At 43.0% G+C, this 118,363-nt stretch overlaps 1 protein-coding gene across 2 annotated transcripts; it reads left to right on the top strand.

The window, feature by feature from the left end:
• Positions 1 to 840: 840 nt before the first annotated feature.
• On the top strand, positions 841 to 101,783 carry tbc1d22a (TBC1 domain family, member 22a). Of its 2 annotated transcripts, none has more exons than XM_084038727.1 (14): positions 841 to 1,039; positions 1,512 to 1,568; positions 3,882 to 4,065; positions 4,500 to 4,746; positions 6,879 to 7,061; positions 21,238 to 21,308; positions 30,283 to 30,411; positions 32,724 to 32,789; positions 36,877 to 36,991; positions 55,143 to 55,249; positions 65,658 to 65,733; positions 73,849 to 73,976; positions 85,335 to 85,430; positions 100,082 to 101,783. In XM_084038727.1, the coding sequence occupies exons 1-14, from the start codon at positions 978 to 980 to the stop codon at positions 100,208 to 100,210; spliced, it is 1,650 nt and encodes a 549-aa protein (XP_083894853.1). In that variant the 5' UTR covers positions 841 to 977; the 3' UTR covers positions 100,211 to 101,783. The 2 variants fall into 2 exon arrangements, with proteins under 2 accessions (XP_083894853.1, XP_083894854.1); XM_084038728.1 differs by lacking the exon at positions 32,724 to 32,789 and adding an exon at positions 32,183 to 32,245.
• The last annotated feature ends 16,580 nt before the right edge of the window (positions 101,784 to 118,363 follow it).

The raw sequence follows: 118,363 nt of genomic DNA, 5'->3' as shown, positions 1-118,363 counted from the left end.
GAGCCAGAAAGAGAGATGATAATAAGAAGGGAAGTTTAGTTGTTGTCCAACTAAATCTTGTACTTCTAATATTGAATTACATTTACATTACATTTACATTTAGGTCATTTAGCAGATAAAGCAGATAAGAATTAATAGTGCATTTTCATGTTCCGGGACAAATATGGCCCCCAGATAAATATACTTACCCTCTTATTGAAAGGTGAGGTCATGTTAAAAACATATACTTGTTTTTTCCTCTATCTAGTGTAGACATATGAATGCAAGGCTTATGTAAATCCCTATAAATATGACCTTTTAATAATAATACCACACTGACACACTGAGAGGCACGCTATTTGAACAGTGCATGGTGCTAAAATTACATCTAATAAGCTAAATAATATAATATGGACTATCTGCACAGAAGAGGTACTCTAATTTACAGTCAAAATCTCTGAAAGAAATAAGCTAAAGTACTTTATCAATACAAACAATATATTTTCAGAAATGTATATAATCATATCATCTTTTAAAACTTGTTTGTTTATATGAATAGTAAAGTAGACGTATTTAAACTATTATAAACAACAGTAAACCTTACTAAACTATACATATGTGCGCTTATACAATACACTGATGTGGAAGGGGTCGTGTTAAATGTCTCTTCCTGCTTCTGGTCCTGATGCTGATGGTCTTTGATTGACACGTAGCTTCAAGTTTCGGTTAAAAAGTATTGACAGTGGACGATGACGTCGACAGCTTCCCCCCCCATGCCACATAACGGCGGATCTCACTTGTGATTGGCTCCCAACAAGGAAGCGCCGGTCCATCCAATCACAGCGGCGCTTGCTTGCCGATCAGGCAGTAACAACATGGCAGCTTTCTGAGTTTTGGAGGAGGCTACTTGGTGTAAATAAACACAAATTTCACGTTTTGCAGACAACGACAGCGCGTGCGTGTTTGTGTTCGCGACTGTTCGGACCGCACAGGGGAAAATGTCGACTGACGGGAATAAAAAACAGTTCTGGAAAAGAAACACAGCGAAGGTTCCTGGCAGGTGAGTGACGTGTTCCCCCACACTGGTGGCTAGCTTAGCGTAGCTAGCCTTGCTCACTGACGCCGCACTGTTGAGCTTTAAACGAGACTTTCACTTTCGCTGACGAGCCTGTGCTGTTGCACGAAGTGTGTTTCCTTGTAACGTGCCGATGTATGCGATGAATGGAATCTCGCGCACACAGTTTACGCCTTTCTGCTGCTAGCTGGCTAAGAGCTACATTGCTAACATCGATGCTAACACTTGAGCTATTGACATACACCGCAGTCACAGAGTTATTAACTAATGTGTATGGGAACGATTTAATATTTGGGAGTAGCTATGGGTTTCCAACAAATTAATGTCGTTTCCATCACATTCACTCCAAGTATTATAGTATTTACTGACATTGTTTCCGGGAAGCCAACACGGCTAGCTTGACAGCCAGTTGTGAATTAGCTCATTCATTTACGTTCTCTCTTTTCCACTTCCTCAGCATTCAGCATGTGTATGGAGCGCAGCATCCACCTTTCGACCCGCTCCTCCATGCTAAGTAAGTTAAACGTACTTCGTCGTTGTTGTTAAATGCACTACTTTGGTCGGTTTTATGTTTTTTAATGCTAGTTTCGCCTTTGCTTACCGCCAGTATTTAAGTTTCTGAGCTGATGCTAACTACATGCTACCCTAGCTGAGGTTGCTAGTCTCCTCCTCCCTTTCCCCCCCAAATATCTTTTGAGAGCTGCACGAAACATGATGGATATATTTAACATAATCATGGGATATCAGTTTTGATATATCACATGTTTTAAGTTTGATATTGCCATGGTAAACAGCAGTGCCAACCTTTTTATAGCAGTGTTGTTGCGTGGTAAAAATCAAAATACATAGCATAAGCCAGGACTTCATCTACTCTAGTTTTTATAGCTGACTTCCTTTTCAATTCAGCAGTAGAGAGTGACTATTTGATAGAAGACAACCAAACACAGAACACTTGATGTGTAGCGACAAAGACACTCACAGACACAGAAAACTGCTGCTGTGGTTTGATATTGTAAAACATGTTTACTTGTAGCCACATCCTCATAAGTATTTTGGGAGTGTTTGTTTGGACATTTGACAGCTGACAGAGACAACAGCAGTGCCATTGTTTATTGGGCCATAATTGCAACATGCCTAAATGTGTGTGTGGTATAAATTAAGTCTTGCAGTATAATTCTCATACTCTTTTGTTTGCACTGTAAGGCATGTGTTGTTCTGCAGTATCTGTAGAAGTTCACTTTCCGACCAGTTGAGTTATTGGATGACTGGATGACAGCTTAAAGGACATAAGATATGCTTACACTCACTGTTATTTTAACTTATTTAAAATCTTGGAATCATATCCAGTACAAAAGGATAATGTTACATGATTTGAAAATCTAACAATTCATATGGAAGTTAAACATTAGTATTTCAGGACTACAGCAGTGTTTCCCACACATTGGTTTTATTTGGGCAGGCCGCCAGTTATATTAAAAGTAGAAAAAAAAGTCAGTGAAACTTCCGTCATAGCGAAACAACAGACCCATGCTCGCATAGCCTGACAGAGTGAATCTGCTTCCTCAAGTCCCTCAAAACGGACTCAAATGAAATCCCTGATTATGCTATTAAATTTATTTTTTTACTCACTGTGGACATTTTTGAGAGTCCCCCCACTGAGTCAAGTTTAGCACCTCTACAGCTTGTGCAGTTGTCGTTGATGTGTGACGTTTACACTGCAGAATAAACCAATGACTGGTAGTATAAACGCATGCATCGTGATTCACCTTAACGCCATACAAGACACTGTTATAGGTTTGAAAACTGTACAGGGGGCCTACACAGGTCTGAGGTGTGTGAACACCTGGGGATGAATGTTTGGTTGAATTCATTAATCAATAAGACTGGAGTTTACAGTGACAGGCTCAAAATTCACCTTCATCATTTAGAAATATTTCAAGTTTTCAGTTTTTGGACTGCACCTCTAGCAGTGTACTATCTGTACAATCTTATTTTATGCACACACACACGGATAGAAAAAAAGGCCTATTATTCCGTAAAAATCCTTTTATTTCTTCTGGCTGGTGTTTAATCACGTACATTTCCACAGAGGGTTGAATTCAATGTGCTTGTTTTTTTTTTGTCAGGTTATATGTTCAGACTCTCCTTTCATCTAAGTTATGATGGAAGTAAACCAATATGGACAAGTCTTCCTTTTATTATGGTAATCCCTGCCTTTGTAAGGAGTCAGAACTCCCTACCCTCCTCTCACCTTCCCTTTTCCACATCACATGATGGGGACAGGTCGAGTTTAATTGAATTCTCTTTTTCTGTAGCATTTCTTGTTCCGGCTGAATGAGATGGTGTCCTTGCAGAACAAAGACGGCAACGTTGCCTTTTGAACATGTACCAGATTCAGTCTTGTTAGGTGTTCAGAGACCTGCTTTTGATTCTTGTGCTGCAGATTAAGAGTCTGAATATAAAGGTGGTGACTCACTCCATCGCAAATCTTCTGTTATTACTAGTAATTCTTTCAAACCCCAACATCAGTGTATAAAATATGGATTTGTTAATTTATTTTAATTGTTCACACCTTTTTTGTTTGATTAATTGTTGAGCTCCTCTTTTTATATGGACACGTATTATTTTATTTGCCCACATGTCTTTTTCCTTCATTATCCTCACTGTGTTTATTTAATTAATCTCCTCTTTACTCCCTGTTTTCCACTTCTTTTCCATTTCCTACACCCTGACCCCCCACTTTTCCTAACTGTTTCACTCATTATCTATAACCGTATCCTCTTTTCCTTACCTTCTCTGTTTTCACGGTCCTGTCTCCGTCCTCCAGCCTGATTAAAGCAGGCAACAAGCCTCCTCCAGCAACGCCAGGCAAGCCCAAGAAGGCTACCACCTTCCAGGAGTTTGAGAGCATTACAAGTGATGCTTGGGACGTTGGAGATGATGATGACGAGTTGCTGGCCATGGCTGCACAGAACCTTAACATTGAGGTTGTCATGGAGACAGCCAATAAGGTGAACAATCAGTGATTTTCTATGCTTAAGTGTCCCTATCCTATCCATGATCACAACATAATTCATCGCGGAGTCCATTAGAAATATTTTACATTGTTTACAATCTTGCAGTTTCATGAGAGGGATATTTTACTGACTTTATATCATAGAACAAAGTGTTAAAATGTCTTAAGTTTGTGTTAAACACATATTTTATTCCAGGCGTTTAACCAAAAACCCATTGATTTCAAAATGGAAAGTGCAAAAAGGCTAACCTATTTCAGACTAATTCCTGCAGCACTCTATTTATGAAAATGCAGAATCTCAAGGTGCTGATTTAGTTTACAGATTAGAGGGAATTGCACACTTTTATATGGAGTTTGACAAGTTCTGCCTGTAATCGGCAACATCTGCAAACGCAAGTGACACAACTTGTTTTTCCGTCAACTGAAAAGGTGATCGAGAACCACAGCAAGCTGCAGGGGAGACAGAGGCAGGATGACACAACAGAGCTGGAGCAGAGAGGAGAGGACACACAGGAGGAGGTGGCAGAGGAGGACGAGGAGGAGGATGACGAAGAAGAGGAGGAGGGGGAAGGAGACGTGACCAGCCCAGAGGTCTCGTTTGCCTCCCAGACCAGCCCTTACACTGATGGACGCCTTGTAAAGTCCCAAAGCGAAGCTCCAATTGGGTCACCTAAAGGTTAGTGAACACCATTGCTCAGTGTCCAAAAAGTTTTCTGGCCCATGTCACCTGCATACTAAAAGCAAGCGACTGCTTTTCTTTTTTGTGCACCAGTGTTGAGGAATACTTAACTAAAAGAAAGACACTTCTCAACATTCACCCTCTGTAGCTGTCTATAACTTTTATCTACATCAAAGTTTAGTTATTATTCTCTTCTAAAACCAGGGTGTCAGGTGACGGATGTGTCCTCTACATTTTTGCATGATATATAAATCAGATGGCAGAGGAAAGAGACACCTTCCCTCCAACCCTTCCTCATTCAGTTGGGTCCGTTTCCCTTGTTGTGTAAATGCTATGTCATGGCTCAAGTTGGTCCTGTTAAAGACTGCCTCCAAATCTCACTCGAGTGTTTTCGTAAAAACAAGGCACAAGCCGTTTTCTCCTCTTGGTCGTGAACACACAGAAGGGAAAAGTTGTGAATAAATGGTTCTCCTGTGGCTTCATAGATCATAACATCAACAGCAACAGCGGGCTATTGTCCTGTTTAGCAGATCATCTGCCTGTGTGTCTGCCATTCAGTCTGTGTTTTGATACAGATCACATAAGAAGCCTGTTGCCTTCAGGCAATGCTCTTATCTCCTCGGAGAAGACGACGCACATACTCGCATGCACTCCATGTCATGTGGATACAGGGATATGCAAGACAGCACCATCTCTCAACCCCCAATGAGCATGTTGCAAAAGACTGCTTATATATAGAAACCCTAATACATGCCCACTCAATATACTTGGCAGGTGGGTAAACAACTTGACTGCACAGTTAAAAGGCTCACTGCTGGTCTGCAGTGTCTCATTTCTTTGCAGATTTATGTTCCTCCATTTCTCTGTCCTTTTTATCTTATTATCTCCTATTGTGAGTGTGAGTGTGAGTGTGAGTGTGAGTGTGTGTCTGTGTGTGTGTGTGTGTGTGTGTGTGTGTGTGTGTGAGAGAGAGATGACAGCAAGGAATAGCATGAACACACTTGCCCCAGCCTAATTGGATAATGGCACACAGCATAGCTTTCATTAGCGAGGGCCAGACTTCCTCCATATACTTCTGCATTACGTACTCGTACTTGGCACTGGCCGTTGGAGTGCCCTGCTGCATTAGAGAGCAAGGGACACACAAACACTCAGAAACTGCTGGTCATTGGACTTCTGGGGAAGTACTTTCTGCTTCTGTACTTTCATGTAGACATTTATTCTTCCTTCCTTGTAATAATTGGTGCAATATGCTGTGACAGATAAGTAAACATTACTAATTCCCTCTATCTTGGCTTTGCCATTCACGGCCCTTTTTATGCGTTAACTAACTTACTTATTGTTAAAATCACACAAAGGTTCGTCTACAAAGAAGCGTTCTGCAGGCTTTGATAATCTTTTTTTCATTTTTTGTCAGTGCACATAAAATAGTTGAGAACAAATTTGTAGCTTTTTATTTGTTAAAAAAAAACGAAAAAGGATATTAAAATTGCCAGCATTCCAGTTTTCTTAATTGCTGTGAAGTCTTTGTGTGACTCTTGGCTCAGTAGCTGTGTCGCGGTTTGCCGTAGCGCTGAGGAAATGTTGGCAGAGCTGTTCAGAGGGATCTTTATGAACTTTTGCTTCGCGTTTACTGTGACAGAAGGAGCATCCCTCTCCACATTGAAGTCACGACCTCACCAGCTTGTTCATAACGTGTCTGTGTGGTGCCACTGTCTCGTTCTAACTTATTTTAGCACATCTGGGGGAACAGGCGGCCCTCGGCATACTGAATTAATGTGTTTGTCTACCCGTTATAAAGCCTCCGCACACAGTCGGATCAAAAAGTTTGCAAGCGCAACTGTCCTGGAGGCTCATTGCAAAACAAGCAACAGTCACCGCATTTATCACCAGCTGGTTAGCAACCGAATCAAGTTGCTAAAGGACATTAGTGTCCTTGCTTAGGCTACTGTGGCATGATCTTCATCTGGTAACAAACTTCAAATGTCATTGTGAACATGCTAGTATGTAGCTCCCGACAACATAATACAAGATCCAGCGCTGCATCATCAGAAAGCCCTCCAATGGTCGAATGAGAATTTATGTAACCCTCTTTTTTTGCCTTGTCTGAACAATTTATCCTCCGCCAGATGCAGCAGGTGAGCATGCAGCCCTCCACAGACAACGCTCTCTGCCCCACCGGCCGCCCGTCATCCCGCTAGTGGCTCGCATGGCTGACCAGAACACATCTGGCACCCCGGTCATGACCGAGAGGGAGGCATCCCGTCTGGATAAGTTCAAACAGTTGTTGGCTGGCCCCAACACAGATCTGGGTAAGATACACTCATCCAAAGGTCTCCGTTTATCTGTCAGCGTGTGCTCTCTCGCATTTCTCAGCTTTTGTCTAGTTTTCCCTTTTTTTTCCTCTTTTTTTTTGTTTGTTCTCAAAGCCCTTTCCTTGCACTCACTCTTAGTTTGCTCACACTCACTCTACCAGCTGTGCTGCGCTTTTAACGATGCTGTGAGGGGGGGAAAGTCATCCAGCCATCTGGACATGCAGATTACACGGGGAGAAATACCACCAACAACAAAAGCAAATGACAGGCCTTTGTTCTAACCAAATGACAGGCTTTACTGTTTATCCAACCCCAGAGACTCTGGCCGTACCCACTGTCACCCCAGTGGCCTTGAAATCCTTGCAGACGTCCCTCTTCACTCTTTGAGTCCTGTGAAACTAACTAACTTTTGGCAACTGCTGCGCAACAACTTGTTGCATCAATTTCATAGTTACAGTCGATTAACTACATCAAAGTGTCTATCGGACACATTTTAGGACATTTTACAAGCGGGAATGCTATGCCATGAAGTGATTATGCTTGCTGTTAAAAGAACAGTAGCTGCCTTGAATCTCAAAGGTATTTACATCGTTTTTTTAAGGTTGAATGGAATGAAGGTGGCAAAGCAATGCTTTTTAAAGCCACAGTTGTAATGTAGGCAGTCAGTAAACATGTCATAATAAGAATAAATTATTATTTTATATGATGATACTAAAACTATTTACATAAGATAGAGAATATATAGTCAAACAACTAATAATGTCTTTGGTCAAGGGCTGCCCTGGTTTATTCAGTGTGTCTTACTGGCCCCTGAATTATGAGGACAGTTGATTTGTGCATGCTAAAAAAAAAAGAAATCCGCTCTTCAGAAGTGGGATCTCATGACCTCAGATAATTTTTTGGTAGAAGCACAGAGGCTGACTCATCAAAGTTCACTCAGTGTGGATTCAAATTCTCAGAAAAATCTCTGTTAAAAGCCAATTTCAGATCAGATCTGTTCAGTGTTAAGATAAAGGATGTTGTGCTTCAGTGGTTTTTCTGTGTTTACGCTGCTGCTGTGTCTCTCTTTAAATACCCTAAATATGCTAAATACAAGAAGAGTGTGTCAGAGGTATTTCAGTGCAGAAATGACACAGTTTAAATACCGTATCCTCCGTTCTCAAATAGTGGCTGTGGTCTTAATTTACCACAACTGAAGAGGCTACCAGGCATTAATTCGAGACAGGCTATTATTGGAAACACACCTTTTATTCAGATCCTCTTGTATAAGTATACTCGATCATATTTAAGTCAGAATCTTCTGTAAATACACCCAATTCTTCGCCATCAGTCTCACCTCCAGAACCATACAGTGTTTCAGAAGGCATAATCCCGTTACCGGCAGGCTTTATTTTCAGTTCTACTCTCAACACAGACTGACTGATACTTCCTGAAGTGGATACCAATATAGATATTTTAATATTACTATTTTAATGCTACAGCAGATGTTATGGTTTTACCTAAATGCATCCATTTTCGATGAGGATTCCTTAAATTTTACATTTGTTTGTTAAAGAATTAACTTGCCAGTGCTTTCTGATGGGGAAAGCAATGAAGACACTTGACCTAAATCATCTTTGGCATTTCTGTATTGACATTTCTTAAGACTAATCAGCTGACACATAAGCTGCCAATTACAGCTTTGATTCGCTGACCAAACCCGATCGGGGTCGATCCGGGCCAGGCTGGACCTCATTGACTGGATTTCATTAACTTTGGTCGGCCTTAGTCAGCACAGTGGAAACTTTGAAAACAAACTGGTGCACAAGTCGTGTGAAAGCTGTACATCAGCAGAGTGTCTCGTGGTGTCAGACCCCCGTTAGGGCCTGCCAGGCATCACAAGTTGGCTGTCTAAATTTAGTTTAGACCCTGTGCCATGATTAGATAGGCCAGAACGGGTGAGCCACGCTTCTGGCAGCATGAAAGATGAACTTCATTCACTGGACATAATTAAATGAAGGATTGGGGGGGGGAGAGATAGGGGAAGGGAGAGGGATGGGGCAGATACGATAAGATAAGATGAAACTTTAATGATCCCCGTGGGGAAAATTGGGTCACTGCAGCAGCAAAGAATGGGATATAGATGAGAATACAAAAAGAAAAAATTAATGGCCTCCATCTGAAGAAACCCGCTGTTACAAAATAATTCTGGGACAAAAAAATAAATTATAGCATTGTTTGCGCTTAGTTGAGTCACTTTTAGACCTCAATTTAGACAGCTGCTCCGTTTTCTGGTACGGAAAGTCTGATTTGAAATAGTGATGTAATTGCTTTCACATGGCACATTTTACCACGTAGACATTATCAGATTTTAAGTTGAGAGCGTGATGACAAGATGGATTAAACTCCTTGTCCTCTAAAGGGAGGTCATCGTCCCAGCACGCCGTCTCTGACACATGTACAGTCATACCAATCCCCGCGCGTACCAGTGGACACTGTCAGCGGGGATTACGGCCCCTCATGTAAAAGAGAAACTCGACCGAGTCGTCCTTGAGCTCAAAGGAAGAGGGGGCCGGAATGATCCATTGGTCTGGTCCTCACTTGAATGGTGTAATTAATTGCAGAGGCAGCCACAGTTTTGGGCCAAGTCCCCCGACAGGTCAGGACTGCCGGTCTCTGGAGTCCACATGTGTGTTTGTCCCTGTCTGAAACGTGTTGGTCAGTGTGTGACTGTGTGTGATTTTTCTGCAGTGATAGACGTGGGTCATAACTTCGTCGTCATAGCTACCACCACTTTGGGTTGCGGGCTTGTTAGTTTTTTTAAGTTTGGGAGTGTAGCATGAAGGTACACGTGTGAAAATGAGACTTTACCTGTAGATCTGTCCGTCAGGATAAAACCGGATTGAATTGAAGGTAATAGATTTAAAAAGTCAATAATATGCATGCTTGCTCATATGTTTCCACCTTTTTTTTTTTCACACCCGTGTTTCTCTCTCTCCATCGCCGCTGAGCCTGGCGACAGGTTGTAATAGCGGTCTGTTTAGCATGTAAGGTCGTGCAGAAGGTGATGACCTGTGCGTGTGGGAGAGTAGGGTGATTGATGTCGGGTTGATTTCAGCTAATTATTCCTGGTGTCCTGAGGCGAGTCTGTCTGTTGAGTGAACCTGATCACAGCACCCACTGAGGGCTCAGCGAGGAGGGAGTCATTTTAACGGAGGCGGGAAAAAAAAGAAGGAAAAGTGCCTTCATGAGCTTCACTTCTTTTTAATGCAACGTTTACGACATTGCATTATTTGCAGACTTGAGCAATAGAAACATAAACTGCCAGACAGAAGAAATATGTTTGAATATTTAGCTAATTACTCAAGCATAATTCAACCCAATAAAACCACTGAACACAATGAATGCAAAGAGCCCCACAATTAATCTGTGTTTCTCCAGTGACTATTGTCTTGAGGAATGAGCAAAAGGGAGTTTTGGATGATGCATTACAAATGGTATGCACTTCCTGTCTCCTAAGTCATGGTGTGTTTGCACCTGCTTGACTATGGAGTGAAATAATAGATCATTATCTGTGTTTTCTTTCACTTCTCCTATTGGAAAGAATAGACTCAGGAACTGCGTCGAGTCTCCTGAAGGGGCGGGGCAGTGGCGAAACACATGTGACACAGATACAGGAAACTGACTCTCCTTTCCTAATTTTGGACCTCTGCTTTCATACTTCAGAGAACTTTTTGTTCATGAAGTCTATAAGCTGTTGATTGGTGATCAGTAATTGCTCCTGACATTGCTTTCAACAACGAGAGAAAAACATTTTCACAAATACAATACGCTAATTTTACACGTTTTCCTATTGTCTTGTAAAAGTTGTTCAATTTCTATCTTTTCAGCTTCTTAACAAATCATTCTTTTTTCTGCTGGCTCTGTGTTTACACTGCAGGATGAGGCAGTGTTTGTGTATATGGTTGATTTTGTGTGGGTTATAGTGTATTTCTAGTGATTTTTAATTTATACTTTATGCAGACTTTCTACATATTCTTTTCTTCTTAATTGATTTCAAGACCAAGAACTAGCATCTGACATCAGGCAGTTATTGCTGGATGGTAGAAATACTGCTGTTGCTATGGCAATGGTCCTTTCGCTCTCCTCCTTCCTGACAATTTATCCTTACTGTCTTTTACTTTCCCAAATTTCATCAGTTGCTCTCCTTGTTTGTCTTGTTTTTGAAAACAATATATACTTATTTCAGTTTGCCCGTGTGGTTGTTATGAGTCTACCTCATACATGTAAACCCACGCAGGCACAACATGCGTCATGATGATTTAAGATGTTGATCTACGTGCCATCAACATGGAAACTGACATAAAATAACAACGCTAAATAAACTACCAACCAGCAATCAGAACAGAACGTACAGCAAATCACTGCCCACATGATTGCAAGCACACACTTCCTGCCATTGCCTCGCTGCCTGTCGGTGTGTCTCTCTACTCTCTGTTGGGGGAGCTGCAGCTCTTTGTTACACCTCCACCACAATAGAGTGTGTCTCCCCCAACTGCCATTACCCTCACTGCAGCAGCTGTAGTTAGTGGGCCTGGCACTTTCCTGCCACAGTTCGCTCGCTCCCACAATCCGCAATCCTGTTACACAGCAGCCACGCCGTGTGATGGGCTTACCATCAGCCGCTGTTTGCAAAGTTAATAGCCGCCATCAAAGTGGGAAGTGGCGATGTAATTCAATTTAACTCCGTCCTAATGCCTCATTTGAAAGGCCCCGTCCATGTGTGAACATTTCGAAGGTGTGTGTCACAGGTGGGGAAAAGTGTAGGAGAAGAGAGGCTGCAGCAGCAGACTGTTAATATTGGTAGATTACAGAGAAAAGCTTTCCATGTCAAATCTCAGAAGGTTATTCGAGATAACGATGGCTCCCATTTGACGAAAGCTAGAGAGAAAAAGGAGAATGCACTCTGCATTGTTTTCCATATAGGTGCCCTATTCTTAGAAAGTGGATGCTGTGAGAAATGTCTTGATGTCACAGCATTTTTACTTCCCTTTCTTCCTGCTTTTAAAAATCTACCCTACTGTGTGTTTCTTGCACTGTGCTAACAGTCAGTGGTATATGTATGCAACTGTGCATGAATGTTCATAGCTGTGTGGGCTGATTCCTAGCATGTCCCCGGGCAAAACACCTGACTTAATAAGGTTGGTCCAACCTCCAGCTGTCTCCTGTGTCAGTAGCCTCCCAGCTTGTCTGGCTTAGTTTATTCAGTTGTTACACGGTGGGCTTCCATGTGAATTTTTCATCCTTTCTTTTTTATAAGAGAAGCTTGACTGAACACACTTCAGTCCTTACAGGTCTCACCTGTTCACCGCAGGGAACTGGAAAGTGCTGCTTTATGTGCAGGGGAAGTCATACGGTGTCCACTGCCAGCGGTTTCACTTTAATCCTGCAACTCATTATCTATATTTGGAGATTTATGAGATATTATGTATGAAATTTCAGCCAAGTTCGGCCAACAGCCGAAAATGCAACAATATTTCATTTACAGAAGAAAATAAATCTGTTTTTTAATTGGTTTTGTTGTATTTATGATTAATTTATGAGGCTTTTTAAATGTAGTGATTAACATAAGCCTTATGTCAACTCAATTTCACAACTGGTTCCAGTACTGCACTGTGGTAACTCATTAGCCTCTGCACCTGCACTGGTTTCATTTACCATATGAACATTTTTTTTTAGAATAGCTGAAATGTGTGTTTTTGTGCCTTCTCATATAACCATCACCTGTAAATGCAACGTAACTGAAATTGAAAGTCTCTACATAAAAAATTCTTAAAAAAAACGTCACCAGGTCAGATATTTTGGAGCCTTCGTCATATAAACCAGTTAAATGCAAAGCAAAACCTCCAGGGAATTCACTATGCAAGTTAGTTGTGTAATAGCACACAAAGGTACACACGCACACATTGTCACACCTGTACACTCGTCGTTGCCCGGTGTCCTCTCCCAGCCATCTGGGCCATCCATCAGGCCTCCTGAGCAGGTATAATCCAGAGGGGAGTATCTTTTTACAAGAGTCCCATTAGTTTATGAGCCGTCTGCTCCGTGGCGCCATCACTTTGTCCTCTAGATGAGTTAGACCGTTCAGGACTCTCTCACAGCATTCAAGGTTTATAGGAGGGGAGCTTAACTTTTTAATAAACTGCATGATAAAGGTGTTTGTCCTTATTGTATTGTTTTTCTGACCTCAGCGGCAAAATAGCTTCAGACGACACCGGGACACCTGCAACCATGGCATTCACCTACTTTTTTTCCACCATTGCATTATTCTCCAAGGCATTCACGGGGATCACACAGGTGGCCCACATTGCAGCAGTGGAAAAGCTCTTGTGGGTGTTATGACTTTCCAGCGAAGCATACACTTCTTATTGCTGTATATAAAAGCAGGATATAAGCTGCCTGTGTTAAGGTTTAGGCTGCAGCACACGTGAAAACCTCCGTGTCTTGATTTTTGGATTTGCTGAGGTAGCTCCTGCTACAGAATCCAAACCTCCCCCCCCAGTTTTGGCAGGTGTGCCCGTGTGTTGCCGAGAACCGTGTGGTGTTTTGCCCCAGTGGTCGCGCTCCGTATGAATGATGCCTGAATAGTGCATGGCTCCGGCCCGCCAACCGTCTTCCCTCCTGCTCCCATCAGCTCCCCGCTCAGCCAGCACTGACTGACAGCGCTGCTCGCTGCCTTTTCTATTCTTCTTACCGACCTTTTATATAGAAGCGTGCACACTGGCAGGCGGACTGACTGACGGACAGACAAGTAGACGGGCGGACACGGACGAAGTGCAGGAGCGCACTATTGCGCGCACACACACTTACATTCACACTTATATACACACACTCTTACCCTCACTCCATTTAATGTTCTCTTAGACAACCACCTCATGTTGCTTGGGCTTGAGTTTCAGTCCACTTGGGAAGAAAACCTTTGCATGCATGATTCAAGTGGTAGCACTTGACTGTATATCCATATCCATAATAGAGCTGTCAATTATTCAATCGATGGGAAATGATCAGCAATTATTTTATTTCATAAATTATCTTAATTATGGCAAAAATACACTTTTTACAACTTCTTAAATGTCATTAATGATTGCATATTGAATATCTTTGAGTTCTGGACTGTTGGTCGAGTAAAACATGCAAGTTAAATGCATCACCTTGGGTTTTTATTGGAATGGCTTTTCTCTGTTTTCTGACATATTATAGATACGATGGTTAATCGGGTTAGGGTTTCAAAGCATCCATTGATCCCACATCCTCTCAGTGGGGTTGCACGTATAGTAGCAATAGGTTGCCATGGTTTCTCAACACCTGGCGCGGACCTTATTGACCCGGGCGACGTCCGAGCCGTAATGACTTTCGTATTCGATTCACTCGTGCCTGAGGTAGTCAGACAGCATCGAGGGTCTTGCCTAAGGGCCCTCTGGAGCCTTGTATAGCAGCTGTAAAGCAAAACAATGAAAACCATCTGTATCGACTGCTATTGATATTTCTACTAATCCGATCCATGCCTTAATGATACGATCTGAGCCCTGAGCTTCGTGATCCGTTGTACCCTTGACTAATGCGCTTTTTCAGAATTTGATCTGTTTTTAAATGTATACCATTCTGTTGAACTGGCTGCAAATTACTTTATTAGAGATGTCTGATTTAGATTGAGGTTTTCATACTTTTTTGTTATGTAGCCAAAATGGTAAAGAAAAGGTCTTGTGACCCACATGTAAGTGGTTCAAATCCCCATGTAGGCTCTGAGAATCTGCCCCCCCAGCAGGTAAAGTACAGTACAGTTGAGTTGGGCATTAACGAGGCACCCAACAGCAGCTCCGATGAAAGAAACATGAATGACTGCAGTAGGAAACTCCACATTGACTTAATCTGATGTGACCTTCCCTCGCTTCGGAACTACTATAAAGCAGCTGCTTTGTAATACTTTTACTTAATTGTGGCCGGTTAAATTAGTTGGAAAAAAAAACTACAAAGATGATATTTAGTTATATTTTGCCCTCTGAATGTTTCAACAGTCATTGAGCATTCATTACCTCTGAGGGTCCCACATCAGAGCAGCTGTTGTGGAGTGTTCAACAGAAGGTACATGGTGTCCTAATCACCCCCTGTGGTCCCCAGCTTAACTCCAGCCAAGACAAAGTGCACCCCTGTAAGTTCATGCATAATGGAATACAGTAGACGCACAGAAGAACGACTAGCAGCAGTTGCCCTTGAGTTGCACATTGCTGATGTTACAGGTGTTTTTTTTATAATGCCAGTAAGGAATATATAGCTTCCTGCAGGGTCAGGACCGTCTCTCCAGACCAATCCCCCTGAAGTCTGTGGTGCCTGCCTGCATGATAAACACCCACAATACTGATGACGCTAATTCCAAAGTATGTATATAATAATGTGATATTTTATTGGTCCCACAAGGGAAATTCTGTTTTCACCTGCCCCCGCTTGCACTTTTATATGTATGCTTTGAAATGATTGCCTGTGGGGTGTATTGACTGCAAATTGCTTTAATGAGTTGCCTCGACATTGTTTCTGTAGAGACCTGTTAAAGGAATGTCTTTACAGCTTCAATTAGTACGTTTTTTTAATGTTTTTTTTTTAAAGTTGTTCCAGATTGCTATGTTAGGGAGTGACAACTGTGTCAGCGAGAAATGGCTCGTTTGCATTATTAACTTTGCTCACCGAAACTGACGGGGACAGCCGGTCCCTCGTCGCCTCTGGGACAGTCGCAGAAACTTTTTCACCCACGTTGTGACAAGTGCCTGCTGAGCAAAAACAACAGATTAATTTTCAAAATGTCACGAAATGCCTTTAATTTATTCCAGCGGAGCGAAGGGCTTGGCTGTCTCATTCATAATGCACACGAGATGCCCTAGAGAGTCAGATAGGCTTTCCGCGAGATGAGCTGAGCTCACGCTAATGAAACGACATCTGCAATTTAGCCTGCATGTCAACTGTGCTCGCGTTGCCCTCGCTGTCACTGTGGGGACTGAAGAATAGGGGTGTAGACATATTTCCTGTTTGTGTTTGCATTGGAATAAAGCATCACCACAGAGTCAATTCCTATGATTGATTATGGATTACATATTTTCCTTTTATGAAGGTCTTCTCTCAACGCAGCATTGTTGCCAAGGACTAATTAAAATGTGCGAAAACTGCAAGAATAAACAATGCCCTTCATGCACTGCAGCAGTGCAGTGTCTCAGTACGAGCTGGGTCTATAGGGCATCTGGGCTCACATTGGGGTAACTGATTAGATTCTGCAGTGGTCCATCTCTCTGCTGGAGAGTATTTGGACGATTTTAAGGGGTAGAGGCTGTGTTTGCACTTCTGTGTATGATGTATAGGTCTAACGGGCACATCGGCTTGTTCCTCTGGCCACAGGGTGCCATGTAAATATTTGCTCCTTGACCTTTCTGCACACTTCTACCCACGCACGAACACGCCTCTTAGGTGCACACATTTCTATCCTGCAGTGTTTGACCAAAGGGGACCGGGCTTTCAGGAGATCGCTGCAGCATCAGGATGTAAAGACTATTAGCTAACTTGTGCCTCGCGTCCTTTCACCCCTCCTCTCTATAACCCCCCACAGAGAGATTAATGCCATGTGGGGGAAATATAACATAGTTTAATTAAGCCGGAGCCCACAAGATTCATGGACTCATTTCTTTGTCTGACAGTGCAAATGGAGGTTCAGAAGGTGCACGGCAAGAGGAGAGACACACTTGACTAGCTGTTAGGAGAGAAATGAATATAGAGGTGCACATAGTATAACGATTTCACCCTTAAAGTCTTGTACTTTTGTTGTAAGCGCCTTCTGCATAACCTCACTGCGGCTGTCCTGGTAGTCGAGGTAGATGTCATTCAGACATACAAACACACACACATGACTCACGGTGGCAGAGATTCAAAGCCGTTCAATCCATCTGGCAGTGTTGCAATGGGAAGCTGTGAAAGTTGATGAAAATTTGTCAAATGTATGCACATGTGCTTTGATATGACGTGCAGCAGTGGCAGTCGATTGCCGCATCTACTGAATTAGTCTTTCATGAACCTGCGAATAAAAAAAAGATGGACTCTAACGAACCACGCTGGGACTGGAAATGATTTCAGCATGGAGAAAGGACCACAGTGCCAATCAATCTAGCCCACGCTGCCATCAATATTGGACTCGACCAGGTCGGCAACATTAGGTGTTGTTTGACAAAGCTTTCTCCCCAATAAAAGAGAGTGCTCCAATTGATTTGAAATTCTATAATGGAATTTTATGAGAAGTTTAAAAATGGGCAAATCAATGACAAACGGAACCAATTTTAATATTCCATCATTCTTTGCCAACATTACCCACATTACAACTCCAAACATTGGCTAATGTAGCTCGAGCTGCTAGCCTCAAGCAGAGATAAGGAGCCGGCTACACAGGTCTGGTAAGTGCACCACTTTCAAAACCAATGCCAACAGATTTTTTTGTATTTTCAAACTAGTCTTCAGTCCCAGCTGATGTTTCTTAAAGTCAAGGATGCTTCCTTGGTAGGAAAGGTCCACTTCCAACAATCAGCAACTCTGGTTTGGTGGAAATAAAGCCTTAATTCTCCAAGTTAGACGTGGAAATATGCTGGCTCTAACCCACTGTTTCTCTCTGCAGTTGCCAGCCTCGGTGCTATTATTAGTTCACTGGAGCAGCCATTTAAATTAGGCCCTTGTAGATCTAATCTGAGTGAAGATGCAACAACTGGATTGGCAATTTGTCGCCTCAAATTTGTTCAGAAACCGATTTTGGCACACATGATGAAACAAATGAAAGTTTACAAGCATATTTCTCCAGTTTCCAAATCGAGGGTGACAGGAAATGCGTCGTGCGCATAGAACTGTGGGTAGGATACGCACACATGCATCCTTAAAAAGCTCCTGAACAAAGCACTCGGTTCTAAGTAGAACCCAAAGGAACCCCCTCATTGGAACAGTCCTTTGGTGGGTTTCGACGACGTAGCATCCTTTAAAATTCAGCCGTTGAAGGATCCTTCCTTGACTTTGAGACTCAAATGACATCACTTGATCTCTTTATTCTTTATTAGATTTCTGAATCCCCAAAGGCTTTATAGAACAGTTTCATAACACACAAATATTCCCAATGCATTTAAGCCTTCTTTGATGAGTAAAATTGATGGACTGACCCTTTAAGTGTCCCAAATTGCTAATCTCAGAAAACAAAAAATGTCTGTTTTCTGTCTGTGGATGAAATGATGTCAAATACACACACACTGCCTTCCACTTGTTGTGTTGTTGTGTCCTGAGGAGAGGGAATGGAAGGAGCAAAGAGGCGCGAAGAGAATCTGTGGAAAACCTGCAGCACCTCGGCAACTTTTATTGCCTTTGTCACGTCTAGAGAAGTTGTTTCACCTCTGCTTTTAAATACGACTCGCTGCTGCACAGGTAACCTTTTGGGTATTGGAAACCTTCGCATCCTGTGGTGCTCTGAGTCACTCCAAACCGACGGGGCCGTGCTTCTCACTAGATCACCGTATTGAATTTCTATATAATTAAAGTCACTGGGGACAAAGTAAGGGAGAAATCTTAAGTGGGAGATGCACAGGAACTATAGTGAATAAATAGAATCTCCCATCAGCTGAACAAGCTCTAATGTGTTTCACTCAATTTAGCCTGTGGACTTAGCCCGTTGCTGTTTAGCTGATTGTTATTTCCCATTCTGCTATCTGTCTCTGGCTTTCCGTTGCATTTGCCTTGAAGAACAGGCGAGGCAGAGTCATTTGGCAGCGTTAATCAATATCGTTCACTCCTTGCGAAGGGCTTATCAATTTCCAGCCTGTGCTTTGAATAAGATTCTAGGAAGAATTTGGCTTATTCATTAGGTACAGTTGTTTCTTCCCCCCCTCTTTTTACTTAGAAAGGTATATTAAAGCAGTGCCATTTCATTTGCACGGAAATCAATTTCCCCCTCGTCCTTTCACTCCCCGGAATGCAGGTAATACAAGTGGCACTGCAATTACAAGTGGAGAGATTTCCATTGCATTTTTATGTTTGCCTCAGGCTGGCTGCGGCAACTCATATTGCTGAATGCTGATGGGGGTTTTTTTTGTAGACTCGCAGGGGCCCGGGCAGAGGGAGACCTATCTGTGAATAATAGATGAGTAAATGTTAGCGAGAACTCATCCAGGAACACTTGCTTCTAAAGAAACACTGCGGAATAAACATCTCCATCTAAACATGTTACATCTTGAATATCCTTTGCTGCCTCGTCCTGACAGCCAAGGTCACACAGTGGTTTCACTTCAAGTTATTTAGATGGGAAATATCTATTGTGAAGAAGCTCAAAAGGAAGTCCCATGTGGGTTTGAATATCAGTCTACCTATGAACTGGATGGAAACAACATGGCATTAGTGAGCCGTGAGAAATAAACGTGTTACTGAAGTGTTACTGCTTTGCACAACGGCTTTAGCTTTTTATGAACAATAGCTCTTCTGGTGCAAGGAAATGACATCCTACACCTTTTTATTGTAGTCTAGCAATTATGTTCGATTCAGGAAAAAGTAGGTTGAAATAGAAGACGTGTTACTGAACACCACAAGACAACTTCCCGTCTCTGTTGATCCATACACCCACCTATCCTCTCATCTGTGAGTGTGTCTGTGTGTGTGTGTGTGTGTGTGTGTGTTAGAGAGAGATGGATATGGGTTGGATGTCTGTGTAGCAACTAACATTAAGCCATATTTTCTGGGTCTTCATGGACCCAAAGGGAACTATTCTCTGCCAATTTCAAAGTTCAATTTGCACTTCTCCAGATTTATTTTACATTATAGCCATGCCGGATCTCCCAGCCGGCCCGGGGAGAATCTAGTTAATAATCCACTTCTAACCCATGAGATGATTTCAAGTGAGAGTAAGAGAGAGGGAAGGTGGGAAGTTTGGACAGTAGGGACATGGTTGGCTGGCAGGTTTGTAGATTATTTGATTGAATGGTATTCAAGAGTCGCATACTAATCCAGTAATGGTATGATTTCTTTTAGGGGCTAAGTTTGTGTCGGGGTAAATGGTATTCTTTTATTGCTGTAATGCTGTAGTCATGTTGTCAGTATTTGGGTTTGCATGGAGTGAGGCTATTGGCCCCCACTTTACACACCTGGTACGATTTGGCGTTGTTTGGTATTGTTTCATTCTTTATCTGTGGTAAAAAAATCTTTAGAAGTGAAGTCAATAGAGCACGATTAATAGGATGGATAGATTTTTGAGGTTGAGGCCAGTATCAATATTTGAGATTCTCTCCACGGCTATATAATGCAGTGTCGTGCTGGCCGAGCCCAGGCAATGAGAGGACAATAAAACATCCAAAAGGAAAATAAGCATTTTTCTTTTACAAGGTAATTGTTAAAATATCCGTTGATATATCACCAACATTTTTGCAGAACAGGAGAACAATTTGAAGAAAAGTCTTGGCAGTGCTAAATGACAAACTAACTAAATTGCCTCAAATACATATTTTGCATTTCTGTACAAAATATGTACAATCTGTTGTCATGCAAATATTGGGGGATATTATTGGTGATATTGGCGGATATTGTTGGCTGATGTGTATGCTGCGGTCTGCAGATGAATTTAGAAAGTTTTAGTTTTTTCCTTATTATTACTGGAACACTTCAAAACACTTCAATATCGGAAAAGGAAGAATGTGGGGGGTTGGATTTAGACTGAGACGATCACTGCACATGGCTGCACCCAGCCAGACCTGCCGGACCAAACGCCATCCAAAGTGGAGTGGGCTGCCCCAGGAAGAGAGGGAGGAGAGCCGAGATGGAAGCTAATAAGACTTCAGGCTTACCCGGCGACGGGAGGTCGCCGACTGTTGTGCTCGCAGCTTTACAGAGACCTGGTTCCATCGTGGCATCTCGCAGGACTCCTGTGGGAAGCCTGACACTGTTTACATCGACGATGCTTCAACATAAAGTTGATGGACAAAGTTTTCCCATAGAATTGCTTTAGTTGTTGATGTTTGCAGTCCTTCTGATGCACAACAGGAATGCCCTGCTGCATCCTGGTGTTGCACAATAACGATAAATGAGCATTGAAGCCTCATAGGTGAATGTAAAATGTATTATAAATATTGTTGTTCTTTCTTTACAGAGGAGCTACGGAAACTCAGCTGGTCTGGAATCCCGCGACAGGTCCGACCAATAACGTGGAAGCTCCTATCGGTAAGTTTTATACACACACACACACACACACACACACACACACACACACACACACACACACGCTCTACGTATACGATGCACATTCAGATACCAGCAGGCACATCAAAACAAGCACTCATTATTTGTGTAAAACATAAAAAATACTTGCATACAAACACCCTTAAAGAGTGAAAACCCAGACACACACACACACACACACACACACACACACACACACACACACACACACACACACACACACACACACACACACACACACACACACACACACACACACACACTTACTGTCATGTTCTCTCCCAACCCCTCCCCTCTTTTTTTTTTTTTTTGATTTATGAAGACTGGTAACAGTCTTGCTTTTTTTCCAAACTTCAATAGGGAAAATTAATTGCGAGGCACAAATAATTTATTCATGAGACACGCGGTCTGTTTACTCATTAAGCCATTGTTGTGGTGTACAGCTTCTAGTCTGCAGAGAGAACTCGCTTTTTGAACGCCATGACTCTCCCATTAATTACTGCACAATAGCTAATGTGCCGCAGAAAAGATGTCATTAAAGGTGTGTGTGTGTGTGTGTGTTTGGTGGTGGGAGGTTACCAACTGGGTGCTTTAACCGTTAACGGCTGCTTCGTTTTGTTCCTCTGCCGAAGTGAAGGCTCATACCGGCGCATGAAGCTGCAACGCATCGGCTGCAGTGTAGGTAGCCAGGTAGAGCGGGGCGAAGGATGGGGAGGGATGTGTGTGTGTGTGTCTGGGTGATTAACTAATGTACCATAGATAACACCCCATTATGGTTTGTTCTAGTTTGTGTTTGTATATTATATAAATATATAAAGAGAAGACTGCAGTGAACATCGGGCTTGCAAGGCACAGCTGCTCTGCGGCCTGGATGAAGGATGGTTTGGCCGCCTGAAGGAGCATGAAGGGAATCAAAAGCAGAAAAAACACACAGTACAGAAAATATAGAAAATGATTAAATGATGGGGAAATGAAATTAATAATAGGGTTGTAAGTTAATGAGGAAAAGTTAATATTTTTGGAAATACAGTTAAGGAGCGAGTTTATATTTTTTTCTTTGCAGTCATGTCAAGTAGAATGTTACTCCGCAATTAAGGCAATTAAATAAAACTTTAATAACTCTAATAAAAACATAGTGGAGAGGAGTTGCTGATATTACCCTTATGTTACTCTTATGCATTTTTTCATTTTAGATTGAGAGGACAAAGTGGCGGTTGATGTTAAAGTTAGTTGGTGAGGTAGTCCAAGCAACCATGCAACCTTAGTTTCCAACCCAAGACCTTCCGTAAGCTTCAGCACCAGCTGGTGGGTTAGAGCTATATGGTGATAAAACAAACACAAACATTTATTTTTGTAAATGAAATAAAAATAGAACCTATTTCATCAGCACAGCGGGACAACACATGGCTGTGTTATCAGCACCACGGCTTCAGCTCTCGCCTTAGTGTTTAAAAATATTCACAACGCTGCGTCGAGGAAAAAGGAAGAGATTGATGAGAGTTCAGCTGGCTGTGTTTTAAAACGGCAGTTTCTTTGATAAGTCATGCACATCAAATCTTGAATAAAACATATTTAATTTGTGAGCCAGAGCCAGATCTGATTTAAAAGCCTTCTAAAGCCAGCCCTTTTTCTTAACTTTGACTTTTAACCCAACCGTTGTCCTTACACTGTTCAAGGCTGGGCCTCATTCTGTTATTGCTCAGTTTTTAATTCAACCTTTTTAGTTTGAAGCCCAATTTTGTCCTCTAAATTTCCCATTTAAGCTCAGAGGAAATACCTTGCTTAAATGCATGTTTTCTCGTTAAATATCTACCTTTTCTGGAATAAAAATGTCCTTACAATATGATGCCCACGAGCTGACCACTTTAGTGAGTTTGCTAATGTCCCAACATGATTCGATAATCTCCTCCCACTCCTTGCAGTGACCTTATGACCTCCCTGACCTGTGTTTTTACCTTTCTGGTGAACACTCCCTCCCTCTGCTGGCACGTGTGACGTGCTGGAATGATTTGCATTACAGTCTCATGACGGTTTCTGTAAACAGTCATGAAATTTTAATGTAGTTATTCATGTACATGTTCACGTGTTTGTGTTGCACAGCATGACTTTCAAACTAATGGCGTCTTTCATGCCTACACATGTTTTATTCTTCTATCGCCAGCTCACAGTATGAGTCCTTTTGTCCAAGCCCAGTATACAAGCTTCTTTATCCCTGTGTTGGAAGTGAAAATGGCCCTGGATTTCATTTGTTTATCCGTTTGTTTATGGAGGTACATTAGTGCATAGAAGGTTCAAGGTACATCCTCAAGGTAGCTTTGTCCTCGTAGGCTTGTTGAGCTTAAGCAGAAACTCTATGCACGATTTTACACCAACCAACGATGATAAACGACGGCACAAAAGAAAACAAGTTTAAAGAAGGATAAACAACATAACAGACATGATGCAAACTCAACAAATAGACGCCTGCTGCCGCTCAACTCAAGAGAACTCGGAAGAAATCAAACGTGAACAGCTTGAATTCTGTGGACGGGGTTTAGGCTTCTCCTGCTGTAGTCTCATCCGAATGCCATGAAGCCACGGATAATGTTTGTATTATTCTGTTTGATTTGCAACCCTATCTGGTTTGTTAAAAGCTGGTGCTTTGCTGTCCAACACGGTCGCCACATGCCTGTTTTTCTCTTTCATGGACGTGGACTGACTGGACATGATTGTAACAAGTTTCAATGCGGTATCACAGTATCTCCATTGAGAAAGTATATGTCCAGATGACTTTGATCAAATATAGGGGCATTTTGACTGCGTAAGCTTCACGATCCATATCTGAAGTTATCTCAACCCCACATTGCAAAAGCTTTTCAATACCTTTCTAGTGCCTCGTGCAGCGTGAATTATCCCAGGGTTAAATCCAAGGTTTGGATTATGGCGAAAAAGTGGGCACAGTGTCGAAAGCAATCATATCTTCTGAAGTGTCATAACACTTGACTGCCTTTCTCTGTCCTGTCTGTGGTATGATCCAGTGGAGAAATAGATAGGGAGGGATCAGGCCTTAAAAAAAAAATCTATTCTCAGTGTGACACATTCAGACTCACAGCCCACGCTTGTATTCCATAAACTTGGCAGAGGCACCTAATCAAACCTCACTCCAGTGGTGTCCCTTGAGCCCTTCTGCTCACCAGCATGCACCAACTTGTGATTTTTTTTTGTTTGTTTCTCCTCCCCACCAGCAGGCACGCTTCGAGCCATGCTCTTCTTTTACCCGACAAAGACGAGAAATGGGTTTAGAGCTTATTAATGCTTCCCCCAATGGCTCTATGTGCCACACAGAAACTGTATATAACTTTCTCAAACTGTTAGTACCCTGGGTGGAAATTAAAAAGCAGTCAAAAAGGCTGAGCTCCATCTACCTACCCCCATTTCCCACGAGCGAGAGGCTCCACAGGTTGCCCTCGGCTCCAAAAAAAACCCCACATCCAGTTGAACTTCCTATCATTTCAGAAATAATACCTTCTTATTTCATTTGTTTAAAGAGCACTTTGTCCGCGCCCGAAGTAGAATGGATAAATTAAATGGCCTTTTCTGCTTTTGTGAAAAGAATGTCAGCCTGTGGCAATATATACATTTGCTAATGGAGTGTGGCTGTTAAATGTGAAGTGGTGAGAGGGCAGAAAACTAACTGGCTGTGGAATTATCGATGGAAACTAAAGGGTTGTGTGAGATGTATCGGGGGAGAGGCGGCGGCAGGGACAGATCTGGATATTATGATGTTTAACGGTCACCTCACAACAGCACACATAATTATTTCGCCTGAGAGAAAGGAGCAATGATTAGTTTTTTTTTCTCTACACGAGGCAGACTCGTGATGAACTGCACAATCTTAAGAGGCCTCTCGCACCTCGGCGAGAACATTTCTCTGTTTGTGCACTTCAAATGAGAATTGCAGATCCACTGTCATCTCTCAATATTAACTACCAAGACCTGAGCAAAGTGCTTTTTGTAGACGGATCCAGGAAAAGATGTTGTCTTTGTGTCCCTCTGCAGGTTGCAGGTTAAAACCGTTAGCTCCGTCAGCATTGTTTCCATTGTTTGGAAGGCAGCTAACAGTGCTAACAGCTCAAACACTACAAAAAGCCACCATATCCTGGTGAATATGTCTGCCATATTTGTTGTGTTGCCTGAGCTGGTTTATGGTACCCTTGTGTACCACATCAATGGGCTTTTCGTTTTTCATATTACTCATGGGGGAAGACGAAATGTTTCCACGCTGGTCACTTCAGGGGCTCGGGAGGATTTTCCTCTTCTGGTCTTTCTCTTTGACTCCGACAGAGCCGTGGCCTCTCGGCAAGTGCAGCTGCAGGTTACCGCTAAGCTACATGGGGTCGTCATTGAAAAGTTTCTCCTCGGATATGAGGAGAAAGTAGACAGGTGACTAAGTTTATTCATCAATTCCCCCTCTAAATTTAGAAGCTTTTTGCCGGATGTAAGTGCAAACACCTAGAGACACGGCGACAGGAGCGTTTTTAGAAAAAAGTCTTAGCTAAGTTTAAGGTGTTTAACATTTGCCGTGACCGCAGTGGGACAGTTTATTTCCAGTCCAGAAGAATGTGTGCCTGCTAAGTAGAAATCAATTAAGATTGCCTTAAGTCTTAAAAAACAAATTTTCTTTAAATTCCCCAAATGGATTCCCCAAGCATATTCCCCCCCCCCCGTTTTATTTTAACATAGAGCTCAGTGAAGTGGAGGCTCCATTAGAGGGATGGAAGGACCGAGGAGTAGATTGATGCAAGCAAGAATGAAGAGATGAGGTTTATGTGGACGGATGAACGGAGGCAGGAGGAAGCACTGTGCTGCCGCATTTTGTACCACTGGCAGGTCATGCAGAGCCATCACACATTTATGCTTCACTCTGTTAAAAAAAATAAATGTAACTCCACTCAGCCTTTTTAACCAGTAGACCACAAATAAAATGTAAATTAGTCACTCAGGTTCAAGCAAGTACACTTGGTAAACTTTAATGCGCTTCACTGTGAAATATACTCAGTTATTTTAATTCTCTATTTAAAAAAAAAGAAAGGCACGACAGCATCCTAACTTCCTTTAAACATTATGGTTAAAAAATGACACGCTTATTTTAAAGCGCTGCTAATCTGAAGAAAACAGACTTAGATTAACACGTGGGCACGTTTTTAAATATTTCATTTTTCCCCCAGATCATCATTTATCATCCGGCGATAAAGAGTAGTAATAACATAAAACAACACTGCAAAGTGTGTGTGTGACACAGATTGTGTCCTCTTTATAGTCTTCAAATCCCTGGCGCGTGTGTCCTATCGAGCAGTAACGCAGCTGCAGTGTGATTGACCTCCACTAAACTGTCCATTAACCTTCAACACGCACATGCTCTCCTCTCCCTCATTTGGCAGAGTGCGCATCACGCCGGGGCCCACTGTTTTTCTATCCGGCCTGTTGTGATTCATGTTAGTGTGTGTGTGTGTGTGTGTGTGTGCACATGCATGCTCGTGTGTGTTTGCATATGGAGCCGTGGACTTTTTTTGTGCAGACAGAGACCTTAGCTGGTAGGCTGCCTGTCTGGTAGGCGGGACAGGAAGTGAGGTGTGTTTTTTTGGGGGGTGAGTGACTAGGGATACTGAGCTCAGGTACTCGTTAAAATAATCCGATACACACAACACCACTAGGGCGACGTGGCGTTGACTTCCCGTTAGTTGAGCCCAATTAGCCGCCCAGCTGCAACAATAACCCGATACACAAACATGTTAAATCCACCGTTCATCGCCAGCTGCAGTGTATGTGCTCAACAGTCTAGTGAGTCTCCACCACATGCATTCATTTAGCTGTGAAGTTGTCAGCTGTGTGTCCGCTGCTAGAATCCGTCAGCAAGGCATTCTGGGTACAGTTTATTAGTCGTGGATAAATGCCACACCTCCTTCAGGAGGAGATACAAGCTAAGTTCCCGTGTGTTGTTGTCAGGCAGCTCCAGTGAGCCCAAAGTTAGCAACAACTCTTAAGGTGGACTGACCCTTAAGGTGGAGCAGTGCCATACTTCTTTACTTGACAAACTGCTCCTCTGAGTCTTACTTAATTTTTTTTTCTGTTTTTAATTATTTTCTCCAACTGTTTCACTGGCTAAACAGTTAATTATTATCACACCTGCTGCAAACTCTGCTCTGTTCGTATCAGGAAAAGACAATTGAATATCACAACGGCATCATGTTGTATTTCTTGTCGGAAAGTGAGGCTTATGTGATGGTTTTAATGTTGGTATCATCATCAAGTACTGACATGTAAATACTTGTACACCGCCTGAAAACAAGCAATATCAGTGCTTGACTGAGAAAACAACAGATAAAGAGAATGAGACACATTTTGAAGGTTTTATTAAATGAGAGAAAAGATTAATGGGCTGACAGGGGATGTGGAATATTCAAATATCTTTAGACACATCCGAGTACGTGGGACTATTTTGTTTGGAGTATGCATATTTTTCAGAATTCAAGAGTGTGGTACATATTATCCAGGTGTTTGTTTATGCAACAAATAAACCCTGAGACTATGCAGGCTTCCCTCTGGGCTTTGTCTAAGTAAAACAAAATGACTTGTTGTTTTTTTTTTTTTTGCCACTCTTATTGATTTTCCTCTAGACAGTTGTCCAAAATTGATACTTTGTGTGTGTTCATGCTGGGTTTTTTTTTTCTTGATATGCTTGCTGGCGTGTTACCAAAAAGTGTCAGCCTGCTTTAATCCAAACACAACCAAAGGCAGAGTCGCAACAAAGACAGAGATGCACATAGATAACAAACACACATATCGTACCCACACAGTCATTATCAGCCTTTTTGAGGCCTGTTATGTTTCCCGGTCGAGCCTGATGTGCAGACTGTCTTTGTTGGTGCAGACGATGAGTTTAGCTTGATGGCCGCTCCACTAAAGCCAATCCAAAACACAGTTTCTCTCAGATGTGACTGAAAAGCTGCCAAATGCCTTCTTAGAAAGAAAAATATGCTTGGTTTAAATTGAAAGACATTACAGTTTAGCTTATGTTTCTTTGCATAGCAAAAATATGTGAGGGACGGACATAGTGATGAAGAGACTGGAGCGTCTGTCGGCTAAAACTTTTCCTCTGAACTCTTTGAAATGTGGACATGGAAGTTTAGTCTTGACCTTTTGCAGCTGTCAGCCACATTTAGCAAATGGCCTTGCTTTAAAAGTCATATTCCTTCCCAGTCCTTTTCAGCTAATGTAGCTGGCTCAGGCGTCCTCATGAGACTTCAGCATGGCAGGTCTCTGCAGGTCAGCATGCAGAAACGGAAAGAGGAAGATCTCAAATTGAATGATGCAGAGAGAAAATAAGCCAAAAAACAGTAATGCAGTTTCTCTACATTGTTGTTTAGAGTTGTAGCTGTAGTTTACCTGAAGTTTACATCTTTAAATGGTGTATTTGTTCAACCAACTGTCTGTAACCCAAATATATTTACTGTATTATTATTATTATAAAACACTAAGGAAAATCAGTATTCCTACTTGAAAAGCTGGAGCCAGAGAATCTTGGCATCTTAAAAAACAAAATGACCCAAAGTATCGACGAGCCGTTGCAGCTCTAATTTCAGGAACACACCCAACCGTTCACATTGTGTTAAATATTGATTCAGTGGCAGATACTACAAGTTACTGACATTACACACCGTTTAGTTTGAAAGGCCCCTGAAGACTTGTCTGCCGGTGTTATTTATCTTTAACTCCTAAAGTAATACAGTGCCAAACATATCCACTCGTGCAAATGACGATATAAAACAAGTAAAAATAGGTTTGACAGCTTCACATTCCAGCTTTTTACCACACGGAAATGTTTTTTTTTGGAGCCAACAGTCATGTTTGAGTTGTGTTTTGAAGAATTTAACTGTGTGAATATTTCAGAGCCTGTGGTCCCTGCTTTCGCTTTTAATAGACTTTTTAAGATTTGTTGTTCAGTTTGGAGTTGACTTTCTCCTCATTGCGTAAGCCTTACTGCACAGGGAGGATACACACTTTCACACACTGGCAAACTGTCTGATGAACACACACACACACACACATACACACACACACACAGAGAAAGGTATCTCCCTGAAGAGGCAGAAAGGATTTGGTCAAGCAGCAGAAGGTTTTTCTCTGCAAAGCGAAGTGTGTCATTTACACACTGAGTAATCCCAGGCGGCGGCGGTGGAGTTCGCTTCGAGATTGAACTTGGCCGACACACTTTGAGCAAGCTTTTAGAACGAGAGGCTCATTAAATAGTCCATGCAGACAGACAAATAATTACCGATACACAACATGTGATGCCGTTCGGTTTCAGACGCAGAGAAGACGGATTCACTGAATATCTATGCAGCTGAATTAATGAGTCCCATGTGGGACGGCATGCTTGTCTCAAATAGACAGGTATATTAGTTTGGAGACTGTTACCAGTTACTTACTTCCATTTTTATGGGCCTTTACTTGAATCATTACAATGTTTAAGGCTTGGTAAATTATTCAAATTAAAAAATGAATAATGATAAATAACTAATAGAAACAAAATACTAACTTTATTTGATATTGCACATTTAATAAGAGTTTGCGAAGTTCTTTGACGAGCGAAGCAAGGGCAAGATAAAAGGCAACATGCAAAAAGTGAGCCAAACGTAAACACAACTAAGTGGCTAACAGCTGGTGGTTAGCTTGGCTTCAGACTGGAAACAAGAGGACACACAACCAGTAAGGTAACGAAATCCATCTGTCCAATCAGCACCTCTAAAGCTCACTAATTAACACATCATTCCTCGGTTCTTTTACTCCGTCCAGAACTCTGAAGATGTAAAAAGAACTATTCTTCGTCTTTAATCATGATTTTTTTCCCCATAATCCTGAGCTCCTGTGATTTATCGTTAATTAATATCTCAACCTCTTTTTGCTCTTTTTTTAGGGTTACTTACCAGCTAACGCAGAAAGAAGAGAGAGCGTCCTACAGAGGAAGAGACAAGAATATTTTGGCTTCATTCAGCAATACTATGACTCCCGCAATGACGAACACCACCAGGACACGTACAGACAGGTATATCACGGCTTCTGTTTTTAATCACTTCTTCTTTTTTTTTAAACCTGTCTGAATCCCAGAGTTTGAAGGACTGAATGAAAACTACAAAAGCTTCCATTTTTCGATTACAAGAACAGCTTCCTGTCACTAATGTTTTCCCCTCGGCAGATGGCGGTATGTAAGAGAAGTGTGTGTTTTGACAGGATTACTGGAGCCGCTTCCCTGTCTCTGTCCCCCTCGTGTACTCGTAGGTCTGTTTGTCTGTTTGTCTGGGTTCCTGTCTGTGGTGACACGGAGGGAGTGCGGTCGAGCCCCGAGCCTCCGAGAGCTGCTTTAAATGAACGCTTTTCTTTGGCTTTGAAAATGATATCTACTTTTACTGTCTTGTTTATCCGTCTCTATCTTTCTCTCTCCCCCCCCCCACCACACACTCGACTACTTCCCAGTCATTTCAAGCCCATAAGAAACATCAAAGTGGGCTGTCGATAGCAAAAACACACTTCCCATATTCCGTCCAAATTCCCATTGATTTCCTCTGCTCTGTGCCAGAAAACTGGCATACTTTATTTTGATGACTGTTTGGATCGCGTCTTGATGCCTCTTTTTCTGCCAAATTCAGCTTGTTCCAACACTGCTTGTGTTGACAGACTGAGCCATGATTTAAAGTATTTTTTTTTTCTTCTGTGTGTGATTATGTGTTTTTGCACATATGTCTCTTTGGCACTCAAATCGCACATGGCAGTCGGTTTGTATGCGTTTCCCTTAGTGTATATATCCTGTTTAAGTGTGGATATGTTTGCATGCATTACATGTACCTGTACGTCTTATGTCCGTGTGTTTTCTCTTATTAGATGGTCCATCAGCCAGCGTACAGCTCTCCATCTGTCCCCCGTAGTTAGTGTCTCTTCTTGGGTCCGTCCATCTGTCTCTTTTATATTCCTGTTTATGTCGTTGGTAACTTGCCCAAACAGCTTGTGTGTGTATGTGTTTATGCATATGGATATAGCCATTGTAGAAGTCCCAGCTTGCACGGCAAGCTTTTTGAAGTGCTGCTGCTGTTTTGTTCAGTCTCAAGAGAAAGTGTCTAGCTTCTTTTTTTAGGCCATCAGAAGATACACTAGCAGTGTGTGTGTGTGTGTGTGTGTTTGAAACAACTGATTGAGTTCTACTGTACGGCGGCATCAAACAACGTTTGACCAGTAGGGTGCAAAATATTTCATAAATACTCATTAAAAACACTCATAGGAGCTTGTTTTAATATGGGCTTATCATGTTGTTGCTATACTTGCAAACCACCTAAATCCTTCTTCTGGCCACCTGTCCATTTTAAAGCTTATTTTCCAGACTAGATATTTTTAAGTCCTTCTGCTGCTCACTTATTCACTTTGACATTGTGTCCTTGCAGATTTTGTACTGTTAGCTTGTGTGATTTTGTGAGCTGGCAGTAGCTTTTATATGGGATAGTTTATACCTTATAGGCCACAACGGGGCAGGATGCCGCCTTTCAAGGCTTGTTGATTTCCAGAGTGATGAGCAGTACGAGCATTACAAAGTGTGTACATTCACCGACACCTACAGAAGAATAACACAGAAATCTGCCCCCTTACCACCCATTGTGACTAACTGCATGGGTGTGTACTTGAGTAAGAAGGGAAGAATCTTACAGCCGGCCAGAACGGGTTTAATTGCAGAATGTTGTGAGCAGCTACATGGCGGGGGACTTCTACAGTGGAACTCATTGTGTAACTGTGTGTATGTCTAACATCGTTTTCTCCAATGTCGCTGTCAGATCCAAATAGACATTCCTAGGATGAGTCCAGAGTCATTGGTGCTGCAGCCAAAGGTGACCGAGGTAAGGTGGACGGAGCAGACCGGACTGTGATTACAGCACAATGTCCCAGTCCTGTCCGTAACAAGCCGCACTCTCTCAAAAATAAAAAGCCGGCCCCGCCTCGTCTGCTCTGGACTATTTCAGCTGGCTTGGCTCCAGCCGCTGTCCTGCACTCGTCTGGCTCCCTTCTGATGAATCTGTCTACCTGTCGTGTTGTTCATCTGCCGGGGCCAGACACTCTGAAATGGTGTGAACGTGGTCCCTCGACAAGCCCAAAATCTACTCCCACGCACATAGTATCGCACACTTGCATTCAAGACCAGCGGCGCTATCCATTTCAGATCATCGAAGCCCCCCCCCTTGTCTGCCTTCAATCGAGGACACCAAATCCACTAACTGTTGCTGTGTCTGTGTCTCCGTCTGTGATGCCCGGATCTGTGCTAACTGCCCGTTGCTTCAGTGTTTGTCTTTTTTTTTTTCTCTCTTTCTCTCTCTGCAGATTCACATTGACATACCGAGAACTAATCCTCTTATTCCTCTCTTTCAACAAGCTTCTGTCCAAGAGGTGAGATCACCCCCCTCCCCCCCAAATCTCCTGCTGCACACACCATCACCTCACCTAGCAGGGTTTTCTCCCCCTGGTAACGTCATATTGTAGGGGAATAGTGACAAGTGACACTAAGAATTGAATATGAAATCCATCTATCAGTCCATTAGCTGTCACTGGGAGGGGGGGAGGGGGGGTGCAGGTCACCACGCTACTGAATAAGAAATCATAAAGACTCGAATGGATGAAAACTGCCTAGTAGTTTGAAACGGGAAAACCCTCGCTGCAGCACACTGCATGTTCTGGCATGTGCACACACACACACACACACACACACACACACACACACACACACACACACACACACACACACACACACACACACACACACACACACACACACACACACACACACACACTAAGATAACGTATATAGACGGATAACAAGCTGCAGTCATGCATGTGATCAGAACCACACAATCTCTCACCCTGCATAGTTAGCATTCTAGTACGTCTTACTTTGTTACTCCTACTGAACAAAGCATTTCTTGTTACAGAGTGTTTTTTTAGGGGATATAAGAACTAATTATCCCAAAACCCTGTTACGCATAGTGTTTAATAAAACAACCATCAGCGGTAGTTAGGGGCACATTAGGGAAAACACACACGGCGAGGCATACATCACTGAAATCCTTGCCTACTAAATCAGTGTTAGCTGCTTTAAATAACAGTAACTTATATATACTTGTAAATGTGGTGGAAGTCACTTTTTTTTGTTTGTTTCCTCAGCGGTGTGAGAAGTTGGCCGGCGCTGGCTTAAGGGACTATCAGTGCAGCTTAACACGAAATTAACTTGATTCCCTTCGTTTATAAGAGGTCACGTTTATCTTATTATTACGGTGCTTCTGGGAGGTCCCGTCATACACACACACACAACCACCACAGGCCCTGAAAAGCCAGATAGAAAAACCCTATAATGAGGTGCAGGCTAATGATGTGGCTAGGGCTCTGGACTGCTCTGTGCATTACACCTACACAGAGGTATCCTGGATACAGACCGGAAAAATTACACTGTGTCCCAGACAGCGGCTTCTTCTGTTGCCTCCGTCTTGTACAAGATAAAACTACGAGAGGGAAAGTAGGGAGGGGAATCAGATCACACAAGGGGGATGTATGGGATGTATTAATACTGTACATGTACTCTGTATTTACCTCCTTTCCCCCTCCCTGTCATTACCACCCCCCCCCTTCTTTGAGTGCAAAATAAAAGGCACCAAATATATTCAAGCAGCTTGCATCCTGTTTATTTTTGAATGCAAAAAGACTTAAAAAGGTGTTTTTTTTTTCATGTGGTTATGCTTGCTGCGGCGCCACCTGAAAATCACCTCTGCTTCAGTTCATTTACTTGTTTGTTGCCCCCCCCCCCCCCTCCTCTATCCATTCTCCCTTGGAGAGATTTTGTGGAGATGGAAGTCTGTTCCATATCAGTCAGAGAGGGATATTGAAGCATTTCTGCGGTGATGCCCTAAGTGGTGTCTTAAGTGTTTCTTCTTGTTTTGGAGAACAACGCAATCTTCAAGAGAAAAGTTGCTAATCAGCAATTACAAGTTCCCAAAGTGAAGAGAAAACATTACGTTTCGCCCCAAAAATTGTGATTAGAGGCTGTAAGAGCAGGATTTATCACCGTCTGAAATCCTTCTGTCACTGATGCTTTTTCAATGGAAGGTGTTGATGGATACATTGGATGTATGAGCGATTGAGCCTGTGATCTATTTAGACAGTAGGATCATCTTTTAAGCCTCTAACTCATCCTGAAGTTTTTTTTCCACTTTGTGTCAGATGTCAGTGAAGAGTTCTTTGACTTGGCGTCTTTTTTTTTTCGCCCGCTGCATCAATTTCCTCTCTGCCTCTTGAGATTACCCGTATCAGGGTCCTAGGGGTCTGGAACTAATTTGATGGAGCCATAGCGTTGTGACACAGGAGACACAGAGGAAGCTGATTTCCTGTCCTCTGAATGCATCAGGGTTATGAGGAGAATATGAAATTAATATGACTTTCACATAATTTTGTGGGAATGAAGTTTGCTGTTGAGGACCGCTCGAACTCTGTTTAAACCTGCAGAAAGTGTTGTGTGGTCGGCCTTTGAAGAAGCAGCTTCTCTGCGTATTCTCATCTTTGCCGATCGTATATATATATATATATATATCGGGTGCTGGTGGAGTTATATGTGTGTGTGTGCAGGGCGGGCTTCACTCGAAGCGGTTCGGCGTGTAGGTGCCAACGTGAAATATGCATGTCAGCTTTTGAGGTTGCACAAAAAGAGAGTCCCATTACCCACTCCGCCTGCGAGCAGCAGCACCTCGCCATGTTTGATAGATGGGGCTTTGATACGGAGAGAGGAGCTGTGAGGTGTGGAGGCAGGTAAAGGGATTCGAGGAGAAAGGCGTATAGACGGGGGGGGGGGGGGAATGCCGGGGAGAGTTGAATCTCACCAATCTCTCTTTTGCTATTTTAACATTGATTGAATTACTTTAAATAGAAAATGAGAAGCTTTGCACACGGCCTCCGTGAAACAATGAGCTATGAGGTTATTTAGAAAGTGACAGAAACATGACAGATCTCCCGACAAATAAGAGAGCACCCGATGGGCGTGGTACGGTGAGGTGTTTGCGTATTTTTTTTTTAGGGGGGGAATCCATTTGAGCTCCAAACGAGCTGAACATCAAGCCTCGTCTAATTCTCCGCGGCTGACAGCATTAAACAGCCACCTTTAACGAAGATGGAAGTGTTTGCCTTGCAAATTATTGAGACAGAGGAGACGGACTCCGAGGGGAAGAGACACACAAACTTAAAAGACCAACACCAAAGCAGGCAATAGAGTTCAAAGTGAGATTTTCTTTTTCCTTTAGTGCACGGGGGAAAAAAATGAAGTTGAGAAAGAAAAGAGCGAGGTGATGCTGTGTGTTGGAAGAAGAGGGAAAAGAAATGGCTCATCTCAAATTTGGGCCGGGCTTGAATGTTGTCGTGATGCCCATAATCCAGGTTCTTGCTTGAGTAGTTTTTAATTTGGACGGTCAAAACAACAGCAGAAGAGTTGTATGTGACACTCAACACAGCAGACAATAACTGCCAGGATAAATAAAGACGAAATCCCCAAAGTACCTTTAATGAGAGTAGAGGTGGAATTAAAAGAAAAACACAATTTAAAGCAAGGGTTTTTCATTCAAATCACTTCTAGCAATTATGTGATATTTATATTTCTAAGTAATGTTTTTGATGCATTTTCTCATTGAAGTCGATATTAATTACTCTCAGAGCCGTTGTTAAAACATTTGCCACCGAAGGCGTCCTGTTGAGTTTTCTTGTAAACAAACAAAAGTCGTGTGTTCTTTTCAATTTAAATGCTTTTCCTTCCTCGTAAAACATTTGCAAAAATATTTGGCATATTTAATTTACATTCCCTAGCTTGTCCATAGGCCTAGTTAATGTGGCAAAACATCGAGGAATATACATCATACACTCCATGTCTGTGATCAGCTAATATCTAGAAAAGTCACACTTTAAACCAAATCGATACCAGCTCAGAAATCCACATCCACTTTGTCTGTATTGTTCCTGCCAGACTCCCTCAGCAAGCAATGCTGTGTGGCCACTCAGCTGCTTTCCTCCTCACTGTCTCGGCATGCTTCACATCGTTGTGATTTCCACCACTGCTCTCACACACGCCGCTCACTTCCTGAAACGTACCCTCCCACGATCAAAGCTCGTCACGCTAACGAGCCGGCTGTTTGGCAGGCATGATTCTCACTCTATAGAATAATAGCTATTTAAGGCTACATGCCTCATTATTAACCCGCCTTTTGTGATGGAAATGATGAATCGATTAGTTCGTCTAGTGAATGACAAATTAACAGGGGGTTAATTGTTAAGTGCTTTTACATAACATTTCCTGACTTTAGCTGCTCTGACACTGGGATTTATAGCTTCTCTCTCATATCATTATTAATCCACTAGCTTTGTGCAGTTATGCAGTGTAAATGTGTTTTTTTTTATCCCCGAGCCACTGTTTTGACACCGTGTCTCTTTGTGTATGTTTGTGCAAAAGATTTTTGAGCGGATCCTTTTTATCTGGGCCATCCGGCACCCCGCCAGCGGCTACGTGCAAGGCATCAACGACCTGGTCACGCCGTTCTTCGTCGTCTACGTCTTCGAGTACATCGGTAAGTGCCACCTTGTCCCCTTTCATTTTAAAACCCCCTAATCTTTCACTGGATATGCCTCCTCCTCCCCCCCCCCCCACCTCCTCTTTTGTTCCATCTGCTTTTGATTTCGACACTCGGGTCTCAGCGTGTGTTTAAATGTGCTCATGAGTTCTATTAATCAAAGCATACAGAATGTCTGTGTGGATGACCTGTAGGCATGCGTGTAGTCGTCTGTTCTCTCCAGAGACCCCCTGCTGTGTGCGTTTATGTTGCGCCACAGTTATTAAAGTACCGCACGTAATTCTTTTCACAGTATTAACATACCGTGTCAGATACAAAACACACACAGGCTTGAAAGCCTCATTTTATTGATGATTTTAATACAAGGAGTTTAATTTGGTCATTTAACTGCAGTATGAACGGCTTAAAAATACCATCCCAACAATACATTTCTTCCTTTATTAGATAGACAGTAGAAAGAGGACATGATATTATGAATTTAATGAAGGCATATATATAACATTTTTTGAAAGCATAATACAAAATTGTTGGTGATGCATAAGCAATGCTTTGTCTTTTGCGTCAGGAAATCCTCTGTTATATTCAGGATGGATGCTACTAATATTTTAGCGCCATCATTTTTTGTTCTTGTTGCAAAAGCTAGTTTTTTTCCCTCGTAGAATTGAGGCCTGATGGCCTTTTCAGTCACCGACACCAGCATAGGGAAAACAGTCGGGGCTTTTTCAGAAGCACACCCCTCGTCTTTATGAGTTTTGGTGATAATAATACAGTAAGTGTTTGGAATCGACCCCACGCTGCCGTGACAAGTTTTTAAGTGGTTAAAGCAAGTGCTGCTCAATTGGATTTCTGCTTGATGCTTCCTCTGTGATACGAGCGTCTCCATACATCCCTCATATACGCTGCTTCTCTGTGCTTCGGCTCTCTTTGAAGCCATTCAAAATGCTGCTAAGTGGAAACCACAATGCTCTGAGGACTAGCTTGCACACACTCCAGACCAACCGTGGTCACACAGATACAATTAGGATCCACGAGTTAAGTAGTGGGAAGCACGTGAGAGGCCATACTCCTGACTCTGTCCCGCTTTTTTGGCACACAGCATTTTCCTCGGCGCTAATGAGTTTTTCCTTCCAAGTGTTTTTCTTCTGCTTTTATTGTAACTCCTGCTTCGGTTCACTTCTTTAAGGATAATGCAATACAATGCAACGGTACCACAAACTACACTAAATAAACATTACAAACTTTCATTATGGTAGGATTTGGGCTGCATTAGTTCTAGCTAGGTGAACCTAAAAAAAAACCGGCCCTTTCTTTTCACGTGTTCCACTCATTTATGTTGTTTCCTCTATCATTTTCTACTTCATCCCTTCCTTCTTTCCTGCATTTGTTCCTCCTCTCTCTTTGCCTTCCTCTGCGGGCGACTCAGACTCTTGTTAGATCTTCAAGGCGTCACCCCGCTCTTTGTTCCCCTGCATCTCCATGCGCTGATGAGTCTCGAACAACATACAGAGCCAACAAACCTTCAAACGCGCCCGGCTGGCATATTACATGATAGGTTGATGTGCCGTGTTGTTGTTGCTAGGTGTTCTTGTTTTCTGACGCAGAGAGAGAGAAAGGTTTGGCTCTCTTTCATGAGGTGAGCCTAATTCTGCTCTTTTTGTGGAGGGGTAGGAAGTGTAAGATATACTCTCTGGTGCCGTCGTGCTCTCTGGCTGTCTCTCTTCTCCTGCCATCTATTTTCCCTTCTATAGCATGGCCCTCCCATTTCCTCTCTCTTTCCCTCCCTCCTGTGTAAGCAAGCATGTGTTTGGTGAAAGCACAGCAAGTTACTTCTGCTGTCCGAATTCATCTCTTTAAGAATTATTACAAATAAACACGCGCATACGGCCACGGGCACTGTAGGCGTGCTGCTTGAATACTTACACTAATATGAAAAAGTACTAAAATAGTAACATTGGGAGGTGTTTGTCGGCCAGACAACCCAACTATCCATTTGTCTGACTTTTCTTGTTCTCAAACCCAAGTTGGTGAAAACACTGCCCTTTGCAGAAACATAGCCCCGGGCCCTAGACGTAGAGACTTACATTTGAAATTTCAAGGGGAAAATAATTAAATAATTCAGTGTATTTTTTTGTTCTAGTCTTTCTTTTTCGAATAGGGAGGATATTTGCAGTGAAGAATGCTCAAGTGTATCCTCATGCCATAAGATCGTTCAGACTATCGACCATTCTTTTTTTTATGGCCACTTGTGGCTGTGAAAATAAGTTGTTAACCAATGTTAACAAAAAGGTTGCCATGCCAACCTTTTAAAGTGATCACAGCGAACCCAGTTGCTCGAGTAAAAAGGGAGCATTCATGTGGAGTCATATTTCGAGCCACCTGGCAAGTTCAAGTCCATCATTCACCATCCTTTTAGCTCTGCTTTGGTCTCCACCAACCCTTGAGGGAAAGATCTGGCTCATTAGCTGCTGAATATAAGTTGGTGTTGATTTAAGTGGTGTGAGTGTTTTCTTTTAAAGAGCCTTTTCACTGCCTGCTGCACTTGAAAACAATGCTGATGAGACTGGCAGACCAGCGGTGTCAAACTCATGGACAAATAGGGATAACATTGATAAATCAGAAGTAATGAAGTGCACACTTTCCAAAGTCATCCAGTGGGCCAGACCCTTTGGTGAGCCCGCGGGCCGTATGTCGTATGACAGCCCCGAGTTATCATGTGTATATCCGGGCCTGGAAGGGCCTCTGCTTTTATGTCCTGCACAAGTCTACTCTGCAGATGGCTGTTTAATGGACTAAACATTGGCTTTTGTTGGAAGTAGTTCACATACTGGTACAGTGGCCTAATCAGTTGCCCTAAAAGCTGTAAAACTAAACGAGGAGTGCAGCTGGTGAGGAAGTGGCTTAGATCAGCTTGCCATGGACAAAGACGGATCCAGACTTATGTCCTGTGGAGATGAATTGACTGACAAAGCAGCCAAACCTAGAGCCAAAGTGTCTTTCTTAATGTACTTACTCATGCTAGTGCTCACCATGTATTCTTTAGCTAAATGTTCATCTGGTCATCATGTGGTGTTTGTGTCTGAACTGTGTAAAGCTGTGGGGATTTGAGTGACAGCCAGTATGTGAGGATATGAGCCAGTTCATTGATTGGGAACCTGATTAAGACTTTGACCTGCTTGTTTTCTCTCTATTCTCTTTTTCTTGTTGTGTGTTGTTTCTGGCTTGGACATCATTTCTTTGCAGATTCTCCTTGTTTCTCCTGAATCTCTCTGTCTAGTTGGCTTTTTGAGATTATTTCCTTCATCACATTGTTACGTCTCTATAGGCTGCCCTTCTTAAGCAGGTTAGAATAGGGAAAGGGTAAAAAAATCCTATGGTTGTGTTGGTTACTTGTCTTCCTTTTGTTACACTACTCTTCCTTTTTAGCGCCCTCGCTTTGTTTGTCTGTCTGGCACTGCAGTAGTTGTTTAGCTGCCATGCACTCCGTTTACCTTTTTGATGATGCAATGCGGGAGTGATGGCCCAACCTCTTAATCACTCCATCTTCACAGCAACCCCCCTCCCATTTCATTAACACCCGACTGTTAATCCAAATTGAAAAGTTCCAATTGGTAGATTATTGATGAACTCTTCCGATGCCGAGGAAAGGGAAAATACCATTAACGTTGTTGTGTATCCACCTGGACTGTTAAGCAATCTCGCAGGTTGTCAAAGGAGGAATTGATTTAGACAGTCTACCGTTCTTGTTCTCCACCTGTGAGGCATTGCATTTGCTTTTGTCTTCTCCCTATCTTCCACAGCGTAGCGCCTTTCCCATTATCCGACAATAAAAGCCATCTAATTAAGGCCAGGATGGGCCATGACGGGCCAAGGAGCCGGGGCCAGCCCTCCTTAAATGTGGAGCGGGCCATTGATCGGCCAACAGATCCATAATGTAATCTGCATGTGTCCGAGTATGGATCCACTGTGAAGACACACTAAAACAAGGGTGCAGGTTAGAGAGACAGCGGGAGGAGACGAGGTATTTGAAACTGAAATTCAGAGATGTGAAGATTTGACAGAGAAATGCATCTAGAATGGAGACGGAGGGGGAGAATATAACAGGGTTGAGTGTCTCGGCAGCGAGACTTTACGGCTTAAGGGTGAGAAAGTGGGTGAAGGCATAGTGGGATGACACAGAGGGACAAACAACAGAGCAGGAAAATAAGATTTTTCAAAAAAAGGGGGAGAATTTGAAAGACTTTGAAAGTGCCCCCATGCTGTCAGGAAGCGGCGGAGACGGGCAGTCCTTCCTGCTATCAGCTAAGAGATGAATGGCCTGCTGCACCCGGTCATCATCATCCTCCGCTGTGAAGCTGTATTTGTCATAGCAGGGCAGCGAGAGGCTAGCAACAGTTTCTCCCTCTGAAAGGATTTCTTAAAGAATTCAGAAATTAACTCTGCACCCAGCGTTGCTCACTGTTGTGTGAAAGCGGCGCTTCCTCCAGAATGGATTTGTCTTTTTTTTTTTCTCTTTCAATGCCTGACCTAGAGTCGCACATATAGACTACGGCTCGGAGATTAACAGTGTGTCTAAATTCTGTTCTGTCAGCTCTCGGCATTTGATGGTGAAGTAGTTTTTTGTTGTTGCTTTGATTGATTATTCATTTAAACATGGAAAAGAGTTCTGAATACCAATTTATTAAAAAGTACATGCAAAAATCAGGTCCATAATTGAACTTTGGAGCTGCTTGTGTATTATATTATATAATAGACCAGAAACATGACATAGAATGAATGTACTGGATAAGTGTACAAGCAATAGCAGTTTTCCTCGAAAAAGAAACACCAGTTTTTGAAAAAAGAGAAGTGAAGAGCAAAAGTGCTCTCCCTTCTTAAACATCTTTTCTACCATTTCGTAGACATATGCTGCCGTCCTTGAAGAAGCAGAATAATGGGTTTAGTGAGCAGGCGCCCTTGAGAAAGGGAAGCATGAGGACAAACATAAGACGTTCCAGGTTAAGTGTGTTTTAAAATTTAAATGTGTTTTATTGCAACAGACGCGGAGGCTCATCTCCAAGAAGGCAATGTGAATCGCTAAAGGAGTGGTTTTGAAAAGAAAAATCGCAACATTTCCAAAATGCACTTAGCGTCCAGCCAAGCGGAGCAATCAGTAAATCCAGAAAGGTTTTTGGGGAATGGGTCCTTGTGGTTATTAGGAAAGATGGAGGGGTTGAGCGGCGAAAAGCGTAAAAGCCTGTATGATGGAGCTCCTGATAAAATGTGAAGATGTGTGTTTTAGTCTGCATTTTTAAAAACATAAAGGCGCCTCCGATCCCTGGACGCATGCCCCTTTTTTTTTCCATCTCTAAGCTTTCACCAGTGAAATGTGCATTTCCTTTTATGCTCTTCATCACTTGCTAATGTGAGATGCTGCACTCTGCTCAGGGCACATTTGTAAGTTACGCACGCAGCTTTTTAGGAAGCAAGCGCTTTGTGTCGACCGGCGTTTCCCATTAATTACCTCGACTTGTGGCCGCCTGCCATCGTCTATTTTGTCTCGGCAAAGTTTCAGAATCAATTGAGGATATTTTTTTAAAACGTCTCAATGGGTGAGTTGACATGTTTTGTGGTGGCAGAAAGTGACAGTTCACATGTGGATGCTAAATTCACAAAGGAATATGGATCTTCCCGACGCCTTCTCTGAATATTTTACGGGTTTGCCAGCAGAGGGCAGGCTGTCTTACATTCATAAGCTAACAATTAGCAATGCAGTGACATATATTAATGTTTTGCAGCTTTGGGATGGCTGCTGCTAATAATATATGATTATTAACTACGTCATTGTTGTGCCTCTGTGTGTGACAAACAATGGAGGATATTATATGAAATGAGCACCGCAGAGACGGGGAAATCCCAGATGATTTCCACCTCCGCTTGTAATTGGTCTATAGCGCTGTAAAACACAGGTAATACAACAATCCTACAAATAAAGTACAAGTACCTCATACCGTGCCAAGTGCAGTACTTGAGTAGCCTATAAAAGTAGCAGCAGATTGATTTATTTCACTTTAAAATGTGAACGCTGTTCTGCCGGGGTAGCACCTCCCTCGTCTGTGTTCCTTTGGTATTTTACATAATTTATAAATGTTTGTTTCAGTCATAAAGCCACAAATTCTGCTTTACAAGAGACGAATGCTGTTAAAGTAGATTAACTTCCAGCTTATGTTGCTGCATTTCATCCTCGCGCTTGCTAACAGCAGGTTTGGCTCGACACAAATTGCGGTTACTCACTCGCTCATTTGAAATAACAAAACGGCTGAACCGTGTAAGTAGAGCAGCCTACATTTTGCCTGGACTATCACGTGTCTTGGAAGAAAAAGGCTTTTTTCTCTGTTATGCAGCTTATTTGTTGCCAATATTTGTTATTCTAGTTTCGACAGTTTTATTCCGACTGACTGTGATTCCTTCAACAGACACAGATGCTGGGTATCGCTTCGTTCAGCTGCTTTTTTACTCGACACCAGGGAGGTTTTTACCACGCACTAGGACTGGCACAGTAGTTGGAGGTACACAATTAGGCTGTTACACCTCATTGTCAATATTTGAATGCACATTTATTTGGTCATGTATTTACATTTATGCATGAATAAAAAGAAGCAGATGTGGTTTAGTGCTGCACCACTGGCACGAGTGTTACAATAATCTGGAGAACGACCGTTTTTGGCAGAGGAAAGCAGGAAAGCATGGGTGGCATTGTTGTTTAAATGTAGCATTTAAACGATGTTTTCTCTGTTAAAATGCCAATGTTAGAAATACTCTAAACTTTGTTTTGACATAGGCATAGCAGGCCAGATCCACCCCTTCCATTCTTACCTTTCACAATAAAAGCCCTACACATATACACCGCATAACTGTTTACCAGGGATCTCAAATAGTACCATTTAGCATTTTAGCTTGCGGAACGCTGCTTTAAGTCAATAGGGTTCTGGGAGTTTTTCCTCAACCTGCTCCAATTGACCAAACATTTGAGCTGCAACTTTTGCAAATTAGCATCACTGCCGGAATTAATAGTTTTGTCTTTTTATTCGTTTTTAATAGGTTTTCCATCAATGATCATCGTTGATAATTCAGTTCTACGTATACGTTTTACAGCTGATTTGATCTTTAAATTGGAGAAATTGCAGCGTCTCTAACTAGCACTCAAAAAAATTGGTTTTAAATCATGCAGTTTGCAGATCCTCTGCCTCTATAGAGTTCGGTCTTTATGTATGATCCATTTTACATAAGCCAGCGCCGCTGGATGTTATGGTGCAGCAGGTACCACTTATACACCACACACAGTCCCTGCATTGTGTGTGTGTGTGTGTGTGTAACACTGCAGACAGACTGGCTTGGTGGGGCACCCAGGAATAACGCTTGGAAGATGGAAACGTACTGTCAGTCAACTGTGATGAAATGCCTGCAGGAGTGTAACGCCACACACACGAAAACAGGGCACGCGGACCGGCGAGGTGCTATTACGAATACAGACTCGCACAGGCTGAAGCCCATACCTCCTCTAAGACAGGAGTTTCATCAGACTGGATGAAAAAACTTCAATTTGACCACGCTAGAAACGCCGTCTTCTGAAAGTGAAAAATCGTCGTCGTGTTCTGCCTGGATGTTGCGTCCGAGGCATGGCGGTGCATCGCAGGAAGCAGCAGTTTGCTTTTGTTGTCCCTTTCAGCATTATGTCCCCCCCCCGACACCCCCCCCGTCGTGTCTTTATATCTCCCCTTCTCATATCTCCTCTCTGATCTGTTGTTTGTCTACAGGCATGGAGCTTTAGCTGTGCCACGCTGTGCTATGCCGCGCTCGCTTGTATTTCAATTGCGCCGTCGCATCGGGGGATTACAGTGCCGAACTGCTATGCGACGATTAGCTCAACGTGTGTGTGGTCGTAGATGGAAAGTGCCAATTCTAGGAGACCTGATGTGTTTCGATGCAGGCTGTCATTTGCCGTTTTTAGTCACTCCTGTGTTACAGTTCCAAACATTGCTTAACAGATGGGAGCCTCGATGAGGAGCGCTGTCACTAATAGGGCTGTACCGATGTCAGTGCTTCTACATTTAATGGTTGAATGTCTGTCGTCAGATTTTATGCCGTCAAATTATTGTTTTTTTTTTGTTTTTATAAAATCATGTTGTGACATTCATTCATCCATTTTGACTTCTGGACTTCCTTTCCAGACACACTATGATCTAATTCTACAAATAGTTTAATACTTATCATTGTAGTGTAGTCTTCATCTGCAGCTATGATCATATTGTGTCCTAACAGAATAAATAGGAAAACATATTGATAAGAAGTGCAGCACGTTCATGGCTGCTTTGCATTCAAAAACTTTCAACCAGCCAAACCGCTTAGAAGACTTTTATTGTGAAAGGGCTCCTCTCCTCGCCATCTTTGCATCCACTCAGCTGCCCATCTATAGATCGGGCAATCTGTGGAGTGGATCTCGGCCAGTAGGCGGTTAACTAATATCGGCTTCTCTCTCCCCGCGGTCCGACCACCGCCGGTCGACCTTCTATCCCGCGTCTCCCTCTGATTAACAGCTGTTATTAGCTCTAATGAGCTGCTTAGTGATTGCCCGAGCGCAGCTGCCGACTTCCAGCAGGAACACTGTCTCTTCTACTTTGCACGTTATCAACTTTTCGCTCGCTGTAATTTCTCCAGCTTTAATCATTCGATGTGATTATTGACTCGGCGTAGCCGGTATTATCCCAAAGGCAGTTTGTTGGAGATTTGCTATCTCGGTCTCTCTCTCTCTCCTGGCTTTGGGCTTTGTCTCAGTCGGCGCTCCTCTGTTTGGGTTTCAACACAATCACCATGTTTCTGGGGTGAAGTAATAGCATTTGGACTGGCAGAAATTGAATCAGCTGTGTTGCTTTGACCCGCAGTCTGTGTCTATCGCCACCTTTCTCTCTATAAATGTCTCTCTTTCATTCCCCCTGAAATATGTTCGTTTTCTTTCAGGCTTTTGATGGTTGCCACTTTACATTCATTGTCCACTCCTTTCCCCTTTTAAAGAGGTTCCCATATCTCTCCTTGAATGAACTGGTTGCCACACGTACATTTTCTCCTTATGGCCGCTGGGCTGTAAATTCGTCCTTACATGACAGCAAAGCCTTGTTTACGAGGAGCTGGCTTGTATATACACGTCTGGATGTTTTTATGTGTGTTCATCTAACACCGCTTTGGCCAAGAACGTTCTAATATCCTTTTCTTTTCTTTGTATTCACTCACAAAGAAGTAGGTAAAGATGATTTTCTATGGGTCGAAAATGGAAAGTGCAGATATGCAGGGTTTTAGTGTGGTGTTTTCAAGGTTTGAAAAGTGCTTGGATTTAGAATAAAGTGCTTGAAATGTATGTTATATGTGATGACATGTATATGATATAAAACAGAGAATAGAAGATCACCATATTTGAGGGTGTGAAAACAGCATTTTCTGACATTTCTGCTTGAAAAAAGACTTGATGATGAACATAGTTGGTGATTATATTTCTGTGGATCTGTTAGTGGAATTAGTTTCCCTTTCGTTTGTGGTCCTTCTGTAAAAAGCTGTCTCCAAACATAATGTTGGTTGTTTAGAGGACAATAACATCTCATTTAATGTGATGAACAAGTGCAATAATAAGTAGACTGAATATTGAGTATTGTATACAAATATGTAGTTTATCACAGCTGGAAGGTGCTGGAAAAGCATGAATGCACCTTGAAATTCTTGAAAAGTGCTTGAATTTGACTTTGGAAAAGGTGTAGGAACCCTGGATATAATAATAATAACTTTATTTTTAAAGCACTTTTCATACATTTGAAAATGTAGCACAAAGTGCTTTACATGTTTTAAAAACAACCCCCATCCCGCCCTACCCCACCCAAAGCCACCAACCCCAGCACATATAAATGCACTCACACACTCACACACACACACACACACACACACACACACACACACACACACACACACACACACACACACACACACACACACACACATACACACACACACACACACACACACACACACACACACACACACACACACACACACACACACATACAAATAAGATTGATCTTAAAAACATGTGGCTGAACACAGAGGAGCCAGGTCAGGAAACGCTGTCACAGGAGGGCATCTGAACCAGGGGCCGCCCACAGCCCAGGCCAGGACACCTCCTCTTAGGCGCCCACCCAGCTACAGGCCAGTGAGGGCCCCACAGCAGCGCGGCTAAGCACTGCCATAGGGCCCCCACCAAGCCCAGGTGATTTTTGCCACGAGAGAGAGGCATCCCAGACACGGCCGTGTGCAGCCCCCAGCGCAGACAGCCCCCACCGAGGAAACACTGGAGATATTGAATAAAAGCATGAAAGAGCTAGGGACAATAAAAAAGCCCTGCTATAAGAATAAATAAGTAAGTAAACAGTAAAAGTAACTAAAAAGATAAATAAATAAATAAATAACTAAAATAAAAGGAAATAAATAGCAAGAAATAAAATATAAATTGGCTAAGAGAATAAAATATTAGTTAAAAGCCAGGTTAAATAGGTGGGTCTTGAGCCTGCTTTTAAAAATATTAACATTCTCTGCGGCCCTCAGGTCCCCCGGCAGGCTATTCCACAGACGGGTTAGCGTTCTTAGTACTCTGCAAAAAAAAGTAGTTCTAATGTATTGCATCTGCATGTCTAGGAGTTTTTATTTGTATTGTATCTCATTCTGTGAACATCTGGACAAGAGCATGTCGTTTATGATGGACCCGGTTATGGAAAAATCATGACGAGAGGGGAGGAAATCCTTGAGCCATTTAAAAATGAATTGATTTCTTGTTGCATGCAGCTAAAATCAAAACATGTCGCAGAGGAGGGGACTCGGATGTAGAAATGGCTTTCGGCTCTACAAGAAGATTTCAGACGGTAGAAAAGTGAAAATCACTTGGAGCCATGTAATGCCCATTTGCAACGGGATTGTACCACATTTGTTGATGTTTTTTTTTATTGTGCGTTTTTGAACGGTCCATGTTTTGGCCTCCAGTGTGGAGATGACTGCCGAGACCACGGAGACCTTTGTCAGTGCTTGACAATCGGATCTATAAAGCTGGAAATCAATAGCTGTGCTTTCATCTGCATCCGGCCTGATCTTATTTCCCCTCGTATTACCAGCCATTTTCTCATTGCTCCTGATAAAAAGCAATAGAGCTCTGAAATGATCCAGAGAAATCGTTCTGTCAAAAGATGATTTATCTTCTGTGAATAATCGCAGGGATTATTGAATATTTTTAGATTAAGTTAATTAGTTGACTATAAAAAGCCATAAATTGAAGCTCTCCTCGCCGAGAACCTTCAGATCTCTCCGAGTCTCTACCTCTCCTTCTCTCTGTCAGTCCTTTCAGTGGGGAGAAGAAGAAAAAAAATTCTGTTTTATCATTCTGTCACCAGCGAGACGCGTTCCGCTTGACCTGATGCAATTGGAGGCAATTGAAACAGTCATCTTACCGCGCCGCTGCGACGGCGGTGTGTGTAGCGTTTGGGGTTGCATCATCACACTCATACACATTTCAGATGTGTTTGAAACAAAGCAGCCTCGCACAAAGACACACTTCTAGCCGAGCACACGCACACAAAGGATCTGGGCACTGACATGAAGGAGCACCTTCAGGTGTCTCACCAGCCTGCAGGCCCGCCGCCTGTGTGTCGTCAGCTGTCATTCATAATGTCTGCTTATTACTCTTCCCCTAATGTTTTCTTTTTTTTTCTTCCTCCTAACTAAGCCTGCAGATTAGCCACAGTAATGATCCATCCCTTACACCTCAGGAAACTTTTCCCTCAGCTGCCTTTCACATTAGCCGGGGCAGATTTACTACGCCTCGAGTGGACTTGATTAAAGAATATTTATGTGCGTCTGTAAAAGGGAGGCGGCACGTATAAAGTGACAGTGAATATGTGATTGCTTGACGCAGGGAAACCCCGAGTGTGACTCGTAACCTGCTTAAGTGTCGTATACTATAAAGGTAGAAGGGCATTGCCGTGGATGACCTGAAAATGAATATCAGTCAGGCTGTTGGTTGCATAAATGTATGGGGAAAGGTAATTCAATTAAGGTGTGATGCACTTCTCCTTTAAGAGTTGGTTGCATCTTACATGCAGCTAAACCAGTATAGGAAATCTTTTAGTACAAAACAATGATGCTTACAGCAGACACCCACTATTCCTTTAAGAAAAATATGCAAAAGATTGCATTTTTATGACAATACTATGCACACTCAGCTGTGACTATAAACAAACACAGTATGCCTGCAGTGCATAGAAGACAGAAGAAAAAAACAACTCTTCTGACTCGCAGGAAAAATCCTTCATTTACATTGTTCCCGTGTCCCAGCCTTATGTGGCGCCGCGATAACAACAAACCAGACCCTCGTTTGAGTAAAGCCGTCCTACTTGACAGGCATTGCTCAATCATTTGCGGTGTAATAACTGTCATTCCCAGGGCTTTCCAACGAGTGATTATTTTTCAAATGAATCTATTTATCTTTTAGTCCTTGAAGTGTCTTAACATAGTGAAATATGTTCATCATAATGACCCCAGGTGATGCATTTTAACTTTCTTCTCTTGTCCAACCAACAGAAAACTAAATAGTATTACATTTATAATCATTATAAAACCGTGAATCCTACAATACCCATAGTGCAACTTAATAGCATCTTTCATTGGACCCTCTCTGCTTCCTGAACGCCCAACGGAATCAGTTGATTAATGTCAAACAATCTACTGCTGTTTGGCCTAATTTTTCATGTTCCCACTTATCTAATACATGCCATGATATTTTGGCGAATCAACCTGTGAGTGTTGTTTGGCAAAAAAATTGCTTTTCAGATTGCTCCTCGTGTGGGCACGCTCGCCGTGCCATTGATCCAGCCACGATTTGTACTGTTGGTCGCCAGTGGAGCACACACACACACACACTCATGCATCTGTGCTGTACAAACATCCCACAGGCCAATGTGAGGGCTGTGTGGTGGGGAATGGAGATCTTGGCAGCAGCGCTAACAGCTAATAGGATGCGGTATGGCCTTACTCAACATTACACACTCTCCGCTTCCTCATACAAGACATCTTACCGCGGGGCAAGTGGATCATTATGTGTCTGCACATAGGCAGATATGGTATTAATAGGCGTATTCCATTTGATGTCAAGGACTAGCATTATCTCGCCAACAGCTGTGGGGGCCTGCTGTTTGATGTATGGACACATGGCTCATAGTGCAGATAGCGGGAGATGAGAACATTGTTGGAGTGATTGTGTAGATTTTTATGGCCCAGAGCGTTCCTTATCACTGTGGCGAGGCTGAAGTTCACTGCTTTTCAATGAGTGAGCTCCGTGGTGTACTTTGAAGGAAAAAAACCTTGTAACTTCTAAGAACTATGTAATAAAGACACCGGATAATAACCCGGTGATTTTATTTTTAAAAACTAGACAGGAGAGTTGAGAAGTTTCTTAGTCTCATGAACCCAAAGAAAAAACACAATTATTCCTACTTTCACCTCCACTAATATCACTTCCTGTCTCTCTCTCGCTCTCTAATTAAGTTCAATTAAATTCAACAGGGCTTTATTGGCATGAATGTTTCGGTAACAATGTTGCCAAAGCATCAAAATATTTATAATTTGTCCAAATATTAGATAAGTTCTCTCTCTCTCTGTCTGTCGCTGTCTCTCCATCTCTCTCACACTCACACTCTCTCTCCTTCCCCTACATTCCTTCACCTCCAGCTGTCTATTTTCATATCTTCAAATCTTGTTTCGCACACAGCCACAATCCTACGCTCTCATCTCCTGTGTTCCCGCGCGTACGTGCGAGCGTTTGTGCTCCCAGCGTGTTGGTGACATCAGGTTCGCCAGGTTCATTCTCTTCTTAATTATCCAGCGGTATGAATGCCACCTCTCTCTATCTCTCAAAAAAAGTTCAGCTCTCATTAACGATGGTGTTATCACATGGATTGTGCTGCGGTGGGGAAACATCAGTTTTGTTGTTGCAGAAAGTGAAAGGTGGGGGAGGTGGGTGTTACGTCACAGATGCTGGAAGGTTGGAAGCATTACATGTCTAGGAGCTAACGCGTCTCATTTTTAATAGTCGAGCCTCAGGCGGTGTCACTTGGGTGTCATTCCGGTGGTGGGAAGTGGATTGTGACAAGTTTGGTTTCGGCAATTGAATTGTAAGTCGTTAGATTCATTAGATTTAACCCGAACCACCGCTGTAAATTATAAGTAATGACTGCACCACTTCATGTGATCTTATGAGCTTTTGGATGGAGAAATCTTGTTAAAACCTATAGTGTTCTCTGTCTCTCTCTCTCTCTCTCTCTCTCGGTCTGCAACTCAGGTTTTCCTGTGATTAATCTGAACCAACAGAAGGTTGTCAAACGAGACCGTTTTTTATTACCCATTGCTGTCTACAAAGACACACACACACATATTTGGGACACACACACACACACACTTTATGATTACATCAGGCTAAACTAGCTCGTTTATCATCTTACATCACATTACCTTGTGGCCCGTAGTTGTAGAGGGCAGATGGCACCACCGGTGCTGGCGTGTTGTGTACGCTCGCACACGCGTGCACGCCTCTGTGCGTGTAGGCGGCCGCACACTCGCTCTCCGGAGGTGTAACCCGGGTGCCGAGCGCCAAGCTGTGCCAAGTGCTCACAGCTGGCAGCGACCAAGCAGTTGGTCTCCCCGGACGAGTTGCCCCCTGCGCCAGGACAAACAGGAAATAAGCCCCGAGGCCCGGCAGGAAACTGGCTCGGCGGCCAATGGGACGAGAGGGAGAGAGGGGGGGGAACAGCTTGGAGAGGCAGGGTAGCGGGAGCTGCAGAAGAGATGGCTGCATTGGAGAAGCAGAGGGGAGGAGAGAGGAAAAAGGCATTGATGTACCAAAAGAAAATACCAGAGGTAAATCGGAGTTATAAAAAGAGATGGGAGCGGCAGATTGATGCAAAGTGGCGGAGCTGAAGCTGTGTCGAGAGAGAGTTCATGTTGGAGAAAGTTTGGATTACTAAATTAAACATCCCCCTCTCTAAATAAAGGATTGTGGTGATTATTGTCATTTTCAAAGAAGCAGTTACTGCTTTTGTAATCCTTTTGATTATTGTGTCTGTGTTAGTTGACTCTTGCACTGCCTCCAGAGTCTGCTGGTCCCGAGCTCTTCTGCCAAAACGCCCACCTTCAGAGGCCGACTCCGTTTGTGCACAGTCGTGAGAGTTTGACGCCGGCTGTGTCAAACTAACTATCTTCTCTTGCAAAGGTGAGCTCGCGTCTGGCTTTTCTCAGAATATCATTCGGCGACAGAACCAAAGCCCGCCGAGACTCCCGGTTCTGCGATGCCAGGCGCGCTGAAGCTTGAACTTCCAGAAAATTCCCCAGGTTCTTATTTGTGGAGCATTTCTACGGAGATACGGATCATATCCCAGACATGTATTGTCAGCTGGTCCTTTAGTGAGGAGGCGCTGCTCCAAAAGTAATCACCAAGAGACCATCTTGAAGGAATCGCTGCTGAGGCACGGATCTAGTGAAAGCAATTAGCAATTGCTTTTTTAAAAAAGAGACAGCCACGGTGGCCTCATATTGCTTATTTATTTGACCTCATCATTTGAAGGTGAATCAAGTGTTTTGTGAAAATTAAATTCCTCCACAGGTTGTGATGACATCAGGCATTCAGCACACAGCTCTCATTCTTGTCTCCTTTTTACAGGGAACAGAAAGAGCTGTCTGGTCCACTTGGCCATGAAAGTGACAAACGACCTGAGCTTCGACTGTTTTTTAGCATTCATCACTGTAAAAATCCGTTAGATGGGGGGGGTTCCGCCGGCGACCACAGGGGGCACTGTTTCCTCGTCGATCCCGCCACACTGATCCTTGTTGCCTCCCCTCCTCTTAGCCCTTCCTCTCGTGTGTCCTTGTTATTGTGACGAGCTATGCCCGATTCCAGTACGACCACTGGACTCCTGGAAGCCGTCCCTCCTAATCTGCTCCAGATTCAAGGTCTGGGTTTGGAGCTGAGCCCCGACAGCGAGGCTCCAGCCTGGAAGACTGATTTGAGACTTCGGGAAGCTCAGGGTCTCCCCGAACGCCAGAGCAGTGGCGCTCCCGCCACCTTGTTAATCAGCAACGACACCATGCGGATTGCCAGTCAGCCTGTTGACAATTAATCTTTTCAACTACAAATTTAATGGCATCACTGTTGCCCAGAGAGGGAGAGGGAGAGAGAGAGGGCTGTATTCATGAGTTGTCATTGTCTACTGCATCACTATACAGAAGCTATCAAACTAAAGAGTGACTTCAAATTGCTCAGATGGTGGCCGCCTTTGTCTGTGTGCCGTTCAGCAGCTGTGCCAACACTACATTTATCCTCGGGTTGATTGTAGTCGACTTCTTCTGTAGCCTCACTTTACGACGAGCGGAAATATTGTGAGTCTTCATCCCATCAGCTGTCTGATTTATTTGGATTTTTTTTCGGTAAGTCAGATTGTATGAGATCTTATCTTTGCTCGTTTGCACTAATTGTGTGTGATACGCGTGGCCCGCGGCTGTATCGCCTTTTGCTTCTGTGGTCACAATGAACCGCGCTGACGTCCAATCAGAAACCAGCCCCCCGTCTGCTTCCCTATCTGGTATTAAAGATCTGGTCGCTATAGCGACACACCGTTTCTTGGCACCTTGATCCGTCCAGGTGTGATGGGATGAAAGGTGTCACCGAAATGAAGGAACCGTAGCGCTCGTGTCCGGTTCCTATCCATCCTTACCTGACTTCAAGCAGACAAGACGATGATGAGAGCACGCACACACACACACACACACACACACACACACACACACACACACACACACACACACACAGCCAAGGTGTCACTGGCTTTGTAGTCCTGGCCCACCGCCAGCTGTCTGTCCGTCTGTCAGACTGAGCATGCTCATTACAACCTTGACAACATTCCACTTGGGGTTGCCAAGGATACCAGGCAGGGCTGCCAGGTCCTACGTATGTTTGCGAGTGTGTATTAAGGATTATAAAAAACAAAATAGCACAAAATACATAACTCCAATTTTTTAAGTAACATGAGCACACACACTCGTTCCTTTCCCTCCATCCTCTCTCTCTCTCTCCCTCCATAGATCATTGTTAATCAGGCTCGTCCCATCTCCTCTCCGCCGGCTGTCAGTGGCTTGTCAGGAGCCCGTCAAAGCCCCTGCAGTCCGTCACACACTGCTGCCGTTAATGACATTTGATGACACCCGTCGGTTGAAGTCACCCACTGGAGATGACTGAGGGGGGCTCGGTGCACTCGCTGCTTGGCAATTGTTTTCTCCTGTGTGCAGTCTGCACTGTGTTTTTAGGAAATGTCCCAACCAAATTCTGCTGCATTTATTTACACAATATGTATTTTACAGACCACCGTTGTTCCCCGACTCTTCACAATTGCCGTTGTATTTTTTTTATAGCCATCTACAAATGGCATCTGCAGTAAAAAGCAAATGAAATGTGAAAAATGGCAACAAAGATAAGAAATAAAATGGTAGAAATATATATATATATATAGTAAAAAAAAAACACCGCAAACATATTCTTCAAAAACTTAAAAAGTTGGTGAAATGATTCAGCCTGGTGATTCAAAGATGGAACAGAAGTTGCATAATTTCCTGGCAATTTCAAAAGTGCATATTATGCCGTGTGCATGGCGACTGTGTGACATTTTCTGAATGTTCAGACTAACAGAGGAAGAAGTTCCAACCGCTGTTTTTTAAAAGCTGCTCTATTATTACGTTGCCTCTGTTGCTTTTCCTTTATTCTCGTGCTCCCAATTTGTCATCGTTTTCCTTCCTTTCCACGCGTCTGTTTCATAACTCCCCCCCTCTTCTTGTTGAACCTGTCCTCCCTCTGCACCTGATGTTCTCCTTCCCCTGTCTGAGTGAGGAGCTTAAGACGGAGCCCCAGCTGTGCCGGTAGACCTGATGTGCTCTCTGTAGCTTTCTTCATGCTTCCTCTCTTTCCACCTAAAGTCTCTCTCCATCCCTTTCCCTTGCAACGCTCACGTCTCACCCTCTTTCCCCTCTTCTGCTTTGTGTTCTCCAGAGGAGGAAGTGGAAAACTTTGATGTGTCCAGTCTCCGGGAAGAGGCTCTGAGGAACATTGAGGCTGACAGCTTCTGGTGCATGAGCAAACTGCTGGACGGCATCCAGGTAGGCATGCGTGTGTTGGAAAAGACGATGGTTGTCTTCGAACAAACTACAGATGCAGCACAATATCTTCTGTTTCGAACATTTATTTTTAACCACAGTCCGGGAGTGACTTTGAAAAATAAATCCTGAGCATCCTGAAATTAGTGTTAACCTTTTACTTCGTTTTTGTGATCCATAGTGTTTATTTGCATAAAAACACACTTTAAATACCTGTGGAAGATGGTAAATGTGTCCCAGTAAACACAATTACACAGATATATCCATTTTAAAAGTTTAATGTCATGATATTAAACCAATAATCATCAAAATTTGTTTCTCTTAAAAGGTCTAATAGTCATTTTAAATACATTTATTATAAATTATAAGACCTCCCTGAATAAATAACATCCCTAGCTCTAAAGTGCTACGTTGTTTTACACCATAAATTGCTCATATTACTGCATGTATGCATGACATACAGAGTTGATCGTAACAGTGTTTGGACTTTCCTGTCTGTTGTAAAGCGACTGGAACACTGAGCATTATGTATGAAGCGGCTTTTCTGTGTGGGCTTTAAAAAACCCAGCAAACCCTTTTTGCCCACCAGCTCTCTTAATCGACCTCGCTCTCAGCGGCCTTGGCCGATCCATCTGTTGATTCGTTGAAACGTTTACTTGCCTGGGCCGGAGGTAGATTTTGCTTCGTCCTAAGATCTGTCTATGCTGGATTCAAGTGTGAACAGAACAGATGTATTCCTGATGTCAGGAAACGTTTCAGTCATCGCCACATTTTGGTACCTTCTGACGTACATGTGATAGCAGACGTGTGTTTGGCTGAAGGTAGTAGAGTCCTGGGTGCTTGTGGCCGTCTCCGTGATCGTGTTTCAGCGCAGCTACTCTAATCATTGTTTCCTGGCGCAGTTAACGAAGCATCTGCCAAGTCTCCCCTCGGCGGGTCAACGACCCAAATCTAAAGCAACACTTACGGGAATGGCCACAGCAGTTAATCTTTAAAAGTATTGATTCGGCAATATGCTTATTGTTGTATGGAAATGAATATGTTAGGGGTAAAAGAAAACATCTCAATGATGAGGTGACATTTTAGTGAGGAAAGAGGCTATAATGGATCGTTTCTATTAGTTTATGTTAAATATGTAATATGTAACTCAGTGTATGGCCTCGCTGTACGCTCAATGTAATTAATATTAAAGAGCATGTGTTGTGCAAAGCGTGATCATCCATAAATAACTATCAATTGGTAGGCAATTCATTTAGGAAATTAATAGACGCTGTGCCTTGTTGCCCCTAAGAGAGAGTAAGACGGAGAAGCCTGAGAGGAAGTAAGAGAGAAGAATAGAGTGTGTGTGTGTGTGTTGTTTGTCCCCGTGCTTGTGTTTGTTAGTGACCTTGCCTCCAAACTAATTACGTGCAATGCACCAGGGAAGCCCATGTTTCCCCCCTAATGCTTTCTAAACAATCTGACAGAGGCTGAGTGCCTCAGCAGCGTAATTAGTTGGTGATCCTTGCTCTGACCTCGTCTCAGACCCTCTCACATCCACTATACACTATTACACTTAACTGAGGGCCTGAAGGTGGGGGTCCCGGGGGTTGGAGAGAAGAGAGTCTGCCCACGCAATTACATTTACTCACTGCCTTTTAAGCACCTTATATAAATCCGGTAGCTCCTGGATCCAATGGCGTGCCGTTTTCCGACCAATTTGTGTAAAATATTTAAAGGCGTTTAATTGCATCACAATGTAGAACAAACTCATAAATTGGAGGGTGGAAAAAGAAACAGTCTCCCATCCATCCGTGAAGCAGCCGGTGTGCTATTCCTGCAATTTTTTTCATAATTACACTACCTGGTGTACAGTGGAGATACTTTTTTGAAAGTTTTTCTTCATTTTTAATGCACTAAATTGGCCATTAGCTCTGGTTTTTAGTGTCTCGCTGCCGTTCCTCGCTCCCACCTAAAAAGCGAACGGGCTTTTTTTTGCGCTGTCAATTCACTTAAGCGACTTCTCTAACGAGCTGCTGCTTTTAATTGGCGACAGTGCAGCCCCCTCTTCCTTCAGGGGCAGGTAGGGATACGGGGCTGCGTAGGTAAGAGAAATGAGTCCCAACATATACAAGGGAAGGGGGGATGTTGCACTTAAACGTTAGCAATGGCTACATCCTCGTTTGACCCCTTTAATGGCTGGCGACTGACTGAAGAGCATCACCTTTTTGTGTGTGTTTTTGTGTGTATTAGTGATGAAAAGCTGTTGTTGCCATCCCACACCACACACACACACCAGAACAACATGTTGCACACGGCCCACTCATTGCTTTAGCAGACAGTGAGTGACAGTTTCAGGGCTAAACGAGTGGAGACAGCTATTCTTCTGTCCCGGCGTGACCTGCGAGGCGCTGTGAGGCTTCAACAACCAGATAAGAGCACGCAGCCCTCCACAGGCCATTTACACATCAAACAGGTTGCACCCGGTGGCCACATTTAGTTCTGACATGATAAAAAAATAAAAAAATAAATAATAAAATAAACCCACGGCTGCACTACCGGAGCTACTGGACTGGAAATGGGCACATTAGTCACGTTGAGCTGGGCCAGTGTCTATTATTGTTGACGATTATCCAGCCTTGTGAGGCATTAAAGTGCTTTTAGCCATGCCTCTGCCTCTAAGCTGCAACGTAGACTATCATCATCCCATAAGAATTACGATGCAGTCGAATGACTTAAACATAATAGAAATAAATGAATAAATACATGGTATTTCTAAGATTTAAGACACACCTCTGTTAAGTTGACCCCAATGTTACCCCAGTCTCTCCAGCAGCCAATTAGTCTTGCGCTGTGCTAAATTGCACAGCGCCTCTGGCTACCTTGGCTAATTTAACATGTTAAAACGGTTCCATATCTGGAATTTAAATGGAACTGTCATATCGGCCCAATATCCCGGTTGTTGATTTAAATATGGCCCGTTAAAACCCAAACCATAAGATATTTGTAACCTTTGCAGTCAGTCTTGGTAAATTTAATCTATATCACATTTTCCAGATGTAGACGGTTGTAAGTGCTCATAGCTGCCCTCAGTACAGAGCGGCTACAGTATTGGCTCTCAGTGAGCACAGTGTCTTTACCTGCCATGCCCAGAGAGGGAAATGAAGTCAGAAAGTTTAAAAAGTCCATTATTCCGCCAGCACACCCCCGAGGGCTCTCAGTTTTAAAGCCAGCAGATGAAAACCTGCCTTTTATGTTAATTCTGCAGATATGCCTTTTTACAGCAGGGGCTCTTTAATGTATTTCCCAGTCTAGGATCTAACTTGGAGAAATGTAATTTCACCCTGGGATCTGAACTTATTATATTTCAGCTGCAGTCTTGACAAATGGAGGTCCAACAGGAAAATGTCTTCATTTTTTTCCCCTTCCTGGTTTGAATATACTTGTCCGTAGCGTGATGCATACTTAGGAAATGTTGATATTATTCATCATACACTCAGTATTGCACTTCATTTAATTTCATTTAAATTCTTATTCATTCTTATTTCTAGCCTCAGCGTTGAGAACATGAAGTGAGTTTTTTATTCTTTTTTTTTTCCCCCATCATCTTTTTTTTGGCAGATGACCTCGGAAAAAATTATTTTGGCAGGTTTTCAATTTTATTTTACCGTTTTTAATCAGGCAATCTGTCAGGTAGTCGCTAAAGCTGAGCTGCCAAGGAGGCTGAAACAACATTGGACAAACTCGATCCCTCACTTGTATCACGTGAACCCGTCACCAGCCAGATCAATAAACAATGTTTAATTAATGTGACACACATTAAATGGTCAAGAGCTCCCTCTCCCGTCGCTCCACGTCTGAGCAGCTTCCAGCCCCTCCCCCTTGGACTGGGCCCGCTCATCGTCCTGGTTACCATCTGTTTTTCAGCTAGAGATGGGGTCTCCCTCTATTGGGAACAGGGGTCCGAGGATCGACGTCTAGCAGACGGTTAGCCTGACCAAACCAGACGCCGTGTCCTGTTCTGGTTTCCCCAAGGGTTCCTGACTGTCACAGTGGGCTGTCACTCAATCCACCACCCACACACACACACATACACACACACACACACACACACACACACACACACACACACACACACACACACACACACACACACACAAGAGAAGGGATCGGCCAGCTGGGGTGTGTGTGTGTGTGTGCATGTGTGTGATGCTTGACAGCTTGTTTGTACATTTACATGTGTCGGTATTATCTTATTAGTTCCACACACACACACACACACACACACACACACACACACACACACACACACACACACACACACACACGCACACACGCACACCTCCCTTGGCGCTTGATTGATGGATGTCATGATATTATTGGTTGAAATTCCTTGAGGCCTATGTAAGCACAATTCATGTTGTTTTATAAGAAGAAAAGATCATTGGATTTTGATATAAAAGTATATATAAACACCTCCACCAATTGTTTTTCATACACTTCCCCCCTCTTCAGCTTCCCTTCTCTTTTACAGACTAAGTTGCATCATGTTGGCTAAGATAGTTTACATGCAGCTCAGTGGAAACGGTGGCAGTAACAGCTGCTCGAAGGGTGGGAGGGTTAGGATAAAGGCTGAGGCTGGAGAAATCAGACACAGGAAGGATGGAAGGAGACATTTATGTAATAGGAATGGCATAAAGGAAGCGGTGTGTGCAACCTTATGCCGGATGAAAACATTCTTAGCAGAGAGCGCCGCGCCGCGCCGCGCTGATCACATTAGGGGTCATGTGAGGTAAGGCAGGTTTCTTTATACACCACATTTCATCCGCCGAGGCACTGTCGAAGCGCGGGTTAACTCTCTGCAGCCGTTACTTCCTTGTGATATAACAAAAAAGCTTTTACGTTGGCTCTCGTGAGTAATGGGCATTGGCTTGCTCGTGGGTAATCAGGCCACTTCACAAAGTAAACGCAATAAATAAGGCATTTTAAAGGTGTGGGAGATGTTTCCTTGGATTTGAAAAATTGTCTGAAAGACACGGACATAAGGGAGCAGTTTAGCCAGGTTACCGTCCGCATTCGGCAGTGACCAGGTTTCTTAAATGGCACATCTATGTTAGACACGGTTTCTGTAATTGGCGTTGGGAATTTGAGAAACGGTGACCGACTTTTCACATCCCTCACCTGGCGTTGTGTTTCCAGCTTGTCCGTTCATCTGTGCCGTCCCGTTCATGTGAACGCGATTTCTCTGGAACGCCTTGAGGCATTTTCTTCTAATAAGGTACAAACGTGGAGTTCAAGGACAAACTGCTAAGAATTTGGTGCTCACAGGAGGTCAAGGTCACTGTGAGGTCACGGATAAAAAAAACGGATAAAATGATGTGATGTGAATAAATGAATACACGTTTTTAGTTACTCTGTTATTTTCAATTTCCAACTGGTGATACAGTCTAGACAGAAATGTAAGATTGAGTTCTAGTAAAAAATGATAGTTTGCATCTAAAACCGTTTCATCAAAGAATAAGTAAGGAGGAATATATACCAGCTTTGGTACCTTACTAGTTTTGAAGATCCTCAAAGACAGTTTTTTTAATTGTTTTAACTTTGGGCCAGATCGCCAAGGAATTTAGTACACGTGTACAGAAAGTATTGCAATCTCAATGGGTGTCCCAGCATAGCTAGCGTAGGTAGTTAGCGGTACCTTCCGTCCTCTGCTGCATCTCCAACTACCTTCTTGTGAAGCCGTTACACATCCCAGTGCCCTGCCCTCGAACTCCACACAAACACACGCTAAAGCCTCAGAATGACATTTGGCCAACCCTCCCGTAGCTCTGTAATTGTCTGCACCTTATCGCAGCCCGTCATCTCCGTCACACAATCACTTTCTGCTTCTCCTTCTCACACACACACACACACACACACACACACACACACACACACACACACACACACACACACACACACACACACACACACACATCCACGCAGCAGAGAATGACAGATCATTGCCCTGTCCCCCACTTTATTGTCTGCCCTGTATCTTGACCTGTCATCTCTCTCTCTCTCTCTCTCCGTCTTCATGTCTCTCTCTCCCGCACGCCCCCACACAGCATTGTTGTGCTCGTTCTGTCCAACTTGCTGATAGACATCCGTCGCCACAATAGGAGGCAATCTTAGTCCGGCGTGGAGCTATTGTTGTCTCTAATAGAATGGACCGAGAGGTGGAGAGGAGCTATTGATTCAGCTGACTGGAAGGAGAGAGAGAGAGAGAACAAAGAAGGGGAGAAGGAGAAGCTGTTGACACCTGAGCCGTCAAAGAGCGACACTGATTTCATGTTTGTACGGCGGCGCGTCTGTTGGTTCGCGTTGGAGCGAAGCGGGGCAGTTCCACTTACACGCCGGGGTCAGATGCGGTGGATGGACAGATGGTGGCAGAAGTGGGGGGGGGGATGTATGAATAATGAAGGGGTACGAGTTGATTTCCTCCTGTTGCCTCAGCTGATCAAAGAGCTGACATATTGGGTTTGACAAAGAGATGAAGTGAGTGTGGACGGGCACAAGAAGGGAGAGGATGGAAACCGGGACAAAGGAATGAAGGAGGCGAGCGGGAGTGTGACGGGGGAACGGGAGGTGAGGAAATAGGAGACGCGACACAGACGGGTAGATATAGAAACCTGGAAGAAAAGGCATAAATATGAATGCAGATGAAGACACAATAAAAGACAACATCCCTAAGTATCTCATCCTCGTCACAAATGTATCTCAAAGGGGGGGAAAAAACCAGATCTAACTAAACAACAATCAGTCAGAAAATATAATGCGGTGCAGCATGGTGCGAAATGAAACACCAGGGAAGAAAACAAAGCAGAAGACACATAATGGCATGTTCAAAACACTTAGTCAAGTCTAGCCTCATTAGCGCCACCAAAGTGATGAAAATAGACAAGGAAATGCAGAGCAGGAGGTGGGAGAGGAGAAGAGAGATTGATAAAGGGAAGGAGCGAGAGGAGGCAGGGACGTTGAAGGATTCGCATGAAGAAAGTAGGATGAGAGTTAAAGGGAATAGAGAGAGGAATAGACAAGAAGGGAAGTAGTGACTCAGAGGAAGAGAGTGGGTTTTAGACGGAGGAAGAGAAATTAGGAACAAAAATAAGCGCCTGAAAGCATCGGGAAAAAAAAACAAGACCTCCAGACCCTCAAATGCATTACCTGGTTGTGATTATGTGAAGAACAAAATGTACAAATGTGTTCTTTTTTTCGAAATGTTAAAGTAGAAATGCCACAGTGGAACGGCAATAAAAGTAAAGGTCTTTCTCATGAAACACAACAATTGTTACCACGAACACAGGGAAGAATGCTAATTCTAACTACCTGATCCACCTGCTGGTCCATTCTATTCAAACATGCTGTTGATTTTATGAAATAAACGAGGCCGGATCGATGGATCCCCGTGTGGCGGGGAAATGTTTCACCAGAGGATGTAAAAACAAAACAAACAAGCAGGATAAAGCATAACGGCTAAAAGAACAAACAGGCTGTATTGAATCACCGTTTGTTCCATACAAGCAATCATTTCCACAAGTGGAGGTGCGAGATCCTGACAGACACATATTTAAAGGGATTTGATGGAGACAGCCAGACAGAGATATACGGGGGAGGGAAAAACGGAAAGTGTGGAGGCATAGTTAGCAGAGACAAAATAATGAGGGAACATAAGTGTTAGAATAAGACTGATTGGAAAGCAATAAAGGCAAACGGACATGGAGGAATAAAGAGAAGCATGTGAGCAGTTGTCATGAGGTATTAAGAGAAATGGAAGTCGGTGTAGAAGCAGAAAATACAATGATTTTGAGAGAGAGAGGAGGTGAGAGAGAGGGGCAGTTGATTAATGCCAGCAGCTTCAATAATGCAAATGTAATTACTTGTACTGGGCCTCACACTTGCTTAGCACCTAACCACATTAACGCCGGGGTGGGAGGAAGAAGGGAGTCAGAGAGGGAGGCGAGGAATAAAAGGAGACGGTGTATAAATATAGAATTAGCAGGAGATCAAGAAGGATGTTTGGAGTCGGAGTAGGAACGCGTGTTCGATATTGAAGTTTATTTTTTCCATTTTATGTGATTGTCACCCAGCTAATGCCAGGTTTAGGATATGAACAGTATTGGTGTGAGATGAAGGTGAAAGGGGAAGAAGAGGTGAGGGCACGTGTAGAGGATGGGGAGGAATGAAAACAAACCGAAAACCAGGCAGGAAGGACTGCGGTTTCTGGGCTGCCAGCGGCCACTGATGGACTCGGGAGGACACACGCCTCGGTTCTGCTGAGCCTGAAGGACAACTGGAGCTGTTTATTGCTAAATGACTTCTCCTTCTTTCTCTCCCCCCCTCTTTCTCCTTCTCATTTCCTCTCTCCACCTCTCTCCCTCCCTCCATCTGTTTGGTAGTTTGCCACATCAGCTGTTCTCCAGCCACGCTGAAATGACCCCTCAAGGAAACGTTGATGTGTGTGTGTGTGTGTGTGTGTGTGTGTGTGTGTGTGTGTGTGTGTGTGTGTGTGTGTGTGTGTGTGTGTGTGTGTGTGTGTGTGTGTGTGTGTGTGTGTGTGTGTGTGTGTGTGTGTGTGTGTGTGTGTGTGTGTGTGTTATGTGCTCCTTCTCACATGTATTGTATTCTGCAAGTTCAACCGACCGACGATGCCCACTCTCGTGATCATATTCAGATCCGGTTATTGTCTCCTTATCCCTAAATAGTCGTAAATATTTGATGAAATCATGTTCTATACTCCACAAATTATTCAGTCGCTTCTTTCTCGCTTCAGAAGCCAAGCTGTTGCTAAATGTCCCGGGTATTATACACATTACACATATATAAAAGAAAATCAGCCATTATGTATAAGATATTAGCTCCCCGGAATGAATGAATCAATATATTAATGAAGCACCTGTTGATGAAGTTATGATGTGAAACTACACATTTAAGTTGCTAAAGGAGTTCTTTTTGAACGGGGTGAAACAAAAGCATGTGATTGGTTGACGGTTGTACTAGCATTTGATTGGTTGAGGCTTCACCGTGTCATTGGGGCGCTGCCACTTTGATTTGTAGGCGTCAGACTTCAGTTTGTCGCTTCACGTCACCGCCTTCCATTGAAATTGACTTGTTGCTGTGTTGCTCTTAAGATGTGTTTTCGCATCACTACTCGCATGTATTTTTGGGGGCGGGATAATTTGTGTTTATTAGCTCGCATAAGATGCTCCAGAGGGGGCGGAGCTTACCTCCATGAAGACACCGACAACGTTTCATCAATCGTGGCTGTAATGACTATTGCTGCTTTGTACGTCCTGTCTTACATGCACTTCCACACAAACTCTTAAATTTAAACGTTCTTATTTTGACTCATTAATTCCACTTAATGCTCCTTGCTGTTTCTATCTCTCCGTTTGATGTATGTATGAGAAAACCTGCAGCCGCTCAAAAACAATGGCCCCTCGTGGAATTAATAAAGCTGCTTGAATTGATGTAACATCTCCCAGAGGTGCTCACTTAAATTCACTTGCCTCATTTCTGTCTTTTCGCGTTGCATCAATAACCAATAACATAATACATTTGCAATGTAGCACGTTATTTAAATGAACATCCATCACATTACAAACCTGCTGTCTAATTAACAACAAAAAAAAAATCATAACCAGCTCATTATGCTGCCGAGATGAGGCACAGAAACTACTCGAAGAGGACAATAGTGAAACGAAGGCCTTCAGCTCTTTGGAATATTTTCATTATCCCACCACTTCACAGGCCGGGACCCTTTCACCGCTCACCTGTTCAGTTCCTGCAGCCACACTCACAGTCAGCCATCGCCTCTCGTCTTCAACGCCACACTTTGTTTTGGCACCGGCAGTGTTCGTTAGGCGGCCTGTTTTCTCCGTTTGCTGCTTTTAAAAAGCCGCCCTCAGGCTTTGTGTGAGGTGTGAAATGAGCCCTGGCAAAACACTTCAAATCTTTAAGGGCTACTGCACTTTTGTGAAAATGAGTCCTCAAAGTGAAAATGGGAGATTTTCAAACGTCCGCCTGTGTGTGTGTGTGCTCTGTGATACGGCGACTCGCGGGCCAAACGTCAATGTGAAACTAATCACGTTAGTTTTCTCAACGAGGGATCCGTTTCACAGCTCGTCTGGGAAATTACAGCGGAATATGACAAATGTTCCTGTAATACAAATATCTGCTTGATCGCGTTAGCGCTTGTTTTTATTGCTTTTCTTTGCGTTTCTTTTGTAACGTGGTCCGTTCAGCTTCACGGGAGTTTGATCCACTGACTTTGTACTTTTTGTTGTTGCTCGTTATGACTTAATTCCTGCATTCATTCACGTTGGGAAGCAGCTTAAAGTATATATTAATGGAGCCTCGATCCATATTGACTCTGTTTTTTTCTTCTCCTCAGGACAACTATACGTTTGCTCAGCCAGGCATCCAGAGGAAAGTCAAGGCCCTGGAGGAGCTCGTCAGCAGGATTGATGGTGAGTCCGTCCATCCATCCATCCATCCATCCATCCATCCATCCATCCATCCATAGTGAACTTTCTGCTCAAAGTTCTGCTACTTTGACTACCTCTCTTCAATCTCTTCATCATTTCTTCATTCTGCTCCCTCACACACACACACACACACACACACACACACACACACACACACACACACACACACACACACCAACCATTCATGCAAACACAAAAATTCACTTAAAAACCACAATCCTCGGCAGGGTTGTCTGCTTTACAATAGACTTGTGAGACATTGGGCTTCAATTCAAAATGTTTTCTTATTTTTTTCTCGTGTATCTTTTCTTTTTTTGAAAACTGAGAGGGAATTCAAACCGAAATGTTTTTTGTTATGCATGTTGTATTTGCTTTGCTTTTCATGGCATAAATTGATTGCACGTCACTTTAAATGGTGTGCACACCTGTAAATATTTTGGAAGAAAACAGGTATACGTCCAGAGACATTCTATTTTCCTCTGTCAGGCAAGAGGAATAATAAAAAAAAAATGTAAATATGTTTTTTTTTTCTGAGTTTGTTTCCCCCTTACTGTTTATTTAACGCTTAAACTTTCTTTGATAGTTTGAATTCATGTGTTATAATTAGATCCACACCAGGAAGTGACATTTGTTTTCACGCTTTGATTACTGACTCTGGTTTTCTGGGGAAAACGTGTTGGTGATATTATTAACACAAAATAATGGCCCGCTGAGGGCTGGATGTTAATGTATGCTCTATACTCATACACACAGCCGTAGTGTTAATTAGCAATGCAGCTTTTTATTTTTATTTTAACCATGAATATGGTTTGAATGGGTTTTCTATCCAAACTAACTTGGATGCAGCGTCTTATCAAAGCGAGCCCTTTTTTGCACAATGGTCATGTTCTTGGCTAACCTTGGTGCTGTCCGACCATCCTGTCACTCGCTCTGTCAGCCGGGGGGGGAGAGGGGGAGGGACTCACCCGCTGCATCCAAATGGGTGGAGAGTGTGTGTGTGTGTGTGTGAATGTCAGGGGAAGTTAGTGTGCGTATGCAGGCCTGTCTGTTTGCATGCGTGTCGCCTTTAGAGAGTGTGTGAGTCCGCTGAAGAGGAGAGGAAACCGATATACTGTGAGTGTGTGTACGTTGGGAGTCTTCTCTATGTTTAAAAATTACCAAGAAGCAGCGTCCTCCCGAGCCCCCCCGCCAAAGACAAATGACTTGACATTTTTACTGTATCTTATTCCATAAGTGCCCTGTCATCATAGTTGGGGCAGAGCCATTTTCTACCTCGCTAGCTTTGACATTACCACCTCTAATGAGATCACAGATAGCTTCTATCTTGTGTTACGGGATTGTTTTTCGCCCCGCTGTCGACATAGCATCTGTTTTTGGAGCGATGGCCTCTCATCTCATCCAAAAATGACCTATCAGCGCTTATCAGACGCAGGGGCTATTGTGTTTATGCAGTTGGGGGGAAAAAAAGGTTTGGGTCTTTCCACAACGGGCGGAAGTGTTTAGCACCAATGTTCCCATCTCACTACTGATTTAAATCTATGTTGGAGAATCCGATTTTATCATCATCTTTATTGTTTCTTTATTGTTTTCATCTCTGTGTTAATCCTTTTTTCTATGCTTCCTTTGAGATTGCCAATCGAGTACATTCCCGGCACTAATTGTACTTAATCTTCGCTGCTCATTAATTTTGGACAAAACGCAGTGCAAAAGTGAACAAATGTATTATTCTCCACCACGGAGAAGCCGGAAAACCTCCCAAAAGGCCAGAGAGAGCGCCGTTTCAGCCTGGTGTCAGTCAGATATCCCATCCAGGGACATGAGTGTTTGATAGGGCTGAGCATCTTTTTAAAAAATGATGATGCCTGTGCCGGGACCAGTAGCTTTACAGAGATATCGATGCCTTCAGGGTACTTTCTCCGACGCCAGGCATGTGGATGGAGGCTGTGTGTGTCCCTCCGGCTAGCTAATCGCTGCTGCACTGCACCGCTTCAGCACAGCAGCTGATAACGCCGTGGTCGTATCCTGTTAGCGCAGCTAGCCGCTACATCCTGCCCATGTGGGGTGTATTTGCGATAGTGGGCCAGTAGATGGCAGGAAGGTGTTTTTTTATTTTTAAATTACATTATTTGTGTGATTATTTCACCTTCTCTCTGCTTCTTTACAGCGGCTACAGCTAGCTCATCCTATATCTGTCAGAGAGAGGGAATACACACATATACTGTACATTCACAGAGAGAGGAAGAGAGATAACGTACAGGTTTTATGACCACATCCTCACCACCCATTACCTGCTATCTTCTCCTCCTCCTACTCCAATTTCCCCTCCATGTAACAAACCTTTTAAAAAGAACGAGGCGATACCCGGGAAACAAAGAATGATTGGCTGTGTCAAAGGCAGCAGATCTACATCCAGTCTAACCGTCACCAATAAACACAACATTTTCCAGGATAGTGGCACCAGTTCAAATCCTGGCTCTGACAAAGGTGCGCCTCAGCTCACTCAACCTCCCCAGTGTGACAAAGCCAGTGTTTCCATCAGACTGTGGCTGCCCACAATCTAATTTGTCCCTAATTTGACGCATTAATGTGTTCATCACGCTGGTAAACGTGGAGCCTTTTCCTTTTCATTTACTTCCTTTGCTTGAATTACTTTTTACTTACTTTATATGCAATTTAATAATCCTAGTTATTAGTTGATTTATATTTTAATGTTAAGACTCTGTCCCTCTGACTTACTTCATCCCACTACATGATTTTAAAAAATGCGAGGATCAGACATTTTTTCTAGTTTATTAATTTCTGGTTATTTAATGGAGTATCTGCTATATATTATGGATCTAATTAAAGTTGAGGTAATGAGGCTAACAATTAAAAAAAATCAAAGCTGTGTTTCTTTTAGTTGAAAAGTGGATGACATTGTTTGAAATGAGTCCCCCCCCGCCTGTAATTATCACGCTTGTAATAAGTGATGCTTAACTCCCATTAGCCTTGCTTGAAGTTAGCATGTGTACCGCCTCAAAAGACAAGCCACTTTGTCAGCATGCCCGTAATGTTTCTCTGATCTCTTTATCTCTCCCTCATCTCTTTCTGTGTATTTGCTGCATTCAAGTGCATTAGCACAAGTTCATCAACATGCAAATTGCCCAAAGGTGAATGTGTTTATGCAAATGCACTGACAGCGCACGCTCCGAGCCCGGATTGTGTACAAAAGCTGCTAGTTGGATTGTGGGGACCGTATTGTCTAATTGAAGGCAGAAAAAAAAAAAAGGCTACAGTTTGTTTTTATAGGTTTGCAGGAAAAATGATTTGATTTCTGTAGCAGCAGTTGTTTTTTCAAGTGGCTGTGCATTTTGTTCTTCTTGCTTGATGTGCATTTTTAGAGGTCACATTTGTACATTAAGTCACACTCTCGTCTGGCAGAAGAAGTTTTTCGAAGTTTTGAAGTCGTTTATTAAAGCTGCGTAGATTTCAGGAAGCCAGCTCCGGTGTCTTTTAACCGGAGCCCCGAGGTCAATTACACCATCTTTCCCTGTCTTCCCACACAGTCCTGCACAAACTCCAGACATCACCTCGATGATCCACGCACTCTGCCCTCTCTGCCTTACAGCAGTTTTATATTTCACATCCTTAAAATACTGCATGTTTTTATACCATATTCTCGCATTTCTACACAATTTCTATCAAATGGTTTCACACCAAATGTCTGTGGATCCCTTTGGGTCTTAAAATCTTAAATGTTGACGAGGTGTGGTTGTTGTCTGCATCTTAACAAAATAAGATGGGTTTTCTAACGTTACATGCCATTTCCTGTGTGTTTAATTATGCTCATTAAGCGATCTCATGAACACACATTCATTGGCAAACATTCATGGTGCATATCATTACCAGTTTTCTGAAACGCTTGCACCATCTGAGACATAAATGTGTGATGTAGTTGCACGGGGGCCTGCTGTTCCTCCTGTTTTCATGCACCAGGCACCACCAGCACATTCTTGTTTCCCTGCATCCCGAGGACAGAGAGAAGCATTGTTGATCTTTGACATTGGACACGCACACAGTATACGTACGGTGACACCATAAAAACATATCTGATCCACAATTGCTGCAGTCTCCCACAGGCAATCAGTGACAGAAGTCTGACCTTGTGCTTGTTTACTGTGTGAGGGGAATAAGGAAGCAAGTTTCACTCGGTGGACTCGGTCTTTCTCCACCGCTACCTTACTTGGTTATTAAACTTTTTTTTCATTTTTACCTGCTATAGCTGGAGGGTGTTTCTGTTTGTGTAACAGTAACAGACAAAAGAGATATTCACAGGACGACCATGAAAATACATGTGCACACAATATTTATACATATATATGTTTTTGATCAAGTATCACCCATTCACAACTAAAGTAAGTAGCTGTTATTTGAGTTCGGGAACGCCAGGCAACGCTATCTGGGACGGCGTTGTGTTCGCCAAACACATTAGTCCTAAAAGCTTGTTAAAAGTGAGAACACACAGTTTGAAATAAAGTCTAAAAGCGAAGCAGCCAAATTACAAAGACACAACATAGTTTGATCTCACATTTTTTCCTAACCATACCTGGACAAACTAGCTTTAGCTAACCTCAGGTTTTTAGTACGATCAGGTTGGAAACATAATCGGCTGGAGACGATGTTACCTCAATAAGCAAAATCAACAGTCGTAGACTCCAAGGAGCCGTTGTTTTCAACATTACAGAGCATTTTGGGTGATTAATCTGCTACTTAGTGTGAAAGATTGCAGAAAAGCAAATACTGGTGAACAAACAGGACCCCGTTGGCTGGTTTGTAACAAGAAGAGGATTTGTTTAAATTTGTGCCAAAGCTTGGCGAGAGTGAAATAAAAGAGAAATGGATAAAGGTTACAGCGAGATGAGAAGTTCTCCATTTTTATATTATGCATTTACAGAGATGGGAAGCGGCGTGAATAGATGACGGTGAGAGATTTAGCAAGAACGAAGCAGCTCTGTTGGAACAGACCGACCATCTTGTTTCTTTCTTCTCTTTCACCCTTTCACTTTCACTCGGACAGTGGAAGAACTGTAATTATATTTTATACCGAGAAGAGCAGGAAGTCAGGCAGAATCGGCCTCATCAGCAGAAATCCTGGGAGCCTCTCACTAGTCACTGTATGACCCCTGACCTCCGGCTGTCCGCCCTCACTTCGCCAGCCATGGGCTGCAGTGCATTGTGGGGAGCGGACTAGCCGGCATCGTGGCCTCCGTCCTCAACTTTAACCAGCAGTAGGAGGGAAGACAAGACTCATCAGTCAATCATTGTCTACGAGATATGTCACGCTACAACCTCCCTCTGCCCCCATAGCTACGCTACCCAGCATGCCGAGCAACGGCGCCAGCTGGACAGCAGCTAATGGTTAAAAAAAGAAAAAGTTGAATTCATTGTTTCATTGTTCATGTTTTGGTTTTTTTGTTTTATAGTTTTTAATTTCTCTCCTCCACCTCTCCTGCTGCGATAACTCCTCATGACAAACGACTCTCCCTTCCACCACTCCCCCATCATGCACCTCTTCCACCGCCGCCTTCGGTGAAAGGCGCCAATATCAGGCGGAGCGGGGTTCATTAGTGTAATTTAACATTGTCTAAAGTTGCTCCGCTCTCTCTCCCCGCCGTGTTTGGCAGCTCGCTCAGATCTGTCACCGTGATGCGTTCGCCGTTAATGAGCTCGCCTTGTTTATGCTTTTACAGCAGCATGTGATAATTAAACTGCAGAGACGAGTGTGAAATAATCGCTTTGTGTTTACTTGGCGCCGCGCTCATGTGGCGGAGGTGTGTGTGAACGTGTGTGTGTGTGTACACAGAAGGATAGACAGGTGCCGTTCAAGTGAACGCTGCGTGCGTTCGAGAGCGCAAATGTATGTCGCGGTTAGAAATAGCATACATAATGTTTCGCGTTACTTCACAGCTGTGTGTGTGTGTGTGTGTGTGTGTGTGTGTGTGTGTGTGTGTGTGTGTGTGTGTGTGTGTGTGTGTGTGTGTGTGTGTGTGTGTGTGTGTGTGTGTGTGTGTGTGTGTGTGTGTGTGTGTGTGTGTGTGTGTGTGTCTTTGTGCATCAGTGTGTGTGTGTGTGTCTTTGTGCATCAGTGTGTGTGTGTGTCTTTGTGCATCAGTGTGTGTGTGTGTGTCTTTGTGCATCAGTGTGTGTGTGTGTGTCTTTGTGCATCAGTGTGTGTGTGTGTGTCTTTGTGCATCAGTGTGTGTGTGTGTGTCTTTGTGCATCAGTGTGTGTGTGTGTGTCTTTGTGCATCAGTGTGTGTGTGTGTGTCTTTGTGCATCAGTGTGTGTGTGTGAAGGAGAGAGAATGAGTGTCATTGGTTTGATGACTGTGAAAAAGCGAGTCGCTGAATACCGAGTGGTATTTTTAATCTTTTGTTATGTAAAGAAGCATAAAACAAACATTTATCAAGAGCAGAAAGAGGAACAAAGGCAGCCGCTCTCAGTGTCACAGCCTCGCACCTTCCTGCCTCTTGTCGGCGAGCGTTCACGGCGGCGGGGCTGACGCCGACGTCGACGTTTGAACTCCACATTGAGAGCATATTGAGAGCTCCAGACGCGACGTATGGCGCTCTCTCTCTGTGTGGTTAGCTGGGAGTGAGAACATAATGTGAACCAATTACAGGATGAGAAACGAAAAAACACTTTATGGGCAGAGGGAGACAGATGTGGACATCTAATAGCCAGCTGATCTTTATGTTGGGGAAGAGTCGGGCCTCGCCAAACAAACTGAGTGTAACGGCAGCCTTGACTGATGATTATATCTCAGCTGTTACTGGTAGCAGAGAGATTACATTACAGTAATGTGTGCAGACAAATCCATCAAAACTACCATAAAGAATGTTTCTGCTGAGAGTCTTTATTTAATGTTAATCCAGAAACAGCAGTGAATACTTTCACTTCTCCATTGTGTTTGAAAAACTACTAAAAGCTCATCAATGAGCCGATCACACTACTGTTATAGTAAATATTGTAGTTTACTTGAATTCTGTAATCCGCCAAACAAAATAGTCCCAAACAAATGCACTGTTTACCCCTGTTTGTGTGATGTTTACCTGAGATTTAAATCTTATCGTATCATATAACACATTGTTGGTTCTGCTCTTTTTCATAGATTTTTTGGAAAATAACAAAACAATATAAGATGTTGTTCTGCTCCTACCAAAGTCTCGGATGTCTCAGTGATGATTCTCACTGATGCCCAGAAAACCAGCGATTTTGGAGTTAATGTAACTTGTTTATGAGCCTCAATGAACTCAACAGAAACACAGAACTGAAAAGGCTCGTTGGGGGATCATTATTATTCCACCGGAGCGTAATCAAATAGTTGCCAGTCTCCCTAGTAACCACAAGCAGTTTAACATTTTTTATTTTTTTACTATTCCTGCAGGAGAATAATGTAACCAGAGCTCCATTTTGAAAATCCAAAGTGTTTCTTTTGACAGGGTTTCATGTTATCGGAGGACCAATGAGTGTATGTTGAGCTTTTGCAATATTAAAATATCCCTACTTCCCCTTGTCAGGGAAAAAAAATAAAAGATAAATAGCCACAATTTTATTAAAACCCCACAGGGGGCTCCAACGTGTTTTGCACAGATTGACCTTGCATGGCAGAGATAAACCAAACTACCGTTTGTCATCTGCTCCGAGTGGAAGCAATAACGTCAAGAGAAATAATAAACACGCTACCTTAGCCGTGGATGCTGTCGACCCACAGTGTGCACGCCGTTCCTCGCTGGACTGACGTGCTGCAGAGTTTTATTGAATAAAGAACACGCTCCCCCTTTTCTCAGTTTGCTGCGTGGCTTTTTTTCTCTGACAATTCTGATAGCTCTGTAATTACATCCCTATTATGAGGAAAAGGCTGTGCATGTGACACTGACTTGCAGTGGTTATTAATAAAGAGGCGATGAAGGAATCTGTCTATCGACACCCTTGTCACTGTCACCGACACTATTGCCATATTCTAAGGGAATTGTTGAATCGACATTTTCTTTGGCTGATCTTTACAGCAGATGAACCTTAATCTATGTGTGATATACTATATATTTTTTATTCACAGAGACTGTGCACCGCCACATGCAGCAGTACGAGGTGGAGTACCTGCAGTTCGCCTTCCGCTGGATGAACAACCTCCTGATGAGGGAGCTGCCTCTACGCTGCACGATCAGACTGTGGGATACCTACCAGGTAAGAAAAAACAAAGCAGAAGATACTGTTATTGTGATTTTTTTTTTTGTAATCTGTCCATTTCTATCTATCTGGCTCTGCCCGGGACGTCGGAAAAGGGGATCTTCTCTGCTAACGACATCTATGATTGCCTCCCAAGTGGTGCTTTTTAATGCCTGCCATTAGATTCCAGCCAACCCAGGTGGTCTGGCACCACATAATACAGGTTTATATATACATTCATATAGGCATCCAATCATGACAACTTTCTCTGTGATAATCTTAATTATCCAGAGCTTATAATACTATGCACACAGCCAGATTTACGAACAGGAAGAGATGAATTGTGCAGAAAAAGAAAGAAAAATATGGGAATAAGACTTGTGGACGGGGGATTGTAAAGGATTAGTTAATTCAGTAATGAAACAAAGATGTCAGTCGCCCCTCTCATGCATGAAACACAAGTTTTTGCTCTTTAACTTAAGGGTTTTAATTTTTACGGCTGCTCTGGTTCTTTTGTGTGAGTGTCACAGTGAAGCTGTGTGTTGACCTCGAGGTGTAAATGAGTGAGAGAGAGAGAGAGAGGGATCTTAATCCCCCTTCACACACATCTGGACCTGCTCATTCTGCTGCCCTTTCACATTTACACCGAGTTAAACAGGCGACGCCTACAGTTACGACAAAATGTTAACTTCACTCGGGGTTGTCAATACCTTCTAATGTCTGCTATTGATTCAGCCGTGTGTGTGTGTGTGTGTGTGTGTGTGTGTGTGTGTGTGTGTGTGTGTGTGTGTGTGTGTGTGTGTGTGTGTGTGTGTGTGTGTGTGTGTGTGTGTGTGTGTGTGTGTGTGTGTGTGTGTGTGTGTGTGTGTGTGCGTGTAGTCCAGCGCCCGAGCTGAGTACATATAATGGATTTTCCAGCTGATGCAGAGGTTGAGTGTAAGACATGCGATCACAGTGTTTGATTGGATGAGGAAAGTGGAGAGAAGGAGCGTGACAGAGAGTCGAGGTGGAATTCAGAATGAACCGGTGGTAGACGGTCGCACAGACGTATATCCGTGTCTTTTCTGCTGTCATCTTTGAAAAACAGCGTCTTGCAGCCCCGTTGTTATTTCTGCTGCCTGTTCTCAGCTTCTTCAGCATCAATCAGAGTTTCTTTTTTTTTTCTCCTCTTATTCTAATTTCTCGTTGAAATGAGGTCAGTTAAAATGCATATATTCTATTTTTACCTTTTATGTTTCTTAGCTCCAAAGTCTGACTTAAGCAATAACTCTCAAGTCTGACAGCTCTGAAGTCACCGTGTGAAAGGTGTAATGGAGTCTAGTTGCTTCCCGTGAACACAAATGCAAGCATGTCGATGATGGACTTCTGTCAAATAGCCGCACCTTGCCGTAAATGTGAGTTTTGGTTCTCTGGAAGAAGCAGAGGAGTTAGTTGATGGGTGAGCAGAAGCACATTTAGACGGGTAAGAGATCAAGGAGTAAAGTGGGCTTTTGCAGGAAAAAAATAAAAATAATTAAAGGATGAGATGAGACAGAAAAGTGGTGAAGTAAAAGTAGACGGGAGATAAAAAAGTGGAAAGATTTGAAAAATTAAAAATAAGGGCACATTACAGTTAACGGCTAAAGTGCTTAGTCCACAGCCTTCAACAAGCCGTAGCTCCGGATGAATACACACCAAATGAATCGTGTCTAAATCCTTCTGAACTCTAACTGACTGAACTTGGGCAGCGTGAGATAGATTGCAGCTGACAGGTAAAAGCCACGTAACCTTTCTTGCCTTACTTGAATTAAAACACTACGGCCATTTTTGTGTCAGATCTGGTTTGTGCAGGTGCCGTCGGATGATGATAGAACTCCACTTCTGGCTTGTAAAAAATATATTTCACTTATTATATTTAATGTTTTTTTTTTTCTTATGACATTTAAGGTCCTTATGCTTTTATTTGTTCACATTTACTCAATTTTAATCACATAAATGATTAGGGGTGACTATTGGCAAGAACCTCATGATACGATACGTATCACGATACTTTGGTCACGATACGATACTTATCAGGAAATTTAGATATTGCGATATAAATAAAGATGAAAACACAAGTACCTGTATATGTACATCAGATGATATTGATCAGAAACCAAATTCAGTCAAAACTATTTCATTCAAAACAGCCTCTCCATTTTATTAATTCCCATTAAATTCACTGGAATAAATATTGAAAATAAAATGAAAAAAGGATAAAGTACTGCATTCACAACGCGTCTAAACATGAATCTTTTTTTGCATCGATCTTTGAAAAATGGAAAAATCGATATTGTATTGGGTGGCAAAGTATCGCAATATATTGCCGTATCGATATTTTTACCCACCCCTACAAATGATTATGCACTTTAAATATTTTCAATCCAGGAATTTCACCATTATCTTCCATTGAAACAACCCTAATTACATGAATTGATCCCTGCCAGCAGAGATTTTCCTCACTGCCTCTAATCTCACGGACATAAAAGTGCTGCGTCAGCGACGGTGCAGTGCTCGTGAACCCGGCTGAGGTGAAAACCAGTCCTGAACACTCCTCAGCCCCTCCGGTTTGAGTGCAGTCTCGCCATTCACATGACTTATGTGGACATCGGCGATTAGGAAGCCGAGGAATCGCATTTGTTCTCTAAAATAACACTCTGGCTGGCCTGACAGCAGCACTGTGTTTTCATGGATCCACTTCCTGGTCAGCCCATCCCTTATTATTATAGATAGACATTGTGTTTTGCTCCAGTGAAGGATTGATACTAAATCATAACAACAAACTCCAACGCGCCCCCCGTTTAGGATGTTTTTTTTCTTCTGGTTCATTTTGACTGAAGTGCAGCCAGTTGGCAGGAGAGACGTATTACTAGTGAGTGTGTGTGTCGAGAGTATGGACTTTTCTTTTGCTTGAGTGATGGAAAGATAAATTAAAAACAACATATAAAACAAGCATGTGGTTATGTAGATATACGATGCAGTGGTGTTTACCCACTCTGCTGTATGATGGTGTCTATTATACGAGAAGTCTGCATGGTGTCCATTGTAACAAGCAGTTATTTTTTTCATCCTGCATAAACAGTTGAGAGCTCGGCAACAAATCTAATCATCCTACTGAAAGCAGGGATGTATAAAGGAAAACAATATTGAAAGAAATCAAAACAATCTGAGGGAAAACCCACTCCGAGACACACTCGGAGATATGTGAAGGAAACAAACAAAAAAAGCCCAGCCTTCAAAATGCGATGGCCGAGTCGTAAAACATAGTACCTTGTCCACACATTTAATTACAACTCATATCTCATTTTCCCGGATATAATTTACACCCTGACGTCAGAACTGTGGGTACGCTGACGGATGACTTAAAGCCTCCGGGACGCCACGGTTAAAGTTTTATTCGTCGCGGCTTTGAGTTATTCGGCTGATTTATAGGTTTACACGATGCATGTTTGTTTTAGGAGAACAGAATATTGATATTGGACGGTGGTCCTGCCGTACGGTGGTCCTGCTGGCTGCGTCAGACGGTGACCTCCAGCGTGCGCCGGTGTATGTATGGAAGTGGTGGATCGCTCCCTTTGGGTTGGGAGGGAAGTGACTGACAATCAGTCAACAATTATTATTTTAATGGCTTAGCATTGTATACATACATCATTACAAAGTACTGTTATACATGGCGTTATACAGATACAATAGATCTGTAATAGGGGGTCCCTCCACCAAGTCTTGGGGGGTCCTTGACCTCAAAACCTTGAAGACCTCTGGACTAGATGACATTTTTTCTGCTGCTTTGATCCTTTTATCTGGCTGTACTCGCATAACATGAGTACATTTTTCTCATTCCATCCAGAGGATGTTTGGCCTAAGATCACATACTTGAAGATATTGAAGCACAGAAATGGATTCAATGACAAATTCAGAGTCTTTATGAAGAACCCCTTCGTTGTTTACTTAAACTCGAGGATCTCTTTTCACTCGCGTGCAACGTTTTATATCTGTTCATTCCTAGAATTTTCTCTTAACGTTATCAAACGAATGAGTAGAGTGGAGTCGAGGACAACCGTAGTCAGAGTTCCCCTATTCATCCAATGAAGAATCACCAGGAACCCCCGAGACCTGTGGCTCCAAGTATGCTGTTCGCCAGCTGGAGGCTTTCACACACATTTCCACACACATAACACCACTCCGCATACATATTTACGATCTCGTGACAAAAGGCATCAATATAACAGCCATGTATCCAGCAGGTAAGCTGGATAACATCATAACAGCTTCGTGGCACAGACTCCTTTTTTTGACAGAAATTCACATTTGCTCACAATTTGAATATCAGATCACTTCAAAACCAACAACCCAGAAGTCCAACACATACAACCCTTAAAATCTCATATAATACATACATATAATATATGTACAATACAATAACCTCATACAATGGCCTGTTATCACAATATTATTCTGATAGAAATCAAAATGTGCAAAAACTCGTCCCATCCCGACTTGGTACCTCGTCATTGATTCTTCTCTTTAAATGATTAATAACTCGGAATGCTGTTTTGCGCTGACAGAACTCGTGACATTTTCTCATAAGCTCCGCCCCCCTGCATCAGCGCCACATAGTGTCTGTGTTTATGTGTTTGTGCTATGTTAGAATCTTCCTCCGGGTGCAAGGTAGCATTGAAAACACCACCGATTCTCAAGCGGAATGGATTTGATAGTGAAGCCCGATTCAACCTAATAATTAAAAAACAAAAGCGATGATATAATAGCTGCGACGCCCAAATGAGCGAGCGGCACCGACTCTAGTCGTACATCTACGTCGAGCCTAAAAAAAGAAACGGGGCGATGAATGATTCACCGCTGTTGTTCCTTTGTCGTGACTTGACAGCGGCCCAAGTACACGTTGTACTTGTAATCCACCCTCTAAATATTTGATGTTTTGAAATGTAGTTTGGATGGCGTCCCCCCTCCACACACACACAGACACACACACACACACACTCACACACACACACACACACACACACACACACACACACACACACACACACACACACACACACACACACACACATGCAGAGTTCTGGCAGGTCTTGTCACAGCCCCTCACCTCCAGTCCCACCCTGGTAGGGATATTAGGCCGTTTCCACTCATGAAACTTTCAGCAGGGCTGTCAGCGGGCCACGCCGCCGCTCCCGTCTGTTCTGCTATCTCCTTTTCAAGAACTGTGTCTTATTCTTCCCACGATGTTCTCTCCGCTTGTCGTCTTTCTTCTCTGCTCCTAAATGTACTCCCCTAGCCTATCTGTTCCTTCCCTCTTGCTCTCCTCCTCCTCCCTTGAATTACACTTTTGTAAGACGGTCCACAACCAAGTGGAGATTTTTGGGGGTGGCTTAGATTAATGGGATATGCTCCACAAAAGAACCCACAGCCACGCGTTGTCATCCTTTTCAGTGTGTGTTCCCAAACTTTAGCCCGAGGGACAATGTCCTGGAAGCTATTAAAACATTTGTAAGCGTGTGTTCCTTCCCTCGTCGCCATGTTTTTCCCCGTGTTTGTCTGAGCTCTTTACCGGGCCTTACCTCCGCGTTTCCCCGCTTGATAGATTATTTAGGTGTTGCATGGGACCCTTTTCAACATGACAAAAATATGCATTATTCATAAATGTCTACACACACACACACACACACACTGGATTTCCAAATGAGATTAATGCAGCTTTTTTTTTTTGACAAATGTCCTTAATGAATCAACACGGAACTGGAAGGATGTTGGGAACAAACACACCCAGAGACTCTCTCCAATGCAGATTATACACAGAAAGACCTTACACTTTGTCACTGTGTGTGTGTGTGTGTGTGTGTGTGTGTGTGTGTGTGTGTGTGTGTGTGTGTGTGTGTGTCTGTGTGTGTTTTCCAGGGGAGGTTTTAACCTGAGTGTTGTAATGTCTCCACTGTGGTCTTCTCTCTGCGGCGTGGCCATCTGTTCAGTAGCCCGATCCAGCACGAGGCAGCCTTCCTCTGTCTTTCTCTCCATCTCCCTCATCTTCTCTTCCTCTCTACATGCAGTCTCTTCTCTTTGTTTGTCTTTTGTGTGTCTTTTTTTTGTGTGTCAAGTTCGCCCTCGGCGTGTGATTCCTCTCCCGTTTTTCCGTGTCACTGTTTTTTTTTGTATTTGTCGCTTTTGTTGTCGAGTCGAGGAGGAGAGCGAGAGAGAATCACCAGCGATGTAGAGCGAGACGCGTTCAGACAGACAGACAGACGGACGGACAGACAGACAGGGACCAAATTATCCCTGTTGCGTGGAGCATGAAATTAGCAAGTAGCTCAGTGTGGCAGCATTAGCATGGCTGTTAAAAGGATAGTGTGACATTTTCAGCTTCTGAAATATGCTCCTTTTCCATATGAACGCTTGGATTTCCCAGGAAAGGGGGGGGGGAGCTGTGTGGCGTCTTTTTTTTTTTTTTTTTTCTTAGTGGCCATGTTTACAACCGTTGTGTAAGATGTGATCAAATGTAACAATTACTGGTGGGAAACAAATGGGGTAATTTACTGCAACAAGTCATATTTAGATGAAAAGCATAAAGGAAATTATGGTTTTGTGTATTGCTAACATAGTTCAGGCTTTTCTGAATGATCTTATGTGACTTTAAACAGTTTTTTTTAATCTTTTGAAAGGGTAAATAACTCTTTGAGGCGGAAAGGGAGAATGTCATATATCTCCCAAAACAATATTCCAAAAAGAAACCACAGATCTGTGTAACAAAACTGTTATTTTCTTCTTTCCTAACATTTCACGACCTCAACCTGACCTAATAACCTAACCTTATGTCAAATCATTATTATAAAAAACCTTTTACATTTTAGGCTCAGTAATAGGATTTAGTTTAATAAGAGCACGTTTCTGTAGAAATTATTGTTAATTAAACACAATGATCCTTTTCACATTTCTGTTCAAGTAAAGGATGTGAATCTTTCTACCTTTGACCTCAATAAGTTTTTAGAACTGACGTGTTACTTTGCTTCATCTTGACTTAAGTGGGCCATTTTTAGACACGTCTTTGTGTGCTGCATCTTCCAGCACTTTAGCTCTTTCATATTTTTATGTGGAAACGCGGGTCAAATAACGCAAAAAGCAGTGGAACGAATTTAATTAAAAGATTCATCTTTTGGGAAACTGCTAAAAGATTTAGTCCCTTCCAGGAGAGCCATTTATATATTTCTTTTTTTAACCTTACCATAACTTACATGCCTGTTTGTAAGAGATTTTCTTGGGAACTGAAGGACACACGTGGCATTATGGCATTAAGTGGTGCTACTTAAGATATAACCTTACTATTATTTTAGTATGATGTACATGCAATCCGCTACCATAGAAAAAAAAACATTAAAATATTCCATGGCCTTGAGCATCCAGCCAATAGATTAATTCTGTGTTGGTGCTATAGAGCTGCATGATGGCAACTAAATGTTTACATTCTTTGACTGCATTATTTGATCAGAAAGTAGAATTGTTTCTCTCAAGTGAACCCAAGAGAAATAACCTTTGCAGCGATTCAGACCTTCATATCTTTGTCAGACTGTGCAAGGGTTACCGCACACTTAAATATGAATAAAACACCTGCCGACGGAGTGAGAGGGAGATTGTGAGAGCGTCCCAGAGGGAAGTGGCCCTCCTCGCTCTTCCTGCCTCTCCGCCTGCTATCTGTAGTAACGCTTGGCCTTTCTCTAGTCATGGCCGACAATAAGACGGGCCTCCGCAGACGGGATCCCGATCGTGCACACGGCAGGTCTCGCCGTCAATAAATCAGCGTGCACTCGCGCATAAGTTTCACCTCTCTCCGTCACACTCCTGCTGACATGGGCATCAATAACCCTCCCCGTTTCTCCTCTTAAACGTCCGGCTCTGACACAGTCCCAGCGTGAAATCAACATTACAAGTTTCACGAAGGCAGCGCTTATCGCCGAGTTAATGTATGTGTAGAACCACTAATGATGGACACCTGTGAAGTGTTTTCACCCTCCCCCCGATGCGTTTCAACACACACATAAACAATATAGGATCTGAAATGAACCAAATCCATGGCAAGTTGGGAAATCTGATCCTATTGTTTTCTGTTGCTTTGATTAACCTTAGTGCTTGGCAATTTAAAATGTAGCCTAAAGCAAGACGCGGCGTGGGAGAGAGGGGAGCAAACACAGGGATGGAAACGATGCTGAAGTTAATTTTGAATGTTTTTATAGCTACTTGTCTGGCATTTCCCCGTCTATAGGCCCCTTCCTTCCTATTTTTTTAAATGGATTCCATCAAAACCTGACGCCTGAGATATTAAACTGTAATTTCCACTTCACAATGTCCCTTCTTTGCCTCTGTTTAGTGTTTAAACTTAAACACCTACGCCCTTAGAGTTGGACTGCACCCATGAATCCGTGTACAGCTCGTAGTTAATGTTAATGTCTCCTGTCGCCCGACGCTACCGCAGCTACGTTCACATAATGTGAAAAGAGCTTTAAAATTAACACCCGAGTGTCGGCGCTTCATTGTATCTTATCAGTTTAAATCGGATCCTGCCTCGCTCCCTCATGCACCATCACCGTTTCTTCTTGCTTGGAGTCCTTCAGTCAGGGTCCCACCTCGGACTAGTCTGCTTCGGAGGGATGAGACTCATCAGACAGCTGATGCAGCAGTTTAAAGACTCTCAATCTGCATTTTAGTTCCTTTTTCCCAACATTCCTCCTCTCCCTCTCTACTCTAATGCACTCCCCTTTACCTCTTACCCCTCTCCCTATTGACTCCCCTCCTGTACCCCCGTCACCCCCACTACTTTTCATACACATGCTAATTTGCTCTAAAAGCTAGATGAGAACATTGACAATTTTCTTGCATTAAAAATGGTGCTAATGCTTTGCGTAGCTTAGCATAAAGACTGGCAGCAGGGGGGAACGGCTAGCCGGGCTCACTCCACAGTAAAGACAAACACCCTCCAGCACCTGTAATGCTCATTAATTAACGCATTAATTAACATGCAGCAGCAACAGCACTAATAAACGTACTACTACACGTGAAAATGTCCCTATATACCTGTTTTAAATATAGGTATCATGTTAATGATACACATACAATAACATTTAAATAAGCAGCGCCTCTTAAATCGTTTTATGTATACAGTTATGGATATAGACTCTCTCTCGCCACCTTTCTGCACAATTAAGTTAAAGATGCATTTGACGGATGTCTTTTTTAATGGTTTATAGGCAGTATGATAATTATCATGTATAGCTGATATGGGGAGGGCCCGATGCCAGAAACCAAGTTGTGAGCATCAAGTAAGACACATTGTCATTAGTTAGGCTGCAGCCAAAATAATTCCAATGAGCGGTGTGGAGCGCCGTGACAAATCCAAACATCAAGACAACTTGTTAGCAGACGTTGTTTTTGATAAAGAGGAATGGGCTTTTTAATTTGGGAATTATTCCTCACAGTCACGTTAATGAGGAAGGGAGAGAGGAGGCCGGGTGACAGGCGTCTGTTTGAACGACACTAGAGGAGGTGAGAGATTCTGAGAGAGGAGGAGAGATGGGGAGGTGATGGCAACGGAGGGAGAGACTGGATGTCAGAGTTTCACAGTCGCCCAGAGTTCATTAGTGCCCTGAACCATGAACCCTCACACACACACACACACACACACACACACACACACACACACAGAAACTCATAGAAGAAAGGAAATTAAAACTGTGCAAAGCCCCGGGGTCTGATAAACATTGTGCTCCCGTATGCCACTCGTGTTCTAACTCATCTGTGTGTGTGTGTGTGTGTGTGTGTGTGTGTGTGTTTGTGTTTGTGTGTGTGTTTGCTCGCTTTCTTCTGTTGTTTGGATTGTCGATGCAAGGTTAGACCAACAAGCCAATCACCTGCCAGTTTACAACTCGCATCACGCTACGCTTCACTGTTCACAAACACCACCTTTTTTTTTCTCTTCCATTCTCTATTTCCAGTACTCGCATCATCTCTCTCTCTCCCTCTCACACACACAAACAAACAAACAAACACACCAAAACACTCAGAGTTGGGAGATTTAGAAAACTGTGGTGTAAAAGTAAGAGGAAACCCGTACAACGCGGAGGCGTACGGAGCGTCGACAACACAGCAAACACAAGGGAAGCAACACTGTGAAGGAGAGATTCATCACCTAGATATTTTCTTATTCCCACTATTTCCGCACCGCGCCACGTCTCCGTTTAAATCTGTCTATCCCTTATTATTTCTTCCCCCTTCTTTCCTGGAGGGAATTTCAATTATCACAGCAGAAAGGCAGTTCCTGTTAATTCCTGCAGAGTTATGGCTCACTGTTACACACAAATGAGCGCGGTGGTTAAAGAGCAACACTTGCGGTCGGTTACTCAGACAAAGTGGAAATGACTAATGCTAACGCCCGCTATCTCATTTGCGTTGCCCGTGAATGAGGAGTAAAAATGTGATAAACATGGCTGAATTATTGGAACGTGTGCAACAGCCTCGGGCTCTTTTTATGAACTCACCTTGTGCCAAAGACTCTACAGAGCTCTATGTGCAATTAAAGAGTGCGTGGGTCAGTTTCCTAAAGCTCTAAACGACGCCCGGGTAGTAAAACGTGAGCGTTTATTTATGCAGCATTATTTCTTTACCGCCGCGTACTATCGAAGTAGACACATCAGAGAGAACACATGAATATATGCATGATTTCACGCTTTTAGAGCGTGAGTTGGGTCGTGCGCGTACAGTAGTCATTTCCTTGGATTTAAAGCTAAGATAATGTGCAGTGTGTGGGTAACTAAACCCCCAGACAAGCATGCCAGAATACATTCAGAAAAGCTCACACATTAAAATGCTCTTTTGATATTCTATCCCACCTTTAAGGGATGGAAGGGGGGGGGCATCTACTCCCTATTCACTTACATTTAAAAGGCCCTGGTAATTATCCTCCCTGTGATAGGGCTCCGGAGGAAAAAAAACTGAATAGAACAAGGAACATCTCATCCTTTGTCTCTCTTTAATTCCCCCGCTGATTGCCGAGTCATAAAAAAAAATGAGCCGCCAAACATAACGAGGGGCTGAAATAAAAAGCTGTGCAAAGAAGAGGGGATTTCTATCTTTCTTTGTCCCCTTACATTTCTGGATTGATAAATGTTTTATAGCCCCTTACTTTTAATCTCTCTTTTCCTTCTTTTTTTTGTTTGTACGGCAGACGAAATCCATCATGCAGAAATGAAATGTGATGAGAGGCTGGAGATGCTTTCCCTTCGATCATTAAGCTTCCATTTAAACGGCTGCATGTAACACGTTGAACTGAATCAACATTCTCTCTCTCTGTCTTCGTAGGCTGAACCTGAAGGCTTCTCCCATTTCCACCTGTACGTGTGCGCCGCCTTCCTGGTGAGGTGGAGGAAAGAGATTCTCGAGGAGCGGGATTTCCAGGTAATGTGCACAAAAGACACAGGGGGCGCCGTAAAGCTTTTATTTACATTAAGCCGTACGCGGTGTCATCCCCCAGCTGGTGGCGCTGATGGTGATATACTGTACCTCGGTCGTCCCCGGTTACGTGCAAAGATCCAAACAGACCGTGGAGCCGATCATGGCCTACATCTCTCTCCATTACGTCCCCCGGTCATTAACTGTGAGGTTCAGAAGTCGTTGTGAGTGCATTAGTAGATGACAGTAGGCAGCTGCCAGAAGGTGACTTTGGTTGCCAGCTCACCGGGGGCTTCTGTCTTTAACCGTAGCAACACGGTGTAACATCATCACATCCAAACATCAACGCTGCTCTCTGGTCTGCTCTCCTCTTTGCCTCCTTTCTGTCTTTATACATATATTATTTATTTCCATTTTTCATCTTCCCTTCGCTGTTTCGTGTCTCTACGTGTCTCCCTTCTTTCCCATTAGTCGCTAATAGATTTCAAATTGACCCGCTGTACTGATGTTAGTGAGTTTACTTTACTTTTTTCGATTCTGTAACTTGTAACCAAATTTCTATATCCATGAAATAAACATGCAATAATGCGAGTGAGACTATCTGTATTCTTCTGAAAGGTGAAAAAATAAACAGACCGCAGAATTACATATTTAACATATTTATTCTATAAAAAAGTAGCATAAAAGTAGTAATATTTTATGCTGAATACAAACATTTTTAACATTTTTCAATAGACTACATGCTGGCAGGGGAGAGAGTGTTTAAGCGTATTAAAACATTCAATTAAGAATCACGATTCATACGATTAAACACATTTATATTGATTATTGGTGAAACCAAAACGATTCTATTTATTTATTCTAGCAGATCGATGTAGTTGAATCGGTAGGATTGACAATCGATTAATCGAATGAATCGTTACACCTCTTCATACAGACCATTTGTTCCTGGTGGTGGTCACCTGACTGTGACTAACTTCTCCAGAGGGAGAAAAAAAGAATGGTTTGTTTTTATTTTGAAAGCACACTTTAGTGAAACGTTAAACCCCATCGCCATTAATCCAAAGACACAATGTTACAGATGATTAATTAAAGCTGAGTCTGCACAGCTCAACGCTTAAAGGCAATAAACACCTTTTGGAAATGGACACAGCAATAAACAATAGGTCTTCTATATCACTGGCATAGGAGTCAGGCTGCTTTCCAGAGTCTTTGGATAAGACGAGAAATGGGATTTATTTGTAAGAGACATTTTTTTTTCTCACATTATTTGAATGGAATTATTAATTGCCAATTAGGCAGCGTAAAAATACATATTGTTCCTCTGCACTGCCACTTGTTAACCAAGATTTTTTTTTGATAAATATGGAAAAATAGCGATTTCCCACAGTGTGTGAGTGAAGAAAGAGAAGTGCTATGAACGACACCTCGGATCACAGCGGCGGCGCTCGTGACTACCGCCGTCAAGCTGCTTCCTATTTATTAAAATCGCAGTACAGTTTCGTTATACGGCACTTGAATGAGAAACGATCTCAAGTTTTTCACCGTAGCTCCCCTCAGGTGGTTCCATCGACGCGAGGAGGGGATAAAACCAATAAGATTACGGCTGATACAGTCCATCTTTTCTGTCACTCCCACCCTGTAATAAATCAGACGGCGTCTTCAAAGCGAGGGGTTACAGTTCCAACACAACCTGTTTCAGATGAAGGCCGGTTGATTAAAGCTGATTCACCCACTGAGTGAGACACTGGAGGCTGTCGGGGCTGGAAGATGAGGCATCAACTGACTCATCTCTTCTTACTTTCATGCTCTCTCTCCCCCTCACCCCTTTTTTTTTCTCACCCAAGTTCAAATAAGATTGCTGCTTTTTGTAGGATTCCATTTCAGATTGAACTTTTTCTCTTTTTAATGGATTTCTGCAGCGTTTAGAGCCGTGCACACAGAAACACCTCGCTAACCTTTGTGTACTTTTAGTGCGTCCGCTCTTGCGAGAGAAAACTGTTAAAAGGGGTAAAAAAAAAAAAAAGAGAGAGAAAGAAATTATGGAAATATGAGCAGGACTTGGCAGGCGTGCTGAGAGCAGACAGAGCCGACGGGGAAGTCAACTGTAGAAGACTTGGAACATTTTAATGCATTCAGCCAGCTCCTAAACACCATCAGCTGAAGACGGCGAGGTCAGCTTCATTTTTTAATGCGTGCGCCCACAAGTATGCTAATAAAAAAAAATACACGTAATGTCCTCCTTTCTGCTCGTTAGCCCTGTTAGCAGCATGACTGTGCATCTCAACTGCTTGTTGCCATGGTATTTCATACATTCATGGTCACAAGAGGATGGATCCCAGTCCTCACTCAAGTTTTCTCTCATCCAGTGAAATTTCCCAGCATCAACTAGATGATTGCTCATGTTCCCAAAAGTAAAGTAGTCGTTAGTCACATGACTCATCTAAGACGATGCTCAAGATGCTGTCAGGGCAGACTTTTACTTTGAAAATCCACTATGCATGTAATAAGCATCTATAGACACAAACATGACCAAGCTGCCGTGTTTGCCACAGTGGTATGAAAGCGCGGTCGCCCGTCAGCCTCGGCTGTACTTTGCTTTTAGTGCTAATTAGCAATGAATTTTACATTATAGCTTTTTATTTTTTAGTCCGGTTTTAAAGTGCGTCTCTGCTGTTGGGGAAAAAAAACAGTTAAAATGTTTGAAAACTTAGTCCACCGTGGCTTTTCCCCCATCATGTACTCAGGCATGCAGCCCACAGTCAGTCCAAACTTCTATCTAGTAGGACTCCAGACTGCTAAATGATATAAGGATCATACAGTAGGAATAGTTTATACCACGCTCAAGAAAACACCTCCCTGGTATTCCAAAGGCTCTGTAGAGACGGTAAACTCCTGAATAGTGTCCTCCACTGCAAAGAGAACTAGGCTTCTATTTAAAACAGGCCTATATCAGCGGAAAGACTATTTCTAATTCCCCTTTTCATCGCATGTTGGTATAACCTCTCCCTGTTTTCTGACATTCTCCTGTTTTATCTTCTCTTAGTGCTCTTCTGCTTGTAAGTCAACACTTCATCTACGTTCAGCTGTTATCTCCTTACAAACAGGAGAACGCACCATCCCAATAGCATTCATACCATCACAACAACAACATCCACAAACACACACACACACACACACGTAATCAGAAACAACAACCAAATATCATCATGGCATTCTTGCCCATTATACAGCAAATGAGCTCTCATCGCATATTTGTTTGTCTTCACATGAAGTCTGTACTTAATGAAACCCGTGTGTGTGTGTGTGTGTGTGTCCGAGACTAGATTTAGATTAAAATAGTAAAATGTTTTTATTTAAAAAACCAAAACAACAAGCTTGTCTGCAGTTCTAAACGTTCTGTCAGTTGTCGACTGTTCTATAGCGGTTGTGGCTTTCGGGTAGAAAACACTTTGTTTTCACAAATCGATCAACCAAATCATTTTTCTTTTTTTTTTTGTCTAAGAACTTTTTTTTGGCACATGGATTAGCGTCAGCGTGGAAAGAGGGAAAAAAAGTAAAGATTTCTACTCTTGTCAGCTTTAGTAGTTTAATTCCAAGAGATTTGTGGCTGGGATACACTGAGCCTCGGAGTTCAAACGTGGGCCTGCCAGGTTCTTAAGGGCCTATTGAACAGCTCTTATCTCCACATGCTTTATCCAGCAACCCTCACAGCATCTCTTTCCTCTCATGTCTGCCTTTCTTTCTCCTCCTGTCTTTCCTGCATCTCCGTCTCTCTGTTGCTAATCCACAGTGGCTCGTTTTTTTTGTTACTCTTTATTATATTTTTCCTCCCTTTCTTTCCCACACATGGCACTTCATTATTAACACGATTAGAGAAGGCTTTGAGGGATGCAATGTGTGTCGGTCTGTTCGGTCCAGACTCAAGTCTGAGATACCAAGTTGGATGGATTGCATGAGATTTGCGTGGACATTTAAGGTCTAGTGAAGGATCTTAACTTTGCTCTGAAATTTCTTACAAATATTCATGGTCCAGAGAGGATGAACCCTACGGACAGTAATCGAAATTCAGGTTTTGTTGTATCTTTATCATGGGGTTTACAGACGTGTTTTTAGTTAAATGTCTTGACATCTTTTAAATTTACAAATTTTCTGATAAAAAAATAACGTTTTTACACGTAAAGCTTCTTTAACTCGTCTGCTGAAGGTTTGTGAGAGGAAACACGTGAGCCCTGAAACTGTCCAAAGGCAGAAACATGTTGGCAGTCAAAAAGACAATCCGGCCCACAAAATGCATTCACAACAACACGCCCTTCCAGCAATATAATAAAGGTTTCCAACCTGTTCTCATCATTCTGCTCATGATTATATTGCATTGCTGCTCCAATTTCCTCACGCCTGCAGGCTAACTTGACTTGTAGCAGCTAGTTATCACAGCACAACATTAACAACTTGTTGTTCTGCATTATGGTTGGAAATTACTGTTTTGTTGGATTTATGCTTTGCTGAGTTTGGAACCTGCGTTCTTTCTCCTGAAATGCATGAATTACTAACATCCAGGTTGGAAATTGTGAGGTGGATATAAAGGTTGGACATCTCAACTATAAATGTGTTTAAGAAAAGTTGTCACTGTATAAAAGTTGTGAGCCAATTGTCTTTAATGTAAAATGTGGAAATTGGGGAGCAGCAGCGTATGACAAACCGCTGGCGACTTAACATGCTCGGGGGTCCTGAGAGGGAACATGAATGATTGATTCATTTTAATAGTTTTAATTTAAAAAGAAAAAAAAACACACACACACACACATGCAGAAAGTAATTTAAAAAAAAAAAAATAGGATAATTCATGCATTGTTATCAAACACAGTAAGGAGAGTAAATGTGAATCTGCTCTCCCCGGCTGTGGGATTGGATTGGTTAAGCTGCTAAATGAAAAGCAGGAGGAGTATGGCACTCCCCAAGCAATCTGCCTTCCCACCGTTCCACCTCAGCTAGCACACCAGCGCTAACTGCAGGTCTGCACCGCATGGATGAGTTAGCCATCGACTCACACACACACACATTTTCTCCGTCACTCACTCGCTCATAGACACGACAACATAAACATGCACATAAACAATCCTCTCTCACGCCGTACAATTCGGTTCACTTGTGAACACACAGTAATGGGCGGAGATATTATGCAGGTTTGCTGTTTTTTTTTATTTCAGTAGAGCCAGCACCGTCAGCACCGTTTCCCATTAGTCCGTGCCACCTGCAGACCGCAACAGGGCCACTGCAGAGCTGCCTTCAAATGACTATGAAGGAAACCCTATGCACTCTGCTCTGTAAGCCTGCGTATGTGGAGCCCAACCACATTCTGTACATGAGGGAATGGAGCATTTGAAAAACTCCTCGAGGTTCAGATAAAGAAATAACCGTGTTTCTGAGTGATATTTCAGTTAGACGAGGGTTCTCGTCAGGCTTTAGCACAAATGTCAACTTGTTATTCACGCCAGAAAGAAGGGAATCATTGCAGTGTTTTGCAATTTAGCCATTTTTGCAGTTTGTTTCCAAAGATGACAGCTTTAATAATGGACGATCCCAGGTGGTGCACTTGCTTAAACAGAGTTTAATCATATTGTCGTGATTGCAATATTTCCTCGTACCACCTTTTACTTTTATATCCGTTTGAATTAGACCCATCAATAACTGACAAGTACGAAGAGGTGCATACATACTTAATGTGCGGTACATGTTCTATATGCATCTCTACTGTGTATTGACATGTATGACGTCTGCTGACATCTTTTATTCAGAGCCACTTTACACGTGTTATGTAAGACCCCCACTTTGCGCTTGTAATGTGAATTTATAGCCCTTTTTCCAAGAGCAAAACATTTATTTTATGTTTAACATGCATGTCATGCCTCTCGCTGTTCGTACCACACTGGAAGCCTACAATCATTAAGATGCATATAGCATGTAAACCTAAGGTTTAATCAAAAGTAATCAAGACTCTGCGTCACAAACAAAAACCACGGGCGTTATTTGTCAGGCCGGATTTCATGGATATCAGTGGAACCTCTCGATCCGGGGCCATCTAACAGTGTTTCCCTGAGATTTCATTAGCGAGCGACGCTGAATGGTCCCCGTGGTGAGGCTCCCCCCATCGCGATCGTTAATGTGAGGCCAAGCGTTTATGTGAAAGCAAACCTATTAGTTCTGTGTAAATGGAATCTGACTGTCACTACAGTCTCCCCCCCGAAGACATGGCGGGACGAGCTGAAGGGAGAGGCGAGAGAGGGAGACAAAAAAAAATTTGTTTTCACTTTAATTAATGGCGTGTGAAAAACAGCGGACCTTTTGTAAATGTCAGCGTCTGTCCTCAGATCAGTTGCGTGTGGAAGAGCGCCTTGGGTTAGGACTGCCTTGGCAATAAAGGAAAAGAAGGGCACTCCAGAGGAACTGGAGCAGTCTGGAAATGTCAGCAGTATTTCAATCACCGTTACTGGGAACACTTTGTTTAAGATTAATTCTCATATTCTATAGAAGAAAACCCCTCGAATTCTGGCTGGAATTTAATTTGTCAAACAGGAAACGCTAATAGAAAATAACACCAAAAGTCCTCGTGCATTCATAGTGACTGACAACATACAAGTGACCTCTTTTTGTTGTTTATTTTGGTGGGAAGAAAAACGTAATTCAGTCTAATTATGAGAACAAAGTGTGTCCCTGTGATGACGTCTGGACAAATGCTTGAAAACTGGAGCTATCACGGTTTCATCGGGACATCTGGTGTCTGAATGTTTGACTTTGCCAACACAAAAATGCTATCGAGTGCTGCAAACAATCCAATCCATCTACTGGAAAACCTGTTTTTACCACAATGCATGCACTGTATTCCTGATATATATCATGTGATACGTTGAAAAGATATGTATCATCCCATAGAACCTCGGTCAGTAACTGTGCCTATGTGTCTGGCTTCCAATTAATTAATAAACGATGTAGCTCCGTGTAGCTTGGAAGAGACCAAGATCATTTCTGGAGGGTGATTTTCACCGTGTCCTTGCTTGCTAATTCGGCCGTTAGCTTGCACCATCGTCTTTGTATGTGACTACGTGTTTCTCAGATTAATTCCATATTCCCTCCCTCCATTTATCACAACTAGACCTCCTCATTTCCCTCCCTCCTCCTCCTCCTCCTCCGCCGTAACTTTCTCCCCAATCTTGGCCGCTGTCGGGCAGCCCCTCTCAGGGCGCTCTGCAGCTTCCCTGATGGATGGCACTGCAGTCGGCAGTGTGGAAAGCGAGACAAGGCCACCCCTGGTAAACCACTTTTAATAATCACCGCCGTAGATTGAGTGCCGCGCCCGATGTGGCGTCTGAATCCGTTGGTGCCAAAACAATAGGGGAAGAAATGACTTAATATGTTGGGAGTTAATTACGTACCCCCCTCCGACATCCGTCTTTCCACCTACGCGCTCTCCGTCACTGACAACTAAAGTTCACTTCTGAGCTAGACTTATTGGGACGTACAGGTTTTGATGACCAAAGCTGCGTGGAAAGTGGGCAGTGATCAGTCACGGCGTGGCATTGGGTAGACAGGAAGTGAGTGTTGGTGCTAAAATATGTGCACACACACAGTTTAGTTGGTGCACAAACGTTGCCAGGGATCTCCCTGGAAGCATGCATCGGCTCAAAACAAGTGCATGTGGGACGATTGGCTTTCAGTCGTTCGTAAAAATATCATCATCTCCACAAATAGAGAGGGAAGTAGAGATAGGAAGTGTCGGCGTTCCAGGCTTCTTAAGATAACAGAATAAGTGAAGTTCTATCAACTCCGTGCCCCTTCGCTCAACTCAGTTAAGACACCAAAAAGATAAATAAACAGCAAATATCGACCAGCTCATATATAATAAACACTGCAGCAGCGAGAGGAGGGAGACATAGATTTTTTTAAGAAGAAAGAAGATATGAGGAATGGGGCCGGGTCATGAACTGAGACATAAATATTGAGTTTTAGATTTAAATGCTGTTATAGTCAGTCAAAGCAGGAACTGAAGCGTTTCTGCTCCTGGGTTGTTGTTGTTGTTGGTTCTTCAGGGATCATGAACTCTTGATTAGGGTTGGCATTACACTTTCTGAACCCGGCAGTGGGTGACGGCTGGAGTAAGGCTGTTGAAGCAATATTTTTCCTTTTTGTGGAATTTAAAATATTAAAGGTCAGCTTCTTTGCGGTCAAGTGGCCGTTGTGTGTTGATATTGCCAAGGTTTTTGTGGAGCAGAAGTCGGCGTGGTTCTCAACAGTACAGACGTGTTTCTGAAGTAGTTTTGCATGTTTTTAAACACGTTTCTGGGCGGTAATTAAAGTGGAAGGGCCAAACAGTTAAATATTGATGGCTGCTCTTTAACTTTAAAGTTTGTCCACGCTGTAAAAGTGCTTCAACACGCCGAGGAAGACGACTGTTTTTAGAACTTTGCTTCTGGCTGCGATCTTTTTTCCAGGGGTTTGTGAACGTGTCATTGATCTGGCACATAATGGCTGTCAGAGCTGCCGAGAGCAAAGAACTCCAAGATATTTCATAAAAGGGATATCTATTAACTCTTTGCTTTTGTTTTGTTTTAATTAAAACCGTTCAAATGCATTATTCCACGAGGTATCAGTCGGGGTCGGAGTATCCGAATGATGAGTTCAACACAAACACCCACGCACAGCTTTTCAATCTGTCATCCGTTCTCATTCACACTCCCACGGTATTTAGATGAGTCCAGGTTATACCCACATCCCACATGACCGCCCGTATCCTGTTTCTCTTTTATAAAGGACATCCCTGAACTTTATGTTGTTGTTTTTTTTCACAATCGTGAACTGATGTTGACCCGCTGCACATGAAGCGCATTAGAAATACATGAATGTTGAATGAGACGCTTGTTTATTTACACATTTATATATATAGATATTTTTCCCTCCGGTGTTTTCTCAGGGCTAAATGCACTAAAACAGTGTCTGTGATTGCATATGTCATCATATTTTCTTACTAATTGTGCTTTCTCACATGGATTTATGCGAGCGGGAGCCACATCTTCACGCTGCCTAGGTTGAAGAAAGTGTTTGAACTCTACTCTTTTTGCTTGAACGCAGCTTGTATAACAGATCCAACATATATAATATACATTGAAAAGTTGAGGATTTGCCTTTGACTGCTGGGTACTTCCACACCCTGATATCCCCTTCAGGTGAACAATAGAATACATTTGTACTGTTCTCCTCCCCGCTGCTTAGACGTGGCTTAGTACTGCAGCAAAGGCAAGAAGCTACGCCGTGCTTTAATATACTAAAGACGGCTTAAACCACCTCCCTTTGCCCCGGGTGCTAAAAGAAAGCTCCCCTAGAGACGGCTGTTGACATTTCCCCACACAAAAGACAGGTGAGGTGTGAACGTTTGCCTCTGTTTTCTATCCGCTTACAACTGAACCCGACACACAGCACAGATCCCTCCAACGGTCCATTGCCATAACAACGGAATGCAGCATGAATAATTTGCACTGCTGTGCTGGAGTAATGTAATGCAGAAGGACGGTGATGGGCACGGATGTGGAGCTTGTGTACTTATTGTCGTTAGCGTGTCTTTTTTTATTTAATTTTTTCGGTGATAAAATGAGGATTTCGGCCTCGGAGTGATTGGCTGCGAACGTGTTATGGGGGGATTTAATTACTATTTCATACTGATAACGGAAACATGAAACGCTGTTAATTGAAACAGCTGTGGAGGGATTTTGGCTACATTAAAAACACAGTATAGGTGACACCAGATAGCAGCGGGGGGGGGGGGGGGGGGGGAAGTGAACGGGTGGCAGAAAAGTTGATAAGACAACTTTCTCAAACTTGTTAGACAATTAAATTAAATTAGAATGCCGGTTTACCTGTATGCTGATGTATTGTAACACATGCCACGCCGCCGCTGAATTAAGAGGGTTTTTTTTTTTACCTGCCAACCTTTCCAGCAAGACATCTTGGCTTTGCCATCCTGTGTCAGCTCCTACCCCGGCATGGTAGAGTGCCCTACTCCTACATTAGCACCCACTGTTTTGCCAGAGTGCCCATTTAGTGTAATTATAAGAACTACGGCAAGCTAATGGCCCTGACAGAGCATCGCTGGGGCCCATTACACCTCAGGGTGCTGCAAAACACCATTACCATCACCAGCAGCAGCCCAGAGTGTGTGTGTGCATGTATGTGACAGTGTGTGTGTGTGTGAGGAGGTCGGAAGTGGAATAATACATGTCAATGGAACTCAGCAGCTCCTGCAGACAGTTGCCTTTTTTTCTCTTTTTTTTTAGCCACATAAATGTGTCTGTTGGGATGCTCGTGAGCACCACACCTGTCATTTCTTCCCCTCCATTAATTTCTCCAGGGCTTGAGCCGCTCGCCGCGGAGAGCACGCGGTCGACGCGGCGGGGGAGACGGCGAAGGCGCCTCTCAGGACTCGGGGGCCGCTCATTGTTCTCGTTCACTTAGCGCCGTCTCATTCCGCCGGCAAATAGACCGTTTGATTCACGGGAAGAATGGGCTTTAATTGTGTGTTTAATCTAAATCTATACACGTGTGTGTGTGTGTGTGTGTGTGTGTGTGTGTGTGTGTGTGTGTGTGTGTGTGTGTGCGTGTGCGTGTGCGTGTGCAGCAGAAGCCGCCATTACTGCCGCTGGCTTCAGTCACTGCGTTAATAGTATTTGGGGTAATATTTTCTCCCAGGCTCCATTTGAGCTTCAGCTCTTATAACTAATAGTCATCTGTAGCACATGCATACATAACATACTTTCATCCAGCTCAGCGCTCCCATATTTGACTTTTCCACAGAAGAGCGTGTTTCCCAAAGAAATGTGCGGGTTGCTTGGTTTTCATCAGCCCTGCTTCGCCCCGGGTTATTGTGAGGCTTTTTGTTTTACCTCCTCCACACCTACGCCACGTCGCCGCGGAGTGAATCAGCCTCCTCACCTCGTTAACTGAGGTGGAAGACTTTCCACGGAGCGTGCGTGAGTTGAGGATATTAAACTCACGCAGGTCAGACGCAGGTTAAAAACAATAACTACATGCACAAGGCAAAGAGCAATTGAGTTGACAGCTGTCTCTGCGTTACCATTATGTTATCCCATTCACGTTTTTTTTTTTTTTTTAAAGAAAGAACCTCACCACTGACTCTATTGACAATCTGCTTTCCCCTCACCATCAATAGCCATTAACCACTTTAAGCCGTGCCAAGCGTGGGAGATGGAGAGCTAATTGCCTTCCTTTTTAAAGCGTACTGTCTCCAGTTATGTTGGATCAATGTGTTTGTTAGCATTCTGGAATAAATGGATATTCATGCCTGAATAACACACACACACACACACACACACACACACACACACACACACACACACACACACACACACACACACACACACACACAAGGCAACCTACACAAACACCATACACAACTAGAGTTCACATAAACACACATCTCTTATCTTTAATTAACTGTATCACCTCACACACTTTCTCTCTCTCCCCTGCCTTCAAACAAAAGCTTAACATACACTGAATTCAATGCATGGCACAGATTACACACACACACACACACACACACACACACACACACACACACACACACACACACACACACACACACACACACACACACACACACGGCCTCTCAGCGTGGAGTGTTGCCACCTGTGTGGAGTGGAGTGAGGCATCCCCCCCCCCTTGACAGCGAGATGTATGCAATTAAAGCGTATTAAAGTCATTAGCCCAGCAGAAGTGATAGCCAGCAGATGGCCACTGTGAAGAAATATGCTCCTAATGAAGCTCCTCGGTCACCGTGGCTGTGTGCGCTAGCGTGGCGGACAATGCACGCCTTTGTGCTTGTCGTGTGTGTGTTTGTTTCGGATGTGTAGCACTTGAAGTAGGGCTTGATTAGAAACCAATGGCGGTCGGTCCTTCTCCTGTAGTGTAGAAATTGGTGCCTATTGTTGGTCATAGTTCCCTCCATCTCTATGCTGTGGAGGAGAGAGTAGAGCTAGGGGCTAGCTAGCTTTAGCTGTGGTCTCTAGTTGCAGATTATGGCTGCCACATTATATCAACGTTGCACATCGTCTATTTATCAACCATGATAGCTGACTAGCCATCTTTTTCAAGTCACTAGTAACAATATTCATGATTATCCCAATAATGAAAATTCACCAGGATCAACTTTTTTTTTTATCTCAATCTCTCTAAAATCTCCAACACTTCCCATCTCCCGTTTCAAAGCTTTACTTTAAACATCAATCGTCTGGTTCGCTTATTAAAACTCTCCACTGAATCCAAGCGTTGAAAATGAATTGTAAAACAGAGGAAAGGAGCTTTCAGTGCAGCGGTGCTCCTCGGCATACATTAATCCCACCACCAGTCGTGTGTATCCAGGATACAGTGTTGTTATTCCATAGGGAAGCTGTCTTTTTTTTCTTATTCTCCTGGAGAGCCTGCGGCGGTGAAGTACAGTAGGGGAGGTACACGGTGTCTAGCCAGAGGCATCCAGGACCCACCAGGGCGATGCACACACTGCTTGATGTTCACATAAATACATACCATACATACGCATGAACCCTGCTCTTTAAGTCTGACTGACACGTGAACTACATGCCGTTAACACAGCTGCACTCTCACGGCTTTATCACGGCTTTATTTTATTTATTTTTAAATTGATTTTACCTGCTCCCTCTTTGTTTCGCTTAAATGAAATCACTGTTATTTGAGTTCATCTTAAATTGCCTGACAGATGTTCGGCAGGATGTCAGCACTTCAAACGTTTTTCTTTCTTTTAGTCTTTTTTTCCTTTCTTTATTCATGAGCGGACATAACGTAATCATAAATACACAACGTGTGAACACTGTTGTGTTGACACGCAGTTCTTTAGCTGCGATTGTTGGATTTGGAACGTGTGTGTGTGTGTGTGTGTGTGTGTTTGAGGGTGAGTGATGAAAGGGGGAGCGCTGATAGTGATGCTTTATTGAATACAGATGAGAGAAAAGGCAAGCTGAATTCTGATCAGGCAGCCTTCTCTTCTTCCACCACCCTCTCTGCCCCTCAGAGCGAAAAGACTTCAGAGAAAGTGCGTCTTTCTGAGCCGAGGACGATGTTATAGGTCAGTGTTTCAAAGTCAAGGTCCAGGTCTCCTTCGCAAAGGTGCACCTATTGTCGTGGCTTTATTAAACTCGAGAGAAGACGCTGGATATTTGAGGGATTTGATCAAGCTGGTTCATAATTGATGACACTTGCGGCCAAATTAGTTTCTCACCACTTTGTTTTGTAAGTCAACAAAATAATCACCAGCTACAACATTTCTAAAATGTAGTACACGTCAAGACCGGGCTTCACCTTTTTAAAGTTTTAAGTTTGAGTTATTCCGAAGGTAGATGAAACGCAGCTGTACTCTAATCTTTCACAAAATCTGGCAAGGATGGCAGCTTTGAGCTTAATTAGTTGAAGAAAAACGTGTACTTTTCCACCCTCGTTTGGAATACAAATGCTTTTTTGTTGGAAAAGTCATCAGGGTCGTCTCACCGGCTCATTAAAAACGTGTGAGGAAGGGAGAAAAATAATTAATGGAGCCAAACACCATCAATTTGTACGTAAGAGTGTAAAATAACACAAAGTTTTATGTAGTTTGACTTTCTCCCATTGGAATTCAGGAGTACTTATAAATACGATTCATTTTGCATTCAAATACGTTCCCCCGGTGTTAAAGTACTTTTTTTTTTGGAGCCCCTTTCAGACGGCAGCAAACTGCTCTGGAGTCAGATGAATGTCGACACCAGAAGACCCAACATGATTTGTCCTTCGATGTGATTATCAACACCGTGATTGGTTGCAAACCCTATTGTCACGGCAATGATTTCAGCCTTGATGATGAAAGCTCCCGGTACACTGATCCGTGACACACACACACACACACACACACACACACACACACACACACACGGAATCAGTCCGTCTCACTGCTAACCAGTCTCATTCCCCTTCGAGAGGGAGGCATTAGTCAGCGAGATTGAACTGGCGAGGGTGTGTGTTGCTGTTGTCTGTCTTCTTACTTACATGGTAATGTACAGAACAGGGATCTGGGGGAAAGGCCTGGGCTCCGCTGAATTGTACTTGACACTTGTATTCTGTCCAATAACATCTCTGTCGCGCTCAGAAAGCAAGTGGAACTGTCGCCCCGTCTGCTACACCGGCAGTACCCCAAAGGGCGTACCCTGTGGGATCCCAAATGCAATTGCAGCTTGTTATAATACTTTGTTTATACTGTAGTTTCATTTAGCTCAACAGAGTTTTTATAATTATCATTTGAGCCCCATTCATAAGTGGTATTAGCATGCTGGATTAAGGGTTTATATAGTAACATTACTACCATAAATGTAACGTTTGTATATTTAGTAGTTTCATAAACTATTGCATTCTCATTGATCCTGACAAGATATCCAGTTACAGATTATGTTGATCTTAACACCGATGTTTTAATTCAGGTTGCAATTTATAATCATTTTCTCTTTTTTTCTCGATTGATCATCAAACCAACAATCCCAAACCCAAGGATATTCACTTCATCCTGCAGACGACGCAGTTCTAATTCTATTTTTTCTTTCTTCCAACAGGGTCTGATGATCCTCCTACAAAACCTTCCCACAATGCACTGGGGCAACGAAGAAGTGAGCGTACTGCTGGCCGAAGCCTACAGGTTGAAGTTCGCCTTCGCCGACGCACCCAACCACTACAAGAGATGATAAGCGTGGCTCTCCGCCGCTGCTCCCTTCCTCCTCCTGCTCCTCCTCTTCTTCTTCCTCCTTTCCTGCAGTCGTCCACTGAAATTCAAGGCCTTTCCTCCCGGGAAGGACCCCTCTTTTTTCTTAACCTCCCTCTCCCATATTGCCCAAAGGGCCTTTCAGCTACTAAGAGATTCTGAATCAACCAATGACTTGAGAGGACGTGCGGTGTAGCATTTTAACATGTCGATGTGGAATCTTTTTTTAAATTATTTTTTCTCTGAGCAGCTCTGAAATGTGCACTCCTTCAGTCCAGTACGGGAAAAACCCTCTTCGTCTCCGAAGACCACAACCTTTTTTGTCGGGAGTCCGCTCCGCCCGAGCTGAGAACCTCGAACCAGAACCTCAGACCTGATGCAGGTCTGTGAGCTCAGCACCGCCGGGGGTTTAGGCTGCCTCAGAAAAAACAAAATATCCAATATCATGGCAATACATTGTGTTTTCTTTCCCGTGGCCAAAATATGACCTTTTTTTTCACTCTGAAAAGACGAGGAAAGATGAGAAAAGGGGAGCCGCTTTAGATGGTTTTACATATCTGGGCCCCGCTCTCCTGGTCTCAAATCCACGTGGAGGATCACACTTTTTCTTTTTTTATTTGCTGCAAGTGACGGTTTGTTTTCCTTCATGACGAACACACATGGACTTTACAGAGAGACAGATTTGGGGGAAACGTGTCTCACTCTTTCTACGAACCACACACACCATCACAGTCCACCTGTCTCACCTCCACCCACCAAACAGAGGTGAAAGGTCGCACACAGATCGAGCTAATAAGCCATTCGGAGGGACGAAACCTGCTTAAATATGTCTTATAACCCCCCCTCCTCTCTGAACCCAGGACTACCTCAGAACACACAAACCCCCACACATTCATCAACGCGTCACTAAATTGAGACACAGTATGGGTCGAAATAAACTATTTGATGTTCAGATCGGAAATCGAATCGTCCTCATGGAAGCCGTCTTCGCGGGGGTTGTTTTTGAAATAAAGATCCGAATATAGAGTTTTGCCTTAATTAAGAAACATACTGTCTTTGTTTACACTCCCTTCCTCTCCATCTGACCCGTGGGACACATTTTCATGGGTGCACAAATGCATTCCAGTCGGTCGTTTTGTGTGTGGGTGCACAGTTTGTGATCGATGTTGAGTCAGTTTTTGAATCCAGATTAAACACTTTGATTCAAAAAAAGTAGTTCCACTTCAGACATACAACTACTTCTTCCTAATGTGTCATCCACGTTCACTTCACTGTAACGTCTGTGAACGTGAAAGGACACATTTAAGGAAGTCTTACACATGTTTGATCCTCCGACAGGTAATCAGGGTGCTGAGTGCACCATCACTTTCTTTTTTCTTTTCTTTTTTTCTTGCAAAATTCGATTTTTATTTTTTAAATTAGATTTCGGGGACAGACACTTTGCTGTGAATGAAAACCTGAAGGAGTGGAGCAGAATCATGGCTTTAAATGCGACAGATATAATTTATTAAACGTGCCCTTTAATGTAAAATACTTTAGCATATAGCGAGCTATAACGAACAAAACAACACCCTGCTTCACGTCGTCTTACCGTTGCCATACCTTCGTCTATCTTCCGTCTGTGTAGAGCACATGGGCTGTCTACCCCAACGTCAGTAGCTCCATATTGGTGTCATGTTGGGAGGGGGGGGGGTCTAATCAGACATTCATGACATAACACAAAGCTGTTAACGTCTGGAGTCTCCTGTCGCGATGCCGCCAGGATCCATTATTGTCACCCAGCCGGCGGAGACGGTGTGCGTGGGCGTGTGAAGGGGAGACGGACGCCGCTTGTGTATCTTTTTGAAGTTTCAGCCCTTTTTCTTTTTTTTTCTGTGAGAGATGTCACTCTTTGATCACACTTGGGATTTTTTTTTTTTTGCCCCGCCTTTTTTTTTTTACACAATCTGGAGCAGTTTCACAAGCCCCTCATCTCGGATGCTCTCTGACGAGGAAAAACGACACTTCATTTAAAACTCTAGAGCCTTTACTCCCCCTCTCTCTCCCCCTATCTCTCCCTCTCTCCCTTTTTGTATGAGATTTATTCTTTCAATCAGCTTTTTAAAGATTATGTCTTTTGCATTTTTTTTTTATTATTATTATTTTTTATGCTGTTTACATGACAAGCCTATTAAGTTGTGCCTGACTCCGGAGACACGAGACGTCTTAGTTATATTTTTGACCTCAAATCAACTTTTAAATTTCTGGGAGCAATAGAGTGACTTGTTTTTTGCATTTTTTTGCTGTGAAAAGAAAAACATCACCCTTTTATGTGCACATATGTTTTGGGGCGTATCAGCCCAACTGTTTAGTAATACTCCGGGCATTTTAATAGTTCACACTCAGCAAATGATGGTTCACTCAACTCCTCCCCTGGACAGCGATTGTAAGTAGGAACAGCGGGCCTGTCATGCTTTGGATTTCTCCACATGTTGAAGCAGTGTGCATGGGGCTGTAGTGAGGTTTTTCTTTAGCCTTTACAAAACCAAAAACACAACGGATAAAGTGCTAGAAACTCCGGTTTACTACCTTTAGGAAACTAGAGTTCCTTTCACGTCATTCGATGACTACATTAGTTGTTGTGCGGTTACAGGTTATGTATATAAAAATGATGGAGGCTACTCTGTGAATGAGTGTGAGTGTGTGTGTGTGTGTCATGGGCAAACGGAGTACCCCTCCTCCGCCCCCACTTCAAATCATTAGAAGAGTTTATTTTTTTGCTGTAATGTCATATTCAGTAATTGGGCCCTTAACAAGTAGCAGCTGACTGCTTTGTGAAAAGTGACAGCTTAATAAACAAACACACATTCTTATGATGCTACCGATCCTAAATAAGCCTGCCTGTAACCCGCCTCTAACACGTCTCCATGGTGATGAAGGCCTAGGTGGTTTCAGGCTGGAGCCTGTTTGCTATGAGCCCACACACACACACACACACACAGGCAAGCTTCACACAGAGCGTCTTCAGCCGGATTTTCCTTCATTACATTTTTTTTGTTTTGTTTTTTTGTTTTGCTTTTTCTTTCCCCTTCTTTTTCTCTCCACCGAAAATCTGTCTGAAAATATGAAAACCAAACAGAAACAAAAAAAAAATCCTCCCTCCATGTCTTTTTGCCTCCTGAGTACTCAGAAAGAAAAATTGAATAATACTGGAGCGTGTGGGCGACCAGGAGTCCTGGTTCTTGAATCTAAAAATGTGTACAGAGAAGATTTTGAAACAAAAAATCTGTAAATAGAAAGTGTAAATAAATCCTATATATGACAAAAAAAAATTGCTTTGAACAATGTGTCGTGTTGTGTTTGTGTGTTTTCCGTTGATGTGTGCACAATTACGTGACGTGATGACGGGAGGAAATGCATGAGCTAAATATTGCGCGTCCAATTACGGTTGAACTCCGACGTGTTTCAGGCGATCTGCCCCCCCGGTGAGCCTCGGAACGGAGTTGTTTTAATACGATCAAAATGCAGAAATAACTGCTGATGCGTGTCTGCGCATGCAAGGCCGCGGCTAAAGCGCCGCTTTCGTGCCACGTGTAGCTAATCGTTTCCATTGTATTCAAAGAGCGAAGTCGTGTTCACGGTGTAACAGGTAAGCACTTTCTTGCCTGATCCCTCTGGAGGGAATGGCAACGCCGGGTTTGGTTAATGAGACTTTATTTCTTTCAGAGCGTGAGGACGGGAAGGAGAGACGCACAAAAAAAGCCAGACTGCATTCACTTGCAAATGAGAGTCCATAGTGTGTGTGTGTGTGTGTGTGTGTGCGCGTGTGTGTGTGTGTGTGTGTGTGTGTGTGTGTGTGTGTGTGTGTGTGTGTGTGTGTGTGTGTGTGTGTGTGTGTGTGTGTGTGTGTGTGTGTGTGTGTGTGTGTGTGTGTGTGTGTGTGTGTGTGCAGTAGAAGCTCTCGTTAGGCTGACTGATGTTTACACAGGAAGCCAATTATGGAGTGCCGGTCACTAAGGACTCCAGTCACTTCATGGGAAATTAAAAATACATTAAAACCAACAATGGTCGCAGGAAGGTGCCCGCGCACACACACACACACACACAGACACACAAATGTGTGAAGAAAGATGGAAGAGGTGCCCACTACGAACCAGCTGGAGCGCAGTATGAAGCAACAGAAGACGTAGTGCAAATATTAGCAAAATCAACTTTTCCTTTAATGTTTTCCTTGGCGGCCGTTTCCCTCTCCACATGTTGAGGCTCTTCATCCGCGTCGACCCTTTTTCCTCCCAACTCAACTGATTTACAGGCCTACGAACCGCCGCCATCATCAAGGGGCTCAAACGAAAGGCAAAAAAAACGTCGACTTCACAGCGTTTTCGTGGGAATTTTAAAGCCCGGAGCCTGAAATCAATTTCCTCATTCATTTGTTTTGGGCCGCACGATGACGGGCCGTTATTGTCACAATGAAGGATCGCACGCAGATCGAGGATCAGTCTCCGGAGGAGTATTTTTATTTATTTGTTTAGATGCTGGCAACTGATGCAAATCAGTTTCAATTTCCAGTTTGTGCCGAGGAAGCGGAGGGAAGTAAATACTTACATCTCCTGTTCTCAGAAGAATATTTACTTTGGAGCATCTCTGAGGTCAAAACAGTCACTTTCTTACAGCTAGACAGATGCATCCTCTCACTCAGGAAGGAATTATGTTAATTAATGTCTATGAGCTTATTGGAAGATAATCTTTCATCAGGTGATGCTAATATTTCACCCATTACAGCACCATTTGTTTGCTGCGATGGCCCCGATAGCGATTCCCTTTTTGATTATTTAATCCGGCCGAGAACAGATGAGTCACGACTTCCGCACGCCGACAGTTAAGCGGCTAAGAAACTCGGCGGGAACATCGTGGAAATGATGCCAGGAACCAAAACCTGCACAAAAGAGTGGACAAATCTCTGGATTTACAATATTTGAATCCTGTAAGAGACGTGTTTTATTGTAGTCGGATGGTGAAAAGCTTAGCAACACGAGGACGCTGACATTTAGCAGATGAAAAAGTTCCCTCCCCTCCTCCTTAGATGTGGAAAAGTGTGTTCTTCACAGATTAAATTGGTCGGGCTATTTAAAGAATGCACTTCATGTGAACTCTTGCTCTTTTAACGTCTTCCATTATATGTTCGAGTCTCGCTGTCTGAAGATCTGGAAGACAATAATGGAGCTGAGCAAATTGTGCACTTTGACATCTGTTTTACCTTTTATTGAGAGCTTCTCTCCACCGAGGATTTTACACGGGAAAGAAATACTTATACCTGACTTCACACAGTTAGAGGGTGACTCGAAACTCGGGGAAATCGTGAGGAATATGTTTACTTGATCAGAATGCTGAGATCCCCAAATTAACTTTGACTTCTTATTCGCTACGTTAGCGTCATGTGACCAACATTGCCACAACTTCATCTCATGCCGCTGCATTTATAAAGCAGGGGGATGAAGGCATCGCTGCGTTGGCTCAACATGCAACCAGAGGAGTCGCCCCCTGGTGTGCCAAAGAGAGAATGCAAGTTTAAGGCACTTCAGCGTTAGCTTCACATTTCAGAAACAGAGCTGCTTTCAGCTGGGAAGTGACTTATAATCTTTTTTTAATCTTTTTTTTAAAGATAGAACAGAACAAGGTGAAACGAAAATGTTTGCTGATATAAAGTTCATTTTTTCATTGTTTTTATTTGTCTGCTACAGTCACGATATATAGCTAGCACTGCATTCTCAAAAGGCTGCAGGGCTATGCATGTTTTTTACTTCCAGAACATTCAGCCGGCAGGAAGCTGACTGATGATGAGTGGAGACTTGACATCTCTGGAAGCTGCAGAGAAATGGATGTGCCACATCATGCCTGTCGACCTGGGCCGGTCTAACACGCCTCTTCACGGGGGGGGTTAACGCATCATCACGTCATCCGTCTCATTGGTTGAATACATATATGCTGTGTCGCTGTTTCCTCTCAAAAAAGACTCGCCGTTGTAGATCAGAGTGTGGAGCAGCTCGACTGATTAGTTTGCCTCTAAAACAATAGAACGTATTAGAGGCAAACTTGATGCTGCGGCGGCTGTTTTTTTTTTCCGAGGTGATCGAGTAAAGAGCGGCTTCGGGGCAGAAAAGTGTTGCATTCGAGGTCCACATCAATTAAAAACCTGCAATAGGAATGTCTTAACCCTCATACATTGTGGACCTTGTGTGTGTGTGTGTGTGTGTGTGTGTGTGTGTGTGTGTGTGTGTGTGTGTGTGTGTGTGTGTGTGTGTGTGTGTGTCTGTGTGTCTGTGTGTCTGTGTCTGTGTGTGTGTGTGTGTCTGTGTCTGTGTGTGTGTGTGTGTCTGTGTGTGTGTCTGTGTGTGTGTCTGTGTGTGTCCGGCCTCTATCAGAGTTAGGCAACCAAGCTGCTGCGTTAGCTAAAATAGCAGCCGACCCCACTGGCCTGAGCCTAAGTGACTCTGTGGCGATAAAGACAGAGTGGTTAGCAAAGACACACTCGGGGTGTAATTAAGTGGTGTGTGTGTGTGTGCTTGTGTGTGTGTGTGTGTGTGTGTGTGTGTGTGTGTGTGTGTGTGTGTGTGTGTGTGTGTGTGCGTGTGCGTGTGTCACTCCCACTCTTCGGCTTAACCAATTCAATCCTGCCGGCTGCACAGTCGAGTCGCTCACACACACTAATGGGAAAATAGTCGTGCTGGTCATTGATGAATTAGTTTTAGGTTCAAGTGATGAATGAACCTTTAAACCTCGTTGCCATGGCGCCACACTCCATATGAAAGGGTTGAACGCGGCGTGCGTGGCTACGTCTGTGTGCGTCCATGTGTCTGTGCGTTTGAAGGAGTGACAGATCTTCCGTGTTTTCGTCTCCTGCCAAAGCGACAGTTCACAGATTGCCAACCTCGTATCGCCTTTAGCGCCACAACACCTCACGCTGTGACGGCGGCCCACCTGGCACGTTGCCGGTGTGTTTGTGTTGGCGTGTTGAATGGGAAGAAGGAGGCAACGAGGGCTTAACTCTTGTGTCTCGCTAGGGGGTGTTTGTTTGGGGGGCTTTGTCACTTTCCATCATTTTGGCTTCGTTGATGCATATGCAAAACATTTTGGCAAGGCTTTGTTTGATTAGAATTTTGGTTCAAAAGGACGAAAATCTCCCCATTGAAAGCCATTTAAAAAATTCCCTCGTATTTAATATATTGAAAATATTTACATTTTTTTGTGTTTTTTTTTTCTTTTTCATTATGTAAACAAACTGGCATTGAAAGGGTTAAAATTATGAAAATGAATGCAATGTTTGGGAGGAATTATCAGGATTATTGTGCGTTAAAAATGTCACTCAGTGAAAGCGTAAAATAATATTAATATCATTTAAAATATATTAATATTATTATGTTAAATGTATATAAAATATTAATATTTTAAAGGCCAATCTTTGATGTAGATATTTTTGTCCTCTCTGCTCATATCTTGAAACCAAAGGGCTGGAGATACAGTTTTATTGAACATGTGTTTGGGTCTGTTTCTATTGTTTATCAATGCATTCATATGTCACAAATAATAATAAATAATAGGTTTGCAGAATAATTGATTTCAGAGTTGGAGGTGGATCCTGTCACGACAGTTGGACTCAGATGTCCACCGGAAGTGTTTAAGAAGCCGAGCTGCTTTTCCTCAGCCGCTACATTTCATCGTGAGTCTTTTTGTTTCACGTTTGCAGCTCATTTACAATTCATGTGGTAAAAATATGTGACAGTCTTGACTGTATTCTACTCATTTTTAATATATGGTGTATATTTGCATGTCATCTCATGCTTCACAGACCTCGCGGTGTGTTTATATTCATACTTCAGATATGCAAACTAGTCCCGCACCCGGCATGCAAACACAACATACAATCAGACGCTAACAAGCATGTTTGAGCAAAGTTTGCACGTTGGCTGCCAAACTGCAACATATGACTTTGCCAAGACAGAATTCTTTTCAAACTGCAAACCCGAGGCACAGCTCTGGTGTGGAGACGTCTTTACCTCGGGCAGGTCCAGGATCTCTCCTCTATACGTATGCTTTTCTCTCTCCATCTCTCTGCTGGATCTGAGAAATCACACGGCCTTTTTTGAGAACTCGTTATTCAAGCTGCCTTGTTAGCGGCGCTGATTAATCTTCATTTGAATTTCAGAGGAGGGCTCAAACCGTTTCATGGAGGTGTGGGTTTGGGGATTTGTTCAGACTGACGGGAGCGAGCGAGAGAAGACGCCGTCGCAAAGAGACTTTTACGATTACCTTATTGGAACGTTTATTCGTAGACAGATTTCGGTTGAATTTGGCGAGAGCAGAAGGGAGGTGACCGGCTAAATGGCCGGTGTGGCTCAGCACATATTAGCCCAAAGGTCCAGGTTCACTGCGAGCGTGTCTTGTACCGGAGTCCTCTTCTGTCCGCTGGACGACTCACTGACCTCTGTTTAAAACCCAAGGTCACTGATTCCTCTCAGCTTTGAACTTCTAGGAGCCTGACAACAAAGAGGTTCCTTTACTCCAAAAAAGAGCAATCTCTTATGTTTCTGAGTTTTGCTCTTCCTTGGATAGTCTTGAAACTGCAAGTGTTTGCAAACAGATATGCCATGTTTCTGCAAACTGTAGATCTAATTAAATTCAGATTCACTTCTTTGTTTAAAGGCTTTGAAAATGTCATTTTTTGTGGGTTTTTTCACCACAGTGTTCCTGTTTGACACGTCGCTTGCAGAGCAAACTGAAATGCTACATTTAATTAACTGAAAGTAATCTACAGCTAGCTAGCTCCTAAAATTAGCAGGATACCTAGGTAAGTTAGCTTGTCAGCTAGCGTCTGCTCCAGCTATTTCTTTTTGCCATGTTTCTCGCGTTTTCTCACAAGGAGTAGATATTTTTCCTAAAGTTTCATTGCAATAATGTAGCAGCTGTAGCATTAGTGTTGATTAATGCTAATTTATACACCTATTAAAGGGGAGGTGCAGCATTTTTTAAGGGTGAAAAAGTAGCATGAGGGCAGGTTAACTTCCAAATGGCTGCAAAACCAGTTACAACTAAATAAAACCTGCATTAACACTGATACAATCAATTTAGCTAATTTAAAGGAGATTTATACCATTTGTTTTTTAATAGATCACTGCAATATGTCACATGATAAATAAAAATGTGACTAAAGGCGAGCAATATGGAAGCAACCATATGGAAAATGCAGGACAAAAGTCAAATAAATGAGAGCTTCTCCTGTTTTGCTGACGTTATGTAAATGTAGCTCCAGCTCAGACTCTTTTTTTTTTAATCTGTGAGAAAAATATGGGCAACAATTAAGAAGTCTGAAAGCACACTCGGAGTCAGTGAAGTCGGTCTGTAATTGCCTTCGGCGTCCATACCACCGAAGACATCTTTTCTATTGCCCAATTTGTTGAATTTGTCCCATCTCCTTTATTTCTTTAGTATTTCAGAATGCTCTGCCAGTTGAAGGGAAAATTCCCCCCAAAAAAGGTATTATGAGACTTATTTCAGCAAAGAACATTGCTGAATATTTGTGTACTTTTACTTTTTAAACCCTCGCTTGTCAATTGTGGATTAAACCCAGGAGGGAAAAGGAAACGTGTCCTCCAGCGCGTTGACAGGTGCAACACCAGAACTGCAAAGGGAGAGAGCGTTCCCATCAAAATACAGCCACACTAATTTGGATTGAGAAGGAGGGCTGCGGTGTCAAAATAAATCCTTTGTGATACCTTGTTGGTACAGCGTGTCTCTTCCACTTTATTCCAGTGAGAGCGAGCTTTACCCGGGGAAAAAAAAAAAATCTGGCATCGGATGAAACCTCGAAGATGTGTTGTGAGCGCGAGGCGGCAGCTTGACTGCTGTGTAGCGCAATTACTTTGGACCCGCTGAGCTAATTGCAGTGATGCATCCACGCTGACACTTGATTTTCTCAACAGATTGCATACATTTCCAATGCTAATCTCCCTTTCTGACAGCTCCGCCGGAGCCTTGAATTGAAGGTATTATTGTGAGGCTGTTTTAATCCTTCCGTATCCTGTCAGATTGCACACATTTTTGTAGATTTTCGAACAGATCACATTTTAGCATGCTAGCTGCAATGTTGTTCAGTTAGCGAGTTGATCCACCACTTGGTCTGGAATAAAATTGCTCAACTACTGGATGTTTTCCCCCAAAAATGGGTCCAAATCTTTGGTTTTTAACGCAACTACCAAATGACATTCCCATAATCCTCAGCTTTACTTAGTGTTTTCCACTAATTAGCAACTGTTAGCATGCTAACAGGCAACAGCTGCGCGATATGGAAAAAAATATCACAACATTTTTCATATAATACTTCGATATTGACATAGTTCTGCTACAAGCTTCTCCAACGTTTGAATAATGTTAATATAATAATGTAGAGCTTCATTGAACTAAGCAAAAGTGGAGACACTATGAACTCTGGGTAGTATTCTTACAAACCAATCATTGACGTTGCAACGTTGTTGCTTCCACAAAATATTTGCACAATGAAATTTCAAGGATCTTTTACCGTCATTCTGCACGACAACATGCAGATGTTAATCCGCCCGTGAATGAAAAACAAAACAGAAACAGCAGTGCGTTCTTTTTCTTCTTCTTTGCATCAGGAGGAAATTTAACAGCAGCAACAAAATACGCTTGGAGGCATAATGGCGTCTGACAGTAAAAGTTCAACCTCGGGTTAACAGCGACGATGTATGAGCACCAACATCCACCTTTAGTTTATTCTTTTTAAACAAGATGGGAAAAAAAGTGGGGGTAGCAAAAACGCTAACTCCGTCTAACTGAATAATGAGGACGCTCCACTTGCTTATGATTGTGAGCGTGTTGGCATGACGACGGCCTCACAGAGCTTGTTTCTCGACTTTCCTCTTGTTGTCTTTATGTCCCCCCGTTGCCTTTCACAGTCCTCCCCCATGTCCATCTGATGCAGCAACGACGGCCCCCTGAAACACAGATTTTTTTCAGTGTTTCCAACGCCGTCACGTCTGGCTAATTAGAGAGGACTAATGTGTTTCCCATCACGCTTCTCTGCTTGGCACCGCTTCTGCAAACGAAAATAGAAGTTGAGATGGTGTCGCTCCCACCTGGCTGTCGGTGGAGAAGCTGGGCAGCAGCTGTTAGTTATGTAAGATTAACCTGTAAGAAGAAAAAAAACACATCTGATAATTAACACCAGAGGAGTCGAAGCACATTCAACGCACTTTCAGAAAAACATTATGACTTCTCTCTCTATTCAGCTTCTTGTAACTCTTAATGTTCTCTCTGTGGAACAAGTGGGCAGGTTAACAAAAGAGACAAGAGCAGGCCCACTTATGGCCTTAGAATGCAGCATGGGCAGGCTATTTTACTGTGAAGCTTATCTTCAATCATTCATACAGGGAACGGATTCACTACATGTTGACGGCCATATTTTCCTTTTCTGCCACATCACCTGGTGAATATAATCACAATGTAAAGCGTTTAAGATTTTTTTTTTTTCATTCAACAGAAGTGAAAATTGCCAAAAAATAGCAACAAGCTAGTTTTCAGGCTTCAAAAATATTTTTTTATATTTTTTGAGCCATGTCCTTTTGAAGTTTATCGGTCAATATCTTAAAAACTAAATATCAACAAATATTTATCAACAACTTTTTGATAACTTGGTTAAACTTGGTTCAATGTATATATATATATATATACTCTCCCGACATAGGTTAATTCTTTGCTTATGTAGTTTATAGGGAGGAGGTACTGTTGAATTTAGTTTTATGCATTATGTTTTATGGTTTTACGACTTTTTTGATGCTCTTCTGATTTTTATAATGCCAATGAATTTAGATCTTTCATCTCAAAGGGCACTTGCAATCTTTTGTGCAAGGATTGTTCTCTTTGGTGTTCCCCTGTACTGTCGTGTGTAATTGTAATGTGATTCTATCCATCTGAATAGTTTGTTATTTTGTTGACGTTTTGTAGTTGGATGGAATCTGGAGACATTTTTTAAAAAGCATTTCCATTCTTTTCAGAATCAGTACCCATGAATATGAATACATGCTATCCATGAATCAAAGTCACGCTCAGCGGTGTCTTTTACTACCGACATTAAGGCCGCGCCTCCCTACCTGCCTTGAATAGCTCATATTACCAACATTAAAGCCCATTTTATAGCTTTCTAAGCCCACATGTGGCTACAGCTTATAACCACGACAGCACCATAATAATGCTTGAAATTTAGCGTGAAGTACAGCACAGGCAAATGACTGTATCCGCTATTGATATTGAACACATGATTATCTAGAATGCCAGAAATATAACAAATGCAAACTCTCCACAGTGTATTATCCATCCAACACCATCGGTTAGATGATCCCTGCTTCCCCAATTACCCGTCTCTTTACTTCTTTTAAAAGACGTCTGGTGCTCTAATGAAACCGTGTGCTTTCTTTTTGTCTGTTTCCAAGCATTAGAGTTGTCTCACAGTCAGCCGGCTGGCTTTGATGAGCGGTGCGGGGGTAATCCTCGGAGGGGTCTCCCTTCATGTCGGGGCGCTGCAGGATGGAAAAGGTAAGAGCGGGGCGGGTATGGGTAAATGAAGAAGATAGACGTGGCATGAGACTAGATCAGCGGGGAGGAACACTTCGCTCTCGGCTTTTTTTCAAAGGAGAGAAAAATACACGAGTGCAACTTTTTGCATGTGAGGCAAAAATGAAAGTGACAGAAAAGTCCATTTATTTAAGCAGGAGAACAATGAATGCTTGATTAAAGCTACATCTACATTCTGAGATTTGAAAAAGCATCCCGCCCCCACAACCAAACCCCTCCCCTCAGTGTTCAATGAGGAGCAGGGGAGACGAGGGGATTGGATGGAGGGTACGAGCCAACGGGAGGCTTCCGGAGCAATGGCTCCCATTGGTCAACTTCTATGCAGGCTGATAGACTGAATGGATCGTAAACCATAGCTTTAAGTGATTGGGAGTAAAAAGTGTTTAAATATGTAGCAATTGAAGCTTTGTCATCAATACATTTATATTTTTAATTTCTCATTTAGAAATATCGGTCCACTCATTCAGGGCTGCTATGTTTGCCATAAATATATTATTTTGTATTGAAGGAAGGGAATTATTTAAGTCCAAATGGTACAAATGAGACATTAGGAATGCTGTGGAGGGCTTTTTATTCTTAATAAATTTGAATCTAAAGACTTGAAATCTTCGTACAGCTCCATAACTTCACCTTTTGTAAGGGATTGCTATTTGAAAACTATTGATTTTATTCCAGCATCACACAGTATAGTTCCTCCTTCACATTGGAAGTTCTCTCGTGTTTCTTCGTCTCATAAAACTTTCTTCTCGTAACTTTGTTCTTGATGGGATTTCATGACTCCAACGCTTCTTGCAGGAATGTTACCGGAGAGCTCCTCAAAGCCTTTAATCCAACCTGGAGCTTGTTTGACATTAAGCACTCTATCATTCCTCCAGGTGTTTGTGTATATATACTGTATATATAACAAAAAGACAACATTCGCATGAAAACAGTGGATTCTGCACAGAAAGTAAATTAAAATAACAATCAAACATTATACTAATCTGGAAGTGTGTTTGTAATGTACTTTATGCAATATAGATCAGTACAAATAAAGCCACGTGGATGAACACGCCAAGGTGCATCGTGGGTAAGCGAGGAGTCGATCCGCTCCGGGAACAGCATCCAACAACGCGTGGAAGCCGTCTCCTCTGTACTCGGTGGGGAGTCCCATGAATGCTGCATGCGGAGTCACGTCGGCGGATTAACATTTCAGCGAGCTGTGTAAATTGTGGATGACTGCTGGAGGGAGGAGGAGGTGGGAGGTGGGAGGAGATCGTAGGAGGAAACGGGGCAGATTTCAACACCACCGGCAGCCTCCCGCCAAGACGCTGCCTGTTTCGTTTCAGGTTCTTAACTCTCGAGAAAAAAAGAAAAAGAAACAAGCGCAGAAAGGAGGATGAGGGCGCAGAAGGAAGGAAGATAACGTAGAGCGAGGGACGGCCTGTTGGAGAGAGGTGGCTCAAGAGAACCGGAGGAGCAAAAGGGTAACAAACAGGATTTCACGGCGCTCCTCCTCTGCGAGTGTGCAGCACTCAACCCGGCAGATTAACACCATTCATTTGTACCGTACATTTCCACACTTCAGAGGCCCATTTGTTTCAGGGGGGGGCAAGAGAGTTTGGGTAATCCATCTCCAAATATCAGCCGCGGCTCCGGTTACCGTTCGCTCACTTACTCAAAGATGAGCGGAGGTGATGAGGCGATGAGGAGGCCGTGCTCTGGGTCGCTGCAGGATCGTCTCTGAGTCCAGCGAGCCTGTGATGGAGGCACGTTTGTATGGAGCTCACACAGACACACACACACACACACACACACACACACACACACACAAACATGAGCCGGGCATACATGACTTCACAGAGCATAGCCAATAACACACTGAGCTTTTTCGTAGAAGGATTTCAAGCAGATGTATGAGAAGGGGAAGATGTTTGACCAGCATGTTTGCATATTTAAGTAGTAAGGAATTACAAATTGGTATTGCAGACTTGATGTTGTATTATAGAAATATTTAAAAGAATCCCTACTTCATGGGCTGTCCTACCAGAGGCCTGGAAGTACCTTAGGTCTCGGTTGTTGGTCCTGGCTCCCAGTTTGGGGGTTACAGCCCAGAGTGCTCCAATTACCACTAATGCCTTTACTTTTCCAAGCCCCTCGTGTTCAATCCTCCTGGTGTTCCTGTATCTTGTTAGAGCTACATCCATCTGGAAGTCCTTCAGGATCTCAGCTCGGTCTTTCTCAACCCAATGGGAGGTGTCTTTGGGACTTGCAGCCCATAATACTCAGATGCACAGATGTTCCTGCACACTCTGCTTGGTTATGGTGCATAACCTGCATCATACACCTTGCTGTTATGTGTCAGGGGCACTTGGGGGTCATGTCTGGTGTGGTGGACCCTATAGGTCTCTATTGATCTAGTGCTCAGCGCCTGTTCTTGTGCTGCCATGATGAGTGCCTCTTTGCTGTCCTTCAGACCAGCCTTTTATAGCCACTCGTATGATACATATATCTATCCTGCAGTCCTCCAGTTCAGGGGCTTGTCCTTTCCATCATCTCCCTCTTCCTCCTCCTCCTCCTCCTCCTCCTCATCAGGTTTCTGCTGTCTGAGATATTCACTTGTCTTCCTGATGTACTCCTGGATCTTTGTCACGAACACCCAAATACATTAACAAACACGCTGCAGATACAGGATCGATGCAAAACCACAAAACACACACACACACACTTCAAAAACCAACACGCCCTCTCGTCTGGTTTCTCTTCCTCTCCCTCGGGGTGGAACAATCAAGCTGTTCCCTCTAGAGGAGAACTTGTGTCGTGTTGACTTGATGGATTTAATTTCGGGTTTTTTTGTCTTTGCACAGATCCTGTATTTTGCAGCGTGTGTGCTGTTAATGTGTTTGCTCTGGCTGTCTCCAGCATGCTGTTTCCCTTCACAGCACCATCCCATTGTTGTATTTGTTCTGGAGGTTCATCTGTTTTTTTTTTGTAATCATCGTTTCTGAAGCGGCAGTCTGTTTTCTGTTGCTTGTTTGCACCGGTCAGCCACATTATGATTTTTTTTAAAATACAAACAATTTAAGTCTAAGCTCTTATAATCAACTGAACCTACAAAGGTTTGCCTTTACCTTTTTGCAGGATTCCTGGTTAAGAAGTATGACATTTACTTTAGTTAGAGTTATCTTCATCAAAGCCGTGTCTCCGTCACTTAACCTTTCTCTAAACTCCGGTGCTAATTGTGTGAGTTTTTCCTTTTGGCGAGGCTTCAGAGTGACCGACTTCCTCACCGAGAAGGACTCGGTGAGGAAGCAGCGTGACCAGCAGCGTGACCACCAGCAGCGTGACCGCTCTGCTTCTCTTTGTGTCTTTCCTTTCTTCCAGGTTTCTGACTCCCTGCCATGTCTCGCCATTGAAATTGTAATTATGTATTAAACTCTGAACCTCGCTTTCTTGAATCAACGCACCTCTCACGCTCCGACCCGTCGTTTTCTTTCATTATGTGCTCCCGGCTGGTGGGACTCCAGCTGTGCTGGTGGCTTCTATACCTGTGGTTTTAATGAGTTTCATACATCATTATGGAAAAGACAAAGACACGTATGGAGGAAAGCAGCTCATATATATGACATACCAGTTGCCATGGCGATAGAGTCACACCAGCACCTAAGTTTGGAGTCCTTCATAATGGAGTTGGACAGGAGTGTAATGACAGATATTCCTGTTCAGAGAGCAGACTCTGGTCAAATGTGAACCATGCAAGAATATACACGTGTATTTTTTCTTATTTATGAGCAATAAAAAATATTTTAATTTGAATTCAAACAAATGTACTGCTAAATATATCGACAGCACAGTTACAAATAACGATCGTGGAGAAAATCAATGTTCTCATTAGGCACTGTAATTTTCTTTTTTTCTTTTTTCATTACCAATATTACATTTTGGGGAAAAAAAATTCAATTATATACAAAGAGACACAATTATGCTAGTGGGTTACAAAGCCAGTTTTTCCGTCCACCACTTTGGACCGGACTGAAATATATCAGTGTGTATTTGATGCACTGCCAGCACACATTCATGGTCCCCAGAGGATGAACCCTACTGACTCCCTGACCTTTGCTCTAGGACCACCAGCCAGTTTTCACAATTTTTACTTTTGACTGAAATGTCTCAACAAAGATTTGGATCTGAATGAAACTCAGAAGCTTCTGAGGAAAGAGCGAAAGAAAGTAGGATTTAAATTTCATGCTGTATTGCAGTAATTTCTACATTTGCGTAGATACTTATAACACATCTTCGGGGATATATAATTGCATTTACACTCCATTTGAGGGTTCACGAGTCACGCCTCGACATTGTCTTTTTAGATCTGCCGATCTCGACTATTTCGGTCCAGCGATGCGTTCAAAGTCAAAGTCAATTTTTTTTTCAAATGCCATACTCAACCTTTAAACCGAGAGTTTATTTCCATTCTCACAGCAGATCCAAGTTCTGTCAGTTTATCACACATTTGTCCAAGTTGTGCAGAACCACAAATGTGCAGAAAAAAAAAAAGTTTTGTGACTTCTCTGCCGTGAAATTCTGCAGCAGAAATTATTCTTCAAGTTCCTCACACAAGTCTCCGCTTGTATTCCGAGAGCTTTCACCGTCTGAAGAAATCTGCCTGAGAAATGTCAGCAATTACTCCTGTCAGCCGTCTTCCTATTCCCTTGTTTGCCTAGGAGACTATGCCTCGCTGTTATTGATCTGCGGTGTGTAAAAGGTCACAGGATTTAAGATGACAGCAGCTGCCGTAACCATGGAGACTCCCTCTCTTTCTCTCTGTGTGTCTTTGACCGAGCACAATATCAGTCTGGGGGATGACACTTTGATGCTGGCTGCTTTGTTGTTTTACAGGTGAGCCCCCCCCCCTTCAACTCGGGTTAATCTACCGGATCTATTTTTTATTTACGAATTGAAAACTCACTGCTGTGTTCTGTTGGCTGGCATTTTGCATGGCGATCCTGATGCTTTACGAATGCACGGCAGCACCTGTGACTGGCAGACAAATATCCCCCCCTTATCTGGAGAGACTCTGGACAGATCATCGTATAATATTAAACCCATATCCTATGAGAAAAACATCATAAAAAATGAGAAGATGCGTTATTATATTAGACGAGGAATAAGAGATAAGGATATATAGGAGGTGTAAATACAATATATTGTAGTAAAGCCGCCTCTGATATCGACATGAAGTGCTGAAGTTGCTTTATTAGCCGCCTTCCTTCCTGCTACTTTGCAGGAAGAAAGACACTAATTTCAGTTTAATTACAGTGTGACTTCAGCCGCCGTAATAACAGGGCTTCCTGCAGAGACAGCTTCCTGACGTAGTTACACTTAAAGATGACGTGTGGAAAGCAGACGTTTTTATGACCTCATAAAAACGTCCAAGGCGTCTGCGACGAGATGGGATGCAAACCCAGTGTCACAGGTGATATTTTTTTTTACGTCTGCCATCACATCTGCCACACCCTTACTTTTTGTCACGCTG

Source organism: Eutrigla gurnardus, assembly GCF_963514095.1.
Source record: "Eutrigla gurnardus genome assembly, chromosome: 21".
NCBI classification, from domain to species: Eukaryota; Metazoa; Chordata; class Actinopteri; order Perciformes; family Triglidae; genus Eutrigla; species Eutrigla gurnardus.
Note: the sequence above shows the minus strand (reverse complement) of the source record. Positions and strands in the feature narration are given on the sequence as shown.

Bases quoted from the DNA above. Each gene is read 5' to 3' on its own strand.
- tbc1d22a (XM_084038727.1), top strand. From the start codon at position 978: ATGTCGACTGACGGGAATAAAAAACAGTTCTGGAAAAGAAACACAGCG. The intron at 1,040-1,511 runs GTGAGTGACGTG...CCACTTCCTCAG, and splicing joins ACAGCGAAGGTTCCTGGCAG to CATTCAGCATGTGTATGGAG. The intron at 4,066-4,499 runs GTGAACAATCAG...TCAACTGAAAAG, and splicing joins TCATGGAGACAGCCAATAAG to GTGATCGAGAACCACAGCAA.